This window comes from Salvelinus alpinus, chromosome 10, assembly GCF_045679555.1.
Source record: "Salvelinus alpinus chromosome 10, SLU_Salpinus.1, whole genome shotgun sequence".
Lineage (NCBI taxonomy): Eukaryota > Metazoa > Chordata > Actinopteri > Salmoniformes > Salmonidae > Salvelinus > Salvelinus alpinus.
This window is the reverse complement of record NC_092095.1, coordinates 3,449,283-3,592,532: the sequence shown is the minus strand read 5'-3', so window position 1 is coordinate 3,592,532 and position 143,250 is coordinate 3,449,283. Positions and strand designations below refer to the sequence as shown.

Sequence of the window (143,250 nt, the reverse complement as noted above, 5' to 3'; positions counted from 1 at the left end):
TCGGCTGGAGTGTGTTGGGCTGGAACAGAACACGGGTCGGCTGGAGTGTGTTGGGCTGGAACAGAACACGGGTCGGCTGGAGTGTGTTGGGTTGGAACAGAACACGGGTCGGCTGGAGTGTGTTGGGCTGGAACAGAACACGGGTCGGCTGGAGTGTGTTGGGTTGGAACAGAACACGGGTCGGCTGGAGTGTGTTGGGTTAGAACAGAACACGGGTCGGCTGGAGTGTGTTGGGTTAGAACAGAACACGGGTCGGCTGGAGTGTGTTGGGTTAGAACAGAACACGGGTCGGCTGGAGTGTGTTGGGTTGGAACAGAACACGGGTCGGCTGGAGTGTGTTGGGTTGGAACAGAACACGGGTCGGCTGGAGTGTGTTGGGTTGGAACAGAACACGGGTCGGCTGGAGTGTGTTGGGTTAGAACAGAACACGGGTCGGCTGGAGTGTGTTGGGTTAGAACAGAACACGGGTCGGCTGGAGTGTGTTGGGTTAGAACAGAACACGGGTCGGCTGGAGTGTGTTGGGTTAGAACAGAACACGGGTCGGCTGGAGTGTGTTGGGTTAGAACAGAACACGGGTCGGCTGGAGTGTGTTGGGTTAGAACAGAACACGGGTCGGCTGGAGTGTGTTGGGTTGGAACAGAACACGGGTCGGCTGGAGTGTGTTGGGTTAGAACAGAACACGGGTCGGCTGGAGTGTGTTGGGTTAGAACAGAACACGGGTCGGCTGGAGTGTGTTGGGTTAGAACAGAACACGGGTCGGCTGGAGTGTGTTGGGTTAGAACAGAACACGGGTCGGCTGGAGTGTGTTGATCTGTATTCCTGTGTAATCAGGTGAGGGGGAAGAGGACCCTAGCAGAGAACATTGCAGACAATGGCGGGATCAGAGAAGCTTTCAAAGTAAGACACTTTTTCTCTCTGTCCTTCTCTTTATCTTCTCTTTCATTTCTCTCTTTCTCTCTGTCTAATCCTCTCTCTCTTTCTCTGTCTATTCTTCTCTCTCTTTCTCTCTATCTATTCCTCCCTCTTTCTCTCTGTCTATTCCTCTCTCTCTTTCACCTCCCCTCTCTGCGACAGTCTATTTAAAAGTGTGTGTGTGTGTGTGTGTGTGTGTGTGTGTGTGTGTGTGTGTGTGTGTGTGTGTGTGTGTGTGTGTGTGTGTGTGTGTGTGTGTGTGTGTGTGTGTGTGTGTGTGTGTGTGTGTGTGTGTGTGTGTGTGTGTGTGTGTGTGTGTGTGTGTGTGTGTGTGTGTGTGTGTGTGTGTGTGTGTGTGTGTGTGTGTGTGTGTGTGTGTGTGTGTAGGCCTATAGGAGGTGGATAGAAGAGAGCAGAGGAGGAATTGAGGAGCCATTACTTCCAGGAGTTGGACTCAACAACAACCAGCTGTTCTTTCTCAGCTACGCACACGTAAGAACACACACACACACACACACACACAGTCTTTCTCTCTCTGTTTTAGTCTCTCACTGTGTGTGTTCTCTAGGTGCGCTGTAACTCCTACAGACCTGAAGCGGCAAGGGACCAGATTCAGAGTGGAGCCCACAGCCCCCCAAAGTACAGGTAAGAACTCATACACACACAAACACACCTTTTAGTTTCAACGTTTCTGACCCCACCCTTTTCTGTTGCTACGCAGGGTTGTCGGGGCAATGAGTAACTATGAGGAGTTCCGACAGGCGTTCAGTTGTCCCGATTCATCGGTTATGAACCGAGGGGCGGAGTCCTGCCGTATTTGGTGAATTGTTCTACTGCTGAATCCCACTGACATTTTCCTTTCTCTCCCTCTTCCCCTCCTCTCCCTCTTGTGTGTGTAATGCAGTAACTTTGATTTATTCTATATTACTGTAACTTGATTTATTCTATATTACTGTAACTTGATTTATTCTATATTACAGCAATTTGATTTATTCTATATTACTGTAACTTGATTTATTCTATATTACTGTAACTTGATTTATTCCCTATTACTGTAACTTGATTTATTTTATATTACAGCAATTTGATTTATTCTATATTACTGTAACTTGATTTATTTTATATTACAGCAATTTGATTTATTCTATATTACTGTAACTTGATTTATTTTATATTACAGCAATTTGATGTATTCTATATTACTGTAACTTGATTTATTCTATATTACAGTAACTTGATTTATTCTATATTACAGCAATTAGATTTATTCTATATTACTATGTTCTCTATTACTGCGACAAAATCACACACGCACACATACGTCCTCTTCTCTCTCTGAGTTAAAGACATCCATCCCGGCTATTACAGTCAATTATGTCTGCAGTTCCCATGGCAACCTATAGCGTGTCTACATAAAACAGTTACCCCTCACTGTGTGTCTGTCATCTCTGTTTCTGGTCTGTAACTATAATCTAATCAGACTTCTCTAAAAGGTAGAAAACATATCTACTGTTTATCTGTCTCTCTTTGAACTCTGAGAGGTGGAGAAAGAGGGAGAGAGAGGGAATAAGAGAGGTAGAGAAAGAGAGAGAGGTAGAGGTAGAGAAAGAGAGAGAGGTAGAGGTAGAGAAAGAGAGAGAGAGAGGGGTAGAGAAAGAGGGAGAGAGGGAATAAGAGAGGTAGAGAAAGAGGGAGAGGTAGAGAAAAAAAGAGAGGTAGAGAAAGAGGGAGAGAGGGAATAAGAGAGGTAGAGAAAGAAAGAGAGGTAGAGAAAGAGGGAATAAGAGAGGTAGAGAAAGAGAGGGGTAGAGAGGTAGAGAAAGAGGGAGAGCGGTAGAGAAAGAGGGGGAGAGAGAGACTTGAGAAAGGGAGAGGTAGAGAAAGAGGGAGAGCGGTAGAGGAAGATGGAGAGAGGAAGAGGAAGAGAGAGAGACAACTGGTCTAAAGCAGAAGAGTCCGGAAGAGAGATATGGAAAAGAGGTAAAGGTAGGCATTGAATGTGGGAATTGAGATAAAGTGGTTGCAGAGGAAGAGTGATATTTACGGATCTGAGAGGTTGAATGGACTTAAAACCCCTAAAGAATACACACATTCACACACAGTGTGCACAGTTCTGCAGCATCAAACCTTTTCCCTCTCTGGTCTTTACCTGTCTGCTCATCTATCCATCAGCTGTGTGTGGATGGCTGCAGATGTGACATCAGACTCTGGAGGATTAATTCAGTTCAGAAATGTTTTTGTCTCCCTGTTGTCTCTCTTCCCTCCCACTCTTTCTGCTCCTCTGTTGATTAGTAGCAGTGTTGTGCTTCTGCTCATTACATGTTGTTAAACTGGCCAACTAGACATTTTTCCAGTGTGAGTTAGTGTTGCCTACATTTTCTTTCTGGTCCCCTGTGGGAATTGAACCCACAACCCTGGTATTGCACGCTCTACCAACTTAGCCACTTGTCACACTCACTCTCTCACTGTTATAGACTCAGGGGTTAAAGTTCTCCGTCACTGCACGGATTTCTGGATTTGGGAGAGGTTGTTTTTGAGGGGATACAAATCCATGCCTTGCTGCCAAAGTTTCCTTTGTGCCCTTGGGCTGAATATACTGTATAATGAACAAAAATATAACCGCAACGTGCAACAATTTCAAAGATTTTACTGAGTTACAGTTTATATAAGGAAATCAGTTAATTGAAATCAATTCATTAGGCCATAAACAATGGATTTTGGGAATACAGTTGGGTCACTGATACCTTAAACAAAAGGTAAGGGCGTGGATCAGAAAACCAGTCAGTATCTGGTGTGACCACCATTTGCCTCATGCAGCGAGACATTTCCTTCACATAGAGTTGATCAGGCTGTTGATTGGGGCCTGTGGAATGTTGTCCCCACTCCTATTCAATGGCTGTGTGAAATTACTGGATATTGGCTGGAACTGGAACACACTGCCATACATGTTGATCCAGAGCATCCCAAACATGCTCATTGTGTGACATGTCTGGTGGGTATGCAGGTCATGGAAGAACAGGGACAATTTCAACTTCCAGGGAATTGTGTACATTTTCATACTGAAACATGAGGTGATGGCGGTGGATGAGTGGCATGACAATGGGCCTCAGGATCTCATCACGGTACCTCTGTCCATTCAAATTGCCATAGATAAAATACAATCGTGTTTGTTGTCTGTAGCTTATGCCTGCCCCATACCATAACCCCACGTCTGTTCAAAATGTTGACATCCACAAACCGCTCGCCCACACTTCACAATACACATGGTCTGCGGTTGTGAGGCCGGTTGGACGTACTGCTAAATTCTCTAAAACGAAGTTTGAGGCGGCTAATGGTAAAGAAATTAACATTCAATTCTCTGGCAACAGCTCTGGGGGACATTCCTGCAGTGAGCATGCCAATTGCACGCTCCCTTAAAACTTGGCAATGTGTTGTGTGACAAAACTGTACATTTTCGAGAGTGGCCTTTTATTGTCCCCAGCATAAGGTGCACCTGTGTAATAATCATGCTGTTGAATCAGCTTCTTGATATGCCACACCTGTCAAGTGGATGGATGATCTTGTCAAATGAGAAATGCTCACTAACAGGAATGTAAGAAAATGTGTGCACAAAATTTGAGAGAAATCAGCTTTTTGTGCGTATGGAACATTCTGGGATCTTTTATTTCAGCTCCTGAAACATGGGGCCAACACTTTACATGTTGTGTTTATATATTTCGGTGTAATATCCTAATTTTAATTCCCTTTAATTGTTTGCCCTTTAATTGTTTATTTTTATCAATTCCCCATAACATATGTCACCAGTAGTAAATGTACCGTTTAACCCGGTCATTTGGTTACATTCATTTCTGTTACTGCATGTATTAATTACAGTAATTTACCATTCTCATTCTGGGAGTGTGGAAAGGTTTTCACAACCTGCTACACTTGTGAATAACACGTTTTGGTTTCCCTATCCTGTTAATGTTGAGGGACTCGCCTGAGCATGCATAGAACTGTACGTACAATATATACAAAAGTATTTGGACACCCCTTAAAAGGAGTGGATTTGTCTATTTCAGCAACACCCGTTGCTGACAGATGTGTAAAATCGAGCTGACAGCCATGTAGAATGGCCTTACTGAAGAGCTCAGTGACTTTCAACGTAGCACCGTCATAGGATGTCACCTTTCCAACAAGTCAGTTCATCAAATTTCTGCCCTGCTAGAGCTTCCCCGGTCAACTGTAAGTGCTGTTGTTGTGAAGTGGCAACGTTTAGGAGCAACAACAGCTCAGCCGCGAAGGGGTACGCCACACAAACTCATAAAATGGGACCGCCGAGGGCTGAAGCGCGTAGCACGTAAAATCGTCTTTCCTCGGTTTCAACACTCATTACTGAACTGCCTCTGGAAGGGTTAGGGTTACAGTTCGTCGGGAGCTTCATGAAATGGGTTTCCATAGCAATGCCAAGCGTCAGCTGGAGTGAAAGCTCGCCGCCATTGGACTCTGGAGCAGTGGAAGCGCATTCTCTGGAGGGATGAATCACGCTTCACCATCTGGCAGTCCGACGGCCGAATCTGGGTTTGTCGGATGCCAGGAGAATGCTACCTGCCCGAATGCACAGTGCCAACTGTAAAGTTTTGTGGTGGAGGAATAATGGTCTGGGGCTGTTTTTCATGATTTTGGCTAGGCCACTAAGTTCTAATGAAGGGAAATCTTAACGCTACAGCATACAATGACATTCTAGAAGATTCTGTGCTTCCAACTTTATGGCAACAGTTTGGGGAAGGCCCTTTCCTGTTTCAGCATGACAATGCACCCGTGCACTAAACGAGGTCCTTACAGAAATGGTTTGTCGAGATCGGTGTGGGAGAACTTGAATGGCCTGCACAGAGGCCTGACCTCAACCCCATTGAACAGCTTTTGGATGAATTGGAACGCTGACTGCGAGCCAGGCTTTAATCGCCCAACATCAGTGCCCGACCACACTAATGCTCTTGTGGCTGAATGGAAGCAAGTCCCTGCAGCAATGTTCCAACATCTAGTGGAAAACGTTCCCAGAAGAGTGGAGGCTGTAATAGCAGCAATGTTCCAACATCTAGTGGAAAGCCTTCCCAGAAGAGTGGAGGCTGTTATAGCAGCAATGTTCCAACATCTAGTGGAATACCTTCCCAGAAGAGTGGAGGCTGTTATAGCAGCAATGTTCCAACATCTAGTGGAAAGCCTTCCCAGAAGAGTGGAGGCTGTTATAGCAGCAATGTTCCAACATCTAGTGGAAAGCCTTCCCAGAAGAGTGGAGGCTGTTATAGCAGCAATGTTCCAACATCTAGTGGAAAGCCTTCCCAGAAGAGTGGAGGCTGTTATAGCAGCAATGTTCCAACATCTAGTGGAAAACCTTCCCAGAAGAGTTGAGGCTGTTATAGCAGCAATGTTCCTACATCTAGTGGAAAGCCTTCCCAGAAGAGTGGAGGCTGTTATAGTAGCAATGTTCCAACATCTAGTGGAAAGCCTTCCCAGAAGAGTGGAGGCTGTTATAGCAGCAATGTTCCAACATCTAGTGGAAAGCCTTCCCAGAAGAGTGGAGGCTGTTATAGCTGCAATGTTCCAACATCTAGTGGAAAGCCTTCCCAGAAGAGTGGAGGCTGTTATAGCTGCAATGTTCCAACATCTAGTGGAAAGCCTTCCCAGAAGAGTGGAGGCTGTTATAGCAGCAATGTTCCATCATCTAGTGGAAAGCCTTCCCAGAAGAGTGGAGGCTGTTATAGCAGCAATGTTCCAACATCTAGTGGAAAGCCTTCCCAGAAGAGTGGAGGCTGTTATAGCAGCAATGTTCCATCATCTAGTGGAAAGCCTTCCCAGACGAGTGGAGGCTGTTATAGCAGCAATGTTCCAACATCTAGTGGAAAGCCTTCCCAGAAGAGTGGAGACTGTAATAGCTGCAATGTTCCAACATCTAGTGGAAAACCTTCCCAGAAGAGTGGAGGCTGTTATGACAGCAATGATCCAACATCTAGTGGAAAGCCTTCCCAGAAGAGTGGAGGCTGTTATAGCAGCAATGTTCCAACATCTAGTGGAAAACCTTCCCAGAAGAGTGGAGGCTGTTATAGCAGCAATGTTCCAACATCTAGTGGAATACCTTCCCAGAAGAGTGGAGGCTGTTATAGCAGCAAACGGGACTAATGGGACTAACTCCATGTTAATGCCCATGATTTTGGAATGAGATGTTCGAAGAGCAGGTGTCCACATACTTTTGGTCATGTAGTGAACATGGGGGGCACTGGTTAGTCGAGGTAATTGAGGTAATATGTACATGTAGGTAGAGGTAAAGTGACTATGCATGGATAATACATCACTGGGACTAAGAGAGAACAGCAGAGAGAACAGTCTATGACGGGTGGCTGGAGTCTTTGGCAATTTATAGGGCCTTCCTCTGACACCGCCTGGTATAGAGGTCCTGGATGGCAGCCAGCTTGGCCCCAGTGATGTACTGGGCCATACGCACTACCTTCTGCAGTGCCTTGCAGTCGGAGCCTGAACAGTTGTCATACCAGGCGGTGATGCAACCAGTCAGGATGCTGCAGGATCTGCAGGATCTGAGGAGCCATGACAAATCTTTCAGTCTCCTGAGGGAGAATAGGCGTTGTAGTTCCCTCTTCACGACTGTTTTGGTGTGTTTGGACCCTGGTAGTTTGTTGGTGATGTGGACACCAAGGAACTTGAAGCTCTCAACCTGCTCCACTGCAGCCCCGTCGATGAGAATGGGGGCGTACTCGGTCCTCCTTTCCCTGTAGTCCACGATCATCTCCTTTGTCTTGATCACGTTGAGGGAGAGGTTGTTGTCCTGGCACCACACTGCCAGGTCCCTAATCTCCTCCCTATAGGCTGTCTCGTCGTTGTCGTTGATCAGGCCTACCACTGTTGTGTCGTCAGTACACTTACTGATGGTGTTGGAGTTGTGCTTGGCCGTGCAGTCATGAGTGAACAGGGAGTACAGGAGGGGACTGAGCATGCACCCCTGAGGGGCCCCCGTGTTGAGGATCAGCGTGGCAGATGTGTTGTTGCCTACCCTTACCAGTTGCAGTTGCAGAGGGAGGTGTTTAGTCCCAGGGTTCTTAGCTTAGTGATGAGCTTTGAGGGCACTGTGGTGTTGAATGCTGAGGTGGGAAAGGACAGTATGGAGTGCAATAGAGATTGTATCATCTGTGGATCTGTTGGGGCAGTATACAAATTGGAGTGGGTCTTGGGTTTCTGGGAGGTGGTGTTGGGTGATCCATGACAAGCCTTTCAAAGCACGTCATGGCTACAGACGTGAGTGCTACAGGTCGGTAGTCATTTAAGCAGGTTACTTTGGTGTTCTTGGGCACAGGGACTATGGTGGTCTGCTTGAAACATGTTGGTATTAGAGACTTGGTCAGGGACAAATTGAAAATGTCAGTGAAGACACCTGCCAGTTGGTCAGCACGTGCTTGGAGTACACATCATGGTAATCCATCTGGACCTGCAGCCTTATGAATGTTGACTGTTTAAAGGTCTTACTCGGCTACAGAGAGCGTGATCACACAGTCGTCTGGAACAGCTGATGCTCTCAAGCATGGTTCAGTGCTGCTTGCCTCAAAGCGAGCATAGAAGTGATTTAGCTCGTCTGGTAGGCTCGTGTCACTGGGCGGCTCGCGGCTGTGCTTCCCTTAGTGGTCCGTAATAGTTTGCAAGCCCTGCCACATCCGACCAGCGTCAGAGCCGGTGTAGTATGATTCAATCTTAGTCCTGTATTGACGATTTGCTTGTTTGATGGTTCATCTGAGGGAATAGCAGGATTTCATGTAAGCATCCGAGTTAGAGTCCCGCTCCTTGAAAGCAGCAGCTCTACCCTTTAGCTCAGTGCGGATGTTGCCTGTAATCCATGGCTTCTGGTTGGGGTATGTACGTTCAGTCACTGTGGGGAAAACATCATCGATGCACTTATTGATGAACCTCGTGACTGACGCGGTGTACTCCTCAATGCAATCAGAAGAATCACGGAACATATTCCTGTTTGTGACAACAAAACAGTCCTGTAGCTTAGTATCTGCATCATCTGAATACTTCCTTACTGAGCGAGTTACTGTACTTCCTGCTTTAGTTTTTGCTTGTAAGCAGGAATCAGGAGGACAGAGTTATGGTCAGATTTGCCAAATGGAGGGCGAGGGAGAGCTTTGTACGCGTTTCTGTGTGTGGAGTAAAGCTGGTCTAGAGTTTTTTTCCCCTCTGGTAGTCAAGGGGTAAACGGATTTAAATTTCCGTGCATTAAAGTCCCCGCGCCACCTCTGGATGAGCATTTTCTTGTTTGCTTATGGCTTTACACAGCTCGTTGAGTGCTGTCTTAGAGCCAACATCGGTTTGTGGTGGTATATAGACAGCTACGAAAAAATAGATGAAAACTCTCGTGGTAAATAGTGTCATGACGTGGCCCTCTTTGGGTACAGCGAGCACCATCCCCCTCTCTCTGCACCATCCCCCTCTCTCTCTCACCCCCTCTCTCTCTTCCCCCTACACCCAAGCTCTGTTAGGCAGGTCATAAATTCCTAGAGGAGTTTCTCTCCTCATGGCCAGAGTATAGAGAGAGTGAGTATCACAGGAGAACAATGGAACCTCTTCCACATCACAAAACTTGAGAACTGAACAATGTCCATGTTTTGGAGAATGTCGGGGAAGAATCCAGCTACGACCGGTCCATTTCGTTTAATATTTGTGGAACTCATGAGAGACAATACAGCCACATTACCATAACTCTGTTTATACAAGAGTCCCCATTATGAGATTTGCATCTAATTGTTGTATAAAATGAATGAGGAAAGATTAAACTATTTGTGAAATTATGTCATGTGATTTTAAACTGTTTAATGAAAGAGAATCCAATTCCCTTTAAAGTTTAACTAAATCATTGGCCCGCCCCATGAGCAAAGACATTGATCTGGCGTCATGGGACAGCCCCTTTCTACTGTTACGAATATAACCCCCACCTGGAGGAATTCCCTTCAGACCAGCTTACCTTGATTACCACGAGAGGGCTAAGGTTTGAGTTTAGACCAGTACCTCTTCACAGAGGGAGCTAAAGTTTGAGTAGATTGCTGAATCTTTTAACCATACCACATGGTTAAACTCTGAGACTATCGATCCGACAGAATATGAGCTACTCTTCGATACTAATTACTAGTCTGCAGCTAGAAATTATGTACCCGTGAAAGCGAGGACCGACAACCGCCGAAACATCTATTCTATAACAATATTTCTGAATGGGACTCTGAAATATCCATTCTAACCACAAAAGAGACAGAGAGGGCGGACAAACTCTCCAACAGAAACTAACTTTCCAACAGAGATCACTACGACACAGTGAGCGTAAATATATATATTGATTGCAATTAATCCCGAATGAGTGAGCGTTCATGTGCAAACAATTTCAACTAACAAAGCATTTCAACTGTTTGAATTATCATCTGTGTAGTGTGTTTTGTCTTTCGCGCCCTTCTCAGTGTCTTTGTCTACCATGCCGGTTTAGCCCACTAGGGTACATCCCCTATCATTTCCTTGTAACCATATCTACTTTGTTTGTTTGTGTGTGCATTTCTGTGATTATTTAGTTAGTTAATAAATAAATGATTGAGACAATCGATGTATTGTCACGATCGTCAAAGGTAGAGAGTGAGGACCAAGGCGCAGCGCGTGAAAAGAACATCTTCCTTTTATTAGAAGAGGAAAAACACGAAAACGAACACTACACAAAACAACAAACAACCGTGAAGCTATAAACGTTAGTGCACACAAAAAGCAACAAACGTTCAACATAGACACTTACCCACAACCAGCTAAAGCCTATGGCTGCCTTAAATATGGCTCCCAATCAGAGACAACAATAACCAGCTGTCTCTAATTGAGAACCAATTCAGGCAACCATAGACTTTCCTAGACACCTAGACTGAACACTAAACCATCTACTCTACTTAACCCCCTAAACCATACAACACCCTAGACAATACAAAAACACATACTACACCATGTCACACCCTGACCTAACTAAAATAATAATGAAAACAAAGATAACTAAGGCCAGGGTGTGACATGTATGGATGATTCATAGTGAAGACTGGGTTCGTGCAGATAACCAACAATTTGCAACGTTTGGAATGAGACTAATGTGAGGTAAAGAATAACTCATTAATTAGAAGACTAATTAATCAGATATTAAAATATCTGAAAGTTATATTAGGGAAATTATAACTTTGCAATCTGAATATTTTCCTTGGTGCCCCGACGTCCCAGTTAATTATATTTACCTAATTAGTTAATCACGTAATAATAATTACAGAGAATTGATTTGATAAACTAACAGTCTTCAGTTTAATGATCCCAAAGACACGACAATAGTGTGGTCTACAGCTTGTCATGAGATACATGAGCAGAACCTCAAGACTTCCTTAAAATTAGATTTTGTGCACAAGCTGTTATTTACAAATATACACAGACCGCGACCCCTTGTCTTACCGGATGCAGCTGTTCTATCTTGCCGATGGACTGAAAACACAGCCAGTGTTATCCATCTCGTCATTCAGCCACAACTCAGTTAAAAATACAATCTGATCAAATTGTAAGATGTTAGTTTTAATGTCCCGTTGGTAGGATAGTCTTGATCGGAGCTCATCCATTTTGTTATCCAATGATTGCACGTTGGCTAATAGGACTGATGGTAGAGGGGTTTACTCTCTCGCCGTAAAGATCCTTACAATGCACCCCGATCTACGTCCAAGATATCTCCGTCTCTTCTTCATGCGAATGACAGGGATTTGAGCCTTGTCGGGTGTCTGAAGTAAATCCTTCTCGTCCGTCTCGTTAAAGAAAAAATCTTTGTCCAACACGAGGTGAGTAATCTCTGCCCTGATATCCAGAAGCTCTTTTCAGTCATTAGAGATGGTGGCAGAAATATTATGTACAAAACAAGCTTCAAATAACGCAAAAAAACACACACAATAGCACAATTGGTTAGAAGCCTGTAAAACAGCAGTTATCTCCTCTAGCGCCATCAAAAACAATGTTCCCCTTTGTTTACATTCTGTGTGAACAAAGGGGAACGACAGGCTAGCTTGACTGGAGCTAACTTTAGCCAACGTTAGCTTCTATGCTAATGGCATTTTATAAATTAATGAAACTATCAAAACATCATAAAAAAATAACAATAATTATATCATTACACTCTGCTTAACTTCGTGTTTCATATCCCATGCTGTATAACTCACTCACCGTGACGATAACATTTCAAATATGTATTTATCTGGTGCTTCTCTCTTCAGTTTTCAGTTGGCTTGGCCCTCTCATTCAACTGACTCTCTGACTAGGCAGGCTAGCGTGAGAGCCAACATAGTATGAGAGCGTGTGAAGCTACCACTAGAGTGAGAGGCTCCCTCTGCAGACCGAAACAAGCACAACACACCTTGACTATAAATACTGTAAATAATAAATAATGATTACAAAATGCCAAAGATTAACTTCACTAGGGTAGGGGGCAGCATTCGTAACTTTGGATGAAATGCATGCCCAAATTAAACTGCCTGCTTCTCGGGCCCAGAAGATATGATATGCATATAACTGGTAGATTTGGATAGAAAACACTCAAGTCTCCAAAACTGTTAAAATAGTGTCTGTGAGTATACCAGACCTGCTTTGGCAGGCGAAAACCTGAGAAAAATCCATTCAGGAATTATTATTATTTTTAAAAAAGTGTTCTATTCAATGCCATTACAGTATCCATTGACTTAGGACTCAAATTGCAATTTCTATTCCTTCCACTAGATGTCAACAGTCTTTAGAAATTGTTTCAGGCTTGTATTCTGAAAAATTAGGAAGTAAGAGCAGTCTGAATGAGTGGACCCTAAAGTGTCACAGAGCTTTTTCATGCGCGCGACAGAGAGATAGCCTTTCTTGTTTACCTTTTAAATTGACGACGTTATTGTCCGGTTGAAATATTATCGATTATTTAGGCTAAAAACAACCTGAGGATTGAATATAAACATCGCTTGACATGTTTCTATGAACTTTATGGACACAATTTGGATTTTTTTGTCTTCCTGTTTTGACTGCGTTTGAGCCTATGGATTACTGAAGAAAACGCGCGAACAAAACTGAGGTTTTTGGATATAAAGAGACTTTATCGAACAAAAGGAACATTTATTGAGTAAATGAATGTCTGCTGAGTGCAACCATATGAAGATCATCAAAGGTAAGGGATTCATTTTATCTCTATTTCTGACTTGTGTAACTGTTCTACTTGGCTGGTTACTGTTTGTAATGATTTGTCTAGTGGGCTATGTTCTCAAATAATCGTAAGGTATACTTTCGCCGTAAAGCATTTTTTAAATCTGACACCGTGGTTGGATTCACAAGAAGTTAATCTTTAAACCTATGTAAAATATGTTTTGTTTTCTGAATTTTTATAATGAGTATTTCTGTATTTGAATTCGGCGCCCAGCAGTTTCACTGGCTGTTGAAGAGGTGGGACGCTAACGTTAAGCTACCATGCAGTGCATTGGGAAAGTATTCAGACCCCTTGACTTTTTCCACATTTTGTTACATTATGGCCTTATTCGAAAATGTATTAAATTGTTTCTCTTCCTAATTTTTTTACTTCACCTTTATTTAATCATATACTTTGCACACAAACCGCCGCCCATTTGGGATAAGAAATCATGAATGTATTTACGTGTGAGTGACTTTGTTTGCCGTTTATCTCTGTCGGAAAATGTCCTTCTTAGGAAGGATGTGGCCAGTAACAGGATAAATAGATAGATACTAATATATACATGTAAACAGGAGGAATAGTGACCAGTAACAGGATAAATAGATAGATAATAATATATACATGTAAACAGGAGGAATAGTGGCCAGTAGCAAGATAAATAGATAGATACTAATATATACATGTAAACAGGAGGAATAGTGGCCAGTAACAGGATAAATAGATAGATACTAATATATACATGTAAACAGGAGGAATAGTGGCCAGTAACAGGATAAATAGATAGATACTAATGGTAATATATACATGTAAACAGGAGGAATAGTGACCAGTAGCAGGATAAATAGATAGATACTAATATACAGTGGGGAGAACAAGTATTTGATACACTGCCGATTTTGCAGGTTTTCCTACTTACAAAGCATGTAGAGGTCTGTAATTTTTATCATAGGTACACTTCAACTGTGAGAGACGGAATCTAAAACAAAAATCCAGAAAATCACATTGTATGATTTTTAAATAATTAATTTGCATTTTATTGCATGACATAAGTATTTGATCACCTACCAACCAGTAAGAATTCCGGCTCTCACAGACCTGTTAGTTTATCTTTAAGAAGCCCTCCTGTTCTCCACTCATTACCTGTATTAACTGCACCTGTTTGAACTCGTTACCTGTATAAAAGACACCTGTCCACACACAATCAAACAGATTCCAACCTCTCCACAATGGCCAAGACCAGAGAGCTGTGTAAGGACATCAGGGATAAAATTGTAGACCTGCACAAGGCTGGGATGGGCTACAGGACAATAGGCAAGCAGCTTGGTGAGAAGGAAACAACTGTTGGCGCAATTATTAGAAAATGGAAGAAGTTCAAGATGACGGTCAATCACCCTCGGTCTGGGGCTCCATGCAAGATTTCACCTCGTGGGGCATCAATGATCATGAGGAAGGTGAGGGATCAGCCCAGAACTACACGGCAGGACCTGGTCAATGACCTGAAGAGAGCTGGGACCACAGTCTCAAAGAAAACCATTAGTAACACACTACGCCGTCATGGATTAAAATCCTGCAGCGCACGCAAGGTCCCCCTGCTTAAGCCAGTGCATGTCCAGGCCTGTCTGACGTTTGCCAATGACCATCTGGATGATCCAGAGGAGGAATGGGAGAAGGTCATGTGGTCTGATGAGACAAAAATAGAGCTTTTTGGTCTAACTCCACTCGCCGTGTTTGGAGGAAGAAGAAGTATGAGTACAACCCCAAGAACACCATCCCAACCGTGAAGCATGGAGGTGGAAACATCATTCTTTGGGGATGCTTTTCTGCAAAGGGGACAGGACGACTGCACCGTATTGAGGGGAGGATGGATGGGGCCATGTATCGCGAGATCTTGGCCAACAACCTCCTTCCCTCAGTAAGAGCATTGAAGATGGGTCGTGGCTGGGTCTTCCAGCATGACAACGACACGAAGCACACAGCCATGGCAACTAAGGAGTGGCTCCGTAAGAAGCATCTCAAGGTCCTGGAGTGGCCTAGCCAGTCTCCAGACCTGAACCCAATAGAAAATCTTTGGAGGGAGCTGAAAGTCCGTATTGCCCAGCGACAGCCCCCGAAACCTGAAGGATCTGGAGAAGGTCTGTAGGGAGGAGTGGGCCAAAATCCCTGCTGCAGTGTGTGCAAACCTGGTCAAGAACTACAGGAAACGTATGATCTCTGTAATTGCAAACAAAGGTTTCTGTACCAAATATTAAGTTCTGCTTTTCTGATGTATCAAATACTTATGTCATGCAATAAAATGCAAATTAATTACTTAAAAATCATACAATGTGATTTTCTGGATTTTTGTTTTAGATTCCGTCTCCCACAGTTGAAGTGTACCTATGATAAAAATTACAGACCTCTACATGCTTTGTAAGTAGGAAAACCTGCAAAATCGGCAGTGTATCAAATACTTGTTCTCCCCACTGTATACATGTAAACAGGAGGAATAGTGGCCAGTAGCAGGATAAATAGATAGATACTAATGGTAATATATACATGTAAACAGGAGGAATAGTGACCAGTAACAGGATAAATAGATAGATACTAATGGTAATATATACATGTAAACAGGAGGAATAGTGACCAGTAGCAGGATAAATAGATAGATACTAATATATACATGTAAACAGGAGGAATAGTGGCCAGTAACAGGATAAATAGATAGATACTAATGGTAATATATACATGTAAACAGGAGGAATAGTGGCCAGTAGCAGGATAAATAGATAGATACTAATGGTAATATATACAGTGGGGAGAACAAGTATTTGATACACTGCCGATTTTGCAGGTTTTCCTACTTACAAAGCATGTAGACGTCTGTCATTTTTATCATAGGTACACTTCAACTGTGAGAGACGGAATCTAAAACAAAAATCCAGAAAATCACATTGTATGATTTTTAAGTAATTAATTTGCATTTTGTTGCATGACATAAGTATTTGATCACCTACCAACCAGTAAGAATTCCATCTCTCACAGACCTGTTAGTTTTTCTTTAAGAAGCCCCCCTGTTCTCCACTCATTACCTGTATTAACTGCACCTGTTTGAACTCGTTACCTGTATAAAAGACACCTGTCCACACACTCAATCAAACAGACTCCAACCTCTCCACAATGCCCAAGACCAGAGAGCTGTGTAAGGACATCAGGGATAAGATTGTAGACCTGCACAAGGCTGGGATGGGCTACAGGACAATAGGCAAGCAGCTTGGTGAGAAGGCAACAACTGTTGGCGCAATTATTAGAAAATGGAAGAAGTTCAAGATGACGGTCAATCACCCTCGGTCTGGGGCTCCATGCAAGATCTCACCTCGTGGGGCATCAATGATCATGAGGAAGGTGAGGGATCAGCCCAGAACTACACGGCAGGACCTGGTCAATGACCTGAAGAGAGCTGGGACCACAGTCTCAAAGAAAACCATTAGTAACACACTACGCCGTCATGGATTAAAATCCTGCAGCGCACGCAAGGTCCCCCTGCTCAAGCCAGCGCATGTCCAGGCCCGTCTGAAGTTTGCCAATGACCATCTGGATGATCCAGAGGAGGAATGGGAGAAGGTCATGTGGTCTGATGAGACAAAAATATAGCTTTTTGGTCTAAACTCCACTCACCGTGTTTGGAGGAAGAAGAAGGATGAGTACAACCCCAAGAACACCATCCCAACCGTGAAGCATGGAGGTGGAAACATCATTCTTTGGGGATGCTTTTCTGCAAAGGGGACAGGACGACTGCACCGTATTGAGGGGAGGATGGATGGGGCCATGTATCGCGAGATCTTGGCCAACAACCTCCTTCCCTCAGTAAGAGCATTGAAGATGGGTCGTGGCTGGGTCTTCCAGCATGACAACGACCCGAAACACACAGCCAGGGCAACTAAGGAGTGGCTCCGTAAGAAGCATCTCAATGTCCTGGAGTGACCTAGCCAGTCTCCAGACCTGAACCCAATAGAAAATCTTTGGAGGGAACTGAAAGTCCGTATTGCCCAGCGACACCCCCGAAACCTGAAGGATCTGGAGAAGGTCTGTATGGAGGAGTGGGCCAAAATCCCTGCTGCAGTGTGTGCAAACCTGGTCAAGAACTACAGGAAACGTATGATCTCTGTAATTGCAAACAAAGGTTTCTGTACCAAATATTAAGTTCTGCTTTTCTGATGTATCAAATACTTATGTCATGCAATAAAATGCAAATTAATTACTTAAAAATCATACAATGTGATTTTCTGGATTTTTGTTTTAGATTCCGTCTCCCACAGTTGAAGTGTACCTATGATAAAAATTACAGACCTCTACATGCTTTGTAAGTAGGAAAACCTGCAAAATCAGCAGTGTATCAAATACTTGTTCTCCCCACTGTACATGTAAACAGGAGGAATAGGGGCCAGTAACAGGATAAATAGATAGATACTAATGGTAATATATACATGTAAACAGGAGGAAAAGTGACCAGTAACAGGATAAATAGATAGATACTAATGGTAATATATACATGTAAACAGGAGGAATAGTGGCCAGTAACAGGATAAATAGATAGATACTAATGGTAATATATACATGTAAACAGGAGGAATAGTGGCCAGTAGCAGGATGAATCGATAGATACTAATGGTAATATATACATGTAAACAGGAGGAATAGTGGCCAGTAACAGGATAAATAGATAGATACTAATGGTAATATAGACATGTAAACAGGAGGAATAGTGGCCAGTAACAGGATAAATAGATAGATACTAATATATACATGTAAACAGGAGGAATAGTGGCCAGTAACAGGATAAATAGATAGATACTAATGGTAATATATACATGTAAACAGGAGGAATAGTGGCCAGTAACAGGATAAATAGATACTAATGGTAATATATACATGTAAACAGAAGGAATAGTGGCCAGTAACAGGATAAATAGATAGATACTAATGGTAATATATACATGTAAACAGGAGGAATAGTGGCCAGTAACAGGATAAATAGATACTAATGGTAATATATACATGTAAACAGAAGGAATAGTGGCCAGTAGCAGGATAAATAGATAGATACTAATGGTAATATATACATGTAAACAGGAGTAATAGTGACCAGTAGCAGGATAAATAGATAGATACTAATGGTAATATATACATGTAAACAGGAGGAATAGGGGCCAGTAACAGGATAAATAGATAGATACTAATGGTAATATATACATGTAAACAGGAGGAAAAGTGACCAGTAACAGGATAAATAGATAGATACTAATGGTAATATATACATGTAAACAGGAGGAATAGTGGCCAGTAACAGGATAAATAGATAGATACTAATGGTAATATATACATGTAAACAGGAGGAATAGTGGCCAGTAGCAGGATGAATCGATAGATACTAATGGTAATATATACATGTAAACAGGAGGAATAGTGGCCAGTAACAGGATAAATAGATAGATACTAATGGTAATATAGACATGTAAACAGGAGGAATAGTGGCCAGTAACAGGATAAATAGATAGATACTAATATATACATGTAAACAGGAGGAATAGTGGCCAGTAACAGGATAAATCGATAGATACTAATGGTAATATATACATGTAAACAGGAGGAATAGTGGCCAGTAACAGGATAAATAGATACTAATGGTAATATATACATGTAAACAGAAGGAATAGTGGCCAGTAACAGGATAAATCGATAGATACTAATGGTAATATATACATGTAAACAGGAGGAATAGTGGCCAGTAACAGGATAAATAGATAGATACTAATATATACATGTAAACAGGAGGAATAGTGGCCAGTAACAGGATAAATAGATAGATACTAATGGTAATATATACATGTAAACAGGAGGAATAGTGGCCAGTAACAGGATAAATAGATAGATACTAATATATACATGTAAACAGGAGGAATAGTGGCCAGTAACAGGATAAATAGATACTAATGGTAATATATACATGTAAACAGAAGGAATAGTGGCCAGTAGCAGGATAAATAGATAGATACTAATGGTAATATATACATGTAAACAGGAGTAATAGTGACCAGTAGCAGGATAAATAGATAGATACTAATGGTAATATATACATGTAAACAGGAGGAATAGTGGCCAGTAACAGGATAAATAGATAGATACTAATGGTAATATATACATGTAAACAGGAGGAATAGGGGCCAGTAACAGGATAAGTAGATAGATACTAATGGTAATATATACATGTAAACAGGAGTAATAGTGACCAGTAGCAGGATAGATAGATAGATACTAATGGTAATATATACATGTAAACAGGAGGAATAGTGGCCAGTAACAGGATAAATAGATAGATACTAATATATACATGTAAACAGGAGGAATAGTGGCCAGTAACAGGATAAATAGATAGATACTAATGGTAATATATACATGTAAACAGGAGGAATAGTGGCCAGTAACAGGATAAATAGATAGATACTAATATATACATGTAAACAGGAGGAATAGTGGCCAGTAACAGGATAAATAGATACTAATGGTAATATATACATGTAAACAGAAGGAATAGTGGCCAGTAGCAGGATAAATAGATAGATACTAATGGTAATATATACATGTAAACAGGAGTAATAGTGACCAGTAGCAGGATAAATAGATAGATACTAATGGTAATATATACATGTAAACAGGAGGAATAGTGGCCAGTAACAGGATAAATAGATACTAATGGTAATATATACATGTAAACAGGAGGAATAGTGACCAGTAGCAGGATAAATAGATAGATACTAATGGTAATATATACATGTAAACAGGAGGAATAGGGGCCAGTAACAGGATAAGTAGATAGATACTAATGGTAATATATACATGTAAACAGGAGTAATAGTGACCAGTAGCAGGATAGATAGATAGATACTAATGGTAATATATACATGTAAACAGGAGGAATAGTGGCCAGTAACAGGATAAATAGATAGATACTAATGGTAATATATACATGTAAACAGGAGGAATAGTGGCCAGTAACAGGATAAATAGATAGATACTAATGGTAATATATACATGTAAACAGGAGGAATAGTGGCCAGTAGCAGGATAAATAGATAGATACTAATATATACATGTAAACAGGAGGAATAGGGGCCAGTAACAGGATAAATAGATAGATACTAATGGTAATATATACATGTAAACAGGAGGAATAGGGGCCAGTAACAGGATAAATAGATAGATACTAATATATACATGTAAACAGGAGGAATAGTGGCCAGTAACAGGATAAATAGATAGATACTAATATATACATGTAAACAGGAGGAATAGTGGCCAGTAGCAGGATAAATAGATAGATACTAATGGTAATATATACATGTAAACAGGAGGAATAGTGACCAGTAGCAGGATAAATAGATACTAATGGTAATATATACATGTAAACAGGAGGAATAGGGGCCAGTAGCAGGATAAATAGATAGATACTAATGGTAATATATACTTGTAAACAGGAGGAATAGTGGCCAGTAACAGGATAAATAGATAGATACTAATGGTAATATATACATGTAAACAGGAGGAATAGTGACCAGTATCAGGATAAATAGATAGATACTAATATATACATGTAAACAGGAGGAATAGTGGCCAGTAGCAGGATAAATAGATAGATACTAATGGTAATATATACATGTAAACAGCAGTAATAGTGACCAGTAGCAGGATAAATAGATAGATACTAATGGTAATATATACATGTAAACAGCAGTAATAGTGACCAGTAACAGGATAAATAGATAGATAATAATGGTAATGACAATCAATAATCATTGAACAGCAGCGTAATAGAGTACTAAATCTAATCAATACTCTTTGTAACAGCAGCGTAGGTTTTTGTCTGAGTGGGTAGAGACCTGTGGATGGGCATAGAGTCAGTGTGGATAGTCTGTGGGAGAGGGAGAGCAGTAGTATTAGCAATATAACAGTCTTATGGCCAGGGGATAGAAGCTGTTTAGGAGTCTGTTTGTGAGAGCCTTGATGCACCAGTACCACATGCCGGACTGGATCATGGAGAATAGTCCATGTCTCGGGTATCCAACAGGGTAAATGCAAATTGACAACCCCATGCTTCAGCCCATGTATTTATAGCCACTATGTTGCATCAATTATTGGGCACATATTTTAAATATAATTTTAGATGTGGTCAGCATCATTCTATTTTCAGTCATTTTGAAGTAGAATGTCAATCTAAAAAGTCCCCAGAACTGAGCATCTCAGTCCTTCTACATAAAATAATTATACTGGGGAGGACCGCGGACCCCTTCAGCAAGGGGACTGGAATTGCGCAAACTTACAGTTTAATACATGTACGACATGATCTTCTTTCCCTAAAAGCATGATGGTCATGACTTTTTTACATGAAAGAGGGGTTTAACTTGGCCCCAGACAATCGATCTGAGATTAGGTTCAGTCATGGGATTTTCTTTTGCTTTAACAAATCAAATCAAAGTGTATTGGTTGCGTACACAGTTTAGCAGGTGTTATAGCGGTGCAGTGAAATGCTAGCTCCTAACAATGCAGTAAAGTGTCAAACAATTAAAATGGCAAGAAAAATAAATACAAAAAGGCAAGACTGGCGGGACGAATCCAATTAACAACCCACATAGCACTGTAGCAGTATCAGGGAATTTATACAAGATAAACTAAGAATAATATGTACAGCAGTAGATATATTAGAGTAAGCTATGTCAAGAATCCAGTATATAAATAAATATGCGATGTGTATGCACAGTGTAACTAAAATCCCATTTACAGTAGTAGAACTATTATGATGGGATCCAGTATGTAAATACACAGTGTGAAATGGGAAGTGTCCTGTGCTTCAGTGTCTCGATAACATGGGACAGCAGCGTTGGCTGTGAGTGTGTGTTTGTGAGTATAAGGTTTTTTGCAGATGTTTACTGACACAGGCCATATTCAACGGGTGTTGTACACACGTCACATGACGTTAGCTAACGAGCCAGACACCTAATGTTAACTAGTTAAACAACAATGAACAAAGTGCCAACAATGAACAGAGTGCCAACAATGCCTAACATTAGGCTCTAAATAGAAAAGCAAACCGCTCTGGAAAACAAATAATAGCGTCCGCTAGGGAGCCAGTCAGCCAACGTTAGCTAGCTAGGGAGCCAGTCAGCCAACGTTAGCTAGCTAGGGAGCCAGTCAGCCAACGTTAGCTAGCTAGGGAGCCAGTCAGCCAATGTTAGCTAGCTAGGGAGCCAGTCAGCCAACGTTAGCTAGCTAGGGAGCCAGTCAGCCAACGTTAGCTAGCTAGGGAGCCAGTCAGCCAACGTTAGCTAGCTAGGGAGCCAGTCAGCCAACGTTAGCTAGCTAGGGAGCCAGTCAGCCAACGTTAGCTAGCTAGCTAACAGTACACTTTAGCTCACGCTTAAGACACAAGACATATAACAAGCTAGCTTGGTAAACAATGAACCTAGCTAGGTAAACAACGTTTAAGATCACACACGTAACGCAACGTTAGCTAACGAGCCAGCCAACTAACGTTAGCTAGTTAAACAACAATAAACAAAGTGCCAGCAGTGAACAAAGTGCCAACAATTAACAAAGTGCCAACAATGCCTAACATTAGGCCAACAATGCCTAACAATGCCACAGTGCTGGGAGTTAACCAACCAGGTCCAATGTTAGCTAGCTAACATTAGGCCCTATCTAGAACAGCACAAGGCTCTGGGAAACAAATAATAACGTCAGCTATGGAGCCAGTCAGCTATTCGTAGCTAGCTAGATAACAGTAACGTAAACTCACCCCATTCCGTACAAATGTGCGCAACCGCAACATTCAAACGAGGCTACAAAGAAAACTAATGGGACTGTAGCGACTGTGTTGACTTCAAAATCGGGGGTGTGAACTACGTTTCTATTCAAGCGTTGATCGACATGGTAACGGCTCTATAGTATTGGAGAAAAGTTGAAAACAACGGACCCTCCGTTACATCGTGGCGTGTCATGCCTCAACGTACAGCACGCATAAAGCAACTATTTCTGTCTTACAATCTCTCTCCACCAGGTGTAGCACTTCTCTCATCCTTTAAAAACAAGAAATGGACAGTGACGGGGTTACGGGGGCGGATACCTAGTCATTTCTTACATCATCACTGCAAGCAATCATCATTCTCAAAGCCGCTGTTTACTTCTGAAGATCACTTTAGCACCGCCCTAAAAACCAGATTCAAATTCGACACAAACCTTCAAATAGATATGTAATGACACATTATATAAACTCTTTATCGTGTTTTATTTACATTTTAGAGGCGATAAGGTGATAAGTTGGACAGATCGAGTGAAAAAAAGCATTTTCCCACACAACATCTCTCCTTCTCACTATCGCGCATTAGTTTCGCTTCTCCACCCGCCATTTTTTAAAAGACCTGACGGGGCTCCTTGCCTTCTTGAATCATGCAGAAACGGGCAGCGTTGGGGTCATGTAATTGATTCTGTTGGAAAGGGGAGAAATTGTGCTTTACAATGGTATTGACATTACAGTTGATCTGAAAGTATTATGTACGGACCAAGGTGATGTACAAAAGTGAGTGAGTTTACGTTACACTTTAGCTTGAAATGAAACCACTTTCTTTCAAAATGTAGATATGTGTAATATCTGAAAATGTAGCTATCTATCTTACCTGTATACATCATCACACATGATGGACACGTCTCCCTGTCAGGAATGCCATACCACGTTTGAAGATGTAATCCGGAGACAGGTGTTTTCTCCATCTCTTTAGCTATCATACTCTAATTCCACTGATTTCAAAACTTGATCCTCCAGAAACTGGAGGATGCAGCTCCACGACACGATACATTTAAAAAAAAAAAATTGACAGGATTACAAACACAGACTGACAAGATCAAATAGACAGAAGCCTGCAGTATGGCAGACCAATCCAAACTCCTCTCTCGGCATGTCCAGCCCACTCATTATCTCAGCCAATCATGGCTAGTGGGAAGGTTGCTGACTTTTTCTGTTTCTAATCCAACTAGGCTCGTAAAAAATGTATTTGTATTTACAGAAAGCATTTAAGGCACATGAAAATTCACATGTTCCAGAAGGCATTTCTGCCAAAAAACGTATTTTGATTATTTTTTTTAAACGTTCAAACGGCTCTCCTGTGAAGTCGTGACTTGCGACATACACCTAGTTTTCTGAATCGGGTCACATATGGTCATACATTTGGCAGGAGGTTAGGAAGTGCAGCTCAGTTTCAACCTCATTTTGTGGGCAGTGTGCACATAGCCTGTCTTCTCTTGAGAGCCAGGTCTGCCTACGGTGGCCTTGCTCAATAGCAAAGCTCACTGAGTCTGTACACAGTCAAAGCTTTCCTTAAGTTTGGGTCAGTCACAGTGGTCAGGTATACTCTGTTTAGGGCCAAATAGCATTCTAGTTTGTTCAGGTTTTTTGGTTATTTCTTTCCAATGTGTCAAGTCATGATTTGTTTGGGTCTAATTGTGTCAGTCTCTTTCTCTCTTCTCTCTCTCTGCTCTCTTTTCGCTTTCTCTTCGCTTTCCCTTCGCTCTTTCTTCGCTCTCTCTCTCTTCGCTCTCTCTCTCTTCTCTCTGTGTGTGTCACCATAGCACCAGGAGCCATCACCATGGGAACCAGGGCTTGTCAAAGAAGAAGTGATCTGTCTGGTTACTATGGAAACAGCTAAATACATTCCAACAGTAAACATACAGTACAGTGGCATTCAGAGTGACCAGTGAGATTGGAGCTAAATATCACCAGGGTCAGAACCAAACAGAGTGATGAGAGTGGTGTGAGAGAGAACACAATCTGATTACATTCAGTTACTTTTCGATCACTTTCCACTTAAGAGGCATTAGAAGAAGACAAAAGGATCCTTCAAATGCATTTTGTGTGTCATCATATAAGACTCTGACTTTTGTTCTCCCTCAGGTGGAACAAATTTAACCAATTTAATTTAAACGTGTGACTTTTTTTCGATGACTAATTGAATGTCAGATTTTTTTTGTCACAAACATTTTTTAAATGTAAAAGTAATCGAATAAGTAATCATCTACTTTTTGAAAAGTATCTGTAATCTGATTCTAATATTTTAGCTGGTAACTGATAACAGTTACAGAGAAAGAGGCTGGCGCTCCCACTGACTGCCTGAAATAAAGGATATTCGGAGTTTGAGTCTCTGCATTACCAGCGAGGCGGGAGAGAGGCGGGGCGCGGGAAGCTGTGACACCAAGAGGTGCATCAGTAACGGAATCACTGTTTACCAGCCAGCCGGTAATTAGTGATGTCAGTTTGTTAGAGCGTGAGGACAACGGAGAGGAGCGGCCAGTGGAAGAGAGAGTGGCGTGGAGCCACCGGGGTGATAATGGGGCAGTGGCGCGTGAGGAGGCGATGACAAAGCCTTTACCGCTGCAGCGCGACCTAACCGGATAACATCACCTACACACACCGGGGAATCTTTTTTCACCTAGTTTTACCGAGCCTGCACTCTCTGGGCCAGTGCTACTGGATTACCGAGTTACCGCGCTAAACTAGCGATTGTATCTATCTTGGCGACACCCAGAGAAGGGTGGATGAGGCGGGAGATATGAGGGTCCACTGCGCCCACTCTGGATTATAACGTCACCATCTAGCTGCTTTAAGGATAGGCTATCGCTTCTCTTGTCTGCTTTCACTGGATCTCTGTTGCCTTCATTTACCCATGTAGGTTAGTTCGAGTTCTGTCGTCTTTCTATGGAGCTTTCTCTATGTAAGTGCCATTATCTCCCGGTATCTGCTGCTCTCTAGGCTACTGTGTGTCTACTGTCTGCTGCACCCAACCTGTGGAGAGAGGGAGAGTTGAGGGAGAAAAGATAGAGAGTTGGGAGAGAGAGAGGAAGTGGGGGGAAAGATAGAGCAAATTGGGGGAAGAGAGAAAGGCAAAGAGAGAGAGAGACAGAGATCTGCAGGTTATTTATCTGTTGGAGCTACAGTCTGCCGCCAGGGGCTCTGATGAGTGAAGCCCTGAAAAGGAGCTGTCTGACCAGGGAGAACTAGGCTGTCCTCCTTCCTGTCTGTCTGTCTACCGGAGAACACTGGGACAGTAGTGCCTGTGGACCCGATGCTGTGTGCACCTGATGGTCGGCGTGCCCGCTGTTTCCTCTCGCTGGTGGGAGAGGCTCAAGACGTTGTGTCCAGAGCGCGCTAGGAGGATGCTGCGCCAGGTGTGTTTGTGAGAGAGAGAAGGATGTTTGTGTGTGTGTGTGAGAGAGAGATGTTTGTGTGTTTGTGAGAGAGAGAAGGATGTTTGTGAGAGAGAGAAGGATGTTTGTGAGAGAGAGAAGGATGTTTGTGTGTTTGTGAGAGAGAGAGAGAGAAAGGATGTTCATGTGTTTCTCTGTGTATATATGTGTGTGTGTGTGTGTGATTCAGGTGTTGCAGGCAGGCCTGAGGAGCTCTTTCCAGGCTCTGGGTCGGTTCGTGGCGAGCCACCCAGTCTTCTTCGCCTCCGCCCCCGTACTGGTGTCTGTCCTGCTGGGGGCCAGCTTCAGGTAACAGACACACCTACACATACAGAGCTCAATGTTATATTTTTTTATTCAGAAAAAGAAGCCACATGGCGTGAAGGGCCACAGCATGTTGATTGGTGCAGGCCTGTAGCAGACTCCTCCATGATGACATGTTGATTGGTGCAGGCCTGTAGCAGACTCCTAAATGATGACATGTTGATTGGTGCAGGCCTGTAGCAGACTCCTCCATGATGACATGTTGATTGGTGCAGGCCTGTAGCAGACTCCTCCATGATGACATGTTGATTGGTGCAGGCCTGTAGCAGACTCCTAAATGATGACATGTTGATTGGTGCAGGCCTGTAGCAGACTCCTAAATGATGACATGTTGATTGGTGCAGGCCTGTAGCAGACTCCTAAATGATGACATGTTGATTGGTGCAGGCCTGTAGCAGACTCCTAAATGATGACATGTTGATTGGTGCAGGCCTGTAGCAGACTCCTAAATGATGACATGTTGATTGGTGCAGGCATGTAGCAGACTCCTCCATGATGACATGTTGATTGGTGCAGGCCTGTAGCAGACTCCTCCATGATGACATGTTGATTGGTGCAGGCCTGTAGCAGACTCCCCCATGATGACATGTTGATTGGTGCAGGCCTGTAGCAGACTCCTCCATGATGACATGTTGATTGGTGCAGGCCTGTAGCAGACTCCTAAATGATGACATGTTGATTGGTGCAGGCCTGTAGCAGACTCCTCCATGATGACATGTTGATTGGTGCAGGCCTGTAGCAGACTCCTAAATGATGACATGTTGATTGGTGCAGGCCTGTAGCAGACTCCTCCATGATGACATGTTGATTGGTGCAGGCCTGTAGCAGACTCCTCCATGATGACATGTTGATTGGTGCAGGCCTGTAGCAGACTCCTAAATGATGACATGTTGATTGGTGCAGGCCTGTAGCAGATTCCTAAATGATGACATGTTGATCGGTGCAGGCCTGTAGCAGACTCCTCCATGATGACATGTTGATTGGTGCAGGTCTGTAGCAGACTCCTCCATGATGACATGTTGATTGGTGCAGGCCTGTAGCAGACTCCTTCATGATGACATGTTGATTGGTGCAGGCCTGTAGCAGACTCTTCCATGATGACATGTTGATTGGTGCAGGCCTGTAGCAGACTCCTCCATGATGACATGTTGATTGGTGCAGGCCTGTAGCAGACTCCTCCATGATGACATGTTGATTGGTGCAGTCCTGTAGCAGACTCCTCCATGATGGCATGTTGATTGGTGCAGGCCTGTAGCAGACTCCTCCATGATGACATGTTGATTGGTGCAGGCCTGTAGCAGACTCCTCCATGATGACATGTTGATTGGTGCAGGCCTGTAGCAGACTCCTCCATGATGACATGTTGATTGGTGCAGGCCTGTAGCAGACTCCTAAATGATGACATGTTGATTGGTGCAGGCCTGTAGCAGACTCCTAAATGATGACATGTTGATTGGTGCAGGCCTGTAGCAGACTCCTCCATGATGACATGTTGATTGGTGCAGGCCTGTAGCAGACTCCTAAATGATGACATGTTGATTGGTGCAGGCATGTAGCAGACTCCTCCATGATGACATGTTGATTGGTGCAGGCCTGTAGCAGACTCCTCCATGATGACATGTTGATTGGTGCAGGTCTGTAGCAGACTCCTCCATGATGACATGTTGATTGGTGCAGGCCTGTAGCAGACTCCTTCATGATGACATGTTGATTGGTGCAGGCCTGTAGCAGACTCTTCCATGATGACATGTTGATTGGTGCAGGCCTGTAGCAGACTCCTCCATGATGACATGTTGATTGGTGCAGGCCTGTAGCAGACTCCTCCATGATGACATGTTGATTGGTGCAGGCCTGTAGCAGACTCCTCCATGATGACATGTTGATTGGTGCAGGCCTGTAGCAGACTCCTCCATGATGACATGTTGATTGGTGCAGGCCTGTAGCAGACTCCTAAATGATGACATGTTGATTGGTGCAGGCCTGTAGCAGACTCCTAAATGATGACATGTTGATTGGTGCAGGCCTGTAGCAGACTCCTAAATGATGACATGTTGATTGGTGCAGGCCTGTAGCAGACTCCTAAATGATGACATGTTGATTGGTGCAGGCCTGTAGCAGACTCCTCCATGATGACATGTTGATTGGTGCAGGCCTGTAGCAGACTCCTAAATGATGACATGTTGATTGGTGCAGGCATGTAGCAGACTCCTCCATGATGACATGTTGATTGGTGCAGGCCTGTAGCAGACTCCTCCATGATGACATGTTGATTGGTGCAGGCCTGTAGCAGACTCCCCCATGATGACATGTTGATTGGTGCAGGCCTGTAGCAGACTCCTCCATGATGACATGTTGATTGGTGCAGGCCTGTAGCAGACTCCTAAATGATGACATGTTGATTGGTGCAGGCCTGTAGCAGACTCCTCCATGATGACATGTTGATTGGTGCAGGCCTGTAGCAGACTCCTAAATGATGACATGTTGATTGGTGCAGGCCTGTAGCAGACTCCTCCATGATGACATGTTGATTGGTGCAGGCCTGTAGCAGACTCCTCCATGATGACATGTTGATTGGTGCAGGCCTGTAGCAGACTCCTCCATGATGACATGTTGATTGGTGCAGGCCTGTAGCAGACTCCTAAATGATGACATGTTGATTGGTGCAGGCCTGTAGCAGATTCCTAAATGATGACATGTTGATCGGTGCAGGCCTGTAGCAGACTCCTCCATGATGACATGTTGATTGGTGCAGGCCTGTAGCAGACTCCTTCATGATGACATGTTGATTGGTGCAGGCCTGTAGCAGACTCTTCCATGATGACATGTTGATTGGTGCAGGCCTGTAGCAGACTCCTCCATGATGACATGTTGATTGGTGCAGGCCTGTAGCAGACTCCTCCATGATGACATGTTGATTGGTGCAGGCCTGTAGCAGACTCCTCCATGATGGCATGTTGATTGGTGCAGGCCTGTAGCAGACTCCTCCATGATGACATGTTGATTGGTGCAGGCCTGTAGCAGACTCCTCCATGATGACATGTTGATTGGTGCAGGCCTGTAGCAGACTCCTCCATGATGACATGTTGATTGGTGCAGGCCTGTAGCAGACTCCTAAATGATGACATGTTGATTGGTGCAGGCCTGTAGCAGACTCCTAAATGATGACATGTTGATTGGTGCAGGCCTGTAGCAGACTCCTCCATGATGACATGTTGATTGGTGCAGGCCTGTAGCAGACTCCTAAATGATGACATGTTGATTGGTGCAGGCATGTAGCAGACTCCTCCATGATGACATGTTGATTGGTGCAGGCCTGTAGCAGACTCCTCCATGATGACATGTTGATTGGTGCAGGTCTGTAGCAGACTCCTCCATGATGACATGTTGATTGGTGCAGGCCTGTAGCAGACTCCTTCATGATGACATGTTGATTGGTGCAGGCCTGTAGCAGACTCTTCCATGATGACATGTTGATTGGTGCAGGCCTGTAGCAGACTCCTCCATGATGACATGTTGATTGGTGCAGGCCTGTAGCAGACTCCTCCATGATGACATGTTGATTGGTGCAGGCCTGTAGCAGACTCCTCCATGATGGCATGTTGATTGGTGCAGGCCTGTAGCAGACTCCTCCATGATGACATGTTGATTGGTGCAGGCCTGTAGCAGACTCCTCCATGATGACATGTTGATTGGTGCAGGCCTGTAGCAGACTCCTCCATGATGACATGTTGATTGGTGCAGGCCTGTAGCAGACTCCTAAATGATGACATGTTGATTGGTGCAGGCCTGTAGCAGACTCCTAAATGATGACATGTTGATTGGTGCAGGCCTGTAGCAGACTCCTCCATGATGACATGTTGATTGGTGCAGGCCTGTAGCAGACTCCTAAATGATGACATGTTGATTGGTGCAGGCATGTAGCAGACTCCTCCATGATGACATGTTGATTGGTGCAGGCCTGTAGCAGACTCCTCCATGATGACATGTTGATTGGTGCAGGCCTGTAGCAGACTCCTAAATTATGACATGTTGATTGGTGCAGGCCTGTAGCAGACTCCTCCATGATGACATGTTGATTGGTGCAGGCCTGTAGCAGACTCCTCCATGATGACATGTTGATTGGTGCAGGCCTGTAGCAGACTCCTCCATGATGACATGTTGATTGGTGCAGGCCTGTAGCAGACTCCTAAATGATGACATGTTGATTGGTGCAGGCCTGTAGCAGACTCCTAAATGATGACATGTTGATAGTTGCAGGCCTGTAGCAGACTCCTAAATGATGACATGTTGATTGGTGCAGGCCTGTAGCAGACTCCTCCATGATGACATGTTGATTGGTGCAGGCCTGTAGCAGACTCCTCCATGATGACATGTTGATTGGTGCAGGCCTGTAGCAGACTCCTCCATGATGACATGTTGATTGGTGCAGGCCTGTAGCAGACTCCTCCATGATGACATGTTGATTGGTGCAGGCCTGTAGCAGACTCCTCCATGATGACATGTTGATTGGTGCAGGCCTGTAGCAGACTCCTAAATGATGACATGTTGATTGGTGCAGGCATGTAGCAGACTCCTCCATGATGACATGTTGATTGGTGCAGGCCTGTAGCAGACTCCTCCATGATGACATGTTGATTGGTGCAGGCCTGTAGCAGACTCCTAAATGATGACATGTTGATTGGTGCAGGCCTGTAGCAGACTCCTAAATGATGACATGTTGATTGGTGCAGGCCTGTAGCAGACTCCTAAATGATGACATGTTGATTGGTGCAGGCCTGTAGCAGACTCCTAAATGATGACATGTTGATTGGTGCAGGCCTGTAGCAGACTCCTCCATGATGACATGTTGATTGGTGCAGGCCTGTAGCAGACTCCTCCATGATGACATGTTGATTGGTGCAGGCCTGTAGCAGACTCCTCCATGATGACATGTTGATTGGTGCAGGCCTGTAGCAGACTCCTAAATGATGACATGTTGATTGGTGCAGGCCTGTAGCAGACTCCTAAATGATGACATGTTGATTGGTGCAGGCCTGTAGCAGACTCCTAAATGATGACATGTTGATTGGTGCAGGCCTGTATCAGACTCCTCCATGATGACATGTTGATTGGTGCAGGCCTGTAGCAGACTCCTCCATGATGACATGTTGATTGGTGCAGGCCTGTAGCAGACTCCTCCATGATGACATGTTGATTGGTGCAGGCCTGTAGCAGACTCCTAAATGATGACATGTTGATTGGTGCAGGCCTGTAGCAGACTCCTAAATGATGACATGTTGATTGGTGCAGGCCTGTAGCAGACTCCTAAATGATGACATGTTGATTGGTGCAGGCCTGTAGCAGACTCCTCCATGATGACATGTTGATAGTTGCAGGCCTGTAGCAGACTCCTAAATGATGACATGTTGATTGGTGCAGGCCTGTAGCAGACTCCTCCATGATGACATGTTGATTGGTGCAGGCATGTAGCAGACTCCTCCATGATGACATGTTGATTGGTGCAGGCCTGTAGCAGACTCCTAAATGATGACATGTTGATTGGTGCAGGCCTGTAGCAGACTCCTCCATGATGACATGTTGATAGTTGCAGGCCTGTAGCAGACTCCTAAATGATGACATGTTGATTGGTGCAGGCCTGTAGCAGACTCCTCCATGATGACATGTTGATTGGTGCAGGCATGTAGCAGACTCCTCCATGATGACATGTTGATTGGTGCAGGCCTGTAGCAGACTCCTAAATGATGACATGTTGATTGGTGCAGGCCTGTAGCAGACTCCTCCATGATGACATGTTGATTGGTGCAGGCCTGTAGCAGACTCCTAAATGATGACATGTTGATTGGTGCAGGCCTGTAGCAGACTCCTAAATGATGACATGTTGATTGGTGCAGGCCTGTAGCAGACTCCTCCATGATGACATGTTGATTGGTGCAGGCCTGTAGCAGACTCCTAAATGATGACATGTTGATTGGTGCAGGCATGTAGCAGACTCCTCCATGATGACATGTTGATTGGTGCAGGCCTGTAGCAGACTCCTCCATGATGACATGTTGATTGGTGCAGGCCTGTAGCAGACTCCTAAATGATGACATGTTGATTGGTGCAGGCCTGTAGCAGACTCCTAAATGATGACATGTTGATTGGTGCAGGCCTGTAGCAGACTCCTCCATGATGACATGTTGATTGGTGCAGGCCTGTAGCAGACTCCTCCATGATGACATGTTGATTGGTGCAGGCCTGTAGCAGACTCCTCCATGATGACATGTTGATTGGTGCAGGCCTGTAGCAGACTCCTAAATGATGACATGTTGATAGTTGCAGGCCTGTAGCAGACTCCTCCATGATGACATGTTGATTGGTGCAGGCCTGTAGCAGACTCCTCCATGATGACATGTTGATTGGTGCAGGCATGTAGCAGACTCCTCCATGATGACATGTTGATTGGTGCAGGCCTGTAGCAGACTCCTCCATGATGACATGTTGATTGGTGCAGGCCTGTAGCAGACTCCTAAATGATGACATGTTGATTGGTGCAGGCCTGTAGCAGACTCCTAAATGATGACATGTTGATTGGTGCAGGCCTGTAGCAGACTCCTCCATGATGACATGTTGATTGGTGCAGGCCTGTAGCAGACTCCTCCATGATGACATGTTGATTGGTGCAGGCCTGTAGCAGACTCCTCCATGATGACATGTTGATTGGTGCAGGCCTGTAGCAGACTCCTCCATGATGACATGTTGATTGGTGCAGGCCTGTAGCAGACTCCTCCATGATGACATGTTGATTGGTGCAGGCCTGTAGCAGACTCCTAAATGATGACATGTTGATTGGTGCAGGCATGTAGCAGACTCCTCCATGATGACATGTTGATTGGTGCAGGCCTGTAGCAGACTCCTCCATGATGACATGTTGATTGGTGCAGGCCTGTAGCAGACTCCTAAATGATGACATGTTGATTGGTGCAGGCCTGTAGCAGACTCCTAAATGATGACATGTTGATTGGTGCAGGCCTGTAGCAGACTCCTAAATGATGACATGTTGATTGGTGCAGGCCTGTAGCAGACTCCTAAATGATGACATGTTGATTGGTGCAGGCCTGTAGCAGACTCCTCCATGATGACATGTTGATTGGTGCAGGCCTGTAGCAGACTCCTCCATGATGACATGTTGATTGGTGCAGGCCTGTAGCAGACTCCTCCATGATGACATGTTGATTGGTGCAGGCCTGTAGCAGACTCCTAAATGATGACATGTTGATTGGTGCAGGCCTGTAGCAGACTCCTAAATGATGACATGTTGATTGGTGCAGGCCTGTAGCAGACTCCTAAATGATGACATGTTGATTGGTGCAGGCCTGTAGCAGACTCCTCCATGATGACATGTTGATTGGTGCAGGCCTGTAGCAGACTCCTAAATGATGACATGTTGATTGGTGCAGGCCTGTAGCAGACTCCTCCATGATGACATGTTGATTGGTGCAGGCATGTAGCAGACTCCTCCATGATGACATGTTGATTGGTGCAGGCCTGTAGCAGACTCCTCCATGATGACATGTTGATAGTTGCAGGCCTGTAGCAGACTCCTAAATGATGACATGTTGATTGGTGCAGGCCTGTAGCAGACTCCTCCATGATGACATGTTGATTGGTGCAGGCATGTAGCAGACTCCTCCATGATGACATGTTGATTGGTGCAGGCCTGTAGCAGACTCCTAAATGATGACATGTTGATTGGTGCAGGCCTGTAGCAGACTCCTCCATGATGACATGTTGATTGGTGCAGGCCTGTAGCAGACTCCTAAATGATGACATGTTGATTGGTGCAGGCCTGTAGCAGACTCCTCCATGATGACATGTTGATTGGTGCAGGCCTGTAGCAGACTCCTCCATGATGACATGTTGATTGGTGCAGGCCTGTAGCAGACTCCTCCATGATGACATGTTGATTGGTGCAGGCCTGTAGCAGACTCCTCCATGATGACATGTTGATTGGTGCAGGCCTGTAGCAGACTCCTCCATGATGACATGTTGATTGGTGCAGGCCTGTAGCAGACTCCTCCATGATGACATGTTGATTGGTGCAGGCCTGTAGCAGACTCCTCCATGATGACATGTTGATTGGTGCAGGCCTGTAGCAGACTCCTCCATGATGACATGTTGATTGGTGCAGGCCTGTAGCAGACTCCTAAATGATGACATGTTGATTGGTGCAGGCCTGTAGCAGACTCCTCCATGATGACATGTTGATTGGTGCAGGCCTGTAGCAGACTCCTAAATTATGACATGTTGATTGGTGCAGGCCTGTAGCAGACTCCTCCATGATGACATGTTGATTGGTGCAGGCCTGTAGCAGACTCCTAAATGATGACATGTTGATTGGTGCAGGCCTGTAGCAGACTCCTCCATGATGACATGTTGATTGGTGCAGGCCTGTAGCAGACTCCTCCATGATGACATGTTGATTGGTGCAGGCCTGTAGCAGACTCCTAAATGATGACATGTTGATTGGTGCAGGCCTGTAGCAGACTCCTCCATGATGACATGTTGATTGGTGCAGGCCTGTAGCAGACTCCTCCATGATGACATGTTGATTGGTGCAGGCCTGTAGCAGACTCCTAAATGATGACATGTTGATTGGTGCAGGCCTGTAGCAGACTCCTCCATGATGACATGTTGATTGGTGCAGGCCTGTAGCAGACTCCTCCATGATGACATGTTGATTGGTGCAGGCCTGTAGCAGACTCCTCCATGATGACATGTTGATTGGTGCAGGCCTGTAGCAGACTCCTAAATGAGGACATGTTGATTGGTGCAGGCCTGTAGCAGACTCCTCCATGATGACATGTTGATTGGTGCAGGCCTGTAGCAGACTCCTAAATGATGACATGTTGATTGGTGCAGGCCTGTAGCAGACTCCTAAATGATGACATGTTGATTGGTGCAGGCCTGTAGCAGACTCCTAAATGATGACATGTTGATTGGTGCAGGCCTGTAGCAGACTCCTCCATGATGACATGTTGATTGGTGCAGGCCTGTAGCAGACTCCTCCATGATGACATGTTGATTGGTGCAGGCCTGTAGCAGACTCCTAAATGATGACATGTTGATTGGTGCAGGCCTGTAGCAGACTCCTCCATGATGACATGTTGATTGGTGCAGGCCTGTAGCAGACTCCTAAATGATGACATGTTGATTGGTGCAGGCATGTAGCAGACTCCTCCATGATGACATGTTGATTGGTGCAGGCCTGTAGCAGACTCCTCCATGATGACATGTTGATTGGTGCAGGCCTGTAGCAGACTCCTAAATGATGACATGTTGATTGGTGCAGGCCTGTAGCAGACTCCTAAATGATGACATGTTGATTGGTGCAGGCCTGTAGCAGACTCCTCCATGATGACATGTTGATTGGTGCAGGCCTGTAGCAGACTCCTCCATGATGACATGTTGATTGGTGCAGACCTGTAGCAGACTCCTAAATGATGACATGTTGATTGGTGCAGGCCTGTAGCAGACTCCTAAATGATGACATGTTGATTGGTGCAGGCCTGTAGCAGACTCCTCCATGATGACATGTTGATTGGTGCAGGCCTGTAGCAGACTCCTCCATGATGACATGTTGATTGGTGCAGGCCTGTAGCAGACTCCTAAATGATGACATGTTGATTGGTGCAGGCCTGTAGCAGACTCCTAAATGATGACATGTTGATTGGTGCAGGCCTGTAGCAGACTCCTCCATGATGACATGTTGATTGGTGCAGGCCTGTAGCAGACTCCTCCATGATGACATGTTGATTGGTGCAGGCCTGTAGCAGACTCCTCCATGATGACATGTTGATTGGTGCAGGCCTGTAGCAGACTCCTCCATGATGACATGTTGATTGGTGCAGGCCTGTAGCAGACTCCTAAATGATGACATGTTGATTGGTGCAGGCCTGTAGCAGACTCCTAAATGATGACATGTTTATTGGTGCAGGCCTGTAGCAGACTCCTCCATGATGACATGTTGATTGGTGCAGGCCTGTAGCAGACTCCTAAATGATGACATGTTGATTGGTGCAGGCCTGTAGCAGACTCCTCCATGATGACATGTTGATTGGTGCAGGCCTGTAGCAGACTCCTAAATGATGACATGTTGATTGGTGCAGGCCTGTAGCAGACTCCTCCATGATGACATGTTGATTGGTGCAGGCCTGTAGCAGACTCCTCCATGATGACATGTTGATTGGTGCAGGCCTGTAGCAGACTCCTAAATGATGACATGTTGATTGGTGCAGGCCTGTAGCAGACTCCTCCATGATGACATGTTGATTGGTGCAGGCCTGTAGCAGACTCCTCCATGATGACATGTTGATTGGTGCAGGCCTGTAGCAGACTCCTCCATGATGACATGTTGATTGGTGCAGGCCTGTAGCAGACTCCTAAATGATGACATGTTGATTGGTGCAGGCCTGTAGCAGACTCCTCCATGATGACATGTTGATTGGTGCAGGCATGTAGCAGACTCCTAAATGATGACATGTTGATTGGTGCAGGCCTGTTGCATACTCCTCCATGATGACATGTTGATTGGTGCAGGCCTGTAGCAGACTCCTAAATGATGACATGTTGATTGGTGCAGGCCTGTAGCAGACTCCTCCATGATGACATGTTGATTGGTGCAGGCCTGTAGCAGACTCCTAAATGATGACATGTTGATTGGTGCAGGCCTGTAGCAGACTCCTAAATGATGACATGTTGATTGGTGCAGGCCTGTAGCAGACTCCTCCATGATGACATGTTGATTGGTGCAGGCCTGTAGCAGACTCCTCCATGATGACATGTTGATTGGTGCAGGCCTGTAGCAGACTCCTCCATGATGACATGTTGATTGGTGCAGGCCTGTAGCAGACTCCTCCATGATGACATGTTGATTGGTGCAGGCCTGTAGCAGACTCCTAAATGATGACATGTTGATTGGTGCAGGCCTGTAGCAGACTCCTCCATGATGACATGTTGATTGGTGCAGGCCTGTAGCAGACTCCTAAATGATGACATGTTGATTGGTGCAGGCCTGTAGCAGACTCCTCCATGATGACATGTTGATTGGTGCAGGCCTGTAGCAGACTCCTCCATGATGACATGTTGATTGGTGCAGGCCTGTAGCAGACTCCTAAATGATGACATGTTGATTGGTGCAGGCCTGTAGCAGACTCCTCCATGATGACATGTTGATTGGTGCAGGCCTGTAGCAGACTCCTCCATGATGACATGTTGATTGGTGCAGGCCTGTAGCAGACTCCTAAATGATGACATGTTGATTGGTGCAGGCCTGTAGCAGACTCCTCCATGATGACATGTTGATTGGTGCAGGCCTGTAGCAGACTCCTCCATGATGACATGTTGATTGGTGCAGGCCTGTAGCAGACTCCTAAATGATGACATGTTGATTGGTGCAGGCCTGTAGCAGACTCCTCCATGATGACATGTTGATTGGTGCAGGCCTGTAGCAGACTCCTCCATGATGACATGTTGATTGGTGCAGGCCTGTAGCAGACTCCTCCATGATGACATGTTGATTGGTGCAGGCCTGTAGCAGACTCCTAAATGAGGACATGTTGATTGGTGCAGGCCTGTAGCAGACTCCTCCATGATGACATGTTGATTGGTGCAGGCCTGTAGCAGACTCCTAAATGATGACATGTTGATTGGTGCAGGCCTGTAGCAGACTCCTAAATGATGACATGTTGATTGGTGCAGGCCTGTAGCAGACTCCTAAATGATGACATGTTGATTGGTGCAGGCCTGTAGCAGACTCCTCCATGATGACATGTTGATTGGTGCAGGCCTGTAGCAGACTCCTCCATGATGACATGTTGATTGGTGCAGGCCTGTAGCAGACTCCTAAATGATGACATGTTGATTGGTGCAGGCCTGTAGCAGACTCCTCCATGATGACATGTTGATTGGTGCAGGCCTGTAGCAGACTCCTAAATGATGACATGTTGATTGGTGCAGGCATGTAGCAGACTCCTCCATGATGACATGTTGATTGGTGCAGGCCTGTAGCAGACTCCTCCATGATGACATGTTGATTGGTGCAGGCCTGTAGCAGATTCCTAAATGATGACATGTTGATTGGTGCAGGCCTGTAGCAGACTCCTAAATGATGACATGTTGATTGGTGCAGGCCTGTAGCAGACTCCTCCATGATGACATGTTGATTGGTGCAGGCCTGTAGCAGACTCCTCCATGATGACATGTTGATTGGTGCAGACCTGTAGCAGACTCCTAAATGATGACATGTTGATTGGTGCAGGCCTGTAGCAGACTCCTAAATGATGACATGTTGATTGGTGCAGGCCTGTAGCAGACTCCTCCATGATGACATGTTGATTGGTGCAGGCCTGTAGCAGACTCCTCCATGATGACATGTTGATTGGTGCAGGCCTGTAGCAGACTCCTAAATGATGACATGTTGATTGGTGCAGGCCTGTAGCAGACTCCTAAATGATGACATGTTGATTGGTGCAGGCCTGTAGCAGACTCCTCCATGATGACATGTTGATTGGTGCAGGCCTGTAGCAGACTCCTCCATGATGACATGTTGATTGGTGCAGGCCTGTAGCAGACTCCTCCATGATGACATGTTGATTGGTGCAGGCCTGTAGCAGACTCCTCCATGATGACATGTTGATTGGTGCAGGCCTGTAGCAGACTCCTAAATGATGACATGTTGATTGGTGCAGGCCTGTAGCAGACTCCTAAATGATGACATGTTTATTGGTGCAGGCCTGTAGCAGACTCCTCCATGATGACATGTTGATTGGTGCAGGCCTGTAGCAGACTCCTAAATGATGACATGTTGATTGGTGCAGGCCTGTAGCAGACTCCTCCATGATGACATGTTGATTGGTGCAGGCCTGTAGCAGACTCCTAAATGATGACATGTTGATTGGTGCAGGCCTGTAGCAGACTCCTCCATGATGACATGTTGATTGGTGCAGGCCTGTAGCAGACTCCTCCATGATGACATGTTGATTGGTGCAGGCCTGTAGCAGACTCCTAAATGATGACATGTTGATTGGTGCAGGCCTGTAGCAGACTCCTCCATGATGACATGTTGATTGGTGCAGGCCTGTAGCAGACTCCTCCATGATGACATGTTGATTGGTGCAGGCCTGTAGCAGACTCCTCCATGATGACATGTTGATTGGTGCAGGCCTGTAGCAGACTCCTAAATGATGACATGTTGATTGGTGCAGGCCTGTAGCAGACTCCTCCATGATGACATGTTGATTGGTGCAGGCATGTAGCAGACTCCTAAATGATGACATGTTGATTGGTGCAGGCCTGTTGCATACTCCTCCATGATGACATGTTGATTGGTGCAGGCCTGTAGCAGACTCCTAAATGATGACATGTTGATTGGTGCAGGCCTGTAGCAGACTCCTCCATGATGACATGTTGATTGGTGCAGGCCTGTAGCAGACTCCTAAATGATGACATGTTGATTGGTGCAGGCCTGTAGCAGACTCCTAAATGATGACATGTTGATTGGTGCAGGCCTGTAGCAGACTCCTCCATGATGACATGTTGATTGGTGCAGGCCTGTAGCAGACTCCTCCATGATGACATGTTGATTGGTGCAGGCCTGTAGCAGACTCCTCCATGATGACATGTTGATTGGTGCAGGCCTGTAGCAGACTCCTCCATGATGACATGTTGATTGGTGCAGGCCTGTAGCAGACTCCTAAATGATGACATGTTGATTGGTGCAGGCCTGTAGCAGACTCCTCCATGATGACATGTTGATTGGTGCAGGCCTGTAGCAGACTCCTAAATGATGACATGTTGATTGGTGCAGGCCTGTAGCAGACTCCTCCATGATGACATGTTGATTGGTGCAGGCCTGTAGCAGACTCCTCCATGATGACATGTTGATTGGTGCAGGCCTGTAGCAGACTCCTAAATGATGACATGTTGATTGGTGCAGGCCTGTAGCAGACTCCTCCATGATGACATGTTGATTGGTGCAGGCCTGTAGCAGACTCCTCCATGATGACATGTTGATTGGTGCAGGCCTGTAGCAGACTCCTCCATGATGACATGTTGATTGGTGCAGGCCTGTAGCAGACTCCTAAATGATGACATGTTGATTGGTGCAGGCCTGTAGCAGACTCCTCCATGATGACATGTTGATTGGTGCAGGCATGTAGCAGACTCCTAAATGATGACATGTTGATTGGTGCAGGCCTGTTGCATACTCCTCCATGATGACATGTTGATTGGTGCAGGCCTGTAGCAGACTCCTCCATGATGACATGTTGATTGGTGCAGGCCTGTAGCAGACTCCTCCATGATGACATGTTGATTGGTGCAGGCCTGTAGCAGACTCCTCCATGATGACATGTTGATTGGTGCAGGCCTGTAGCAGACTCCTCCATGATGACATGTTGATTGGTGCAGGCCTGTAGCAGACTCCTAAATGATGACATGTTGATTGGTGCAGGCCTGTAGCAGACTCCTCCATGATGACATGTTGATTGGTGCAGGCCTGTAGCAGACTCCTAAATGATGACATGTTGATTGGTGCAGGCCTGTAGCAGACTCCTCCATGATGACATGTTGATTGGTGCAGGCCTGTAGCAGACTCCTAAATGATGACATGTTGATTGGTGCAGGCCTGTAGCAGACTCCTCCATGATGACATGTTGATTGGTGCAGGCCTGTAGCAGACTCCTCCATGATGACATGTTGATTGGTGCAGGCCTGTAGCAGACTCCTAAATGATGACATGTTGATTGGTGCAGGCCTGTAGCAGACTCCTCCATGATGACATGTTGATTGGTGCAGGCCTGTAGCAGACTCCTCCATGATGACATGTTGATAGTTGCAGGCCTGTAGCAGACTCCTAAATGATGACATGTTGATTGGTGCAGGCCTGTAGCAGACTCCTCCATGATGACATGTTGATTGGTGCAGGCCTGTAGCAGACTCCTAAATGATGACATGTTGATTGGTGCAGGCCTGTAGCAGACTCCTCCATGATGACATGTTGATTGGTGCAGGCCTGTAGCAGACTCCTAAATGATGACATGTTGATTGGTGCAGGCCTGTAGCAGACTCCTCCATGATGACATGTTGATTGGTGCAGGCCTGTAGCAGACTCCTAAATGATGACATGTTGATTGGTGCAGGCCTGTAGCAGACTCCTCCATGATGACATGTTGATTGGTGCAGGCCTGTAGCAGACTCCTCCATGATGACATGTTGATTGGTGCAGGCCTGTAGCAGACTCCTCCATGATGACATGTTGATTGGTGCAGGCCTGTAGCAGACTCCTAAATGATGACATGTTGATTGGTGCAGGCCTGTAGCATACTCCTAAATGATGACATGTTGATTGGTGCAGGCCTGTAGCAGACTCCTAAATGATGACATGTTGATTGGTGCAGGCCTGTAGCAGACTCCTAAATGATGACATGTTGATTGGTGCAGGCCTGTAGCAGACTCCTCCATGATGACATGTTGATTGGTGCAGGCCTGTAGCAGACTCCTAAATGATGACATGTTGATTGGTGCAGGCCTGTAGCAGACTCCTCCATGATGACATGTTGATTGGTGCAGGCCTGTAGCAGACTCCTCCATGATGACATGTTGATTGGTGCAGGCCTGTAGCAGACTCCTCCTTGATGACATGTTGATTGGTGCAGGCCTGTAGCAGACTCCTAAATGATGACATGTTGATTGGTGCAGGCCTGTAGCAGACTCCTCCATGATGACATGTTGATTGGTGCAGGCCTGTAGCAGACTCCTCCATGATGACATGTTGATAGTTGCAGGCCTGTAGCAGACTCCTAAATGATGACATGTTGATTGGTGCAGGCCTGTAGCAGACTCCTAAATGATGACATGTTGATTGGTGCAGGCCTGTAGCAGACTCCTCCATGATGACATGTTGATTGGTGCAGGCCTGTAGCAGACTCCTCCATGATGACATGTTGATTGGTGCAGGCCTGTAGCAGACTCCTAAATGATGACATGTTGATTGGTGCAGGCCTGTAGCAGACTCCTAAATGATGACATGTTGATTGGTGCAGGCCTGTAGCAGACTCCTAAATGATGACATGTTGATTGGTGCAGGCCTGTAGCAGACTCCTCCATGATGACATGTTGATTGGTGCAGGCCTGTAGCAGACTCCTCCATGATGACATGTTGATTGGTGCAGGCCTGTAGCAGACTCCTCCATGATGACATGTTGATTGGTGCAGGCCTGTAGCAGACTCCTCCATGATGACATGTTGATTGGTGCAGGCCTGTAGCAGACTCCTAAATGATGACATGTTGATTGGTGCAGGCCTGTAGCAGACTCCTAAATGATGACATGTTGATTGGTGCAGGCCTGTAGCAGACTCCTAAATGATGACATGTTTATTGGTGCAGGCCTGTAGCAGACTCCTAAATGATGACATGTTGATTGGTGCAGGCCTGTAGCAGACTCCTCCATGATGACATGTTGATTGGTGCAGGCCTGTAGCAGACTCCTAAATTATGACATGTTGATTGGTGCAGGCCTGTAGCAGACTCCTCCATGATGACATGTTGATTGGTGCAGGCCTGTAGCAGACTCCTCCATGATGACATGTTGATTGGTGCAGGCCTGTAGCAGACTCCTAAATGATGACATGTTGATTGGTGCAGGCCTGTAGCAGACTCCTCCATGATGACATGTTGATTGGTGCAGGCCTGTAGCAGACTCCTCCATGGTGACATGTTGATTGGTGCAGGCATGTAGCAGACTCCTCCATGATGACATGTTGATTGGTGCAGGCCTGTAGCAGACTCCTAAATGATGACATGTTGATTGGTGCAGGCCTGTAGCAGACTCCTCCATGATGACATGTTGATTGGTGCAGGCCTGTAGCAGACTCCTAAATGATGACATGTTGATTGGTGCAGGCCTGTAGCAGACTCCTCCATGATGACATGTTGATTGGTGCAGGCCTGTAGCAGACTCCTAAATGATGACATGTTGATTGGTGCAGGCCTGTAGCAGACTCCTCCATGATGACATGTTGATTGGTGCAGGCCTGTAGCAGACTCCTAAATGATGACATGTTGATTGGTGCAGGCCTGTAGCAGACTCCTCCATGATGACATGTTGATTGGTGCAGGCCTGTAGCAGACTCCTAAATGATGACATGTTGATTGGTGCAGGCCTGTAGCAGACTCCTCCATGATGACATGTTGATTGGTGCAGGCATGTAGCAGACTCCTAAATGATGACATGTTGATTGGTGCAGGCCTGTAGCATACTCCTCCATGATGACATGTTGATTGGTGCAGGCCTGTAGCAGACTCCTCCATGATGACATGTTGATTGGTGCAGGCCTGTAGCAGACTCCTCCATGATGACATGTTGATTGGTGCAGGCCTGTAGCAGACTCCTCCATGATGACATGTTGATTGGTGCAGGCCTGTAGCAGACTCCTCCATGATGACATGTTGATTGGTGCAGGCCTGTAGCAGACTCCTAAATGATGACATGTTGATTGGTGCAGGCCTGTAGCAGACTCCTCCATGATGACATGTTGATTGGTGCAGGCCTGTAGCAGACTCCTAAATGATGACATGTTGATTGGTGCAGGCCTGTAGCAGACTCCTCCATGATGACATGTTGATTGGTGCAGGCCTGTAGCAGACTCCTAAATGATGACATGTTGATTGGTGCAGGCCTGTAGCAGACTCCTCCATGATGACATGTTGATTGGTGCAGGCCTGTAGCAGACTCCTCCATGATGACATGTTGATTGGTGCAGGCCTGTAGCAGACTCCTAAATGATGACATGTTGATTGGTGCAGGCCTGTAGCAGACTCCTCCATGATGACATGTTGATTGGTGCAGGCCTGTAGCAGACTCCTCCATGATGACATGTTGACTGGTGCAGGCCTGTAGCAGACTCCTAAATGATGACATGTTGATTGGTGCAGGCCTGTAGCAGACTCCTCCATGATGACATGTTGATAGTTGCAGGCCTGTAGCAGACTCCTAAATGATGACATGTTGATTGGTGCAGGCCTGTAGCAGACTCCTAAATGATGACATGTTGATTGGTGCAGGCCTGTAGCAGACTCCTCCATGATGACATGTTGATTGGTGCAGGCCTGTAGCAGACTCCTAAATGATGACATGTTGATTGGTGCAGGCCTGTAGCAGACTCCTCCATGATGACATGTTGATTGGTGCAGGCCTGTAGCAGACTCCTAAATGATGACATGTTGATTGGTGCAGGCCTGTAGCAGACTCCTCCATGATGACATGTTGATTGGTGCAGGCCTGTAGCAGACTCCTAAATGATGACATGTTGATTGGTGCAGGCCTGTAGCAGACTCCTCCATGATGACATGTTGATTGGTGCAGGCCTGTAGCAGACTCCTAAATGATGACATGTTGATTGGTGCAGGCCTGTAGCAGACTCCTCCATGATGACATGTTGATTGGTGCAGGCCTGTAGCAGACTCCTCCATGATGACATGTTGATTGGTGCAGGCCTGTAGCAGACTCCTCCATGATGACATGTTGATTGGTGCAGGCCTGTAGCAGACTCCTCCATGATGACATGTTGATTGGTGCAGGCCTGTAGCAGACTCCTCCATGATGACATGTTGATTGGTGCAGGCCTGTAGCAGACTCCTAAATGATGACATGTTGATTGGTGCAGGCCTGTAGCAGACTCCTCCATGATGACATGTTGATTGGTGCAGGCCTGTAGCAGACTCCTAAATGATGACATGTTGATTGGTGCAGGCCTGTAGCAGACTGCTCCATGATGACATGTTGATTGGTGCAGGCCTGTAGCAGACTCCTAAATGATGACATGTTGATTGGTGCAGGCCTGTAGCAGACTCCTCCATGATGACATGTTGATTGGTGCAGGCCTGTAGCAGACTCCTCCATGATGACATGTTGATTGGTGCAGGCCTGTAGCAGACTCCTAAATGATGACATGTTGATTGGTGCAGGCCTGTAGCAGACTCCTCCATGATGACATGTTGATTGGTGCAGGCCTGTAGCAGACTCCTCCATGATGACATGTTGACTGGTGCAGGCCTGTAGCAGACTCCTAAATGATGACATGTTGATTGGTGCAGGCCTGTAGCAGACTCCTCCATGATGACATGTTGATAGTTGCAGGCCTGTAGCAGACTCCTAAATGATGACATGTTGATTGGTGCAGGCCTGTAGCAGACTCCTAAATGATGACATGTTGATTGGTGCAGGCCTGTAGCAGACTCCTCCATGATGACATGTTGATTGGTGCAGGCCTGTAGCAGACTCCTAAATGATGACATGTTGATTGGTGCAGGCCTGTAGCAGACTCCTCCATGATGACATGTTGATTGGTGCAGGCCTGTAGCAGACTCCTCCATGATGACATGTTGATTGGTGCAGGCCTGTAGCAGACTCCTCCTTGATGACATGTTGATTGGTGCAGGCCTGTAGCAGACTCCTAAATGATGACATGTTGATTGGTGCAGGCCTGTAGCAGACTCCTCCATGATGACATGTTGATTGGTGCAGGCCTGTAGCAGACTCCTAAATGATGACATGTTGATTGGTGCAGGCCTGTAGCAGACTCCTCCATGATGACATGTTGATTGGTGCAGGCCTGTAGCAGACTCCTAAATGATGACATGTTGATTGGTGCAGGCCTGTAGCAGACTCCTCCATGATGACATGTTGATTGGTGCAGGCCTGTAGCAGACTCCTCCATGATGACATGTTGATTGGTGCAGGCCTGTAGCAGACTCCTAAATGATGACATGTTGCAGAAAGTTATTCTGCTATTGTGTGTGTGTTTTAGTCGGTACAGAGTGGAAGGTAACGTGGAGTCCCTCCTGGTTCCTAAACACAGTCTGGCGAAGATGGAAGGAAACCTGGTGGACTCACTGTTTCCTGTCAACAGGTCTGTTATCTACTATTACTGTCTAATAGCTCTGTCTCTACTAGTATCTACTATTATCTACATATCTACTAGTATCTACTATTATCTACTATTACTGTCTAATATCTCTGTCTCTACTATTATATACATATCTACTAGTATCTACTAGTTTTTACTATTATCTACTATTACTGTCTAATATCTCTGTCTCTACTATTATCTACTATTATCTACATATCTACTAGTATCTACTATTATCTACTATTACTGTCTAATATCTCTGTCTCTACTAGTATCTACATATCTACTAGTATCTACTATTATTTACTATTATCTACTATTATCTACTATTACTGTCTAATATCTCTGTCTCTACTAGTATCTACATATCTACTAGTATCTACTATTATTTACTATTATCTACTATTATCTACTATTATCTACTATTACTGTCTAATATCTCTGTTTCTACTATTATCTACTATTATCTACATATCTACTATTACTGTCTAATATCTCTGTCTCTACTAGTGTCTACTATTATCTACTATTATCTACTATTATCTACTATTATCTACTATTACTGTCTAATATCTCTGTCTCTACTAGTATCTACTATTATCTACATATCTACTAGTATTTACTATTATCTACTATTATCTACTATTACTGTCTAATAGCTGTGTCTCTACTATTATCTACTATTATCTACATATCTACTAGTATCTACTATTATCTACTATTACTGTCTAATAGCTCTGTCTCTACTAGTATCTACTATTACTGTCTAATATCTCTGTCTCTACTATTATCTACTATTATCTACATATCTACTATTATCTACTATTATCTACTATTACTGTCTAATATCTCTGTCTCTACTAGTATCTACTATTATCTACATATCTACTATTATCTACTATTATCTACTATTACTGTCTAATAGCTCTGTCTCTACTAGTATCTACTATTATCTACTATTATCTACTATTATCTACATATCTACTAGTATCTACTATTATCTACTATTACTGTCTAATATCTCTGTCTCTACTATTATCTACATATCTACTAGTATCTACTATTACTGTCTAATATCTCTGTCTCTACTATTATCTACTATTATCTACATATCTACTATTATCTACTATTATCTACTATTACTGTCTAATATCTCTGTCTCTACTAGTATCTACTATTATCTACATATCTACTATTATCTACTATTATCTACTATTATCTACTATTACTGTCTAATATCTCTGTCTCTACTAGTATCTACTATTACTGTCTAATATCTATGTCTCTACTAGTATCTACTATTATCTACATATCTACTAGTATTTACTATTATCTACTATTATCTACTATTACTGTCTAATAGCTCTGTCTCTACTATTATCTACTATTATCTACATATCTACTAGTATCTACTATTATCTACTATTACTGTCTAATATCTCTGTCTCTACTAGTATCTACTATTATCTACATATCTACTAGTATCTACTATTATCTACTATTACTGTCTAATATCTCTGTCTCTACTAGTATCTACTATTATCTACTATTACTGTCTAATATCTATGTCTCTACTATTATCTACATATCTACTAGTATCTACTATTATCTACTATTACTGTCTAATATCTCTGTCTCTACTATTATCTACTATTATCTACATATCTACTATTATCTACTATTATCTACTATTACTGTCTAATATCTCTGTCTCTACTAGTATCTACTATTATCTACATATCTACTATTATCTACTATTATCTACTATTATCTACTATTACTGTCTAATAGCTCTGTCTCTACTAGTATCTACTATTATCTACTATTATCTACTATTAGTCTAATAGCTCTGTCAATACTTTTATCTACATTTTGTCTACTATTATCTACATATTATGTACTATTATTTAAATTTTATTTACTATCATTTACATGTTATCTACTATTACTATCTAATATCTCTGTCTCTACTATTATCTGCATATTATACACATTATCTAGTATGATATACATTTTAGCTACATATTTTCTACTATCATCTACATATTATTTACTATTACAGTGCATTCAGAGTATGCAGACCCCTTCACCTTTTCCACGTTACAGCCTTATCCTAAAATTGATTAAATATTTGTTTCACTCATCAATCTACACACAATAGCCCATAATGACATCACAATAGCCCATAATGACATCACAATAGCCCATAATGACATCACAATAGCCCATAATGACATCACAATAGCCCATAATGACAAACATTTTGCAAATGTATTAAAAAGAAAAAACGGAAATATTAAATTTACATAAGTATTCAGACCCTTTACTCCTTTGGCAGCGATTACAGCCTCGAGTTTTCTTGGGTATGACGCTACAAGCTTGGAACACCTGTATTTGGGGAGTTTCTCCCATTCTTCTCTGCAGATCCTCTCAAGCTCTGTCAGGTTGGATGGGGAGCGTCACTGCACAGCAATTTTCCGGTCTCTCCAGAGATGTTCGATCATGTTCAAGTCCTGGCTCTGGCTGGGCCACTCAAGGACATTCAGAGACTTGTCCTGAAGCCACTCCTGCGTTATCTTGGATGTGTCCTTAGGGTCGTTGTCATGTTGGAAGGTGAACCTTCACCCCAGTCTGAGGTCATGAGCGCTCTGGAGCAGGTTTTCATCAAGGATCTCTCTGTACTTTGCTCTTTTCATCTTTCCCTTGATCCCGACTATTCTCCCAGTCCCTGCCGCTGAAAAATATCCCCACAATATCCCCACACATTTTTTTATTTTATTTAGTTAACCTTTATTGAACTAGGAACTATAAATATATGGATGAGTGATGGCCGAATGGCATAGGCAAGATGCAGTAGATGGGATAGAGTACAGTATATACATATGAGATGAGTAATGTAGGGTATGTAAACATTATATAAAGTGGCGTTGTGTGACATCGGGTGGTGTAGGTGTCCTGGAGGGCAGGTAGTTTGCCCCCGGTGATGCGTTGTGCAGACCTCACTACCCTCTGGAGAGCCTTACGGTTGTGGGCGGAGCAGTTGCCGTACCAGGCGGTGATACAGCCCGACAGGATGCTCTCGATTGTGCATCTGTAAAAGTTTGTGAGTGCTTTTGGTGACAAGCCGAATTTCTTCAGCCTCCTGAGGTTGAAGAGGCGCTGCTGCGCCTTCTTCACGACGCTGTCTGTGTGGGTGGACCATTTCAGTTTGTCCGTGATGTGTACACCAAGGAACTTAAAACTTACTACCCTCTTCACTACTGTCCCGTCGATGTGGATAGGGGGGTGTTCCCTCTGCTGTTTCCTGAAGTCCACGATCATCTCCTTTGTTTTGTTGACGTTGAGTGTGAGGTTATTTTCCTGACACCACACTCCGAGGGCCCTCACCTCCTCCCTGTAGGCCGTCTCGTCGTTGTTGGTAATCAAGCCTACCACTATAGTGTCGTCTGCAATCTTGATGATTGAGTTGGAGGTGTGCATGGCCACGCAGTCGTGGGTGAACAGGGAGTACAGGAGGGGGCTTAGAACGCACCCTTTTGGGGCCCCAGTGTTGAGGATCAGCGGGGTGGAGATGTTGTTACCTACCCTCACCACCTGGGGGCGGCCCGTCAGGAAGTACAGTACCCAGTTGCACAGAGCGGGGTCGAGACCCAGGGTCTCGAGCTTGATGACGAGTTTGGAGGGTACTATGGTGTTAAATGCTGAGCTGTAGTCGATGAACAGCATTCTCACATAGGTATTCCTCTTGTCCAGATGGGTTAGGGCAGTGTGCAGTGTTGTTGCGATTGCGTCGTCTGTGGACCTATTGGGGCGGTAAGCAAATTGGAATGGGTCTAGGGTGTCAGGTAGGGTGGAGGTGATATGGTCCTTGACTAGTCTCTCAAAGCACTTCATGATGACGGAAGTGAGTGCTACGGGGCGGTAGTCGTTTAGCTCAGTTACCTTAGCTTTCTTGGGAACAGGAACAATGGTGGCCCTCTTGAAGCATGTGGGAACAGCAGACTGGGATAAGAATTGATTGAATATGTCCGTAAACACACCAGCCTTATATGCGTCGCGGAAGGAGGCATGAGGCATGGAGGCATGAGGACTGCAGATGTGGCCAGGGCAATAAATTGCAATGTCCATACTGTGAGACGCCTAAGACAGCGCTACAGGGAGACAGGACGGACAGCTGATCGTCCTCGCAGTGACAGACCACGTGTAACAACACCTGCACAGGATCGGTACATCCGAACATCACACCTGTGAGACAGGTACAGGATGGCGGTGTGTCACAGCATCATCGGACTGAGCTTGTTGTCATTCCAGGCAATCTCAACGCTGTGCATTATAGGGAAGACATCCTCCTCCCTCATGTGGTACCCTTCCTGCAGGCTCATCCTGACATGACCCTCCAGCATGACAATGCCACCAGCCATACTGCTCGTTCTATGTGTGATTTCCTGCAAGACAGGATTGTCAGTGTTCTGATCTCTCAGGTGTTGAATCTTGTTATGTTCATACAAATATTTACACATGTTAAGTTAGCTGAATATAAACGCAGTTGACAGTGAGAGGACGTTGATTTCTTGCTGAGTTTATTATATACTATTATCTACATATTATCTACTGTTATCTTCATATTATCTACATATTATCTACTATTATCTATATATTTTGTACTATTATCTACATATTATCTTCTATTATTTACATATTATCTACATATTTGGTACTAGGCTAACGCTAACGGTGCTAGCCCACCATTGTTTTTATGCACGACTGGGCACAAATGCTTCAGGTGTGAGATGTTTACCACACAATCACAAGATGAAGACAACGTGGAACTGGAAAATGGACAGGGATTTATCTGCCCTACATGCACCACCATCAAGCAGATTAGAGAAGAGATCCTCCGGCTGTTAGCTCGGCTGAGAGAAAAGGAGAGCCTGTTTTCTAAGTCCACCAACCTTGCTGTAACCTGTTGCAAACCGAATCTCTAGCAAAGCTGTTGATGAGTCAGGCGTCACTAATCTGTCCCAATCCAAAGGACAGATGTTAATCTCAACTCTGCGGCCCAGTGGAGACTGGACACTCGCAAGGCATAGGAGATCGGGGAGGCAGTCTGGCCACCCTTCATCTATCCGAGAAGATCCAATTGTCACGCCCTGATCTGTTTCACCTGTCCTTGTGATTGTCTCCACCCCTTCAGGTGTCGCTTATTTTCCCCAGTGTATTTATCCCGGTGTTTCCTGTCTCTCTCTACCAGTGTATTTATCCTGTGTTTCCTGTCTCTCTGTACCAGTGTATTTATCCTGTGTTTCCTGTCTCTCTGTACCAGTGTATTTATCCCGGTGTTTCCTGTCTCTCTGTACCAGTGTATTTATCCCTGTGTTTCCTGTCTCCCTGTACCAGTGTATGTATCCCTGTGTTTCCTGTCTCTCTGTACCAGTGTATTTATCCCTGTGTTTCCTGTCTCCCTGTACCAGTGTATGTATCCCTATGTTTCCTGTCTCTGTCCCAGTGTATTTATAACTGTGTTTCCTGTCTCTCTGTACCAGTGTATGTATCCCTGTGTTTCCTGTCTCTCTGTACCAGTTTACTTATCCCTGTGTTTCCTGTCTCTCTGTACCAGTGTATTTATCCCTGTGTTTCATGTCCTTCTGTACCAGTGTATTTATCCTGTGTTTCCTGTCTCTCTGTACCAGTTTACTTATCCCTGTGTTTCCTGTCTCTCTGTACCAGTGTATTTATCCCTGTGTTTCCTGTCTCTCTGTACCAGTGTATTTATCCCTGTGTTTCCTGTCTCTCTGTACCAGTGTATGTATCCCTGTGTTTCCTGTCTCTCTGTACCAGTTTACTTATCCCTGTGTTTCCTGTCTCTCTGTACCAGTGTATTTATCCCTGTGTTTCCTGTCTCTCTGTGCCAGTGTTAATTATCCCTGTGTTTCCTGTCTCTGTCCCAGTGTATTTATCCCTGTGTTTCCTGTCTCTCTGTCCCAGTGTATTTATCCCTGTGTTTCCTGTCTCCATGTACCAGTGTATTTATCCCTGTGTTTCCTGTCTCTCTGTGCCAGTGTATTTATCCCTGCGTTTCCTGTCTTTCTGTCCCAGTGTATTTATCCCTGTGTTTCCTGTCTCTCTATACCAGTGTATTTATCCCTGTGTTTCCTGTCTTTCTGTCCCAGTGTATTTATCCCTGTGTTTCCTGTCTCTCTGTACCAGTGTATTTATCCCTGCGTTTCCTGTCTTTCTGTCCCAGTGTATTTATCCCTATGTTTCCTGTCTCTCTATACCAGTGTATTTATCCCTGTGTTTCCTGTCTCTCTATACCAGTGTATTTATCCCTGTGTTTCCTTTCTTTCTGTCCCAGTGTATTTATCCATGTGTTTCCTGTCTCTCTGTGCCAGTGTTAATTATCCCTGTGTTTCCTGTCTCTCTGTCCCAGTGTATTTATCCCTGTGTTTCCTGTCTCCATGTACCAGTGTATTTATCCCTGTGTTTCCTTTCTTTCTGTCCCAGTGTATTTATCCATGTGTTTCCTGTCTCTCTGTGCCAGTGTTAATTATCCCTGTGTTTCCTGTCTCTCTATACCAGTGTATTTATCCCTGTGTTTCCTGTCTCTCTGTACCAGTGTATTTATCCCTGTGTTTCCTGTCTCTCTATACCAGTGTATTTATCCCTGTGTTTCCTGTCTCTCTGTACCAGTGTATTTGTCTCTGTGTTTCCTGTCTCTCTGTACCAGTGTATTTATCCCTGTGTTTCCTGTCTCTCTGTACCAGTGTATTTATCCCTGTGTTTCCTGTCTCTCTGTACCAGTTTACTTATCCCTGTGTTTCCTGTCTCTCTGTACCAGTGTATGTATCCCTGTGTTTCCTGTCTCTCTGTACCAGTGTATTTATCCCTGTGTTTCCTGTCTCTCTGTGCCAGTGTATTTATCCCTGTGTTTCCTGTCTCTCTGTACCAGTGTATTTATCCCTGTGTTTCCTGTCTTTCTGTCCCAGTGTATTTATCCCTGTGTTTCCTGTCTCCCTGTGCCAGTGTTAATTATCCCTGTGTTTCCTGTCTCTCTGTACCAGTGTATTTATCCCTGTGTTTCCTGTCTCTCTGTACCAGTGTATTTATCCCTGTGTTTCCTGTCTCTCTGTACCAGTGTATTTATCTGGTAGTCTGTTAGTGCTCCAGTCCCAACAACATCAAACTGTTTTAGAGACTGACAGACAGGGTCCGGTAGTGCTCCAGTCCCAGCAACATCAAACTGATTTAGAGACTGACTGACAGGGTCAGGTAGTGCTCCAGTCCTCCCTGTCAGAATAACCAACAGAGGACTTGAAAACTATTTACATTCCTTTAGGAATGGCACTACGGTTATTGTGAGTAACCTAATTTATGTTCCTATAACACCCCCTTCTAGTGAGTTTATACAAACTGTCATCTCCTACTATTCTGATAGATTGAAGACTGCCAGAAAAAGTGGTTGTAACATTAATAATTTTGTTGTTATTTGATTGGTTACCTCAATCCAGATGGGTTAGGGTTAGGACCTGGTTATTACCAAGGGTCTTTCTATTGTCATATCCTCTATTGTTGATGTTGCTTTATCTGATCACCTCTATGTATTTCATACTACCTTGTTGCCCATAGCACAGGGTAATACAGAACGCATTATATTTAAACATTATCTTACCTCTGAAGTTGCTACAGATTTTATTGAGTGTGTGAACAATACTCCACCACCTATTCTGCCTTCCTCTTGTGATGATTTAGTTGATCACTTTAATAGCTAATGAAGGACAACCGTTGATGAGTTGAAAAAGGCCACATCCAAACAGAGAGCTCTGTTTGGGGAACTAATCAATTAGGAAACTAATCAATTAAAGAGAAATTGCAGAAAGAAAGAGCAGAAGTGGACGAAGTCAAAGTTGCAGATCCATTATGATATTCTGAGAGAGCAATTTGGCATATATAACAAGGCAATTAGAAATGCCAGACAGTCTTATTTTTCTAGCTTGATCACAAATAATCAGAATAATTAGAGAGTGCTCTTCTCGACCGTTGATGGCCTGATAAATCCTACGCCCTCAAACCTATGTGAACTTTCCTTCACATCTAAATGTGATGAGTTTGCGGTATATTTCAGAGATAAAATAACCAACATTAGGCTGGGTCTGAAGTAAGACCTGATGAGAAGTTTGATGATATGTTACCACGCTGTAACGGCTGTCGTCGGTGGAAGAAGGTGAGGACCAAGGTGCAGTGTGATAAGTGTTCATGATATTTAATAATAATCCACAACTGAACACTGAATAACAAAAAAAACAAAGAAACAACCGAAACAGTTCTGTCTGGTGCAGACACACAAAGACTGAAAATAACCACCCACAAAACCCAACAGAAAACAGGCTACCTAAATATGGTTCCCAATCAGGGACAACGATTGACAGCTGCCTCTGATTGAGAACCATATCAGGCCAAACACAGAAATAGAAAATCATTGAAAACTAACATAGACAACCCACCCAACTCACGCCCTGACCATACTAAAACAAAAGACAAAACAAAGGAACTAAGGTCAGAACATGACAGTACCCCCCCCCCCCCCAAGGTGCGTACTCCGGCCGCAAAACCTGAACCTATAGGGGAGGGTCTGGGTGGACATCTGTCCGCGGTGGCGGCTCTGGCGCTGGACGTGGACCCCACTCCACCATAGTCTTAGTCCGCTTCTGTAGCCTCCTAGGAACGGTGACCCTCGCCGCCGACCTTGGCCTGGGACCCCTAATAAATGGGCCCACGGGACTGAGGGACGCCTCTGGACTGAAGGACGCCTCTGGACTGAAGGGCAGCTCCAGACTAAGGGGCAGCTCCGGACTGAGGGGCAGCTCCGGACTGAAGGGCAGCTCCGGACTGAAGGGCAGCTCCGGACTGAGGGGTAGCTCAGGACTGAGGGGTAGCTCAGGACTGAAGGGCGGCTCTGGCAGCTCCTGACTGGGGGGCGGCTCTCGCAGCTCCTGACTGGCGGGCGGCTCTGGCAGCTCCTGACTGGCGGGCGGCTCTGGCAGGCTCAGACGGCGCTGGACAGACGGACGGCTCTAGCGGCTCAGGACAGACGGGCGTCTCAGGCGGCGCTGGACAGACGGGCGGCACAGGCGGCGCTGGACAGACGGGCAGCTCAGGCGGCGCTGGACAGACGGGCGGCGCTGGACAGACGGACGGCTCAGTACTGCCGAGGCGCACTGTAGGCCTGGTGCGTGGTGCCGGAACTGGTGGTACCGGACTGGGGACACGCACCACAGGGCGAGTGCGGGGAGCAGGAACAAGGCATACTGGACCCGGGAGGCGCACAGGAAGCCTGGTACGTGATGTTGGCACTGGTGGTACTGGGCTGGGGACACGCACCTCAGGGCGAGTGCGGGGTGCTGGAACTGGAGGCCTGGTACGTGGCGCCGGCACCGGAGGGCTGGGGCGAGGGGCTGCCACAGGAGAGCTAGTACCTGGGGCTGCCACAGGAGGTGCAGGGCTAGGAAGGCGCACAGGAGGCCTGGTGCGTGGGACTGGCACAGTCTTCACCAGACGGCTAGCATGCACCTCAGGACGAGTATGGAGAGCTGACTCAGGTAACATCAAATCCCGGACACGCTCCGTCGGGCGGATGTCGTGCCTCATGCACCAACACAGCAACTCCCTCATTACTCTCTCCTCCAATCTCCCCATTAATTCCTTCACTGTCTCTGCTTCACTCCCCTTGCTCACCTCCAATTCCACCCCGACTGGCTCTGGTTCCATCCTCGGCTCCTCACGGTAAGCACGGGAAGTTTGCGCAGGTCTCCTACCTGAACTCCTACCACTCCCCATGTCCCTCCCCCCCAAGACATTTTTGGGGCTGCCTCTCGGGCTTCCAGCCGTGCTGCCGAGCTAGCTCCTCATAATGCCACCTCTCGGCTTTCGCTGCCTCCAGCTCTTTCTTGGGGCGACGATATTCGCCCGGCTGTTCCCATGGTCCCTTGCCGTGTCATATTTCCTCCCAAGTCCAGTTCTCCAGGTATCGCTGCCTCTCCTGCTGCTGCTGCCTGTTACCACGCTGCTTGGTCCTTTCTTGGTGGGTGGTTCTGTAACGGCTGTCGTCGGTGGAAGAAGGTGAGGACCAAGGTGCAGTGTGATAAGTGTTCATGATATTTAGTAATAATCCACAACTGAACACTGAATAACAAAACAAACAAAAAAAACAACCGAAACAGTTCTGTCTGGTGCAGACACACAAAGACTGAAAATAACCACCCACAAAACCCAACAGAAAACAGCTGCCTCTGATTGAGAACCATATCAGGCCAAACACAGAAATAGAACATCATAGAAAAACTAACATAGACAACCCACCCAACTCACGCCCTGACCATACTAAAAGAAAAGACAAAACAAAGGAACTAAGGTCAGAACGTGACACACGCAGAGGCATTATGGATTTATTTTCCCTGGTTGACACAGACTCAAGAAATTAATATCACAACTTAAGCCTTCTACCTGCCTTCTAGATCCTATCTCCACCACCTTCTTCAAAATATTAATTGCATATCTGAAGAAATGCAAGCTATTGATAATCTCTCCCTGTTCACAGGCACTTTCCCCACTGCACTAAAAACTGTTATGTGAAACCCCTTCTGGGGAAACGGCATCTAGATTCTTCAGCTCTTAGAAATTATCGATCAATCTCTAGCCTTCCATTCTTAAGCAAAATTCTGCAGCAATTGATGTTCAAACAGCTAAATCATTTAAGTGACAACTGTAAAAGAAAAAATTCAATCTGTTTTTTGTGCCCACCACAACACAGAGACAGGCTTAGTTAGTGGTAAATGATCTTAGAGCTATGACACAGATGCCAAACAGCTCTCTGTCCTTGTACTTTTAGATTTAAGTGCTGCATTCGACACTGTTCAAATCAAATCAAATGTATTTATATAGCCCTTCTTACATCAGCTGATGTCACAAAGTGCTGTACAGAAACCCAGCCTAAAACCCCAAACAGCAAGCAATGCAGGTGTAGAAGCACGGTGGCAAGGAGGAAAAACTCCCTAGAAAAGAAGAAACCTAGAGAGGAACCAGGCTATGAGTACCTTGAGCGTAGCTGAGGTGCACCCGTGACCGGCTCGGAAGCCGGATTGCACAGCGGAGAAGGTACGGTGGGATTCGAAATGGTCAGTGATCTGTTTATTAACTTGGCTTTTGAAGACTTTAGATAGGCAGGGCAGGATGGATATAGGTCTGTAACAGTTTGGGTCTAGGGGTCTATTTTGGGTCTATGACCGCAGCAGCTTTCCAATCTTTAGGGATCTCGGACGATACGAAAGAGAGGTTGAACAGGATGGTAATAGGGGTTGCAACAATGGCGGTGGATAATTTTAGAAAGAGAGGGTCCAGATTGTCTAGCCCAGCTGATTTGTACAGGTCCAGGTTTTGCAGCTCTTTCAGAACATCTGCAGTCTGGATTTGGGTGAAGAAGAAGCTGGGGAGGCTTGGGCGAGCAGCTGCGGGGGGGGGGGGGGGGGGAGCTGTTGGCCGGGGTTGGAGTAGACAGGAGGAAGGCATGGCCAGTCGTTGAGAAATGCTTATTGAAATTTTCAATTATCGTGGATTTATCAGTGGTGACCGTGTTACCTAGCCTCAGTGCAGTGGGCAGCTGGGAGGATGTGCTCTTGTTCTCCATGGACTTTACAGTATCCCAAAACTTTTGGGAGTTAGAGCTACAGGATACGAATTTTTGCTTGAAAAAGCTAGCCTTTGCTTTCCTGACTGACTGCGTATATTGGTTCCTGACTTCCCTGAACAGTTGCATATCGCGAGGACTATTCGATGCTATTGCAGTCCGCCACAGGATGTGTTTGTGCTGGTCAAGGGCAGTCAGGTCTGGTGTGAACCAAGGGCTATATCTGTTATTAGTTCTGCATTTTTGAATGGGGCATGCTTATTTAAGATGGTGAGGAAATTACTTTTAAAGAATGACCAGGCATCCTCGACTGACGGGATGAGGTCAATATCCTTCTAGGATACCCGGGCCAGGTCAATTAGAAAGGCCTGTTAGCAGAAGTGTTTTAGGGAGCGTTTGACAGTGATGAGGGGTGGTCGTTTGACCGCGGACCCATAGCAGATACAGGCAATGAGGCAGTGATCGCTGAGATCCTGATTGAAAACAGCGGAGGGGTATTTGGAGGGCAAGTTGGTCAGGATAATGTCTATGAGGGTGCCCATGTTTACGGATTTAGGGTTGTACCTGGTGGGTTCCTTGATGATTTGTGTGAGATTGAGGGCATCTAGCTTAGATTGTAGGACTGCCAGGGTGTTAAGCATATCCCAGTTTAGGTCACCTAACAGAACGAACTCTGAAGCTAGATGGGGTGCGATCAATTCACAAATGGTGTCCAGGGCACAGCTGGGAGCAGAGGGGGGTCTCGATAACAGGCGGCAACAGTGAGAGACTTATTTCTGGAGAGGTTAATTTTTTTCATTAGAAGGTCAAACTGTTTGGGTATAGACCTGGAAGTATGACAGAACTTTGCAGGCTATCTCTGCAGTAAATTGCAACTCCTCCCCTTTGGCAGTTCTATCTTGACGGAAAATATTGTAGTTGGGTTTGGAAATCTCAGAATTGTTGGTGGCCTTCCTAAGCCAGGATTCAGACACGGCAAGGACATCAGGGTTGGCGGAGTGTGCTAAAGCAGTGAGTAAAACAAACTTAGGGAGGAGGCTTCTGATGTTGACATGCATGAAACCAAGGCTTTTTCGATCACAGAAGTCAACAAATGAGGGTGCCTGGTGACACGCAGGGCCTGGGTTTATGTCCACAGGAGGAGTAGGATGAGGGTACGGCTAAAGGCATTCAAAACTGGTCGCCTAGAGCGTTGGGGACAAAGAATAAAAGGAGCAGATTTCTGGGCGTGGTAGAATAGATTCAGGGCATAATGTGCAGACGGGTATGGTGGGGTGCGGGTACAGCGGAGGTAAGCCCAGGCACTGAGTGATGATAAGAGAGGTTGTATCTCTGGATAAGCTGGTTATAATGGGTGAGGTCACCGCATGTGTGGGAGGTGGGACAAAGGAGGTATCAGAGGTATGACGAGTGGAACTAGAGGCTCCATTGTAAATCTTCATACGAAGAGGAGGGGTAGTGATTCGACCAAAATGCAGCGTGGTTATGTGACATAATGATTTATTTAACAAGACAAAAGACGAAACAAAATACTCTTAAACAAACTACAAAACAACAAACGAAGTAGACAGACCTGGTGCGACGAACTTACATGTAACACGAAGAACGCAATAACAGGAAAACTGACTACATAAAACGAATGAACAAACAAAACCGAAAACAGTCCCGTGTCGCGTAACATACAGACACTGACACAGGAGACAACCACCCACAACAAACAGAGTGAAAACACCTACCTTAATATGGCTCTCAATCAGAGGAAATGAAAACCACCTGCCTCTAATTGAGAGCCATATCAGGTCACCCTTAAACCAACACAGAAACACATAACAAAGACTACCCACCCAAACTCACGCCCTGACCGTCAAACACATACAAAACAACAGAAAACAGGCCAGGAACGCGACAGTAAACTAAAACAATGATAACTAACCTAAACAACAGTATACAAGGCATATTGACATTAGAGAGAGACATAAAGTGAGGCATAAAGTAATCACAGGTGTTGATTTGGAGAGCTATCTAAGACAACAACGGGTAAGACAACAACAGCTAATCAGCTAAAACAACAACAGGTAAAATGGCGATGAATGGGCAGAGAGGGTCGGTTAACTACACACAGGGCCTGAGTTCGCGGCTGGGGCCGACAGATAAAAAAATAAAAAAACATAATAATTAAAATAATTAAATAAACAGAATGGAGTACCGTGATTAATGGACAGTCCAGCATGCATCAGCTATGTAGCCAAGTGATCATAGGGTCCAGGGGGCAGCAATAGATGGAACAGGGAAGCCGCAGAGTAGTCGCTACTACGCTAGCACGCGGGCGACACAACGTTTAAAGTTAGTAGTAAAGTTAGTAGCTCGGGGCTAGTAGAAGCGTCTGCTCCGACGTCCGATGGAGGCCGGTTGAAGGCACAGCGGATGGAGTATTCGTCGGCAGACCAGTCGTGGTGGTGCTGCGGGGCGCCGTGTCGACTAAGGATCCAAGCCAGATGGTGAAAGAGGTATTGTAGTTGTGGTAATTTAGTTTGCTAGCCGGGAGATGCGCCTGTCTCACAGCTAGGTGCTTCGGGGCAGGGGCGTTAGCCACTATAGCCACTCGATAGCAGTGGTGATCCGGTGCCAAGGTCCAGAGCTTACGGCAAGGATCCAGTGGAGTAGTGTGTTCTAGCCGTGTTTGGGTGGAGTCCGGGTGAACAACTGAGTAGGCCGGGAGGTGGGTCTCAGGGATAGCTTCGGTACTGGGTAACTCGGTGGGTGCTAGCTAGCTGTGAAGATCAGGAGTAATGGTCCAGGGATTACGGCAGGAATCCGGCGTTGTAGTGGAGAGATAGTCCGTTACTGGTAGGCTGGCGAGTATTATCCAAGCTAAAAAAATCTAAAATATTTTTAAAAGGGCTGGTACCTGTGCAGAAGGTAAAGGCCGCTAGCAGTGGCTAACAATGACTAAATAGCTTGTAGCTGGTTAGCTTCTGATGGCTAGGTGGTTCTTGCTATAAGGTCTAAAAATAAAAAATAATAGCGGTTCCATATCACATTGGGTGAGGCAGGTTACCGGAAGGTATAATTGAACTAAAATGGAGAAGAGATTGAAATATATTCAAAAAAGACGAAAAAATACAAAAGTACACGAGAGGACGAACAAAACACGTCTGCACTGCTACGCCATCTTGGATCAACTTAGAGAAAATACATATCATGTGGTTCGATTTTGGGTCCCGTAGTGATCAGTTTATATATGTTACCCCTTGGCAGTGTTATCAGGAAGCACAGCATTGATTTTCACTGTTACGCAGACGATACACAGCATTTCTGTGTCATCAGAGGATTTAGCTCCATGGATAAATTATTAGGTTGTGTTCGTGATTTAAACACTTGGATGGCTCACAACTTCCTCCAGCTATATCAAGACAAGATCGAGGTACTTATTGTTGGAGTCAAAGCACAGAGAGAAATCTGGCCGCACATTTTAATGGGCAATAAAGATAAAACACCAGGTAAAAAGTCTAGGTGTTATTTGAGATTCTGAACTCCATTTTGAATCACATATTAGGAATGTGACCAAAATAGCTTTTTACCACCTGAGGAACATTTCTCTCTCAGGCTGATACAGAGAGACTCATCCATGCTTTTATTAGAAGCAGTCTTGACTACTGTAATGCTCTCCTGTCTGGTCTACCCAAGAAAGCCATTGGTCAACTGCAGAACATACAGCATGCTGCAGGGTACTGACCAAGACCAGACAGAGAGAACACATTACACCGGTTTAATGGTCTCTGTACTGTAAAACACAGCATGCTGCAGGGTACTGACCAAGACCAGACAGAGAGAACACATTACACCGGTTTAATGGTCTCTGTACTGTAAAACACAGCATGCTGCAGGGTACTGACCAAGACCAGACAGAGAGAACACATTACACCGGTTTAATGGTCTCTGTACTGTAAAACACAGCATGCTGCAGGGTACTGACCAAGACCAGACAGAGAACACATTACACCGGTTTTAAGGTCTCTGTACTGTAAAACATACATAATGCTGCAGGGTACTGACCAAGAACAGACGGAGAGCACACATTACACCAGTTTAATGGTCTCTGTACTGTAAAACATACAAAATGCTGCAGGGTACTGACCAAGACCAGACGGAGAGCACACATTACACCAGTTTAAAGGTCTCTGTACTGTAAAACACAGCATGCTGCAGGGTACTGACCAAGACCAGACAGAGAACACACATTACACCGGTTTTAAGGTCTGCACTGGCTGCCTGTGACTTTTAGAATTCATTTTAAGATTCTTCTATTGGTTTTTAAATCAATCCATGATTGTGCACCCCATATCAGACATGCTTTTAAATTATGTACCCAATATGTTCCTCAGGTCCTCTGGCACTGGCCTTATAACTATCCCAAAGCCTAGGACTAAGAGGCATGGAGAGACAGCCTTATAACTATCCCAAAGCCAAGGACCAGGAGGCATGGAGAGACAGCCTTTAGTTGTTATGCCCCCAGCCTCTGGAATAGTCTGCCAGAGATCCTGAGGGGGCCGAAACTGTGGACATTTTAAAAATAGATATTTTAAATATTTTTAGCTTTGCTGTTCCTTAGGTTCTTTTTAGTCACTCAGTTATAATTGTTATTATTTATTTTTTTATCCTCTTGTGTTTGTTGTGTAGTAAATATTAACGTTTTTTCCCCCCAATGTTTTTTAAATTCGTTTTTCCCAGTGAAGCACATAGCAATGAATTCCATGTCTGAAATGTGCTGTACTAATAAAACTTTATTTAACCATTCCAAACACAAAAACGGGGAAAATAAACAAAAATCCAAAACACAGCAGAATAGAAAGTGGACAGTACCATGTGGGAGGAGACCTATGGGAGGAAACAATCCTTATTCTAATATACAGTGCATTTGGAAAGTATTCAGACACCTTGCCAAGCCTGTAGCGTCCTACCCAAGAAGACTGGAGGCTGTAATCGCTGCCAAAGGTGCTTCAACAAAGTACCGAGTAAAGGCTCTGAACAATTATGTAAATGTAATATTTCCCCCCACCCCCAAAAAATGTACATTTCCAAAAATGTATAAATCCTGTTTTTGCTTTCTCATTATGGGGTATTGTGTGTAGATTGATGAGGGATAAAAAACGATTTAATCAATTTTAGAATAAGGCTGTAACATAATAAAATGTGGAAAAAGTCAAGGGGTCTGAATACTTTCCGAATGTACTGTAATATATATTTTAGTAATGGTGGACTAAAAGGTATGTTTGTTTGTGTGTTTGTTGCCAACAGATCTAAACACACCCTGTACTCTGACCTGCAGACTCCAGGTCGTTACGGTCGTGTTATAGTCACCTCTAGGAGAGGCAGCATCCTGGACCCTCTACACACAGACCTGGTACTCAAGGTAACGCTGCGTGTGCGTGTGCGTGTGTGTGTGTGTTGGTCAGAGAATGATATAGCGGCCTATTTTATGTTTGCTTAACACACTCCTCTCTCAGTGTAAAAAACGCACAGGGCCAGCCAGATGAGCAGCAGTCAGTCAGTCAGCCAGGCCAGGCAGTGTATATACAATCTGAACCAGTCACTCACTCAGTCAGCCAAGCCAAATCAAATCAAATTTTATTGGTCACATACACGTGATTAGCAGATGTTATTGCGGGTGTAGCGAAATGCTTGTGCTTCTAGCTCCGACAGTGCAGTAATATACCCCACTCATCCGCACACTACACTGGCTTCCAGTCGAAGCTCGCATCCACTACAAGACAATGGTGCTTACCTACAGAACAGCAAGTGGAACTGTCCCTCCCTACCTTCAGGCTGTGCTCAAACGCTACACCCCAACCCAAGCACTTCATTCTACCACCTCAGGTCTCTTGGCCCTCTCGCACTACGGGAGGGCAATATTTGCCCAGTCTAAGCTCTTCTCTGTCCTGGCACCACAATGGTGGAACCAGCCTCCCCCTGAAGCCAGAACAGTGGAGTCCCTGCCCATCTTCCGAAACCATCTGAAACCCTACCTTCAAACAATATCTTAAATAATCCTCCTCCCCTCAACTTAACCATCACTTGACCCCTCCCATCCAGAGGCTGCACTCCTAGTGGCCGGGGACTTTAATGCAGGAAAACTTAAATCAGTTTTACCTTATTTCTATCAGCATGTTAAATGTGCAACCAGAGGGAAAAAAACTTTAGACCACCTTTACGCCACACACAGAGACGTGTACAAAGCTCTCCCTCGCCCTCCATTTGGCAAATCTGACCACAATTCTATCCTCCTGATTCCTACTTTCAAGCTAAAATGTAAGCAGGAAGCACCAGCGACTCGGTCTATAAAAGAGTGGTCAGATGAAGCAGATGCTAAACAACAGAGCTGTTTCGATAGCACAGACTGGAATATGTTCCGGGATTCTTCCGATGGCATTGAGGAGTACATCACATCAGTCACTGGCTTTATCAATAAGTGCATCGAGCACGTCGTCCCCACAGTGACCGTACGTGCATACCCCAACCAGAAGCCATGGATAACAGGCAACATTCACACGAAGCTAAAGGGTAGAGCTGCCACTTTCAAGGAGCGGGACTCTAACCCGGAAGCTTATAAGAAATCCCACTATGCCCTCCGACGAACTGTCAAAGAGGTAAAACGTCAATACAGAACTAAGATCGAAATGTACTACACTGGCTCCAACGCTCGTCGGATGTGGCAGGGCTTGCAAACTATCAGACTACAAAGGGAAGCACAGCCGCGAGAGTTGCCCAGTGACACAAGCCTACCAGACGAGCTAAGTAACCTCTATGCTCGCTTCAAGGCAAGTAACACTGAAACATGCATGAGAGCATCAGCTGTTCCGGACGACTGTGTGATCACGCTCTCCGCGGCCGATGTGAGTAAGACCTTAAAACAGGTCAACATTCACAAGGCCGCAGGGCCAGACGGCTTACCGTGGACGTGTACTCCGAGCATGCGCTGACCAACTGGCAAGTGTCTTCACTGACATTTTCAACCTCTCCCTGTCTGAGTCTGTAATGCCAACATGTTCAAGCACAACACAATAGTCCCTGTGCCCAAGAACACGAAGGTAACGACAGCCGGTCATCACATCTGCCCAAGAACACTAAGGTAACCTGCCTAAATGACTACTGGCCCGTAGCACTCACATCTGTAGCCATGAAATGCTTTGAAAGGCTGGTCATGGCTCACATCAACACCATTATCGCAGAAACCCTAGACCCACTCCAATTTGCATACCGCCCCAACAGATCCACAGATGATGAAATCTGTATTTAACTCCACACTGCCCTTTCACACCTGGACAAAAGGAACACCTATGTGAGAATGCTATTCATTGACTACAGCTCAGTGTTCAACACCATAGTCCCCTCAAAGCTCATCACTAAGCTAAGGACCCTGGGACTAAACACCTCCCTCTGCATCTGGATCCTGGACTTCCTGACAGGCCGACCCCCAGGTGATAAGAGTAGGTAACATGCTGATCCTCAACACGGGGGCCCCTCAGGGGTGCGTGCTCAGTCCCCTCCTGTACTCCCTGTTCACTCATGACTGCACGGCCAGGCACGACTCCAACACCATCATTAATTTTGCCGATGACACAGCAGTGGTAGGTCTGATCACCGACAATGATGAGACGGCCTATAGGGAGGAGGTCAGAAACCTGACCGTGTGGTGCCAGGATAACAGCCTCTCCCTCAACGTGATCAAGAAAAAGGAGATGATTGTGGACTACAGGAAAAGGAGGACGGAGCACGCCCCCATTCTCATCTACGAGGCTGTAGTGGAGCAGGTTGAGAGCTTCAAGCTCCTTGGTGTCCACATCACCAACAAACTATCATGGTTTAAACACACCAAGACAGTCATGAAGAGGGCACGACAACGCCTATTCCCCCTCAGGAGACTGAAAAGATTTGGCATGGATCCTCAAATCCTCAAAAAGTTACTACAGAGGGTAGTGGGTACGGCCCAGTACATCACCGGGGCCAAGCTTCCTGCCATCCAGGACCTCTACACCAGGCGGTGTCAGAAGAAGGCCATAAAATTGTCAAAGACTCCAGGCACCCTTGTCATAGACTGTTCTCTCTGCTACCGCACGGCAAGCAGTACCGGAGCGCCAAGTCTTGGTCCAAGAGGCTTCTAAACAGCTTCTACCCCCAACCCATAATTGATTCCTGAACATCTAATCAAATGGCTACCCAGACTATTTGCATTGCCCTCCTCCCCTCTTCTACGCTGCTGCTACTCTGTTATTATCTATGCATAGTCACTTTAACTCTACCTACATGTACATATTACCTCGACACCGGTACCCCCTGTATATATCCCCGCTATTGTTATTTACTGCTGCTCTTTAATTATTTGTTATTCTTATCTCTTACTTTTTTTTTTGGTATTTTCTTAAATCTCTATTGTTGGTTAAGGGCTTGTAAGTAAGCATTTCAAGTCAAATCAAATCAAATAGATTTATATAGCCCTTCTTACATCAGCTGATATCTCAAAGTGCTGTACAGAAACCCAGCCTAAAACCCCAAACAGCAAGCAATGCAGGTGTAGAAGCACGGTGGCTAGGAAAAACTCCCTAGAAAGGCCAAAACCTAGGAAGAAACCTAGAGAGGAACCAGGCTATGAGGGTTGGCCAGTCCTCTTCTGGCTGTGCCGGGTGGAGATTATAACAGAACATGGCCAATATGTTCAAATGTTCATAAATGACCAGCATTTTTCAAATAATAATAATCACAGTAGTTGTCGAGGGTGCAACAAGTCAGCACCTCAGGAGTAAATGTCAGTTGGCTTTTCATAGCCAATCATTAAGAGTATCTCTACCGCTCCTGCTGTCTCTAGAGAGTTGAAAACAGCAGGTCTGGGACAGGTACCACGTCCGGTGAACAGGTCAGGGTTCCATAGCCGCAGGCAGAACAGTTGAAACTGGAGCAGCAGCACGGCCAGGTGGACTGGGGACAGCAAGGAGTCATCATGCCAGGTAGTCCTGAGGCATGGTCCTAGGGCTCAGGTCCTCAGAGAGAGAGAAAGAAAGAAATAGAGAAAGAGAGAATTAGAGAGTGCATACTTAAATTCACACAGGACACCGGATAAGACAGGAGAAGTACTCCAGATATAACAGACTGACCCTAGCCCCCCGACACATAAACTACTGCAGCATAAATACTGGAGGCTGAGACAGGAGGGGTCAGGAGACACTGTAGCCCCATCCGATCTGATACCCCCGGACAGGGCCAAACAGGCAGGATATAACCCCACCCACTTTGCCAAAGCACAGCCCCCACACCATTAGAGGGATATCTTCAACCACCAACTTACCATCCTGAGACAAGGCCGAGTATAGCCCACAAAGATCTCCGCCACGGCACAACCCAAGGGGGGGCGCCAACCCAGACAGGAAGATCACGTCAGTGACTCAACCCACTCAAGTGACGCACCCCTCCCAGGGACGGCCAGTGACTCAGCCACTGTAAGGTGTTCACCTGTTGTATTTGGCGCATGTGACAAATAAAATTGGATTTGATTTATATCCAGTCAGTAACAACACATTTATTTCCAATATTGTTCAATGTTAGGGTTTAAAGCTCTGTTGTTGAGAGTGAGGTATGGTATGTAATGGGTAGTCTAGTGACCATACACACACACAAGCGCTGGTATATGCAGCATTCCAAGGTGTGTGATAACTCCGCCCACACACTGTGAATGGCATCGCTGTTTCCTAGTAACTGTAACCACGCACATGATCCCTATTGTCTTCTTGCCATGGAAACAGAACAGAATACTTCCTAATCTGTGGATACTTCTCCCAATACAGTGTTTGTATTGCATTATTGGACATATACAAACAGTATAATTATAGGAACATAATTATATACATACGGGTACATATGGTAGTAGGTGGATTATAGTATAGGTGCATACAATGCATTCTGAAAGTATTCAGACCCCTTCCCTTTTTTCACATTTTGTTACGTTACAGCCTTGTTATAAAATGTATTAAATAATTTTTTCCCCTCATTAATCTACAAACAATACCCCATAATGACAGAGCGAAAACAGTTTTTAAGAAATTTTTGCATGTTTTTTATTTATTTTTATTAACAGAAATACCTTAAGTATTCTGATCCTTTGCTATGAGACTCAAAATTGAGCTCCGGTGCATCCTGATTCCATTGATCATCCTTGAGATGTTTCTACAACTGGTTTGGAGTCCACCAGTGATAAATTTAAATGATTGGACATGACTTAGAAAGGCACCTAGACACCTGTCTATAGAAGGTCCCACAGTTTCCAGTGCAGAGCAAACACCAAGCCATGAGGTCAAAGGAATTGTTCGTAGAGCTCCGAGACAGGATTGTGTCGAGGCACAGATCTGGGGAAGAGTACCAAAACATTTCTGCAGCATTGAAGGTCCCCAAGAACACAGTTACCTCCATAATTCTTAAATCAAAGAAGTTTGGAACACCCAAGACTCTTCCTAGAGCTGGCCGCCCAGCCAAACTGAGCAATCGTGGGAGAAGGGCCTTGGTCAGGGAGGTGACCAAGAACCCAATGGTCACTCTGACAGAGCTCCAGAGTTCCTCTATGGCGATGGGAGAACCTTCCAGAAGGACAACCATCTCTGCAGCACTAGACGGTAGCCACTCCTCAGTAAAAGACACATGACAGCCTGCTTGGAGTTTGCTAAAAGGCACCTAAAAGACTTTGACCATGAGAAACAAGATTCTCTGGTCTGATGAAACCAAGATTGAACTCTTTGGCTTGAATGCCAAGTGTCAGGTCTGGAGGAAACCTGTCACCTTCCCTACGTTGAAGCATGGTGGTGGCAGCATCATGCTGTGGGGATGTTTTTCAGCGGCAGGGACTGGGAGACTAGTCAGGAATGAGGGAAAGATGAGATCCTCGATGAAAACCTGCCCCAGAACGCTCGGGACCTCAGAAGGGGGTGAAGGTTCACCTTCCAACAGGACAACGACCCTAAGCACACAGCCAAGACAATGCAGAAGTGGCTTTGGGACAAGTCTCTGAATGTCCTTGAATGGCCCAGCCAGAGCCCGGACTTGAACCTGATCGAACATCTCTGGAGAGATCTGAAAAAAGCTGTGCTGTGATGCTCCCCATCCAACCTGACAGAGTTTGAGAGGATCTGCAGAGAAGAATGGGAGAAATCCCCAAAATACAGGTGTGCCAAGCTTGTAGCGTCATACCAAATAAGACTTGAGGCTGTAATCGCTGCCAAAGGTGCTTCAACAAAGTACTGAATAAAGGGTCTGAATACTAATGTAAATGTGATATTTCAGTTTTAATAAAGGTGCACATGTTTCTAGAAACCTGTTTTTGCTTTGTCATTATGGGGTATTGTGATGTCATTATGGGGTATTGTGTCATTATGGGGTATTGTGATGTCATTATGGGGTATTGTGTGTAGATTAATGATGGGGGGAAAAAACGATTTAATCAATTTTAGAGTAATGCTGTGACATAACAAAATATGGAAAAAGTCATGGGGTCTGAATACTCCGATTGCACTGTATATTATATGCATACAGGTACTTCCATGTTCCAAAATAACAGCCTTGTTTCCTGTGTAAAGGCAGTGATATCGCTACTGCTTGAATGGATTGGTAAAGAAACACAGAAATAAAGAATTCTCTCTCTCTTCAGCTCCATCGTGCTGTCGTTCAGCTCCAGGTTCCAGTGTTGGGGTTCAACTACTCTTTCTCCCACCTCTGTCTTCTCGACGACAAGAATACCTGCATCATCGATGACATCATCCGATCCCTGGAGGACAGCCAATCAGCTCGCTTCGCTAACCGTTCTTCCCTTCCTCTGCGCTACCCAATCACACGTCTGGCTGACGGGCGGATGGCCTACATTGGTCACCAGTTAGGAGGGGTGTGTACTGTGTATTTTCATTGGTCACCTGTTAGGATGAGTGTGTACTGTGTATTTTCATTGGTCACCTGTTAGGATGAGTGTGTACTGTGTATTTTCATTGGTCACCTGTTAGGATGAGTGTGTACTGTGTATTTTCATTGGTCACCTGTTAGGATGAGTGTGTACTGTGTATTTTCATTGGTCACCTGTTAGGATGAGTGTGTACTGTGTATTTTCATTGGTCACCTGTTAGGATGAGTGTGTACTGTGTATTTTCATTGGTCACCTGTTAGGATGAGTGTGTACTGTGTATTTTCATTGGTCACCAGTTAGGATGAGTGTGTACTGTGTATTTTCATTGGTCACCTGTTAGGATGAGTGTGTACTGTGTATTTTCATTGGTCACCTGTTAGGATGAGTGTGTACTGTGTATTTTCATTGGTCACCTGTTAGGATGAGTGTGTACTGTGTATTTTCATTGGTCACCTGTTAGGATGAGTGTGTACTGTGTATTTTCATTGGTCACCTGTTAGGAGGGGTGTGTACTGTGTATTTTCATTGGTCACCTGTTAGGAGGGGTGTGTATTGTGTATTTTCATTGGTCACCTGTTAGGAGGGGTGTGTATTGTGTATTTTCATTGGTCACCTGTTAGGAGGGGTGTGTACTGTGTATTTTCATTGGTCACCTGTTAGGAGGGGTGTGTACTGTGTATTTTCATTGGTCACCTGTTAGGAGGGGTGTGTACTGTGTATTTTCATTGGTCACCTGTTAGGATGAGTGTGTACTGTGTATTTTCATTGGTCACCTGTTAGGAGGGGTGTGTACTGTGTATTTTCATTGGTCATCTGTTAGGAGGGGTGTGTACTGTGTATTTTCATTGGTCACCTGTTAGGATGAGTGTGTACTGTGTATTTTCATTGGTCACCTGTTAGGATGAGTGTGTACTGTGTATTTTCATTGGTCACCTGTTAGGATGAGTGTGTACTGTGTATTTTCATTGGTCACCTGTTAGGATGAGTGTGTAAAGTGTATTTTCATTGGTCACCTGTTAGGATGAGTGTGTACTGTGTATTTTCATTGGTCACCTGTTAGGAGGGGTGTGTACTGTGTATTTTCATTGGTCATCTGTTAGGAGGGGTGTGTACTGTGTATTTTCATTGGTCACCTGTTAGGAGGGGTGTGTACTGTGTATTTTCATTGGTCACCTGTTAGGATGAGTGTGTACTGTGTATTTTCATTGGTCACCTGTTAGGATGAGTGTGTACTGTGTATTTTCATTGGTCACCTGTTAGGATGAGTGTGTACTGTGTATTTTCATTGGTCACCTGTTAGGATGAGTGTGTACTGTGTATTTTCATTGGTCACCTGTTAGGAGGGGTGTGTACTGTGTATTTTCATTGGTCACCTGTTAGGAGGGGTGTGTATTGTGTATTTTCATTGGTCACCTGTTAGGAGGGGTGTGTATTGTGTATTTTCATTGGTCACCTGTTAGGATGAGTGTGTACTGTGTATTTTCATTGGTCACCTGTTAGGATGATTGTGTACTGTGTATTTTCATTGGTCACCTGTTAGGAGGGGTGTGTACTGTGTATTTTCATTGGTCACCTGTTAGGAGGGGTGTGTACTGTGTATTTTCATTGGTCACCTGTTAGGAGGGGTGTGTATTGTGTATTTTCATTGGTCACCTGTTAGGATGAGTGTGTACTGTGTATTTTCATTGGTCACCTGTTAGGAGGGGTGTGTACTGTGTATTTTCATTGGTCATCTGTTAGGAGGGGTGTGTACTGTGTATTTTCATTGGTCACCTGTTAGGAGGGGTGTGTACTGTGTATTTTCATTGGTCACCTGTTAGGATGAGTGTGTACTGTGTATTTTCATTGGTCACCTGTTAGGATGAGTGTGTACTGTGTATTTTCATTGGTCACCTGTTAGGATGAGTGTGTACTGTGTATTTTCATTGGTCACCTGTTAGGATGATTGTGTACTGTGTATTTTCATTGGTCACCTGTTAGGAGGGGTGTGTACTGTGTATTTTCATTGGTCACCTGTTAGGAGGGGTGTGTACTGTGTATTTTCATTGGTCACCTGTTAGGAGGGGTGTGTATTGTGTATTTTCATTGGTCACCTGTTAGGAGGGGTGTGTATTGTGTATTTTCATTGGTCACCTGTTAGGAGGGGTGTGTACTGTGTATTTTCATTGGTCACCTGTTAGGAGGGGTGTGTACTGTGTATTTTCATTGGTCACCTGTTAGGAGGGGTGTGTATTGTGTATTTTCATTGGTCACCTGTTAGGATGAGTGTGTACTGTGTATTTTCATTGGTCACCTGTTAGGAGGGGTGTGTACTGTGTATTTTCATTGGTCACCTGTTAGGAGGGGTGTGTACTGTGTATTTTCATTGGTCACCTGTTAGGATGAGTGTGTACTGTGTATTTTCATTGGTCACCTGTTAGGATGAGTGTGTACTGTGTATTTTCATTGGTCACCTGTTAGGATGAGTGTGTACTGTGTATTTTCATTGGTCACCTGTTAGGATGAGTGTGTACTGTGTATTTTCATTGGTCACCTGTTAGGATGAGTGTGTACTGTGTATTTTCATTGGTCACCTGTTAGGAGGGGTGTGTACTGTGTATTTTCATTGGTCACCTGTTAGGAGGGGTGTGTACTGTGTATTTTCATTGGTCACCTGTTAGGAGGGGTGTGTATTGTGTATTTTCATTGGTCACCTGTTAGGAGGGGTGTGTATTGTGTATTTTCATTGGTCACCTGTTAGGAGGGGTGTGTACTGTGTATTTTCATTGGTCACCTGTTAGGAGGGGTGTGTATTGTGTCTGATTTGAGACTAGAGTTGCACAATTCTGGCAACTTTCCACAAAGTTCCCAGGTTTTCCTCAAATACAAGTTGGAAGATTTCCAGAATCAGAAGGGAATGAGCAGGAAATAAGATTTCCAGAATCAGAAGGGAATGAGCAGGAAATAAGATTTCCAGAATCAGAAGGGAATGAGCAGGAAATAAGATTTCCAGAATCAGAAGGGAATGAGCAGGAAATAAGATTTCCAGAATCAGAAGGGAATGAGCAGGAGGGGTATAGAGATACTCAGGGTTTTCTAAAGCTAACCAGCTTCAGTTAACTTCACACTCCATCCAAGTACTCGAACGGTGGATATTGCTCGTCCTCCTGCCTCTAACTCTAGCAGGCTTGTAACTTTGCGTTCATGTCACACATGGCTAGTCGACCGCTCTTCATTGAGACTATGCTGAAACATCAATCCATGGGTGAGTCCGTGCCACATTTTAATTTGTGCCGAAATTCAAAATGAAAGAAAATGATCTTGCAAATTCAGCAGGTTATGGAGTGAAATAGACTTTTAGAAGTGCTTTAATTGTATTACTTGTCGTTATCTTAGGATTGCATTGATAAGCATACCAATCACTTCTATCTGTGGAACAGCTTGTTGCGTTGTGGCCATAGACATATAATCCATAGAAGGGTTTTGGAACCTCTAAACCTGAGAATTTAACTGTTAAACTCATGGGTACACTAGCAATAGCTGCCAGTCCTGACTTGAATGGGAACTGCTATCCTATGTCTATGGTTGGTTACGGCTGTTAGTTTGCCTTTAACAAATGTGAAAATATAATTGCGAGAAAAACATACTATTTGGAAAGCAAATGTTGTCCTTACTAAATGTGTCATGTGATACATATTTTAATGACTTTTTTTACACACAAAAAAACCATTTGATTAATAAAATATTGAATAAGTAGTCTACCTCGAATGAAAGGGACGATGACACAATCTTTGCAAGAGGAAGGGAATCTAATTGCATTGGTCCTCAACTCGTGGCTCAGACACTTAATTCAGGATAAATGGAGTTAGCTCTGAGTTACCCTGCACCCGAGCAGGATAGTTCTGAAGGACTTGTTGCCATAGAAATGTACCTGGCTCTCTCCTCAGTTACCTCGCTAACTCCTCAAACCTGTTTCGTAGGATATCCCTTTTTGGGAAAGTTATGTGAATTTTGCAACCTTTCTTTAAACGCAGCCTTTCTTCTGCTAACAACCCTTTACTGGCCCTTATTACCGCCCTCAGGTGACCTTTCCCTACTTTAGGGTCAGGGTTAGGGTTAGCTAGCCCTCATGTGACCTTTCCCTTCTTTAGACGCAGCCTTTCTTCTTTTCCAGGTGCAGGCGTGGGGGGCAGGGCCTGCAGTACAGGGCCCAGGGGGTGTGTCTGGTCGAGGCCAAGGAGTCCGGAGCGCTAGGGCTCTGCAGCTGACCTACTACCTGCAGGCTCGCGGCGCCCTGACGGACAGGGTGGCTAGCCAATGGGAGCAGGCGTTCTGTGGCGAGCTGGGCCGGTTTGGGGCGGGACACCCTGAACTGAGCTTATACCCCTTCACTTCATCCTCTCTAAGGTGTGTGTGTACATATGTGAGTGTGTGTGTGTCTCTCTCTTCTCTCTACCCCTCTAACTCAGCCCTCTCTCCCCCCAGGACAGACTTCCAGGCGTCGTCAGTGCTGGCTCGGCGCCCCCTGCTGGCCAGTGTATGTGTGTGTTTGGTGTTAGCCGTGGGATGTTGTTCGATGAGGGACTGTGTGAGAGCTAAACCCTGGCTAGGGCTTTTAGCTCTGCTGTCTATCGCCCTCTCTGGTCTCACTGCTGCTGGCATCCTTAACCTGACTGGAACAACTTACAACTCAACCTACCTGGGGGTACCATTCATACTGCTGGGTGAGTTATGACTACCTATCTACCTGGGGGTACCATTCATACTGCTGGTTGAGTTATAACCTCCTATCTACCTGGGGGTACCATTCATACTGCTGGGTGAGTTATAACCTCCTATCTACCTGGGGGTACCATTCATACTGCTGGGTGAGTTATAACCTCCTATCTACGTGGGGGTACCATTCATACTGCTGGGTGAGTTATAACCTATCTATGTGGGGGTACCATTCATCGTACTCCACCACTCCAACTGCTCTTAAATGCTAGTAAAACTAAATGCTCTTCAACCGATCGCTGCCCACGCCCACCCGCCCGTCCAGCATCACTACTCTGGACGGCTCTGACTTAGAATACGTGGACAACTACAAATACCTAGGTGTCTGGTTAGACTGTAAACTCTCCCTCCAGACTCACATTAAGCAACTCCAATCCAAAATGAAATCTAGAATCGGCTTCCTATTTCGCAACAAAGCCTCCTTCACTCACGCTGCCAAACATACCCTCGTAAAACTGACCATCCTACCGATCCTTGACTTCGGCGATGTCATTTACAAAATAGCCTCCAACACTCTACTCAGGAAATTGGATGTAGTCTATTACAGTGCCATCCGTTTTGTCACCAAAGCCCCATATACTACCCACTACTGCGACCTGTTTGCAAACCCACTGGCTCCAGGTCATCTATAAGTCTTTGCTAGGTAAAGCTCTGCCTTATCTCAGCTCACTGGTCACCATAGCAACACCCACCCCTAGCGCGCGCTCCAGCAGGTATATTTCACTGGTCATCCAACTCCTCCTTTGGCAGTTTTTCCTTCCAGTTCTCTGCTGCCAATAACTGGAATGAATTGCAAAAATCACTGAAGCTGTAGACTTATATCTCCCTCACTAACTTTAAACATCAGCTGTCAGAGCAGTTTACCGATCACTGCACCTGTACACAGCCCATCTGTAAATAGCCCACCCAACTACCCCATCCCCATATTGTTATTTATTTTTGCTCTTTTGCACCCCAGTATCTCTACTTGCACATCATCATCCGCACATCTATCACTCCAGTGTTAATGCTAAATTGTAATTATTTCACCACTATGGCCTATTTATTGCCTTACCTCCCTAATCTTACTTCATTTGCACACACTGTATATAGATTTTTCTATTGTGTTATTGACTGTACGTTTGTTTATTCCTTGTGTAACTCTGTGTTGTTGTTTGTGTCGCACGTCCACCTCTCCTCTGTGTTGTTGTTTGTGTCGCACTGCTTTGCTTTATCTTGGCCAGGTCGCAGTTGTAAATGAGAACTTGTTCTCAACTGGTCTACCTGGTTAAGTAAAGGTGAAATAAATATATATATAGTGCTGGTTGAGTTATAACTACCTACCTACCTGGGAGTACTCTCTCTCTCTCTATATATATATATCTCCTCATCTCTCTCTATCAGAACTCAGGATAAGACCCAGATGCAGACAGCTAGAGTAACAGATGTATATTGACCCAAACAGTGGGCAGGCAAAAGACATGTCAAAGGCAGGGGTCCGTAATCCAGGGCAGAGTCAATAAGGTATAGAACAGCAGGCAGGCTGGGTGTCAGGACAGGCAGAGGTTTGTAGACTGGTCAGAGTCAGTGAGATACAGAATGGCAGGCAGGCTCAGAGTCAGGGCAGGCAGAATGGTCAGAACCAAGGAAACTAGGAAACAGAACTTGAGAAAGCAGGGAGATGGGAAAACGAGCTGGTAGGACCTGACAAGACAAGACGAACTGGCAACAGAGAACACAGGTATAAATACACAGTAGATAATGAGGAAGATGGGCGACACCTGGAGGGGGGTGGAGACAAGCACAAGGACAGGTGAAACAGATCAGGGTGTGACACTCTCTCTCTCTCTCCTCATCTCTCTCTCTCCTTATTTTTCTCTCTCTCCTCATTTCTCTTTCTCCTCATTTCTCTCTCTCCTCATTTCTCTCTCTCCTCATCTCTCTCTCTCTCTCTCTCTCTCTCTCTCTCTCTCTCTCTCTCTCTCTCTCTCTCTCTCTCTCTCTCTCTCTCTCTCTCTCTCCTTATCTTTCTTTCTCCTTATTTTTCTCTCTCTCCTCATTTCTCTCTCTCCTCATCTCTCTCTCTCCTTATCTCTCTCTCTCTCTCTATCTCTCTCTCTATCCTCATCTCTATTTTTTTTACAGTATTTTTTACAGTATTTTCCCAGACCCCACTTAAGCTGTTGGTGTATGTCATTACTCTCTCTCTCTTTCTCTTTCTCTTTCTCTCTTTTTCTCTCTCTCCATATGTCCTCTGTTATTTCAGGCCCAACTGCAGCTCTCCTCCCACACATGACACTAATTACAGTGAGCATGTGCTTGTATATGTGTGTTTGTGCGTGCGTGCGTGTGTCTGTCTCAAACATAGACTGTATTCTTGATAAATATAGAGAGAGACAGAGGATGTTTAGTTTTTGTCTAACCCTATGAATACATTGTGACGATGGAAGCTTCCAGTCCCTTCGACCCCTGAGCACCTCCCAAAGAACACTTACTGTACTCCTTTACAATAAACAGCTCTTAGAGACTACAGTGCATCTAAGTCCCCAGGCAGTCTACTTCCCCACTACTCTCCCTTTCGTCCACCTCTCCTCTCCCTTGCTCCCCTGTCTCTCTCTGATTTGTATCCAAAGTGACAGTAGTGTGTGCATACATTTTCATATGTGTGGCTCCAGTGGGAATCAAATCCACAATATTGTCTTTCCAAGCGGCATGGGCTACCAACTGAGCCACACAGGATAATGTCTGATAGGATGGTCAAAGGCAGGATAATGTCTGATAGATGGTCAGAGACAGGATAATGTCTGATAGGATGGTCAGAGACAGGATAATGTCTGATAGGATGGTCAGAGACAGGATAATGTCTGATTAGATGGTCAGAGACAGGATGGTGTCTGATACGTCACCTAGATTTGTAGTAGTAAAAAGCATTATCATAATCCTACACACACACACACACACACACACACACACACACACACACACACACACACACACACACACACACACACACACACACACACACACACACACACACAGAAAATAGATTATCTCAGAGCTTCACAGGAGGAGGGGGTCAGTGTCACTGATGAGTCACAGGTGCCATGGCAACCACAGAGGTGAAAGCCATCTGCACCCCCCCCCCCCCCCAGCACACACACACAGTAGCAGTGCGTGGGTAAAATCACTGGGGAAGCCAAGCCAGGATAAAAGCCATATGTGACCGACAGGCTCGTTTTGGGTCTCATGTAGGAACATTTCAAATGGTGTTTTTTACATTCTTAAGAGCCACTCATCTCTTTAAGGATTCACATGTGAGGCCATGTACTAAACAGAGTAAGGTAGTGTAGTAAACAACCAAAGATTTCAAGACTAAAAGTGGGGAAAGTAGTAGAAAAAATACCCTCTATCTAGTCCTTGGCCTATATCCTAATCTGTCTTTGGTCATTTTCTTCTTCACATACCGTCTCTGGTAAACACACACTATATCAAATGAAATGTATGTTTATTTGTCACATGCACAGGATACAGAAGGTGTAAACGGTACAGTACATTGGTTACTTGCATATTTGCATAGTAGCAATAGTAAGTGTCCAGATAAATATTGAATAAATATTTTGTAATTATTAGGTGACTCTTTCCCGACACACTTGTCTAAATTGATGGCTATAACCACGCTGCATCTAGCTATTGTCTAGACATCTACACATGTTCATGAAATACAATAGAAGGCCGTAATCAGCCCCAGACACACCTGGTCGAGTTCCCAAGTTGGAATTCCGACGAAAACGATTATTAAAACGATTATTCCTAGTTGGAGCGTTTTTTTCAGAGTTCCCAGTTGTCTTGAACGCATCAATAATCCCAACCTATATACTACCAGCAATACAAACTGATTGTAATAGCTAGTCACCATGCTTGAATCTGCAGGTAGCTAAAGCTAACCAACTAGGTAAAATGTTAGCTAGCTAGGCAACATTAGGCTATAATTCTGCAGTTTGATTGGAAATATGCGGAGGGATTCGAAAAGAAAACACACAGAAGGCTGTTGTGTAAAACACATTTTAAAACTAAGGGCAGTCATGGCATCCATGACAGAGAGGAAGAAGCATACATTCATGTATATGTGTAAGAGAGTCTAGCTCACTACATTTTCAGATATTATATGTTTCTAATATTGTCAGAAAGTCGTTTGCAAATGGATTTCTGAGATACAAACAATATTTCTACACAGATCATACACGTAATGTTAGCTAGCGAGCCAGCCAGCTAATGTTAGATAGCTAGCTAAAAGTATGCTTTAACTTTCAATTTAAAATACTTTCTGACGGAATTAGAAATGTATAATATCTGAATGTAGCTAGCTCTCTTACTCACATACATGGATGCATGCTTCTCCCTCTCTCCCATGGTTGCCTTTAGTTTGAAGATGTGATCCGGAGACAGGTGTTTTATACAACGGCCTTCTGTGTATTCTCTTTTCAACTCCCTCTGCATATTTGCATATTTGCAATCAAACTGCAGAATTGTCTCCATCTCCTTAGCTATCATACTCTAATAACACCGGGCATTCCACTGATTTCTAAACTCGGTGTCACGTGGGCTCCATCTCTGGCCTCTAGGTCACCAGGCTACTCGTTATGGCGCACACCTGTCACCCTCGTTACGCGCATCTGCGCATAATGACACTCACCTGGACTCCATCACCTCCTTGATTACCTGCCCTTTACAATCCCTTTGTTTCCTTCCCCAGGCGTTATTGTTTCAGTTTCATGTCTGTGTTGTTCGTGTTTCTTGTTTTGCATTATGTTTTTATTTATTTATTAAATGATTCACTCCCTGAACTTGCTTCCTGACTCCCAGCACATGACACTCGGTCAACTGCTTCCGTGACAAGAATGTTGATCGCCGTTTCAGAAGACTCTACCATGTCTGGTTCTATGAAAAATGTTTTTACCTAAATCAGGGATTTCCTCATCGTCTGATTCATTTTCAGAGTCAGCGAGAGTCAGCAATCACCAGAAAGTGGAGCGCATTAGCAACACTTTTGCAGTTCTTCGTGATCTCTTTCAAAAAAGACATCATGTTATATTGTCTACACAAATTGAGCAGCTCATGTTATAGACAGAAGCATGTTTCATGGCAGACCAAGCCGAACTTATCTCTCGGCATGTCCAGCAAATCCATTTTCTCAGCCAATCATGGCTAGCGGGAAGGTTCCTGACTTTTTCCGTGGCTAAACCAACTAGGCTTGTAATTGTATAATTGTATTCATATTTACACATGGCATACGAGTTTGTTATTAAGGCACATGAAAGTTCATATGTTCCTGAAGGCATTTTGATAAAAAATAAATGTTTACGTTCAAATGGCTCTCCTGTGACGCACGACATACGCCTAGTTTCCTGAAACGAGTCACATATTAAAACAATGTGTTGTGATAATTGTGTTGTTTGCTCAATAAGCTGTTAGCTCATATGCCTTGGGATACATGATACACTATATATATATATATATATACACTTGATACACTAAATTACAAAAAGTATGTGGACATCTGTCAAACATCTCACTCCAAAATCATGGGCATTAATATGGAGTTGGTCTCCCCATTGCTGCTATAACAGCCTCCACTCTTCCGGGAAGGCTTTCCACTAGATGTTGGAACATTGCTGCGGGGACTTGCCTCCATTCAGCCACAAGAGCATTAGTGAGGTCGGGCACTGATGTTGGGCGATTAGGCCTGGTTCGCAGTCGGCGCTCCTATTCATTCCAAAGGTGTTCGATGGGGTTGAGGTCAAGACTCTGTGCAGGCCAGTCAAGTTCTTCCACACCGACCTTGACAAACCATTTCTGTATCGACCTCAATTTGTGCACATTGTCATGATGAAACAGGAAAGGGCCTTCCCCAAACTGTTGCCAAAAAAGTTGGAAGCACAGAATCATCTACAATGTCATTGTATGCTGTAGCAGTAAGATTTCCTTTCACTGGAACTAGAACCATGAAAAACAGTCCCAGACCATTATTCTTCCTCCACCAAACGTTACAGTTGGCACTATGCAGCTGGGCAGGTAGTGTTCTCCTGGCATCCACAAACCAAGATTTGTCCGTCAGACTGCCAGATGGTGAAGTGTGATTAATCATTCCAGAGAACGCGTTTCCACTGATCCAGAGTCCAACGGTGGCGAGCTTTATACCACTCCAGCCGTCGCTTGGCGTTGCGCATGGTGATCTTTGACTTGTGTGTGGTTGTTCGGCCATGGAAACCCTTTTTATGAAGCTCCCAACGAACCGTTTGTGTGCTGACGTTGCTTCCAGAGGCAGTTTGGATCTCGTTAGTGAGTGTTGCAACCGAGGACAGACGATTATTACACGCTACGCATTTCAGTACTCAGAGGTCTTGTTCTGTGGGTTTGTGTGGCCTACCACTTTGTGGCTGAGCCGTTGTTGCTCCTAGATGTCTCCACTTCACAGTAACAGCACTTACAGTTGACCGGGGCAGATCTAGTAAGGCAAAAATGTGAAGAACTGACTTGTTGGAAAGGTGGCATCCTATGACAGTGCCACATTGAATGTCACTGAGCTCTTCAGTAAGGCCATTCTACTGCCAATGTTTGTCTATGGAGATGTAATGGCTGTGTGCTTGATTTTATACACCTGTCAGCAACGGGTGTGGCTGAAATAGCAAAATCCACTAATTTGAAGAGGTGTCCACATACTTATGTATATACTGTGTACATCCTATCAAACCTGTTGTCTGGTTTGTTTGGCTAGCTTGCTAACTATTAGCCAAGCAAGCAAGCAAGGAAGTTAAGACTTTAGCTTGCTAGTCTGTTATGCTAGCGATGACGCTAACAGTTTAGCTAGCTAGCCAGCAAGCTAAACATTTGGCTAGTTGGCTGTGGCAGGAGTATGGGGTAACGTTAGTTACAGCGCGGTTACACTGTTAGCACTGAGGCGGTGTGCAGCTCAACCTGCACTATCAACTCCAATATAAATAACATGAGCATTAACTATTCATTAGCATGAGCTAATATGGCTACAGGTTCAACTGCCTCATTGTCACGTTCCTGACCTTATTTCCTTTGTTTAGTCTTTGTTTAGTTGGTCAGGACGTGAGCTGGGGGGGCATTCTATGTTTTGTGTTTCTATGTTGGGTTTGTTGTTTGGCCTAATATGGTTCTCAATCAGAGGCAGGTGTTTGTCATTGTCTCTGATTGGGAACCATATTAAGGTAGCCTGTTTTCACTGTTTGTTTGTGGGTGATTGTTCCTGTTCGTGTGTTCATCTGTTCTGTGTTCCCATGTTCAGGACTGTAGCGTTTTCGGTTCCTTCTGTCATTTTGTTGTTTTTGTTCGTCGTTTAAATATCCTAATTAAAATATGGATTTTCATCACGCCGCATTTTACCCGAAGACAGCCGTTACACTCATCTAAAGCCTATTATTGTGGGAAGCTGCTACCACCAAGTGCTGGATAATATGTGTGAATGCTTGATAATGTATGTGATATCAACAGAGAAGTATATTTTCTGAGTGATTTAAATATTGACTGGCTCTCATCAAGCTGCCCACTCAAGAAAACACTTAAAACTGTTACCAGTGCCTGCAACCTGGTTCAGGTTATCAGTCAACCTACCAGGGTAGTTACAAACAGCACAGGAATGAAATCATCAACATGTATTGATCACATATTTTCTAATGCTGCAGAAATTTTCTTTAAAGCGTTATCCAAATCCATAGGATGTAGTGATCACATCTTCACTAATGCTGCAAATCCATAGGATGTAGTGATTACAATATAGTAGCCATATCTAGGAAAACCAAAGTTCCAAAGGCTGGGCCTAATATAGTGTATAAGAGGTCATACAAGAAGTTTTGTAGTGATTCATATGTTGATGATGTAAAGAATATTTGCTGGTCTGTGGTGTGTAATGAGGAGCAACCAGACGCTGCACTGACACATTTACGAAATTGCTTATTCCAATTACTAATAAGCACACACCCATCAAGAAAATGACTGTAAAAACTGTTAAATCTCCTTGGATTGATGAGGAATTGAAAAATTGTGTGGTTTAGAGGGATGAGGCAAAAGGTATGGCAAATAAGTCTGCCAGCCCAACTGATTGGCATTTAATGACTTCGGCAAGATTAGCAAACTTAGGCATGACATGCCAGCAACAAACGCTGACACTACACATTCAAGTATAACTGACCAAATTATGAAAGACAAGAATTGTACTTTTGAATTCCGTAAAGTCAGTGTGGAAGAGGTAAAAAAAACGATTGTTGTCTATCAACAATGACAAGCCACCAGGGGTCTGACAATCTGGATGGAAAATTACTGAGGATAATAGTGGACGAGATTGCCACTCCTATTTACTGGCTCAAATAGTCAACCAATCAGTCTGTTACCAACCCTTTTGGAAAAAATGGTGTTTGACCAGACACGATGCTATTTCACAGTAAACAAATTGACAACAGACTTTTAGCACGCTTATAGGGAAGGACACTCAACAAGCACAGCACTTACACAAATGACTGATGATTGGCTGAGAGAAATTGATGATAAAATGATTGGGGGGGGTGTCTTGTTATACTTCAGTGCAGCTTTTGACATTATCGATCATAGTCTGCTGCTGGAAAAACATGTCTTATGGCTTTACATCCCCTGCTATAATATGGATAAAGAGTTACTTGTTTAACAGAATACATAGGGTGTTCTTTAATGGAAGCCTCTCAAACATAATCCAAGTATAATCAGGAATTCCCCAGGGTAGCTGTTTAGGCCCCTTACTTTGTTCAATCTTTGCTAATGACATGCCACTGGCTTTGAGTAAAGTGTGTCTGTGTGCGGATGACTCAACACTATACACGTCAACTACTAGAGTGACTGAAATGACTGCAACACTTGTACACAAAGAGCTGCAGTTAGTTTCGGAATGGGTAGCAAGGAATAAGAGTGTCCTAAATATTTCCAGAACTAACTGCATTGTATTTGGGACAAATCATTCACTAAACACTAAACCTCAACTATGTCTCGTAATGAATAATGTGGAAATTGAACAAGTTGAGGTGACTAAACTGTTTGGAGTTACCCTGGATTGTAAACTATCATGGTCAAAACATGTTGATATAAAAGTAGCTAAGATGGGAGAAGTCTGTCCATAATAAAGAGCTTCTCTGCCTTGTTAACAATACTATCAACAAGGCAGGTCCTACAGGCCCTAGTTTCTGTCTTGTTAACAACACTATCAACAAGGCAGGTCCAACAGGCCCTAGTTTCTGCCTTGTTAACAACACTATCAACAAGGCAGGTCCAACAGGCCCTAGTTTCTGTCTTGTTAACAACACTATCAACAAGGCAGGTCCAACAGGCCCTAGTCTCTACCTTCTTAGCAACACTATCAATAAGGCAGGTCTAACAGGCCCTAGTTTTGTCGCACCTGAACTACTGTTCAGTCGTGTGCGCAGGTGCCACAAAGAGGATTTGGGAAAATTGCAGTTGGCTCAGAACAGGGCAGCACGGCTGGCCCTTAAAAGTACACGGAGAGCTAACATTAATGACATGCATGTCATTCTCTCATGGCTCTAAGTGGAAGAGAGATTGACTTCATCATTACTTGTTTTTGTAAGAAGTGTTGACATACTAGTACACAGCTCGGACACTCACGCATACCCCATAAGACATGCCACCAGTGGTCTCTTCACAGTCCCCAAGTCCAGAACAGACCAAGTGGAGGCACACAGTACTACATAGAGCCATGACTACATGGAACTCTATTCCACATCAGGTAACTGATGCAAGCAGTAGAATCAGATTTAAAAAGCAGGTACAAATACACCTTATGGATCAATGGGGACTGTGAAGAGACACACACGAATGTACAGATACATGCATACAAAATCAAATCTAACTGTATTTGTCACATGTGCCGAATACAACAAGGTAATCTGTACATGTAGTTGGAGGCGAAGTGACTATGCATAGGTAACAAACAAACAGCTAGTAGCAGCTGTGTACAAAAGTTAGGGGGGGTCAATGTAAATTGTCCGGCGGCAATTTTATGAATTGTTCAGTAGTCTTATGGCTTGGGGGTAGAAGCTGTTGAGGAGCCTTTTGGTCCTAGACTTGGCGCTCCGGTACCGCTTTCCGTGCAGTAGCAGAGAAAATAGTACAGTGGGGAGAACAAGTATTTGATACACTGCCGATTTTGCCGATTTTCCTACTTACAAAGCATGTAGAGGTCTGTAATTTTTATCATAGGTACACTTCAACTGTGAGAGACGGAATCTAAAAAATCCCAAAATCCCAAAAATCACATTGTATGATTTTTAAGTAATTAATTAGCATTTTATTGCATGACATAAGTATTTGATACATCAGAAAAGCAGAACTTAATATTTGGAACAGAATCCTTTGTTTGCAATTACAGAGATCATACGTTTCCTGTAGTTCTTGACCAGGTTTGCACACACTGCAGCAGGGATTTTGGCCCACTCCTCCATACAGACCTTCTCCAGATCCTTCAGGTTTCGGGGCTGTCGCTGGGCAATACGGACTTTCAGCTCCCTCCAAAGATTTTCTATTGGGTTCAGGTCTGGAGACTGGCTAGGCCACTCCAGGACCTTGAGATACTTCTTACGGAGCCACTCCTTAGTTGCCCTGGCTGTGTGTTTCGGGTCGTTGTCATGCTGGAAGACCCAGCCACGACCCATCATCAATGCTCTTACTGAGGGAAGGAGGTTGTTGGCTAAGATCTCGCAATACATGGCCCCATCCATCCTCCCCTCAATACGGTGCAGTCGTCCTGTCCCCTTTGCAGAAAAGCATCCCCAAAGAATGATGTTTCCACCTCCATGCTTCACGGTTGGGATGGTGTTCTTGGGGTTGTACTCATCCTTCTTCTTCCTCCAAACACGGCGAGTGGAGTTTAGACCAAAAAGCTCTATTTTTGAATCATCAGACCACATGACCTTCTCCCATTCCTCCTCTGGATCATCCAGATGGTCATTGGCAAACTTCAGACGGGCCTGGACATGCGCCTGCTTGAGCAGGGGGACCTTGTGTGCGCTGCAGGATTTTAATCCATGACGGCGTAGTGTGTTACTAATGGTTTTCTTTGAGACTGTGGTCCCAGCTCTCTTCAGGTCATTGACCAGGTCCTGCCGTGTAGTTCTGGGCTGATCCCTCACCTTCCTCATGATCATTGATGCCCCACGAGGTGAGATCTTGCATGGAGCCCCAGACCGAGGGTAATTGACCATCATCTTGAACTTCTTCTATTTTCTTCTATTTTCTAATAATTGCGCCAACAGTTGTTGCCTTCTCACCAAGCTGCTTGCCTATTGTCCTGTAGCCCATCCCAGCCTTGTGCAGGTCTACAATTTTATCCCTGATGTCCTTACACAGCTCTCTGGTCTTGGCCATTGTGGAGAGGTTGGAGTCTGTTTGATTGAGTGTGTGGACAGGTGTCTTTTATACAGGTAACGAGTTCAAACAGGTGCAGTTAATACAGGTAATGAGTGGAGAACAGGAGGGCTTCTTAAAGAAAAACTAACAGGTCTGTGAGAGCCGGAATTCTTACTGGTTGGTAGGTGATCAAATACTTATGTCATGCAATAAAATGCAAATGAATTACTTAAAAATCATACAATGTGATTTTCTGGATTTTTGTTTTAGATTCCGTCTCTCACAGTTGAAGTGTACCTATGATAAAAATTACAGACCTCTACATGCTTTGTAAGTAGGAAAACCTGCAAAATCGGCAGTGTATCAAATACTTGTTCTCCCCACTGTATATAACATGGGTGACTGGAGTCTCTGACAATTTTCTAGGCTTACCTCTTACATCGCCTATTATATAGGTCCTGGATGGCAGGAAGCTTTGGCCCCAGTGATGTACTGGGCCATTCACACTACCCTCTGTAGTGGCTTACGGTCAGATGCCGAGCAGTTGCCATACCAGGCGGTGATGCAACCGGTCAGGATGCTCTCGATGGTGCAGCTGTACAACCTTTTGAGAATCTGGGGACCCATGCCAAATATTTTCAGTCTCCTGAGGGGGAAAAGGTTTTGTTGTCCTGGCACCACACTGACAGTTCTCTGACCTCCTCCCTATAGGCCGTCTCATTGTTGTTGGTGATCTGGCCTACCACTGTTGTGTCGTCAGCAAACTTAATGATGGTGTTGGAGTCGTGTTTGGCCACGCGGTCGTGGGTGAACAGGGAGTACAGGAGGGGACTAAGTACACACCCCTAAGGGGCCCCAGAGTTAAGGATCAGCATGGCAGACGTGTTGTTGCCTATTCTTACCACCTGGGGGCGGCCCGTCAGGAAGTCCAGAATCCAGTTGCAGAGGGAGGTGTTCTGTCCCAGAGTCGTTATAGAGATTGCGTCATCTGTGGATCTGTTGGGGCGGTATGCACATTGGAGTGGGTCTAGGGTGTCCGGGAGGATGCTGTTGATGTGAGCCATGACCAGCCTTTCAAAGCACTTCATGGCTCCCGACGTGAGTGCCACGGGGTGGTAATCATTTAGGCAGGTTACCTTCGCTACCAAGAGCGTTATCACACAGTCATCCAGAACAGCTGGTGCTCTCGTGCATGCTCCAGTGTTGCTTGCCTCGAAGCGAGCATAAAGGGCATTTAGCTCGTCTGGTAGGCTCGCGTCACTGGGCAGCTCGCGTCTGGGTTTCCCTTTGTAATCCATAATAGTTTTCAAGCCCTGCCACATCCGACGAGCGTCAGAGCCGGTGTAGTAGGATTCAATCTTAATCCTGTTTTGAGACTTTACTTGTTTGATGGTTTGTCTGAGGGCATAGCGGGATTTCTTATAAGCATCCGGATTAGTCTCCCGCTCCTTGAAAGTGGGAGCTCTACCCTTTAACTCGATGTGGATGTTGCATGTAATCCATGGCTTCTTGTTGGGATATGTGCATACAGTCACTGGGGGGACGACGTCATCGATGCACTTATTGATGAAGCCGGTGACTGAGGTGGTGTATTCCTCAATGCCATTGGATGAATCCCGGAACATATTCCAGTCTGTGCTAGCAAAACAGTCCTGTAGTGTAGCATCCGCTTCATCTGACCACTTCCGTATTGAGCGAGTCACTGGTACTTCCTGATTTAGTTTTGCTTGTAATCAGGAATCAGGAGGACAGAATTATGGTCAGATTTGCGAAATGGAGGGCAGGGGAGAGCTTTGTATGCATCTCTGTGTGTGGAGTATAGGTGGTCTAGGATTTTTCTCTCCCCTGGTTGCATGCTGGTAAAGATTTGGTAAAACTGATTTAAGTTTGCCTGCATTAAAGTCCCCGGCCACTAGGAGCGCCGCTTCTGGGTGAGAAGTTTCTTCTTTGCTTAATGAAACATTGTGATATTGTTGCATGGTGGTATTGGCAGCAGCTAATGGGGATGCCTAATAAATACAAATACAAATACCTGGCTAAAATGCTCGCTCGCTAGGCTAACTTCCTTTCATGGGAAACGTCGAGCCAGCTAGTTAACATTAGCCTACTACATCTAGCTACATATTGAACTTCCATCCTCTCATAGCAGGTACACAATTTTTATTAATGGTTGGATCAGAGTCGCCGTTATAATCATTGGCCAGTACGGAGAATTAAGGAAAACCACGAGTCCAAATCCATAGCTCCATCCATTACCAATTTAGGAAAGGGACTGTTTTAGCTAGCTAGACACCGTAGGACAACAATACAACGAGATGCAACAATCCACGTTTTTTCTGTCAATGACGTTTTGCTTTTGATGTGATCTGATTGGTGTGAAGCCAAATCCCAACTGGCTTCCCTTAAAAAACATGTTTTGCTGCACAAGGACAATTCACAGTTAAACTCACTCAGTTTAGCTCAACACTGATTCGCTATTCTTTTAGTTTTTAAAAAATTATGTAGGCCAAATGCTCGCTGGCTTGTCTTGCTATTGAATTCAATGCTACAGGTGGCAACAATGTCATACTCTTTTTGACCAGACAGCATCAGATACATGGGCTACACTTTCTGAAAGAGAGGAGCGCTGTTTTGCTCGCTCGGATGCTTTATACAGTGACATACAATCAGCCTCTTGCGAATTGAAGGAAAATGTAGAATTGCAGAGAGACGAAAGATACACGTTAAAAAGGAAATGTTAAATACATTTTCTTTTTATTTGCTAACATTTTTGGCGAAGTCTGGCTTTCCATTTTGGCATCCAGGAATACACAAACACACAAAACATATTTATCTCTGTGTGTGTGTCTGTCTCCAGGTCACGGACTGTTTGGCACATTCGAGATGCTATCGTCATGGAGAAGGACATGTGAGGACCAACATGTTAAGGAGCGTGTAGCTAGCGTATTCTCTGATGTCATGCTGCGTTACTCAGGAGCTACACTGCTACATCAGGTCAGTCTGTGTATGTTTGTCTTTGTCTAGCCATGCTGTGACACTCTAAAGCCTTGAATTCAATCTGGGTTGGGCTGGCCTTGGTGGTCTAGCTGGCCTTGGTGGTCTAGCTGGCCTTGGGTTCTAGCTGGCCTTGGGTTCTAGATGGCCTTGGGTTCTAGATGGCCTTGGGGTTCTAGATGGCCTTGGGGTCTAGATGGCCTTGGTGGGCTGGCCTTGGGTTCTAGATGGTCTTGGCGTCTAGATGGCCTTGGTGGGCTGGCCTTGGGGTTCTAGATGGCCTTGGTGGGCTGGCCTTGGTGGGCTGGCCTTGGGTTCTAGCTGGCCTTGGGTTCTAGATGGCTTTGGGTTCTAGATGGCCTTGGGGCTCTAGATGGCCTTGGGGTCTAGATGGCCTTGGTGGGCTGGCCTTGGTGGGCTGGCATTGGGTTCTAGATGGCCTTGGGGTTCTAGATGGCCGTGGGGTTCTAGATGGCCTTGGTGGGCTGGCCTTGGGTTCTAGATGGCCTTGGGGTCTAGATGGCCTTGGGGTTCTAGATGGCCTTGGGGTTCTAGATGGCCTTAGGGTCTAGATGGCCATGTGGGTCTGGCTGGCCTTGTGGGTCTAGATGGCCTTGGGGGTCTAGATGGCCTTGGGGTCTAGATGGCCTTGGGGTTCTAGATGGCCTTGGGGTCTAGATGGCCTTGGGGTTCTAGATGGCCTTGTGGGTCTGGCTGGCCTTGTGGGTCTAGATGGCCTTGGGGTCTAGATGGCCTTGGGGTCTAGATGGCCTTGGGGTCTAGATGGCTTTGGGGTCTAGATGGTCTTGGGGTTCTAGATGGCTTTGGGGTCTAGAGGGTCTTGGTGTTCTAGATGGCCTTGGGGTTCTAGATGGCCTTGGGGTTCTAGATGGCCTTGTGGGTCTAGATGGCCTTGGGGTTCTAGATGGCCTTGTGGGTCTGGCTGGCCTTGTGGGTCTAGATGGCCTTGGGGTCTAGATGGCCTTGGGGTTCTAGATGGCCTTGGAGTTCTAGATGGCCTTGGGGTTCTAGATGGCCTTGTGGGTCTAGATGGCCTTGGGGTTCTAGATGGCCTTGGGGTTCTAGATGGCTTTGGGGTCTAGATGGTCTTGGGGTTCTAGATGGCCTTGGGGTCTAGATGGCCTTGGTGGGCTTGCCTTGGGTTCTAGATGGCCGTGGGGTCTAGATGGCCTTGGGGTTCTAGATGGCCTTGGGGTTCTAGATGGCCTTGGGGTTCTAGATGGCCTTAGGGTCTAGATGGCCTTGTGGGTCTTGCTGGCCTTGTGGGTCTAGATGGCCTTTCCAAGATGGCTTAGCAGTTCAGACGTCATTTCTGTTTCGTATTGTCGTGTCCTGTATATATATATATTTACACCTTTCTTCGCATATCTTTTATATATTTTATTATCCAAGAACTCAACTACAAAAGCTTTCCTGCAAAAGCTTTCCTGCAACCCGCTTCACCAATTACAAAAAAGTATTATTTACCTCCAATCTGAAAATCCACCGTGGAAGCTAGCCAGGGGCTAATTCAGAATCTAGCCAGAAAGCTAACCAGAAGCTATCCGATAGCTAGCCAGAAGCTAATCTGTAGCTGCCCAGAAATTAGCCGGTTTGCTGGCTAGCGTTGGTGTTTCAGCTGCCCACGTTTTGTGGTCATCAGCCATTCCTTTAGCTCGATAATCTACCGGCACTTTTGTGCAACGCAACTCGGACCGGAGCATTCCGGGACTTTTTTTCTCTCAGTTTCCCCGGATTTCAGCCGCAGGCTCTGGACATTTGCAGCTAGCTAGCTGCAAACCGTGTGACTATTGGCTTACGTCGATCCCGGAGCAAACTCAAATCATTCCGGAGCTAGCCAGCTGAGGAGTTCCATCAGCCATTCCTGGGCTACAGTCACCTATCCGGACCCGTTTTTTTTTGTTGTTGTTGTTGTTGTTGCTGCAGATACGGAGCCCCACCGGGCCTTCACGACTGACTGCCGACGTTATCTGCCCGAGGGAGTTATCCAACTGGCACCTCCGTCCCGACGTTACCTGAACGCTCATCTGGGGCCCGCTAACCGTTAGCTGTCTTATCGGCTGCTATCTGAATAAGTATATCGGACAATTATTATTATTATTTATTTATTTTATTTTTTTCTTGGGTCACTATATCTATTTTGCCAATTTGGATTGATCCCCTCTACCACACGGAACCCCACTAACCTACCGACGGAAACGCACGAGGTATCTACAAATAGACCTCCATCCTATGCTATCTTGCTACCGATAGCCATCTACCCGGCCAGCTGTCTGGATCGCCGTGACCCCAACCAACCTCTACTCACTGGACCCTTATTGATACCTCGATTAAGCATGCCTCTCCTTAATGTAAATATGCCTTGTCCATTGCTGTTCTGGTTAGTGTTTATTGGCTTATTTCACTGTAGAGCCTCTAGCCCTGCTCACTATACCATATCCAACCTCACAGTTCCACCACCCACATATGCGATGACATCACCTGGTTTCAATGATGTTTCTAGAGACAATATCTCTCTCATCATCACTCAATACCTAGGTTTACCTCCACTGTATTCACATCCTACCATACCTTTGTCTGTACATTATTCCTTTAAGCTATTTTATCGCCCCCAGAAACTTCCTTTTACTCTCTGCTCTAGAAGTTCTAGACGACCAATTCTCATAGCTTTTAGCCGTACCCTTATCCTACTCCTCCTCTGTTCCTCTGGTGATGTAGAGGTGAATCCAGGCCCTGCAGTACCTAGCTCCACTCCTATTCCCCAGGCGCTCTCTTTTGATGACTTCTGTAACCGTAATAGCCTTGGCTTCATGCATGTTAACATTAGAAGCCTCCTCCCTAAGTTTGTTTTGTTCACTGCTTTAGCACACTCTGCCAACCCGGATGTTTTAGCCGTGTCTGAATCCTGGCTTAGAAAGACCACCAAAAATTCTGACATTTTCATCCCCAACTACAAGATTTTCAGACAAGATAGAACGGCCAAAGGGGGCGGTGTTGCAATCTATTGCAAAGATTGCCTGCAGAGTTCTGTTTTACTATCCAGGTCTGTTCCCAAACAATTTGAACTTCTACTTTTAAAAATCCACCTCTCTAAAAACAAGTCTCTCACCGTTGCCGCCTGCTATAGACCACCCTCTGCCCTCAGCTGTGCTCTGGACACTATATGTGAACTGATTGCCCCCCATCTATCTTCAGAGCTCGTGCTGCTAGGCGACCTAAATTTGAACATGCTTAACACCCCAGCCACCCTACAATCTAAGCTTGATGCCCTCAATCTCACACAAATTATCAATGAACCTACCAGGTACCACCCCAATTCCGTAAACACGGGTACCCTCATAGATATCATCCTAACAAACTTGCCCTCCAAATACACCTCTGCTGTTTTCAACCAAGATCTCAGCGATCACTGCCTCATTGCCTGCATCCGTAATGGGTCAGCGGTCAAACGACCTCCACTCATCACTGTCAAACGCTCCCTGAAACACTTCAGCGAGCAGGCCTTTCTAATCGACCTGGCCGAGGTATTCTGGAAGGATATTGATCTCATCCCGTCAGTAGAGGATGCCTGGACATTTTTTAAAAATGCCTTCCTCACCATCTTGAATAAGCATGCCCCATTCAAGAAATTTAGAACCAGGAACAGATATAGCCCTTGGTTCTCTCCTGACCTGACTGCCCTTAACCAACAGAAAAACATCCTATGGCGTTCTGCATTAGCATCGAACAGCCCCCGTGATATGCAACTTTTCAGGGAAGCTAGAAACCAATATACACAGGCAGTTAGAACAGCCAAGGCTAGCTTTTTCAAGCAGAAATTTGCTTCCTGCAACACAAATTCAAAAAAGTTCTGGGACACTGTAAAGTCCATGGAGAATAAGAACACCTCCTCCCAGCTTCCAACTGCTCTGAAGATAGGAAACACTGTCACCACCGACAAATCCACTATAATTGAGAATTTCAATAAGCATTTTTCTACGGCTGGCCATGCTTTCCACCTGGCTACCCCTACCCCGGAAAACAGCACTGCCCTCCCCTCTGCTACTCGCCCAAGCCTTCCCCATTTCTCTTTCTCCCAAATACAGTCAGCTGATGTTCTAAAAGAGCTGCAAAATCTGGACCCTTACAAATCAGCCGGGCTAGATAATCTGGACCCTTTCTTTCTAAAACTATCTGCTGAAATTGTTGCCACCCCTATTACTAGCCTTTTCAACCTCTCTTTCGTGTCGTCTGAGATTCCCAAAGATTGGAAAGCAGCTGCGGTTATCCCCCTCTTCAAAGGGGGGGACACTCTTGACCCTAACAGCTACAGACCTATATCTATCCTACCCTGCCTTTCTAAGGTCTTCGAAAGCCAAGTCAACAAACAGATTACCGACCATTTCGAATCCCACCATACCTTCTCCGCTATGCAATCTGGTTTCAGAGCTGGTCATGGGTGCACCTCAGCCACGCTCAAGGTCATAAACGATATCTTAACCGCCATCGATAGGAAACAATACTGTGCAGCCGTATTCATTGACCTGGCCAAGGCTTTTGACTCTGTCAATCACCACATCCTCATCGGCAGACTCGACAGCCTTGGTTTCTCTAATGATTGCCTCGCCTGGTTCACCAACTACTTCTCTGATCGAGTTCAGTGTGTCAAATCAGAGGGTCTGTTGTCCGGGCCTCTGGCAGTCTCCATGGGGGTGCCACAGGGTTCAATTCTTGGACCGACTCTCTTCTCTGTATACATCAATGATGTCGCTCTTGCTGCTGGTGATTCTCTGATCCACCTCTACGCAGACGACACTATTCTGTATACTTCTGGCCCTTCTTTTGACACTGTGTTAACAACCCTCCAGGCGAGCTTCAATGCCATACAACTCTCCTTCCGTGGCCTCCAATTGCTCTTAAATACAAGTAAAACTAAATGCATGCTCTTCAACCGATCGCTGCCTGCACCTGCCCGCCTGTCCAACATCACTACTCTGGACGGCTCTGACTTAGAATATGTGGACAACTACAAATACCTAGGTGTCTGGTTAGACTGTAAACTCTCCTTCCAGACTCACATCAAACATCTCCAATCCAAAGTTAAATCTAGAATTGGCTTCCTATTCCGCAATAAAGCATCCTTCACTCATGCTGCCAAACATACCCTTGTAAAACTGACCATCCTACCAATCCTCGACTTCGGTGATGTCATTTACAAAATAGCCTCCAAAACCCTACTCAATAAATTGGATGCAGTCTATCACAGTGCCATCCGTTTTGTCACCAAAGCCCCATATACTACCCACCACTGCGACCTGTACACTCTCGTTGGCTGGCCCTCGCTTCATACTCGTCGCCAAACCCACTGGTTCCAGGTCATCTACAAGACCCTGCTAGGTAAAGTCCCCCCTTATCTCAGCTCGCTGGTCACCATAGCAACACCTACCTGTAGCACGCGCTCCAGCAGGTTTATCTCTCTGGTCACCCCCAAAACCAATTCTTCCTTTGGCCGCCTCTCCTTCCAGTTCTCTGCTGCCAATGACTGGAACAAACTACAAAAATCTCTGAAACTGGAAACACTTATCTCCCTCACTAGCTTTAAGCACCAGCTGTCAGAGCAGCTCATAGATTACTGCACCTGTACATAGCCCATCTATAATTTAGCCCAAACAACTACCTCTTTACCTACTGTATTTATTTATTTATTTTGCTCCTTTGCACCCCATTATTTCTGTCTCTACTTTGCGCTTTCTTCCACTGCAAACCAACCATTCCAGTGTTTTTTAGTTTTTATTTTACTTGCTGTGTTGTATTTACTTCGCCACCATGGCCTTTTTATATTTTTATTTATTTATACATATATTTGTTTGCCTTCACCTCCCTTATCTCACCTCACTTGCTCACATTGTATATAGACTTATTTTTTTTCACTGTATCATTGACTATATGTTTGTTTTACTCCATGTGTAACTATGTGTTGTTGTATGTGTCGAACTGCTTTGCTTTATCTTGGCCAGGTCGCAATTGTAAATGAGAACGTGTTCTCAATTTGCCTACCTGGTTAAATAAAGGTTAAATAAATAAAAAATATTTAAAAAAAATTAAGGTCACAGTTATGAAAACTTAGGACACTAAAGAGGCCTTTCTACTGACTCTGAAAAACACCAAAAGACAGATGCCTAGGGTCCCTGCTCATCTGTGTGAATGTGGCTTAGGCATGCTGCAAGGAGGCATGAGGACTGCAGATGTGACCAGGCCAATAAATTGCTATGTCCGTACTGTGAGACACCTAAGACAGCGCTATAGGGAGACAGGACGGACAGCTGATTGTCCTCATAGTGGCAGACCACGTGTAACAACACCTGCACAGGATCGGTACATCCGAACATCACACCTGCGGGACAGGTACAGGATGGCAACAACAACTGCCTGAGTTACACCAGGAACGCACAATCCCTCCATCAGTGCTCAGACTGTCCGCAATAGGCTGAGAGAGGCTGGACTGAGGGCTTGTAGGCCTGTTGTAAGGCAGGTCCTCACCAGACATCAGCAGCAACAACGTCGCCTATGGGCACAAACCCACCGTCGCTGGACCAGACAGGACTGGAAAAAAGTGCTCTTCACTGACGAGTCACGGTTTTGTCTCACCGGGGGTGATGGTCGGATTCGCGTTTATCGTTGAAGGAATGAGCATTACACCGAGGCCAGTACTCTGGAGCGGGATCGATTTGCAGGTGGAGGGTTCGTCGTGGTCTGGGGAGGTGTGCCACGGCATCATCGGACTGAGCTTGTTGTCATTGCAGGCAATCTCAACGCTGTGACTACAGGGAAGACATCCTCCTCCCTCATGTGGTACCCTTCCTGCAGGATCATCCTGACACCAGACGAACCAGACGAACACCAGACAAACAAATATTTTTAACATCCACAAAAAGTGTCACAGCAAAATCTTATACACTATTTTTCGCCCAGCTTTTGGAACTTTGTCTTTCCTGGATACATCTTCAGAACAAAGTTCTACAGTATTAGTAAAAATGTGATCAATACACGTGGATGATCTTGTTCCTGTAGTGTTTGAAAAACACCCTGGTAAATTGATTAATAACCTGAACCAGATTACAGGCACTGGTTACAGTGAGAAGCTTTCTCTTGAGTGGACAGCTTGATGAAAACCAGTCAATATCCAGGTCCTCAAGAAAGTAGACCTCTCTGTTTACATCACATACACTATCAAGCATTTCACACACATTATTTAGATACTGACTGTTAGCACTTGATGGCCTATAGCAACAACCCAAAAGAAAAGGTTTTAGATGTGCCAAGTGAACCTGCAACCAGAACACTTCAATAACACTTGACATTTTCAGCCCTTTCCTGGGTAGCTTATCAGAGATATACAGTTGAAGTCTGAAGTTTACATACACTTAGGTTGGAGTCAATAAAACTCGTCAACCACTCCATACATTTCTTGTTAACAAACTATAGTTTTGGCAAGTCGTTAAGGACATCTACTTTGTGCATGACACAAGTAATTTTTTCTACAATTGTTTACAGACAGATTATTTCACTTATAATTCACTGTATCACAATTCCAGGGGGTCAGAAGTTTACATACACTAAGTTGACTGTGGCTTTAAACACCTTGGAAAATTCCAGAAAATTATGTCATGGCTTTAGAAGCTTCTGATAGGCTAATTGACATCATTTGAGTCAATTGGAGGTGTATCTGTGGATATATTTCAAGGCCTACCTTTAAACTCAGTGCCTCTTTGCTTGACATCATGGGTAAATCAAAAGATATCAGCCAAGACCTCAGAAAAATAATTGTAGATCTTCACAAGTCTGGTTCATCCTTGGGAGCAATTTCTAAACGCCTTACATTTACATTTAAGTCATTTAGCAGACGCTCTTATCCAGAGCGACTTAGAAATTGGTGCGTTCACCTTATGATATCCAGTGGAACAACCACTTTACAATAGTGCATCTAACTCTTTTAAGGGGGGGGGGGGGGGGTTAGAAGGATTACTTTATCCTATCCTAGGTATTCCTTAAAGAGGTGGGGTTTCAGGTGTCTCCGGAAGGTGGTGATTGACTCCGCTGACCTGGCGTCGTGAGGGAGTTTGTTCCACCATTGGGGTGCCAGAGCAGCGAACAGTTTTGACTGGGCTGAGCGGGAACTGTACTTCCTCAGAGGTAGGGAGGCGAGCAGGCCAGAGGTGGATGAACGCAGTGCCCTTGTTTGGGTGTAGGGCCTGATCAGAGCCTGAAGGTACGGAGGTGCCGTTCCCCTCACAGCTCCGTAGGCAAGCACCATGGTCTTGTAGCGGATGCGAGCTTCAACTGGAAGCCAGTGGAGAGAGCGGAGGAGCGGGGTGAAGTGAGAGAACTTGGGAAGGTTGAACACCAGACGGGCTGCGGCGTTCTGGATGAGTTGTAGGGGTTTAATGGCACAGGCAGGGAGCCCAGCCAACAGCGAGTTGCAGTAATCCAGACGGGAGATGACAAGTGCCTGGATTAGGACCTGCACCGCTTCCTGTGTGAGGCAGGGTCGTACTCTGCGAATGTTGTAGAGCATGAACCTACAGGAACGGGTCACCGCCTTGATGTTAGTTGAGAACGACAGGGTGTTGTCCAGGATCACGCCAAGGTTCTTAGCACTCTGGGAGGAGGACACAATGGAGTTGTCAACCGTGATGGCGAGATCATGGAACGGGCAGTCCTTCCCCGGGAGGAAGAGCAGCTCCGTCTTGCCGAGGTTCAGCTTGAGGTGGTGATCCGTCATCCACGCTGATATGTCTGCCAGACATGCAGAGATGCGATTCGCCACCTGGTTATCAGAGGGGGGGAAGGAGAAGATTAATTGTGTGTCGTCTGCATAGCAATGATAGGAGAGACCATGTGAGGATATGACAGAGCCAAGTGACTTGGTGTATAGCGAGAATAGGAGAGGGCCTAGAACAGAGCCCTGGGGGACACCAGTGGTGAGAGCACGTGGTGCGGAGACAGATTCTCGCCACGCCACCTGGTAGGAGCGACCTGTCAGGTAGGACGCAATCCAAGCGTGGGCCGCGCCGGAGATGCCCAACTCGGAGAGGGTGGAGAGGAGGATCTGATGGTTCACAGTATCAAAGGCAGCCGATAGGTCTAGAAGGATGAGAGCAGAGGAGAGAGAGTTAGCTTTAGCAGTGCGGAGCGCCTCCGTGACACAGAGAAGAGCAGTCTCAGTTGAATGACTAGTCTTGAAACCTGACTGATTTGGATCAAGAAGGTCATTCTAGGAGAGATAGCAGGAGAGCTGGCCAAGGACGGCACGTTCAAGAGTTTTGGAGAGAAAAGAAAGAAGGGATACTGGTCTGTAGTTGTTGACATCGGAGGGATCGAGTGTAGGTTTTTTCAGAAGGGGTGCAACTCTCGCTCTCTTGAAGACGGAAGGGACGTAGCCAGTGGTCAAGGATGAGTTGATGAGCGAGGTGAGGTAAGGGAGAAGGTCTCCGGAAATGGTCTGGAGAAGAGAGGAGGGGATAGGGTCAAGCGGGCAGGTTGTTGGGCGGCCGGCCGTCACAAGACGCGAGATTTCATCTGGAGAGAGAGGGGAGAAAGAGGTCAAAGCACAGGGTAGGGCAGTGTGAGCAGAACCAGCGGTGTCGTTTGACTTAGCAAACGAGGATCGGATGTCGTCAACCTTCTTTTCAAAATGGTTGACGAAGTCATCCGCAGAGATGGAGGAAGGGGGAGGAGGGGGAGGAGGATTCAGGAGGGAGGAGAAGATGGCAAAGAGCTTCCTAGGGTTAGAGGCAGATGCTTGGAATTTAGAGTGGTAGAAAGTGGCTTTAGCAGCAGAGACAGAAGAGGAGAATGTAGAGAGGAGGGAGTGAAAGGATGCCAGGTCCGCAGGGAGGCAAGTTTTCCTCCATTTCCGCTCGGCTGCCCGGAGCCCTGTTCTGTGAGCTCGCAATGAGTCGTCGAGCCACGGAGCAGGAGGGGAGGACCGAGCCGGCCTGGAGGATAGGGGACATAGAGAGTCAAAGGATGCAGAAAGGGAGGAGAGGAGGGTTGAGGAGGCAGAATCAGGAGATAGGTTGGAGAAGGTTTGAGCAGAGGGAAGAGATGATAGGATGGAAGAGGAGGGAGTAGCGGGGGAGAGAGAGCGAAGGTTGGGACGGCGCGATACCATCCGAGTAGGGGCAGTGTGGGAAGTGTTGGATGAGAGCGAGAGGGAAAAGGATACAAGGTAGTGGTCGGAGACTTGGAGGGGAGTTGCAATGAGATGAGTGGAAGAACAGCATCTAGTAAAGATGAGGTCAAGCGTATTGCCTGCCTTGTGAGTAGGGGGGGAAGGTGAGAGGGTGAGGTCAAAAGAGGAGAGGAGTGGAAAAAAGGAGGCAGAGAGGAATGAGTCAAAGGTAGACGTGGGGAGGTTAAAGTCACCCAGAACTGTGAGAGGTGAGCCATCATCAGTAAAGGAACTTATCAGGGGGTCAAGCTCATTGATGAACTCTCCAAGGGAACCTGGAGGGCGATAAATGATAAGGATGTTAAGCTTGAAAGGGCTGGTAACTGTGACAGCATGGAATTCAAAGGAGGCGATAGACAGATGGGTCAGGGGAGAAAGAGAGAATGTCCACTTGGGAGAGATGAGGATCCCAGTGCCACCACCCCGCTGACCAGAAGCTCTCGGGGTGTGCGAGAACACGTGGGCAGACGAGGAGAGAGCAGTAGGAGTAGCAGTGTTATCAGTGGTAATCCATGTTTCCGTCAGTGCCAAGAAGTCGAGGGACTGGAGGGACGCATAAGCTGAGATGAACTCTGCCTTGTTGGCCGCAGATCGGCAGTTCCAGAGGCTGCCGGAGACCTGGAACTCCACGTGGGTCGTGCGCGCTGGGACCACCAGGTTAGAGTAGCAGCGGCCACGCGGTGTGAAGCGTTTGTATGGTCTGTGCAGAGAGGAGAGAAGAGGGATAGACAGACACATAGTTGACAGGCTACAGAAGATGCTACGCTAATGCAAAGGAGATTGGAATGACAAGTGGACTACACGTCTCGAATGTTCAGAAAGTTAAGCTTATGTTGCAAAAAATCTTATTGACTAAAATGATATAGTACTGCTGGCTGGTGAAGTAGGCTAGCTAGCAGTGGCTGCGTTGTTGACTTTGTTTGAAAGTGTAGCTGGCTAGGTAACCTCTAACTGGCTAGATAACCTCGATAATTACTCTAAACTACACAATTATCTTGGATACAAAGACAGCAAAGACAACTATGTAGCTAGCTAACACTACGCTAATCAAGTCGTTCCGTTGTAATGGTAGGTACCACGTTCATCTGTACAAACAATAGTACGCAAGTATAAACACCATGGGACCACGCAGCCGTCATACTGCTTAGGAAGGAGATGCATTCTGTCTCCTAGAGATGAACGTACTTTGGTGCGAAAAGTGAAAATCAATCCCAGAACAACAGCAAAGAACCTTGTGATGCTGGAGGAAACAGGTACTAAAGTATCTATATCCACAGTAAAACTAGTCCTATATCGACATAACCTGAAAGGCCGCTCAGCAAGGAAGAAGCCACTGCTCCAAAACCGCCATAAAAAAGCCAGACTACGGTTTGCAACTGCACATGGGGAGAAAGATCGTACTTTTTGGAGAAATGTCCTCTGGTCTGATGAAACAAAAAAAGGGGGATGCTTGCAAGCCGAAGAACACCATCCCAACCGTGAAGTATGGGGGTGGCAGCATCTGTTAAAATATATGTTGTCACTTTAAAAAGTGACATTATCCAAATGTGGCAGCATCATGTTGTGGGGGTGCTTTGCTGCAGGAGGCACTGGTGCACTTCACAAAATAGATGGCATCATGAGGGAGGAAAATTATGTGCATATATTGAGGCAACATCTCAAGACATCAGTCAGGAAGTTAAAGCTTGGTCGCAAATTGGTCTTCCAAATGGACAATGACCCCAAGCATACTTCCAAAGTTGTGGCAAAATGGCTTAAGGACAACAAAGTCAAGGTATTGGAGTGGCCATCACAAAGCCCTGACCTCAATCCCATAGATGTCAGGTGGAATGGGCCAAAATTCATCCAACTTATTGTGGGAGGCTTGTGGAAGGCTACCCAAAACGTTTGACCCAAGTTAAACAATTTAAAGGCAATGCTACCAAATACTAATTGACTGTATGTATACTTCTGACCCAGTGGGAATGTGATGAAATAAATAAAAGCTAAAATGAACCATTCTCTCTACTTTTATTCTGACATTTCACATTCTTATAATAAAGTGGTGATCCTAACTGTCAGGAATTGTGAAAAACTGAGTTTAAATGTATTTGGCTAAGGTTTATGTAAACTTCCGACTTCAACTGTACATAATATGGAAACGAGCAAACAAAGCACGAGAAAAAAATCTACATTTTACATCTATTAATCCGTTGGTGTGTGTTGAAGCTACGAACCCATAGTCTCATCTCTTCCAGGCTTTTGGGAGGGAGCAGGGACAATGAACTTGTCATAGCAGATGTAAGCAAAGTCCCTATGCGCTCTGGCAGCTTTCATGGCTGGGAAGAGTTCTTTCCTCTTCTGGCGCACAACTTCAGGGTAGTCCTCATTGAGGAAGATATACGTTCCTCTTAAGTTCTTGGCTTTTTCCAGAACAGCTACCTTGTCAGGTCGTCCATTCTTTTTTTAGTTGACTCGACCAGTATTTTGACAAAACACTTTAAGCTATTTTCTTGTTTTAATAACTGCGTGTAGAACTATTTTTGTTTGTTTAAAAGATCCCTCACCTGTGATAGACACCCCTGTCCTTAACGGTACTTCCGCCGGCTTTGGTCTTTGTCATGGTAGCAACGTAGGTTACACTGTTACTCCTTGCAGTTCGAGACAGTTCAGGTCAGGTCACAGGGAAGTTTGAAAACAACAACCACAAACTGCAGGGATCTATACAGCCACAGGCCCGGGACAATCCACTGTCCCGGCCACAATGGCTAACTGTGTCGCGGGCTGCGTTCAAGCCCTCAAGAAAACCCTGCTAGTCTAGCTGCTACGCCAAACAGTTCCTCAGACCCGGCCATGGTAGGCAGGATCACTGGATAGATGGTAGATTTCCCAGCAACCGATGCCAACCGCGTCGCGGGATCCAAACTCAAGAGGTAGCGAGCTAGTAACCAAACTTTAAAAACTTTCCAAAACAACAAACCGAGCTCTCCCTTGTTCGGTGTGTGGTGGAAATTCAACACCAGGAAAGTGAAGTCAATATTAAACAAATCACTCTCAATTATCAGTTAACTGGAGAGGTTATAACAAACTCTGCACACTCAGTACAGGTCAGAAGTTCCTCCAGGGCGGTCCCTTAAGTTATCTTATATTCTGTTTACACAGACAAGCTATATTTGCTTGATTTACATTATTAATTATTCATCATTTCCTGCATGACTGACCAATACCTCACAAGGCTTCTTCTCTCCAAGCTGAGACCTTGAAACTGAGATACCCCTTTTGGTTCCCAGACCAATGTTCTTGGCGTACTGCCAAATTGCTTATAGAGTGATTGTGAGGATTCCTCCCATGCGCAATCAATCAGTCAATTGCATGAACCCAGCCAAATTGGTTGTTAGAAAAGCAGCATTTATGCTAAACATATGATCTGTGTACAATCTGATACAGACAGACATTTTCCCTCACACACTTTCAGCAGGAAGTGAACAGCGATGACAGAAACGGGGAGGCTTTTGCAGAAGAAGGGAGACATACTTTTGGTAGCTAGCTTTCAATAATGTATGAATATGACCCGACTAGCTAAAATACCTGCTAGCTAATGTTAGCTCGCTAGCATTTGAGGGCTGATAACCAAACAACATGACTGACTCTGTTCTCATGAAATTAGTGTAGTGCAAAAATAAATGAAGGATCCAGCTTTGGTGGTAATTCCTGTCCTATCTGGCTACTGTGGTGCTGCTTGTCCATGTGCTAGCTAATCTCAACAAACTCAGGCAAGCTAACAGGAACAAACCCAGACGTTTCAGCATTCAGCAGTGATCAGCTGGTGGTTGCATACAGTAGTAACAGCGTCACCAGCCCAAATCTAATCAGGCTAGCCCCAGTTGTGAAACTTGTCTGCGCTGGCCCGTGTTTCCTCCGACCCAGATGGAATTTGGTCCTGACTTAAAGTGCCAATGGAAACGGTGTGTGTGTGTTCCCAGGTGTCTCTGGGTCTGGCTGCGTCTCCTCTGACCAACCTGGAGGCTGTCCGGCTGTTCTGTCGCTGCGCTGCATTGGGCGTAACCGTTGGTTACCTTTACACCTTGTCCTTCTACGCCACCTGTTTGGTTGCCACAGGTTACCTGGAGACAGGGTACAGACACGGGTGTTTCTGCCGCCGTGTCCCCAAGAAGGGAGCGCTGGACACCAAGCCACGCTGGTACCGCTGTCTCATGTACACACGCTACCAGGATGAGACACACTCACAAACTCACTCACACACACCCAACTCTACACACACACACACACCTAATGCAGCGCACGCCTACACACATACAGAAAATCCTGCACACACACACGCTCACACACACACTCCCAACACTACACACACACATGATCATACACCTAACACTACACACGCTCACACACACACTCCCAACACTACACACATACATGCTCACACACACATTCCAAATACACGCACCCCAACCACCATCTCTGAACTGCGACCCCAGGACTCACACTTGTTGCTAGGCTGCGTGCAGCGTTGCTATGGAGACTGGATCACCAACACCTATGTGAAGCCCTTCATGGTTCTGCTCTACCTCGTATACATCTCCTTTGGCCTGATGGGCTTCCTACAGGTAACACACACACACACACACACACACACACACACACACACACACACACACACACACACACACACACACACACACACACACTACTGACTCTACTGACTTTACTGACTCTACTAACTACTAACTATGCTGACTTCTAACTCTACTGACTACTAACTAATAACTCTACTGACTCTACTAACTCTACTGACTACTTACTAATAACTCTACTGACTCTACTAACTCTACTGACTACTTACTAATAACTCTACTGACTCTACTAACTCTACTGATTACTAACTCTACTGACGACTAACTAATAACTCTACTGACTACTTACTAATAACTCTACTGACTACTAACTATGCTGACTTCTAACTCTATTGACTACTAACTCTACTGACCACTGACTCTACTAACTCTACTGACTAATAACTCCACTGACTACTAACTCTACTGATTACTAACTCTAATAACTCTACTGACTACTAACTCTACTGACTACTAAGTCAAATAACTATACTGACTACTAACTCTACTAACTCTACTCACTGCTAACTTTATTAACTACTACACTACTAACTCTACTGACTACTAACTCTACTGGCTACTAACTCTAATAACACTGCTGACTACTAACTCTACTGACTACTAAGTCAAATAACTTTACTGACTACTAACTCTACTGACTGCTAACTCTACTAACTCTACTGACTACTAACTCTACTGGCTACTAATTCTACTAACTTTAATAACTCTACTGGCTACTAATTCTACTCATTTTAATAACTATACTGATTAGTAACTCTACTAATTCTACTGGCTACTAACTCTGCTAACTCTACTGGCTACTAACACTACTACACTACTAACACGACTGACTACTAACTCTACTGGCTACTAACTCTAATAACACTGCTGACTACTAACTCTACTGACTACTAAGTCAAATAACTTTACTGACTACTAACTCTACTGACTGCTAACTCTACTAACTCTACTGACTACTAACTCTACTGGCTACTAATTCTACTCATTTTAATAACTATACTGATTAGTAACTCTACTAATTCTACTGGCTACTAACTCTACTAATTCTACTGGCTACTAACTCTGTTAACTCTACTGGCTACTAACTCTACTAACTCTGTTAACTCTACTGACTACTAACTCTACTACAATACTGACTCGACTGACTACTAACTATACCGAGTACTAACTCTAATAACTCTACTGACTACTAACTCTACTGACTACTAATTCTACTAACTGTTAACTCTACTGACTACTAACTCTACTGACTACTAATTCTACTAACTGTTAACTCTACTGACTACTAACTCTACTGACTACTAACTCTACTGACTAATAACTCTACTAACTGTTAACTCTACTGACTACTAACTCTACTGACTACTAACTCTACTGGCAACTAACTCTACCGACTACTAACTCTACTGGCTACTAACTCTACTGACTACTAACTCTACTGACTAATAACTCTGCTGACTACTAACTCTACTGGCTACTAACTCTACTGGCTACTAACTCTACTGACTACTAACTCTACTGGCTACTAACTCTACTGACTACTAACTCTACTGACTACTAACTCTACTGACTAATAACTCTACTGACTACTAACTCTACTGGCTACTAACTCTACTGGCTACTAACTCTACTAATGCTACTGACTACTAACTCTGCTAACTCTACTGGCTACTAACTCTACTGGCTACTAACTCTAATAACTCTACTGATTACTAACTCCACTAATGCTACTGACTACTAACTCTACTGGCTACTAACTATACTGGCTACTAACTCTAATAACTCTACTGCTTACTACTACCTCTACTAACTCTACTAACAACTAACTCTGTTAAATCTACTGGCTACTAACTCTACTGACTACTAACTCTACTAACAACTAACTCTACTGTTAACTCTACTGGCTACTAACTCTAATAACTCTACTGATTACTAACTCTACTAATGCTACTGACTACTAACTCTGCTAACTCAACTGGCTACTAACTCTACTGGCTACTAACTCTACTGGCTACTAACTCTACTGATTACTAACTCTACTAATGCTACTGACTACTAACTCTGCTAACTCTACTGGCTACTAACTCTACTAACAACTAACTCTGTTAACTCTACTATCTCTACTGACTACTAACGTTAATCATTTGACTATCTCTGCTAACTCTGCTGACTACTAACGTTAATAATTCTACTAACTCTGCTGACTACTAACGTTAATAATTCTACTAACTCTGCTGCCTACTAACGTTAATAATTTGACTAACTCTACTGACTACTAATGTTAATAATTCTACTAACTCTGCTGACTACTAACATTAATAATTCTACTAACTCTACTGACTACTAACTCCACTAACTCTACTGACTACTAACGTTAATAATTCTACTAACTCTACTGACTACTAACATTAATAATTCTACTAGCTCTACTGACTACTAACGTTAATAATTCTACTAACTCTACTGACTACTGACGTTAATAATTCTACTAACTCTGCTGACTACTAACATTAATAATTCAACTAACTCTACTGACTACTAACGTTAATAATTCCACTAACTCTGCTGACTACTAACGTTAATAATTCTACTAACTCTGCTGACTACTAATTCTACTAACTCTGCTGACTACTAACTCTACTGACTACTAACATTAATAATTCTACTAACTCTACTGACTACTAACGTTAATAATTCTACTAACTCTACTGACTACTAACGTTAATAATTCTACTAACTCTACTGACTACTAACGTTAATAATTCTACTAACTCTGCTGACTACTAACGTTAATAATTCCACTAACTCTACTGACTACTAACGTTAATAATTCCACTAACTCTGCTGACTACTAACATTAATAATTCCACTAACTCTGCTGACTACTAACGTTAATAATTCTACTAACTCTGCTGACTACTAACGTTAATAATTCTACTAACTCTGCTGAATACTAACGTTAATAATTCTACTAACTCTGCTGACTACTAATTCTACTAATTCTACTGACTACTAACGTTAATAATTCTACTAACTCTACTGACTACTAACGTTAATAATTCTACTAACTCTGCTGACTACTAACGTTAATCATTCTACTAACTCTGCTGACTACTAACGTTAATAACTCTACTAACTCTGCTGACTACTAACGTTAATAATTTGACTAACTCTACTGACTACTAACTCTACTAACTCTACTGACTACTAACTCCACTAACTCTACTGACTACTAACGTTAATCATTTGACTAACTATACTAACTCTGCTGACTACTAACGTTAATAATTCCACTAACTCTACTGACTAATAACATTAATAATTCTACTAACTCTGCTGACTAATAACGTTAATAATTCTACTAACTCTGCTGACTACTAACTCTACTAACTCTACTGACTACTAACGTTAATAATTCTACTAACTCTGCTGACTACTAACGTTAATCATTCTACTAACTCTGCTGACTACTAACTCCACTAACTCTGCTGACTACTAACGTTAATAATTCTACTAACTCTACTGACTACTAACGTTAATAATTCTAGTGACTAATAACATTAATAATTCTACTAACTCTGCTGACTACTAACGTTAATAATTCTACTAACTCTGCTGACTACTAACTCCACTAACTCTACTGACTACTAATGTTAATCATTCTACTAACTCTACTGACTACTAACATTAATAATTTGACTAACTCTGCTGACTACTAACTCCACTAACTCTACTGACTACTAACGTTAATAATTATACTAACTCTGCTGACTACTAACGTTAATAATTTGACTAACTCTACTGACTACTAACGTTAATAATTCTGTTAACTCTACTGACTACTAACTCTACTAACTCTACTGACTACTAATTCTACTAACTCTACTGACTACTAATTCTACTACCTCCACTGACTACTAACTCTACTAACTCCACTGACTACTAATTCTACTAACTCCACTGACTACTAATTCTACTAACTCTACTGACTACTAATTCTACTAACTCCACTGACTACTAATTCTACTAACTCCACTGACTATTAATTCTACTAACTCCACTGACTACTAATTCTACTAACTCTACTGACTACTAATTCTACTAACTCCACTGACTACTAATTCTACTAACTCCACTGACTACTAATTCGACTAACTCCACTGACTACTAATTCGACTAACTCCACTGACTACTAACTCTACTAACTCCACTGACTACTAATTCTACTAACTCTACTAACTCCACTGACTACTAACTCTACTAACTCCACTGACTACTAACTCTACTAACTCCACTGACTACTAATTCTACTAACTCCACTGACTACTAACTCTACTAACTCTACTGACTACTAATTCTACTAACTCCACTGACTACTAATTCTACTAACTCCACTGACTACTAATTCTACTAACTCCACTGACTACTAACTCTACTAACTCTACTGACTACTAATTCTACTAACTCTACTGACTACTAATTCTACTAACTCCACTGACTACTAATTCTACTAACTCCACTGACTACTAATTCTACTAACTCCACTGACTACTAATTCTACTAACTCCACTGACTACTAATTCTACTAACTCCACTGACTACTAACTCTAATAACTCCACTGACTACTAACTCTACTAACTCTACTAACTCCACTGACTACTAATTCTACTAACTCCACTGACTACTAATTCTACTAACTCCACTGACTACTAACTCTACTAACTCCACTGACTACTAATTCTACTAACTCTACTGACTACTAATTCTACTAACTCCACTGACTACAAATTCTACTAACTCCACTGACTACTAATTCTACTAACTCCACTGACTACTAATTCTACTAACTCCACTGACTACTAATTCTACTAACTCCACTGACTACTAACTCTACTAACTCCACTGACTACTAATTCTACTAACTCTACTGACTACTAACTCTACTAACTCCACTGACTACTAATTCTACTAACTCCACTGACTACTAACTCTACTAACTCTACTGACTACTAATTCTACTAACTCCACTGACTACTAATTCTACTAACTCCACTGACTACCTATTCTACTAACTCTACTGACTACTAACTCTACTAACTCCACTGACTACTAATTCTACTAACTCCACTGACTACTAACTCTACTAACTCCACTGACTACTAATTCTACTAACTCCACTGACTACTAATTCTACTAACTCCACTGACTACTAATTCTACTAACTCCACTGACTACTAACTCTACTAACTCTACTGACTACTAATTCTACTACAATACTGACTACTAATTCTACTAACTCCACTGACTACTAATTCTACTAACTCTACTGACTACTAACTCTACTAACTCCACTGACTACTAACTCTACTAACTCCACTGACTACTAATTCTACTAACTCCACTGACTACTAATTCTACTAACTCCACTGACTACTAATTCTACTAACTCCACTGACTACTAACTCTACTAACTCTACTGACTACTAATTCTACTACAATACTGACTACTAATTCTACTAACTCCACTGACTACTAATTCTACTAACTCTACTGACTACTAACTCTACTAACTCCACTGACTACTAACTCTACTAACTCCACTGACTACTAATTCTACTAACTCCACTGACTACTAATTCTACTAACTCCACTGACTACTAACTCTACTAACTCTCCTGACTACTAATTCTACTAACTCTACTGACTACTAATTCTACTAACTCCACTGGCTACTAACTCTACTAACTCTACTGACTACTAATTCTACTACAATACTGACTACTAATTCTACTAACTCCACTGACTACTAATTCTACTAACTCTACTGACTACTAATTCTACTAACTCCACTGACTACTAACTCTACTAACTCCACTGACTACTAATTCTACTAACTCTACTGACTACTAATTCTACTAACTCCACTGACTACTAATTCTACTAACTCTACTAACTCTACTGACTACTAATTCTACTAATTCTACTAACTCCACTGACTACTAATTCTACTAATTCTACTAACTCCACTGACTACTAATTCTACTAACTCCACTGGCTACTAATTCTACTAACTCCACTGACTACTAATTCTACTAACTCTACTGACTACTAACTCTAGTAACTCCACAGACTACTAATTCTACTAATTCTACTAACTCTACTAACTCTACTGACTACTAATTCTACTAACTCCACTGACTACTAATTCTACTAACTCCACTGGCTACTAATTCTACTAACTCTACTGACTACTAATTCTACTAACTCCACTGACAACTAATTCTACTAATTCTACTAACTCCACTGACTACTAATTCTACTAACTCCACTGACTACTAATTCTACTAATTCTACTGACTACTAACTCTACTAACTCCACTGACTACTAACTCTACTAACTCTACTGACTACTAATTCTACTAACTCTAGTAACTCCACAGACTACTAATTCTACTAATTCTACTAACTCTACTACTCTACTGACTACTAATTCTACTAACTCTACTAACTCTACTGACTACTAATTCTACTAACTCCACTGACTACTAACTCTACTAACTCTACTGACTACTAATTCTACTAACTCTACTGACTACTAACTCTAGTAACTCCACAGACTACTAATTCTACTAATTCTACTAACTCTACTAACTCTACTGACTACTAATTCTACTAACTCTACTGACTACTAATTCTACTAACTCCACTGACTACTAATTCTACTAACTCCACTGGCTACTAATTCTACTAACTCTACTGACTACTAATTCTACTAACTCCACTGACTACTAATTCTACTAACTCCACTGACTACTAATTCTACTAATTCTACTGACTACTAACTCTACTAACTCCACTGACTACTAACTCTACTAACTCTACTGACTACTAATTCTACTAACTCTAGTAACTCCACAGACTACTAATTCTACTAATTCTACTAACTCTACTACTCTACTGACTACTAATTCTACTAACTCTACTAACTCTACTGACTACTAATTCTACTAACTCCACTGACTACTAACTCTACTAACTCTACTGACTACTAATTCTACTAACTCTACTGACTACTAACTCTAGTAACTCCACAGACTACTAATTCTACTAATTCTACTAACTCTACTAACTCTACTGACTACTAATTCTACTAACTCTACTTACTACTAATTCTACTAACTCCACTGACTACTAATTCTACTAACTCTACTAACTCTACTAACTCTACTGACTACTAATTCTACTAACTCTAGTAACTCCACAGACTACTAATTCTACTAATTCTACTAATTCTACTAACTCTACTGACTACTAATTCTACTAACTCTACTAACTCTACTGACTACTAACTCTACTGACTACTAACTCTAACTCCACAGACTACTAATTCTACTAAGTCTAAGCTCTAACAGTTATTAAGAATATATCTAATATATAATATCATGTGTGTTGCAGGTGAGCCAGGGCTCGGAGCCCAGTTCTCTGGTTGCTCTGGATACAGGGACGTCCTTGTATGCTCGCGCCCAGCAGCGCTACTTCTCCTCCTACACTCCTGTGATTGGCTTCTATGTCTATGAGAGCGCCCCCTATTGGAACACCTCGGTACAGCGAGACCTGCTGGAGTACGCTGAAGGTACTGACCTCTGACCTTTAACCCTAACTCTAACCCTGCTGGAGTAGCTAAAGGCACTGACCTCTGACCTTTAACCCTAACTCTAACTCTAACCCTGCTGGAGTAGCTAAAGGTACTGACCTCTGACCTTTAACCCTAACTCTAACTCTAACCCTGCTGGAGTAGCTAAAGGCACTGACCTCTGACCCCTAACCCTAACCCAGTCTTTTCAAAACTTGGTCCTGGGGACCCCAAGGGGTGCATGTTTTGTTTTTTGCTGTAGCGCTACACAGCTGATTCAAATGATCAACTCATCATCCAGCTTTCATTATTTGAATCAGCTGTGTAGCGCTAGAGCAAAAACCCGATTCCCTCAAAGCTAATGGTCTTCTTTAAATCTCTTTTAAACCCGATTCCCTCAAAGCTAATGGTCTTCTATAAATCTCTTTTAAACCCGATTCCCTCAAAGCTAATGGTCTTCTTTAAATCTCTTTTAAACACGATTCCCTCAAAGCTAATGGTCTTCTATAAATCTCTTTTAAACCCGATTCCCTCAAAGCTAATGGTCTTCTATAAATCTCTTTTAAACCCGATTCCCTCAAAGCTAATGGTCTTCTATAAATCTCTTTTAAACCCGATTCCCTCAAAGCTAATGGTCTTCTATAAAACTCTTTTAAACACGATTCCCTCAAAGCTAATGGTCTTCTTTAAATCTCTTTTAAACCCGATTCCCTCAAAGCTAATGGTCTTCTTTAAATCTCTTTTAAACCCGATTCCCTCAAAGCTAATGGTCTTCTATAAAACTCTTTTAAACACGATTCCCTCAAAGCTAATGGTCTTCTTTAAATCTCTTTTAAACCCGATTCCCTCAAAGCTAATGGTCTTCTTTAAACCTTTTTTAAACCCGATTCCCTCAAAGCTAATGGTCTTCTTTAAATCTCTTTTAAACCCGATTCCCTCAAAGCTAATGGTCTTCTTTAAATCTCTTTTAAACCCGATTCCCTCAAAGCTAATGGTCTTCTTTAAACCTCTTTTAAACCCGATTCCCTCAAAGCTAATGGTCTTCTTTAAATCTCTTTTAAACCCGATTCCCTCAAAGCTAATGGTCTTCTTTAAACCTCTTTTAAACCCGATTCCCTCAAAGCTAATGGTCTTCTCACAATCGTTGTTGTAAGAATCGGACCAAAATGCAGCGTGGTTTGGGTTCATCATCTTTTATTATGCGAACCGGCACAAAAACAATAAAGAGCAAAGAAACGATCGTGCAGATTTGTCGTTGCTCAAAGGCAACAATACAAAAACAAGATCCCACAGGTGGGAAAAAGCTGCCTAAATATGATCCCCAATCAGAGACAACGATAGACAGCTGCCTCTGATTGGGAACCATACCAGGCCAACCTAGAAGTAAAGAAACTAGAATTCCCACCCTTGTCACACCCCGACCTAACCCCGAAATAGAGAATAAAGGATCTCTAAGGTCAGGGCGTGACAGGTCTTCTTTAAATCTCTTTTAAAAACACGTTTTCAGGAACTTGCTTTCGATTGATTGTTTTGATTGATTGTCAAGTGATTTAAAGTAATCAAATAAATTAACAATCAAATCAAATACATTTTTATTTGTCACTTGCCGAATGCAACAGGTAGACCTTAATGTGAAATGTTACTTACGATCCCTTAACCAACAATGCAGAGTTTAAAAAAAATAAGCTAAAGGAAAAATAGTTACACAATAAAGTAACAATAACGTGGCTATATACAAGGGGTACCGGTACCGAGTCATTGTGCAGGGGTACAGGCTAGTCGAGGGAATATGTACATGTAGGTAGGGGTAAAGTGACTATGCATAGATAATAAACAGAAAGTAGCATGACACAGAAATGCTATGACACCACCTGGTATAGAGGTCCTGGATGGCAGGGAACTTGGCCTCAGTGATGGACTGGGCCGTACACACTATCCTCTGTAGCTCCTTGTGGTTGGATGCCGAGCAGTTACCGTACCAAACAGTGATGCAACCAGTCAGGATGCTCTTGATGGTGCAGCTGTAGAACTATTATTATATTGTATGAAAAGTGCTGTATAAATATTACTATTGGTACATGAATATAATTGTTATTATTGTTGAAGGGTTCCAGCGAATCAGCTGGCTGGAAAGCTACCTGGATTACCTGAGGGAACGGAACCTCACCACTACCAGCCAATCACGTGATAGCTTTACGCGGATGCTCCGCCTCTCCTTCCTTCGCCAGCCGCAATTCGCTCATTTTGCCGATGACATCATCTTCGCTGAGCGCGATGAAGGGGAGGAGCCAGAGATGGCAGCATCACGTGTCTTCCTGGTTGCCAAGACAACAGAGAACAAGAGGGAGGAGATGTCCGTCCTATTGGACACACTGAGACGTCTGTCTCTGACATCACGCGTCCGCTTTCTCATCTTCAACCCCTCCTTCGTCTACCTGGACAGGTGGGACGGGAGTGTGTGTGTGTGTGTGTGTGTGTGTGTGTGTGTGTGCGTGTGCTGGTGTGCGTGTGCGTGTGTGTGTGTGTGTGTGTGTGTGTGTGCGTGTGCATGTGCGTGTGCGTGTGTGTGTGTGTGTGTGTGAGAGAGAAGAGAGGAGAGAGTCTCAACTGATCTTTCTGTCTCTCCTCCTCTTTCCCTCTCCCCCCTCTACCTGTCTTTCTGTCTCTCTCCTCTTTCCCTCTCCCTCTCTACCTGTCTTTCTGTCTCTCTCCTCTTTCCCTCTCCCCCCTCTACCTGTCTTTCTGTCTCTCTCTCCTCTTTCCCTCTCCCTCTCTACCTGTCTTTCTGTCTCTCTCTCCTCTTTCCTTTCTGCCCCTCTCTTCCTCTCTCTCCTCTTTCCCTCTCGCTCTCTAACTGTCTTTCTGTCTCTCTCCTCTTTCCCTCTTCCCCCTCTCTACCTGTCTTTCTGTCTCTCTCCTCTTTCCCTCTCCCCCCTCTACCTGTCTTTCTGTTTCTCTCCTCCTCTTTCACTCTTCCCCCTTCTCTACCTGTCTTTCTGTCTCTCTCTCCTCTTTCCCTCTCCCTCTCTACCTGTCTTTCTGTCTCTCTCCTCTTTCCCTCTCCCCCCTCTACCTGTCTTTCTGTCTCTCTCTCCTCTTTCCCTCTCCCTCTCTACCTGTCTTTCTGTCTCTCTCTCCTCTTTCCTTTCTGCCCCTCTCTTCCTCTCTCTCCTCTTTCCCTCTCGCTCTCTAACTGTCTTTCTGTCTCTCTCCTCTTTCCCTCTTCCCCCTCTCTACCTGTCTTTCTGTCTCTCTCCTCTTTCCCTCTCCCCCTCTACCTGTCTTTCTGTTTCTCTCCTCCTCTTTCACTCTTCCCCCTTCTCTACCTGTCTTTCTGTCTCTCTCTCCTCTTTCCCTCTCCCTCTCTACCTGTCTTTCTGTCTCTCTCTCCTCTTTCCCTCTCCCCCTCTCTAACTGTCTTTCTGTTTCTCTCCTCCTCTTTCCCTCTTCCCCCTTCTCTACCTGTCTTTCTGTCTCTCTCCTCTTTCCCTCTCGCTCTCTAACTGTCTTTCTGTCTCTCTCCTCTTTCCCTCTTCCCCCTCTCTACCTGTCTTTCTGTCTCTCTCCTCTTTCCCTCTCCCCCCTCTACCTGTCTTTCTGTTTCTCTCCTCCTCTTTCACTCTTCCCCCTTCTCTACCTGTCTTTCTGTCTCTCTCTCCTCTTTCCCTCTCCCTCTCTACCTGTCTTTCTGTCTCTCTCTCCTCTTTCCCTCTCCCCCTCTCTAACTGTCTTTCTGTTTCTCTCCTCCTCTTTCCCTCTTCCCCCTTCTCTACCTGTCTTTCTGTCTCTCTCCTCTTTCCCTCTCCCCCTCTACCTCTCTCTCCTCCTCTTTACCTCTCCCCCCCTCCTATTTCCCCCTCTCTTTCCTGCTCTTTCCCTCTCTTCCCACTCTACCTCTCTCTCCTCTTTCCCTCTCCCCCTCTCTACCTCTCTCTCCTCTTCTTTCCCCCCCTCTCTGTCTCTCGCTCCTCCTCTTTCCCTCTCCCCCCTCTCTACCTCTTCCCCTTCCCCTCTACCTGTCTTTCTGTCTCTCTCCTCCTCCCACCCCTCTCTACCTCTCTCTCCTCTTCTTTCCCTCTACCCCCTCTCTACCTGTCATTCTACCTCTCTCTTTCCCTCCCCCCTCTCCTCCTCTTTCCCTCTCCCCCTCTACCTCTCTCTCCTCCTCTTCACCTAACCCCCCTCTCTACTTCTCCCCGCCTCTTTCCCTCTCCCCCTCTACCCCTCTCTCTTCTTTCTCTCTCCCCATCTCTACCTCTCTTTCTGTCTCTCCACCTCTTTCCCTCTCACCCCCTCTCTCTCCTTCTTTGTATCTTCCTTTCTCTCTCTGTTTCTCTGTTTCTCTCCCCCTCTCTCTGTTTCTCTCCTCCTCTCTCTGTTTCTCTTTTTCTCTCCTCCTCTCTCTGTTTCTCTGTTTCTCTCCTCCTCTCTCTGTTTCTCTCTTTCTCTCCTCCTCTCTCTAGGTATGCTACAGCGGTGAGCTCTCCTCTGCGCCACTCCCTGATGGCGGTGTTGTTCCTGCTGGGTCTGTCGTCTCTAGCGGTGGTGGAGCCCCTAGTGGCAGTGTGGCTCAGTCTCACCCTCCTCTCTGTCCAGTTTGGTGTTCTGGGCTTCATGACTCTGTGGGGCGTGGAGCTCGACTGCGTGTCTGTGTTATGTCTGATTTCAGCACTGGGTCACTCTGCAGACTGCTGTGGTCCTCTACTGGCCACCTTCTCCTCTGGCCGGGGGGACAGCCGGACCGTGTGGGTCAGACTGGCGTTGGAGAGACATGGCGTCCCCTCTCTACAGACGTTGATCTGCTACACCGCAGCGCTGCTCCCTCTGGCCGCCGTACACTCCAACCTTACACGCTCGCTGTTCCGTTGCCTAGTGCTGACGGCGTTCTGTTCAGCGCTACATGCCTTGGCCTTCCTGCCAACGCTGCTCACCTTCCTGCCACCCACCAAGAAGACAGGAAGTAGACAGGGAGACAGGGGGGAAGGGGAGGGGCTTAGAGAGGAAGTGGAGTGTGTGGAGATGGTTGACAGCACCAGGGTGGTCGACCAGATCACCACCGTCTGACCAACAGGATGTGATGTCAGAGGTTTTGATGGGGTCACTGAGGATATGTTACCATGGCTACTGGCCTCTGTTGGCTGACACCTCACGGGGTGTAGCCAATCAGAGCAAGGAATCAACATGTTGCGTTTTCACATAGAGAGAGAGAGAGAGAGAGAGAGAGAGAGAGAGAGAGAGAGAGAGAGAGAGAGAGAGAGAGAGGGTGAGAGAGAGAGGGTGAGAGAGAGAGGGTGAGAGAGAGAGAGAGGGTGAGAAAGTCAGATGAGAGACAGGCAGGGAGAGAGAAAGAAAGTGGAAGGGAGAAAAAGTCAGAGGGAGAGGTAGAGAGAAAGAGAGTGAGACACAGAGTGAGACAAAGAGGGTGGAGTAAGATAGAGAGAAAATGGAGAGGTGCTTTGTTTCCATGGTTACTCTCTTCTTGCCTCTTGTTGCAGTGTCATACAGTTATCAGGACATGCCCCCCCCCATTTTTTGCAGTCTGTATCTACTGCAGACTGGATCTACTGCAGTTTGGATCTACTGCAGTCTGGATCTACCACAGTCTGGATCTACTGAACACTGGATCTACTGCAGACGGGATCTACTGAACACTGGATCCACTACAGTCTGGTTCTACTGCAGACTGGATCTACTGCAGACTGGATCTACTGAACACTGGATCTACTGCAGACTGGAACTACTGCAGTCTGGATCTACTGCACACTGGATCTACTGAACACTGGATCTACTGCAGACTGGATCTACTGCGCACTGGAGCTACTGCAGTCTGGATCTACTGCAGACTGGATCTACTGCACACTGAATCTACTGCAGTCTGGATCTACTGAACACTGGATCTACTACAGTCTGGATCTACTGAACACTGGTTCTACTGCAGACTGGATCTTCTGCAGTCTGGATCTACTGAACACTGGATCTTCTGCAGTCTGGATCTACTGCACACTGGATCTACTGAAGACTGGATCTACTGAACACTGGATCTACTGCAGTCTGGATCTACTGAACACTGGATCTACTGAACACTGGATCTACTGCAGACTGGATCTACTGCAGTCTGGATCTACTGCAGTCTGGATCAACTGAACACTGGGTCTACTGCAGACTGGGTCTACTGCAGACTGGGTCTACTGCAGTCTGGATCTACTGAACACTGGATCTACTGCAGACTGGATCTACTGCAGAATGGATCTACTATGGTCTCACAGAGACTTTGACGTCAATAAGAGTTTCCTGTATCAAGGGAGGAAAGGTTTTAGTGATGTCAGAAACCCTTCATGAACTATTGTCCAATCAGAGACTTCTAACCCTGTATGAGAGGGATGTCAGTCAGTTGTCATAGTAACTAATGACCTGTGGAACACTGTGTATGTTACATTCACCGGGGAATCATCTGTTTATCCCAAACTCCAAAAAATACTGTATCACAGGTAAAAGAGGACCAGTGATACCGTATAGAGCTCCAGAGTGGAGGTGTCATAATACCCATAAAACCTGGTGGTCAAACAGGGAAATGGTTCAAATAGTTTTTCCACCATTCATTTTTCTCATAGGGAATTTAGAAACACTTATAATGAGGGCTATGTTTCATGTAGGCTTACCCTGGCGTGACGTTTTGATAACCATGTAAAGACAAGATGACTTTAAGCATGTAGGCTTACCCTGGTGTGACGTTTTGATAACCATGTAAAGACAAGGTGACTTTAAGCATGTAGGCTTACCCTGGTGTGACGTTTTGATAACCATGTAAAGACAAGGTGACTTTAAGCATGTAGGCTTACCCTGGTGTGACGTTTTGATAACCATGTAAAGACAAGGTGACTTTAAGCATGTAGGCTTACCCTGGCGTGACGTTTTGATAACCATGTAAAGACAAGGTGACTTTAAGCATGTAGGCTTACCCTGGTGTGACGTTTTGATAACCATGTAAAGACAAGGTGACTTTAAGCATGTAGGCTTACCCTGGTGTGACGTTTTGATAACCATGTAAAGACAAGGTGACTTTTAGCAATATATTAGGCTCTATTTACTCTCAGATTCAAATAAAATGCTAATCAGCATCAAAGATGCACGTCATCTCTAGCGGACACATTTGCTAACAGGTATTGTGTCAATTTAAAACTTATACAAGACCGTTCACAGAATTGTCCATTTAAAGAAATATATCCTATGTATTCATTACTACATTTAGCCAACATTAGATATTTAACCCAGAGATTTGTACCTTTGCCTCGATTTGGCAGTCTCATCCAGATCATCATGGCCTTTGTAGTTCTTTATGATAGCCACATTAGCAGCTAATAAGCATTTCATTTTGGGGGGGGGTTAATATATTGATAAAAGTCACCTTGTCCTAGAGAGATCAGTTCAGAAAAAGTCACTCCAGGGTAGGCCTACACAGCCCTTTAAGTGTTTCTAGATCCCCTATGGGAAAAATGAATGGTGGAAAAACAACTGGAACCATTCCTCTGTTTGACTTGTAGGTTTTATGGGGGTTATGACTTATACTGTGGTACTCTATCATTAAGCAGTAAGGCACGAGGGGATGTGGTATATGGCCAATATGCCACGGCTAAGGGCTGTACTTATGCACGACACATTGCGGAGGCATAGACACAGCCCTTAGCCGTGGTATATCTTCCATATACCACAAGCTGCCTTATTGCTATTATAAACTGGCTACCAACATAATTAGAGCAGTAAAAATACATGTTTTGTCATACCTGTGGTATACGGTCTGATATTCCACGGCTGTCAGCCAATCAGCATTCAGGGCTCGAACCACCCAGCTTATTACAGCTAACAGAGGAGCAGTGATACGTATTACAGATAATAGAGGACCAGTGATAGTATTACAGGTAATAGAGGACCAGTGATACCATATTACAGGTAATAGAAGAGCAGTGATACAGTTTTACAGGTAATAGAGGAGCAGTGCTGTACTGTATGTATTACAGCTAACAGAGGAGCAGTGATACCATATTACAGGTAATAGAGGAGCAGTGATAGCATATTACAGGTAATAGAGGAGCAGTGATAGCATATTACAGGTAACAGAGGAGTAGTGATACCATATTACAGGTAATAGAGGAGCAGTGATAGCATATTACAGGTAACAGAGGAGTAGTGATACCATATTACAGGTAATAGAGGAGCAGTGATAATATTACCGATAATAGAAGAGATGTGATAGTATTACACATAATGGAGGATCAGTGAAACTCTGTTACAGGTAATAGAGGAGCAGTGATGTACGGCATGTATTACAGATAATAGAGGAGTAGTGATAGTATTACAGATAATAGAGGAGCAGTGATAATGTGTTACAGGTAATAGAAGAGCAGTGATACAGTATTACAGGTAATAGAGGAGCAGTGATGCCGTATTACAGTTAATAGAAGAGCAGTGATAGTATTACAGATAATAGAGGAGTAGTGATAGTATTACAGATAATAGAGGAGCAGTGATAGTATTACAGGTAATAGAGGAGCAGTGATACAGTATTACAGGTAATTGAAGAGCAGTGATACAGTATTACAGGTATTAGAGGAGCAGTGATGTACGGCATGTATTACAGATAATAGAGGAATAGTGATAGTATTACAGATAATAGAGGAGCAGTGATACAGTATTACAGGTAATAGAGGAGCAGTGATGCCGTATTACAGTTAATAGAAGAGCAGTGATAGTATTACAGATAATATAGGAGCAGTGATGCCGTATTACAGATAATAGAGGAGTAGTGATAGTATTACAGGTAATAGAGGAGCAGTGATACAGTATTACAGGTAATTGAAGAGCAGTGATACAGTATTACAGGTATTAGAGGAGCAGTGATGTACGGCATGTATTACAGATAATAGAGGAATAGTGATAGTATTACAGATAATAGAGGAGCAGTGATAATGTGTTACAGGTAATAGAAGAGCAGTGATGTACAGCATGTATTACAGATAATAGAGGAGTAGTGATACAGTATTACAGGTAGTAGAAGAGCAGTGATACAGTATTACAGGTAATAGAGGAGCAGTGATGCCGTATTACAGTTAATAGAAGAGCAGTCATAGTATTACAGATAATAGAGGAGTAGTGATAGTATTACAGGTAATAGAGGAGCAGTGATGTATGGCATGTATTACAGATAATAGAGGAGCAGTGATGTACGGCATGTTTTACAGATAATAGAGGAGCAGTGATAGTATTACAGATAATAGAGGAGTAGTGATTCAGTATTACAGATAATAGAAGAGCAGTGATACAGTATTACAGGTAATAGAGGAGCAATGATACCATATTACAGGTAATAGAAGAGCAGTGATACAGTTTTACAGGTAATAGAGGAGCAGTGCTGTACTGTATGTATTACAGCTAACAGAGGAGTAGTGATACTGTATTACAGATAATAGAGGAGCAGTGATACCATATTACAGATAATAGAAGAGCAGTGATAGCGTATTACAGGTAATAGAGGAGCAGTGATACCATATTACAGGTAATAGAAGAGCATTGATACAGTTTTACAGGTAATAGAGGAGCAGTGCTGTACTGTATGTATTACAGCTAACAGAGGAGCTGTTACGATTGTCTATTTCGTCCTCCTCATCGGACGAGGAGAGGCGAGAAGGATCGGACCAATATGCAGAGTGGTAAGTGCTCATGATGATTTATTAAAACCGAAATGAACACTGAAATACAAAAACAATAAACGATGTGCAGAAAACCGAAACAGTACCGTGTGGTGAAAAAACACTAACACGGCAACAAACACCCACAAAACACACGTGAAACCCAGGCTGCCTAAGTATGATTCTCAATCAGGGACAACGATTGACAGCTGCCTCTGATTGAGAATCATACCAAGCCGAACACAAAATCCCAACATAGAAAATCACACATAGACAACCCACCCAACTCACGCCCTGACCATACTAAATAAATACAAAACAAGGGAAAACAGGTCAGGAACGTGACAGGAGCAGTGATACTGTATTACAGATAATAGAGGAGCAGTGATAGCATATTACAGCTAACAGAGGAGTAGTGATACCATATTACAGGTAATAGAGGAGCAGTGATAGTATTACAGATAGAAGAGCAGTGATAGTATTACAGGTAATAGAAGAGCAGTGATAGTATTAGAGACAGCAGAGGAGAAGTGCTGTACGGTATGTATTACAGGTAACAGAGGGGCAGTGCTACCATATTACAGGTAATAGAGGAGCAGTGATGTACGGTATGTATTACAGCAAACAGAGGAGCAGTGATACCATATTACAGGTAATAGAAGAGCAGTGATACCATATTACAGGTAATAGAAGAGCAGTGCTGTACTGTATGTATTACAGCTAACAGAGGAGCAGTGATACCGTATTACAGATAATAGAGGAGCAGTGATACTGTGTTACAGGTAATAGAAGAGCAGTGATACAGTATTACAGATAATAGAGGACCAGTGATGTTCGGCATGTATTACAGATAATAGAGGAGCAGTGCTGCCGTATTACAGTTAATAGAAGAGCAGTGATAGTATTACAGGTAATAGAGGAGCAGTGATGTACGGCATGTATTACAAATAATAGAGGAGCAGTGATAGTATTACAGATAATAGAGGAGTAGTGATACAGTATTACAGGTAATAGAGGAGCAGTGATGTACGGCATGTATTACAGATAATAGAGGAGCAGTGATAGTATTACAGATAATAGAGGAGCAGTGATAATATGTTACAGGTAATAGAAGAGCAGTGATACAGTATTACAGGTAATAGAGGAGCAGTGATGTACGGCATGTATTACAGATAATAGAGGAGCAGTGATGCCGTATTACAGTTAATAGAAGAGCAGTGATAGTATTACAGGTAATAGAAGAGCAGTGATAGTATTACAGGTAATAGAGGAGCAGGGCTGTACGGTATGTATTACAGCTGACAGAGGAGCAGTGCTACCATATTACAGGTAATAGAGGAGCAGTGATACCATATTACAGGTAATAGAGGAGCTGCTGCAGAGCTAATAATTATGATTATGGAGTCAAAAATATTCGAAATACTTTACAGACTTACAGCAACAACAGGAAAATCTGTACTCAGAAATCAGACTAATGAATAAAATGAAATGTTTTTGAATCCTAAATCGACCCTTAGCCCCTGTTTCATAGGCCTATGCACTCCAGTATTCCAGTGCGGTACTGTATATAACCCTATTCTTTACATAGTGCACTACTTTTGGCCTGAACTCTGGATTAGGGACTTCTACAGGGATCTGTCTTGTGTTCTGTTGATGTTTCTGTTGGCTAGAAGAATAAAGACACACATGTTTCTTGGGTCTCGGTGTCTTTTAGTGTGTGGCGGACACTCACACACACACACCCTAGTGTAGACTAGAGGATGTGATGGCCTCGGGTACCTTGTGTTGTTTGTATTCAGTTGTGATGTCACATTCATACTGCAGACTGGAGGGAAAAGAGAAACGAGCATCTACCGTTTGGATCACTTCTCTACCGGTTGGATCACTTCTCTACCGGTTGGATCACTTCTCTACCGGTTGGATCACTTCTCTACCGGTTGGATCACTTCTATCAATCTAACTCTTCATATTAATGCACCTCACTTTGTCTGTACATTACCTCTCTCTCTCTCTCTCTTTGTCTTCCTCTCTCACGTTCTCTAGCTGTCTCTCTCTCTCTCTGTCTACCTCTCTCACGTTCTCTAGCTGTCTCTCTCTCTGTCTTCCTCTCTCACGTTCTCTAGCTGTCTCTCTCTCTGTCTTCCTCTCTCACGTTCTCTCTCTCTCTCTCTCTTTGTCTTCCTCTCTCACGTTCTCTAGCTGTCTCTCTCTCTGTCTACCTCTCTCACGTTCTCTAGCTGTCTCTCTCTCTCTGTCTTCCTCTCTCACGTTCTCTAGCTGTCTCTCTCTCTGTCTACCTCTCTCACATTCTCTAGCTGTCTCTCTCTCTCTGTCTACCTCTCTCACGTTCTCTAGCTGTCTCTCTCTCTGTCTACCTCTCTCACGTTCTCTAGCTGTCTCTCTCTCTCTGTCTTCCTCTCTCACGTTCTCTAGCTGTCTCTCTCTCTGTCTACCTCTCTCACATTCTCTAGCTGTCTCTCTCTCTCTGTCTACCTCTCTCACGTTCTCTAGCTGTCTTTCTATCTCAAATCAAATTGTTTGTCACATACACGTGTTTAACAGATGTTATTTGTCACATACACGTGTTTAACAGATGTTGTTTGTCACATAGACGTGTTTAACAGATGTTGTTTGTCACATACACGTGTTTAGCAGATGTTATTGCGGGTGTAGCGAAATGTTTGTGTTTGTAGCTCCAACAGTGCGGTAATATCGAACAATTCACAACAAACACACAATATAAAGTAAAAGAATGGAATTAAGAATATATAAATATTTGGACAAGCAATGTCAGAGCGGTATAGACTAAGATACAGTAGAATAGGATAGAATACAGCTGAAGTCAGAAGTTTACATACACTTAGGTTGGAGTCATTAAAACTCGTTTTTCAACCACTCCACACATTTCTTGTTAACAAATTATAGTTTTGGCAAGTCAGTTAGGACATCTACTTTGTGCATGACACAATTAATTTTTCCAAAAATTGTTTACAGACAGATTATTTCACTTATAATTCACTGTATCACAATTCCAGTGGGTAAGAAGTTTACATACACTAAGTTGACTGTGCCTTTAAACAGCTTGGAAAATTCCAGAAAATTATGTCATGGCTTTAGAAGCTTCTGATAGGCTAATTGACATAATTTGAGTCAATTGGAGGTGTACCTGTGGATGTATTTTAAAGCCAACCTTCAAACTCAGTGCCTCTTGTCTTGACATCATGGGAAAATCAAAAGAAATCAGCCAAGACCTCAGAAAGAAAATTGTTGACCTCCACAAGTCTGGTTCCTCCTTGGGAGAAATTTCCAAACGCCTGAAGGTACCTTGTTCATCTGTACAAACAATAGTACGCAAGTATAAACACCATGGGAGTCACATGGGATGACGCTGGAGAGATAAAGCAGGTAAGGGGAGTCAAACATTTAATAAGGAACGGACATGAGACAGGAAACGGACATGGAACGAGACAGGAAACGGACATGGAACGAGACAGGAAACGGACATGGAACGAGACAGGAAACGGACATGGAACGAGACAGGAAACGGACATGGAACGAGACAGGAAACGGACATGGAACGAGACAGGAAACGGACATGGACCGAGACAGGAAACGGACATGGAACGAGACAGGAACAGTGTCAGCGTGATGCAGGGCAGCCTGGCGTCCTCAAGCGCCGGGGGGGAGCAGACGTGACAAATGTCAGGATTGTGAAAACTAAGTTTAAATATATTTGGATAAGGTGTATGTACACTTTCGACTTCAACTGTACTTATGAGATGAATAATGCAAAATATATAAGCATTATCATCTGACTCTCAATTTCAAGTCAATTTCAATTGAAGAGTTTTTTGGGCATGGGAAACATGTTTACATTGCCAAAGTAAGTGAAATAGATCATAAACAAAAGTGAAATTAACATTAATACATTTTTACAGTAAACATTACACTCACAAAAGTTCCAAAATAATAAAGACAATTCAAATGACATATTATGTCCAAATAGTTAAAGTACAAAAGGGAAAATAAATAAACATAAATATGGGTTATATTTACAATGGTGTTTGTTTCTATCTGTATTTATTATGGATCCCCATTAGTTCCTGCCAAGGCAGCAGCTACTCTTCCTGGGGTCCAGCAACATTAATGCAGTTATACAATTTTAAAACATTACAATACATTCATTACAGAATTCACAACACACTAAGTGTGTGCCCTCGGCCCATACTCCACTACCACATATCTACAATGCAAAATCCATGTGCAGGTGTGTGTATTGTGCATATGTTATTGTGTGTGTCTGTCCTATGTTTGTTTTGCAACATAGTCCCAGCTGTTCCATAACGTGTATTTGTATCTGTTTTAAATCTGATTCTACTGCTGCATCAGTTACCTGATGTGGAATAGAGTTCCATGTAGTCATGGCTCTATGTAGTACTGTGCACCTCCCATAGTCTGTTCTGGACTTGGGGACTGTGAAGAGACCTCTGGTGGCATGTCTTGTGGGGTATACATGGGTGTCTGAGCTGTGTGCTAGTAGTTTAAACAGACAGCTCAGTGCTTTCAACATGTCAATACCTCTCAGAAATACAAGTAGTGATGAAGTCAATCTCTCCTCTACTTTGAGGCATGAGAGATTGACATGCAAATGATTCATGTTTGCTCTCTGTGTACGTACAAGGACCAGCCGTGCTGCCATGTTCTGAGCCACTGGCAATTTTCCTAAGTCTCTCTATGTGGCACCTTACCACACGACTGAACAGTAGTTCAGGTGCGACAAAACTAGAGCATATTATTTTTGTCTTACTGAGATTTACTGTCTGGTCCCAGGTTTGACAGAATATGCATCCCTGTCTTAGCCCATGGCCCTGTGGAAAGAAATTTGTGTTTTTTTTTGCCAATTTGTGTACATGGATTTTATAATGTTGTATGTTTTTCCACGAACACAGCTTTCCATCAATTTGTATAGCAGACCCTCATGTATAGCAGACCCTCATGTATAGCAGACTCTCATGTATAGCAGACCCTCATGTATAGCAGACCCTCATGTATAGCAGACCCTCATGTATAGCAGACCCTCATGTATAGCAGACTCTCATGTATAGCAGACCCTCATGTATAGCAGACCCTCATGTATAGCAGACTCTCATGTATAGCAGACCCTCATGTATAGCAGACCCTCATGTATAGCAGACTCTCATGTATAGCAGACTCTCATGTATAGCAGACCCTCATGTATAGCAGACCCTCATGTATAGCAGACCCTCATGTATAGCAGACCCTCATGTATAGCAGACCCTCATGTATAGCAGACTCTCATGTATAGCAGACTCTCATGTATAGCAGACTCTCATGTATAGCAGACTCTCATGTATAGCAGACTCTCATGTATAGCAGACCCTCATGTATAGCAGACCCTCATGCCAAATTGACTCAAAATCTTTTTTGAATCAACAAAGCATGAGAAGACTTTGCATTTGTTTTGGTTTGTTTGTTTGTCAATTAGGGTGTGCAGGGTGAATATGTGGTCTGTCATACGGTAATTTAGTAAAAAGACAATTTGACATTTGCTCAGTACATTGTTTTCACTGAGAAAATGTAACAGTCTGCTGTTAATGATAATGCGGAGGATTTCCCCAAGGTTGCTGTTGAAGCAGATCCCACAGTAGTTATTGGGGTCAAATTTGTCTCCACTTTTGTGGATTGGGGGGATGAGTCCTTGGTTCCAAATACTGGGGAAGATGCCAGAGCCAAGGATGATGTTAAAGTATAGCCAATTGGAATTTGTGGTCTGTATATTTTATCATTTCATGTAGGATACCATCAACACCACAGGCCTTTTTGGGTTGGAGGGTTTTTATTTTGTCCTGTAGTTCAATCAGTGTTTTTGGACTACCAAACTCTTTGTGTTGTTGTTTGTTTAGTGTTTTCCAATTTTTCCAGAAGTGGTTCGATTCTATGGATTCTTCAATTACATGGAGCTGATTTCTGACGTGCTGTTCCTTCTTTTTCCGTATCGTATTTCTGTATTGTTTTAGTGATTCACCATAGTGAAGGCGAAGGCTCAGAGTTTCTGGATCTCTATGTTTTTGTTTGGATAGGTTTTTGGTTGGATAGGTTTCTCACTTTCTTTGTTAGGTTTTCACATTCTTCATCAAACCATTTGTCATTGTTGTTAATTTGCTGAGGTTTTCTGTTTGAATTGTTTTAGATTTGATCGGGGAGATGAGAGCTCAAATGTACTGTTTAGGTTTTCTTTTGCAAAGTTTACGCCTTCACTATTACAGTGAATCGTTTTGTCCAAGAAGTTCCCTAAAAGGGATTGAATTTGTTGTTGCCAATTGTTTTTTGGTAGGTTTCCACAATACTTTCCTTCCATCTATAGCATTTCTTAATATTATTCAGTTCCTTTGGCATTGATGCCTCATGACTGAGTATTGCTCTTTTCAGGTAGACTGATTTTACTGTGATTCCCATTAGTTCCTGCCAAGGCAGCAGCTACTCTTCCTGGCGTCCAGCAAAATTAAGGCAGTTCTACAATTTTAAAAACATTACAATACATTCATTACAGAGTTTACAACACACTAAGTGTGTGCCCTCGGCCCATACTCCACTACCACATATCTACAATACAAAATCCATGTGTACGTGTGTGTATTGTGTGTGTGTGTGTGTGTGTGTGTGTGTGTGTGTGTGTGTGTGTGTGTGTGTGTGTGTGTGTGTGTGTGTGTGTGTGTGTGTGTGTGTGTGTGTGTGTGTGTGTGTGTGTGTGTGTGTGTGTGTGTGTGGTCTTCACAGTCCCCGCTGTTCCATAAGGTGTTTTTGAAATCTGATTCGACTGCTGCATCAGTTACCTGATGTGGAATAGCACCCCAATAGGTCCACTGATGATGAAAACTGCCCTTTCCCATCTGGACAAGAGGAATAACTGTAAGAAACTGTTCATTGACTACAGCTCAGCATTTAACACCATAGTACCCTCCAAACTCGTCATTAAGCTCAATACTCTGGGTCTCGGCCCCGCCCTGTGCAACTGAGTCCTGGACTTTCTGACGGGCCGCCCCCAGGTGGTGAGGGTAGGAAACAACATCTCCACCCCACTGATCCTCAACACTGGGGTCCCACAAAAAAACTATTGAATCCATTTTAGAATAAGGCTGAAACGTAACAAAATGTGGGAAAAGTCAAAGTGTCTGAATACTTTCCGAATGCACTGTGTAATATATATATACAGTGGGGAGAACAAGTATTTGAAACACTGCCGATTTTGCAGGTTTTCCTACTTACAAAGCATGTAGAGGTCTGTAATTTTTATCATAGGTACACTTCAACTGTGAGAGACGGAATCTAAAACAAAAATCCAGAAAATCCCATTGTATGATTTTTAAGTAATTAAATTGCATTTTATTGCATGACATAAGTATTTGATCACCTACCAACCAGTAAGAATTCCGGCTCTCACAGACCTGTTCGTTTTTCTTTAAGAAGCACTCCTGTTCTCCACTCATTACCTGTATTAACTGCACCTGTTTGAACTCGTTACCTGTATAAAAGACACCTGTCCACATACTCAATCAAACAGACTCCAACCTCTCCACAATGGCCAAGACCAAATAGCTGTGTAAGGACATCAGGGGTAAAATTGTAGACCTGCACAAGGCTGGGATGGGCTACAGGACAATAGGCAAGCAGCTTGGTGAGAAGGCAACAACTGTTGGCGCAATTATTAGAAAATGGAAGAAGTTCAAGATGACGGTCAATCACCCTCGGTCTGGTGCTCCATGCAAGATCTCACCTCGTGGGGCATCAATGATCATGAGGAAGGTGAGGGATCAGCCCAGAACTACATGGCAGGACCTGGTCAATGACCCGAAGAGAGCTGGGACCACAGTCTCAAAGAAAACCATTAGTAACACACTACGCCGTCATGGATTAAAATCCTGCAGCGCACGCAAGGTCCCCCTGCTCAAGCCAGCGCATGTCCAGGCCCGTCGGAAGTTTGCCAATGACCATCTGGATGATCCAGAGGAGGAATGTGAGAAGGTCATGTGGTCTGATGAGACAAAAATAGAGCTTTTTGGTCTAACACTCGCCTTGTTTGGAGGGAGAAGAGGCTGTCCAGCCTTTTCATTAGGAGGGACATCTGACCTTTACTAGGCTGTCCAGCCTTTTCATTAGGAGTGACATCTGACCTTTACTAGGCTGTCCAGCCTTTTCATTAGGAGTGACATCTGACCTTTACTAGGCTGTCCAGCCTTTTCATTAGGAGTGACATCTGACCTTTACTAGGCTGTCCAGCCTTTTCATTAGGAGGGACATCTGACCTTTACTAGGCTGTCCAGCCTTTTCATTAGGAGGGACATCTGACCTTTACTAGGCTGTCCAGCCTTTTCATTAGGAGTGACATCTGACCTTTACTAGGCTGTCCAGCCTTTTCATTAGGAGGGACATCTGACCTTTACTAGGCTGTCCAGCCTTTTCATTAGGAGTGACATCTGACCTTTACTATGCTGTCCAGCCTTTTCATTAGGAGGGACATCTGACCTTTACTAGGCTGTCCAGCCTTTTCATTAGGAGGGACATCTGACCTTTACTATGCTTTCCAGCCTTTTCATTAGGAGTGACATCTGACCTTTACTAGGCTGTCCAGCCTTTTCATTAGGAGGGACATCTGACCTTTACTAGGCTGTCCAGCCTTTTCATTAGGAGGGACATCTGACCTTTACTAGGCTGTCCAGCCTTTTCATTAGGAGTGACATCTGACCTTTACTAGGCTGTCCAGCCTTTTCATTAGGAGTGACATCTGACCTTTACTAGGCTGTCCAGCCTTTTCATTAGGAGGGACATCTGACCTTTACTAGGCTGTCCAGCCTTTTCATTAGGAGGGACATCTGACCTTTACTAGGCTGTCCAGCCTTTTCATTAGGAGTGACATCTGACCTTTACTAGGCTGTCCAGCCTTTTCATTAGGAGGGACATCTGACCTTTACTAGGCTGTCCAGCCTTTTCATTAGGAGTGACATCTGACCTTTACTAGGCTGTCCAGCCTTTTCATTAGGAGGGACATCTGACCTTTACTAGGCTGTCCAGCCTTTTCATTAGGAGGGACATCTGACCTTTACTATGCTGTCCAGCCTTTTCATTAGGAGTGACATCTGACCTTTACTAGGCTGTCCAGCCTTTTCATTAGGAGGGACATCTGACCTTTACTAGGCTGTCCAACCTTTTCATTAGGAGGGACATCTGACCTTTACTAGGCTGTCCAGCCTTTTCATTAGGAGGGACATCTGACCTTTACTAGGCTGTCCAGCCTTTTCATTAGGAGTGACATCTGACCTTTACTAGGCTGTCCAGCCTTTTCATTAGGAGGGACATCTGACCTTTACTAGGCTGTCCAGCCTTTTCATTAGGAGGGACATCTGACCTTTACTAGGCTGTCCAGCCTTTTCATTAGGAGTGACATCTGACCTTTACTAGGCTGTCCAGCCTTTTCATTAGGAGGGACATCTGACCTTTACTAGGCTGTCCAGCCTTTTCATTAGGAGTGACATCTGACCTTTACTAGGCTGTCCAGCCTTTTCATTAGGAGGGACATCTGACCTTTACTAGGCTGTCCAGCCTTTTCATTAGGAGGGACATCTGACCTTTACTAGGCTGTCCAGCCTTTTCATTAGGAGGGACATCTGACCTTTACTAGGCTGTCCAGCCTTTTCATTAGGAGTGACATCTGACCTTTACTAGGCTGTCCAGCCTTTTCATTAGGAGTGACATCTGACCTTTACTAGGCTGTCCAGCCTTTTCATTAGGAGGGACATCTGACCTTTACTAGGCTGTCCAGCCTTTTCATTAGGAGTGACATCTGACCTTTACTAGGCTGTCCAGCCTTTTCATTAGGAGGGACATCTGACCTTTACTAGGCTGTCCAGCCTTTTCATTAGGAGTGACATCTGACCTTTACTAGGCTGTCCAGCCTTTTCATTAGGAGTGACATCTGACCTTTACTAGGCTGTCCAGCCTTTTCATTAGGAGGGACATCTGACCTTTACTAGGCTGTCCAGCCTTTTCATTAGGAGTGACATCTGACCTTTACTAGGCTGTCCAGCCTTTTCATTAGGAGGGACATCTGACCTTTACTAGGCTGTCCAGCCTTTTCATTAGGAGGGACATCTGACCTTTACTAGGCTGTCCAGCCTTTTCATTAGGAGTGACATCTGACCTTTACTAGGCTGTCTAGCCTTTTCATTAGGAGTGACATCTGACCTTTACTAGGCTGTCCAGCCTTTTCATTAGGAGGGACATCTGACCTTTACTAGGCTGTCCAGCCTTTTCATTAGGAGTGACATCTGACCTTTACTAGGCTGTCCAGCCTTTTCATTAGGAGTGACATCTGACCTTTACTAGGCTGTCCAGCCTTTTCATTAGGAGGGACATCTGACCTTTACTAGGCTGTCCAGCCTTTTCATTAGGAGGGACATCTGACCTTTACTAGGCTGTCCAGCCTTTTCATTAGGAGGGACATCTGACCTTTACTAGGCTGTCCAGCCTTTTCATTAGGAGTGACATCTGACCTTTACTAGGCTGTCCAGCCTTTTCATTAGGAGGGACATCTGACCTTTACTAGGCTGTCCAGCCTTTTCATTAGGAGTGACATCTGACCTTTACTAGGCTGTCCAGCCTTTTCATTAGGAGTGACATCTGACCTTTACTAGGCTGTCCAGCCTTTTCATTAGGAGTGACATCTGACCTTTACTAGGCTGTCCAGCCTTTTCATTAGGAGGGACATCTGACCTTTACTAGGCTGTCCAGCCTTTTCATTAGGAGGGACATCTGACCTTTACTAGGCTGTCCAGCCTTTTCATTAGGAGTGACATCTGACCTTTACTAGGCTGTCCAGCCTTTTCATTAGGAGGGACATCTGACCTTTACTAGGCTGTCCAGCCTTTTCATTAGGAGTGACATCTGACCTTTACTAGGCTGTCCAGCCTTTTCATTAGGAGGGACATCTGACCTTTACTAGGCTGTCCAGCCTTTTCATTAGGAGGGACATCTGACCTTTACTATGCTGTCCAGCCTTTTCATTAGGAGTGACATCTGACCTTTACTAGGCTGTCCAGCCTTTTCATTAGGAGGGACATCTGACCTTTACTAGGCTGTCCAGCCTTTTCATTAGGAGGGACATCTGACCTTTACTAGGCTGTCCAGCCTTTTCATTAGGAGTGACATCTGACCTTTACTAGGCTGTCCAGCCTTTTCATTAGGAGTGACATCTGACCTTTACTAGGCTGTCCAGCCTTTTCATTAGGAGGGACATCTGACCTTTACTAGGCTGTCCAGCCTTTTCATTAGGAGGGACATCTGACCTTTACTAGGCTGTCCAGCCTTTTCATTAGGAGTGACATCTGACCTTTACTAGGCTGTCCAGCCTTTTCATTAGGAGGGACATCTGACCTTTACTAGGCTGTCCAGCCTTTTCATTAGGAGTGACATCTGACCTTTACTAGGCTGTCCAGCCTTTTCATTAGGAGGGACATCTGACCTTTACTAGGCTGTCCAGCCTTTTCATTAGGAGGGACATCTGACCTTTACTAGGCTGTCCAGCCTTTTCATTAGGAGTGACATCTGACCTTTACTAGGCTGTCCAGCCTTTTCATTAGGAGGGACATCTGACCTTTACTAGGCTGTCCAGCCTTTTCATTAGGAGGGACATCTGACCTTTACTATGCTGTCCAGCCTTTTCATTAGGAGTGACATCTGACCTTTACTAGGCTGTCCAGCCTTTTCATTAGGAGGGACATCTGACCTTTACTAGGCTGTCCAGCCTTTTCATTAGGAGGGACATCTGACCTTTACTAGGCTGTCCAGCCTTTTCATTAGGAGTGACATCTGACCTTTACTAGGCTGTCCAGCCTTTTCATTAGGAGTGACATCTGACCTTTACTAGGCTGTCCAGCCTTTTCATTAGGAGGGACATCTGACCTTTACTAGGCTGTCCAGCCTTTTCATTAGGAGGGACATCTGACCTTTACTAGGCTGTCCAGCCTTTTCATTAGGAGTGACATCTGACCTTTACTAGGCTGTCCAGCCTTTTCATTAGGAGGGACATCTGACCTTTACTAGGCTGTCCAGCCTTTTCATTAGGAGTGACATCTGACCTTTACTAGGCTGTCCAGCCTTTTCATTAGGAGGGACATCTGACCTTTACTAGGCTGTCCAGCCTTTTCATTAGGAGGGACATCTGACCTTTACTATGCTGTCCAGCCTTTTCATTAGGAGTGACATCTGACCTTTACTAGGCTGTCCAGCCTTTTCATTAGGAGGGACATCTGACCTTTACTAGGCTGTCCAACCTTTTCATTAGGAGGGACATCTGACCTTTACTAGGCTGTCCAGCCTTTTCATTAGGAGGGACATCTGACCTTTACTAGGCTGTCCAGCCTTTTCATTAGGAGGGACATCTGACCTTTACTAGGCTGTCCAGCCTTTTCATTAGGAGGGACATCTGACCTTTACTAGGCTGTCCAGCCTTTTCATTAGGAGTGACATCTGACCTTTACTAGGCTGTCCAGCCTTTTCATTAGGAGGGACATCTGACCTTTACTAGGCTGTCCAGCCTTTTCATTAGGAGGGACATCTGACCTTTACTATGCTGTCCAGCCTTTTCATTAGGAGTGACATCTGACCTTTACTAGGCTGTCCAGCCTTTTCATTAGGAGGGACATCTGACCTTTACTAGGCTGTCCAGCCTTTTCATTAGGAGGGACATCTGACCTTTACTAGGCTGTCCAGCCTTTTCATTAGGAGGGACATCTGACCTTTACTAGGCTGTCCAGCCTTTTCATTAGGAGGGACATCTGACCTTTACTAGGCTGTCCAGCCTTTTCATTAGGAGTGACATCTGACCTTTACTAGGCTGTCCAGCCTTTTCATTAGGAGTGACATCTGACCTTTACTAGGCTGTCCAGCCTTTTCATTAGGAGGGACATCTGACCTTTACTAGGCTGTCCAGCCTTTTCATTAGGAGTGACATCTGACCTTTACTAGGCTGTCCAGCCTTTTCATTAGGAGGGACATCTGACCTTTACTAGGCTGTCCAGCCTTTTCATTAGGAGTGACATCTGACCTTTACTAGGCTGTCCAGCCTTTTCATTAGGAGTGACATCTGACCTTTACTAGGCTGTCCAGCCTTTTCATTAGGAGGGACATCTGACCTTTACTAGGCTGTCCAGCCTTTTCATTAGGAGTGACATCTGACCTTTACTAGGCTGTCCAGCCTTTTCATTAGGAGGGACATCTGACCTTTACTAGGCTGTCCAGCCTTTTCATTAGGAGGGACATCTGACCTTTACTAGGCTGTCCAGCCTTTTCATTAGGAGTGACATCTGACCTTTACTAGGCTGTCTAGCCTTTTCATTAGGAGTGACATCTGACCTTTACTAGGCTGTCCAGCCTTTTCATTAGGAGGGACATCTGACCTTTACTAGGCTGTCCAGCCTTTTCATTAGGAGTGACATCTGACCTTTACTAGGCTGTCCAGCCTTTTCATTAGGAGTGACATCTGACCTTTACTAGGCTGTCCAGCCTTTTCATTAGGAGGGACATCTGACCTTTACTAGGCTGTCCAGCCTTTTCATTAGGAGGGACATCTGACCTTTACTATGCTGTCCAGCCTTTTCATTAGGAGTGACATCTGACCTTTACTAGGCTGTCCAGCCTTTTCATTAGGAGGGACATCTGACCTTTACTAGGCTGTCCAGCCTTTTCATTAGGAGGGACATCTGACCTTTACTAGGCTGTCCAGCCTTTTCATTAGGAGGGACATCTGACCTTTACTAGGCTGTCCAGCCTTTTCATTAGGAGTGACATCTGACCTTTACTAGGCTGTCCAGCCTTTTCATTAGGAGGGACATCTGACCTTTACTAGGCTGTCCAGCCTTTTCATTAGGAGTGACATCTGACCTTTACTAGGCTGTCCAGCCTTTTCATTAGGAGGGACATCTGACCTTTACTAGGCTGTCCAGCCTTTTCATTAGGAGGGACATCTGACCTTTACTATGCTGTCCAGCCTTTTCATTAGGAGTGACATCTGACCTTTACTAGGCTGTCCAGCCTTTTCATTAGGAGGGACATCTGACCTTTACTAGGCTGTCCAGCCTTTTCATTAGGAGGGACATCTGACCTTTACTAGGCTGTCCAGCCTTTTCATTAGGAGGGACATCTGACCTTTACTAGGCTGTCCAGCCTTTTCATTAGGAGGGACATCTGACCTTTACTAGGCTGTCCAGCCTTTTCATTAGGAGTGACATCTGACCTTTACTAGGCTGTCCAGCCTTTTCATTAGGAGTGACATCTGACCTTTACTAGGCTGTCCAGCCTTTTCATTAGGAGGGACATCTGACCTTTACTAGGCTGTCCAGCCTTTTCATTAGGAGTGACATCTGACCTTTACTAGGCTGTCCAGCCTTTTCATTAGGAGGGACATCTGACCTTTACTAGGCTGTCCAGCCTTTTCATTAGGAGTGACATCTGACCTTTACTAGGCTGTCCAGCCTTTTCATTAGGAGTGACATCTGACCTTTACTAGGCTGTCCAGCCTTTTCATTAGGAGGGACATCTGACCTTTACTAGGCTGTCCAGCCTTTTCATTAGGAGTGACATCTGACCTTTACTAGGCTGTCCAGCCTTTTCATTAGGAGGGACATCTGACCTTTACTAGGCTGTCCAGCCTTTTCATTAGGAGGGACATCTGACCTTTACTAGGCTGTCCAGCCTTTTCATTAGGAGTGACATCTGACCTTTACTAGGCTGTCTAGCCTTTTCATTAGGAGTGACATCTGACCTTTACTAGGCTGTCCAGCCTTTTCATTAGGAGGGACATCTGACCTTTACTAGGCTGTCCAGCATTTACATTAGGAGTGACATCTGACCTTTACTAGGCTGTCCAGCCTTTTCATTAGGAGTGACATCTGACCTTTACTAGGCTGTCCAGCCTTTTCATTAGGAGGGACATCTGACCTTTACTAGGCTGTCCAGCCTTTTCATTAGGAGGGACATCTGACCTTTACTATGCTGTCCAGCCTTTTCATTAGGAGTGACATCTGACCTTTACTAGGCTGTCCAGCCTTTTCATTAGGAGGGACATCTGACCTTTACTAGGCTGTCCAGCCTTTTCATTAGGAGGGACATCTGACCTTTACTAGGCTGTCCAGCCTTTTCATTAGGAGTGACATCTGACCTTTACTAGGCTGTCCAGCCTTTTCATTAGGAGGGACATCTGACCTTTACTAGGCTGTCCAGCCTTTTCATTAGGAGGGACATCTGACCTTTACTAGGCTGTCCAGCCTTTTCATTAGGAGGGACATCTGACCTTTACTAGGCTGTCCAGCCTTTTCATTAGGAGTGACATCTGACCTTTACTAGGCTGTCCAGCCTTTTCATTAGGAGGGACATCTGACCTTTACTAGGCTGTCCAGCCTTTTCATTAGGAGTGACATCTGACCTTTACTAGGCTGTCCAGCCTTTTCATTAGGAGGGACATCTGACCTTTACTAGGCTGTCCAGCCTTTTCATTAGGAGGGACATCTGACCTTTACTATGCTGTCCAGCCTTTTCATTAGGAGTGACATCTGACCTTTACTAGGCTGTCCAGCCTTTTCATTAGGAGGGACATCTGACCTTTACTAGGCTGTCCAGCCTTTTCATTAGGAGGGACATCTGACCTTTACTAGGCTGTCCAGCCTTTTCATTAGTAGTGACATCTGACCTTTACTAGGCTGTCCAGCCTTTTCATTAGGAGGGACATCTGACCTTTACTAGGCTGTCCAGCCTTTTCATTAGGAGTGACACCTGACCTTTACTAGGCTGTCCAGCCTTTTCGTTAGGAGGGACATCTGACCTTTACTAGGCTGTCCAGCCTTTTCATTAGGAGTGACATCTGACCTTTACTAGGCTGTCCAGCCTTTTCATTAGGAGTGACATCTGACCTTTACTAGGCTGTCCAGCCTTTTCATTAGGAGGGACATCTGACCTTTACTAGGCTGTCCAGCCTTTTCATTAGGAGGGACATCTGACCTTTACTAGGCTGTCCAGCCTTTTCATTAGGAGGGACATCTGACCTTTACTAGGCTGTCCAGCCTTTTCATTAGGAGGGACATCTGACCTTTACTAGGCTGTCCAGCCTTTTCATTAGGAGTGACATCTGACCTTTACTAGGCTGTCCAGCCTTTTCATTAGGAGTGACATCTGACCTTTACTAGGCTGTCCAGCCTTTTCATTAGGAGGGACATCTGACCTTTACTAGGCTGTCCAGCCTTTTCATTAGGAGGGACATCTGACCTTTACTAGGCTGTCCAGCCTTTTCATTAGGAGTGACATCTGACCTTTACTAGGCTGTCCAGCCTTTTCATTAGGAGGGACATCTGACCTTTACTAGGCTGTCCAGCCTTTTCATTAGGAGTGACATCTGACCTTTACTAGGCTGTCCAGCCTTTTCATTAGGAGGGACATCTGACCTTTACTAGGCTGTCCAGCCTTTTCATTAGGAGGGACATCTGACCTTTACTAGGCTGTCCAGCCTTTTCATTAGGAGTGACATCTGACCTTTACTAGGCTGTCCAGCCTTTTCATTAGGAGGGACATCTGACCTTTACTAGGCTGTCCAACCTTTTCATTAGGAGGGACATCTGACCTTTACTAGGCTGTCCAGCCTTTTCATTAGGAGGGACATCTGACCTTTACTAGGCTGTCCAGCCTTTTCATTAGGAGGGACATCTGACCTTTACTAGGCTGTCCAGCCTTTTCATTAGGAGGGACATCTGACCTTTACTAGGCTGTCCAGCCTTTTCATTAGGAGTGACATCTGACCTTTACTAGGCTGTCCAGCCTTTTCATTAGGAGGGACATCTGACCTTTACTAGGCTGTCCAGCCTTTTCATTAGGAGTGACATCTGACCTTTACTAGGCTGTCCAGCCTTTTCATTAGGAGGGACATCTGACCTTTACTAGGCTGTCCAGCCTTTTCATTAGGAGGGACATCTGACCTTTACTATGCTGTCCAGCCTTTTCATTAGGAGTGACATCTGACCTTTACTAGGCTGTCCAGCCTTTTCATTAGGAGGGACATCTGACCTTTACTAGGCTGTCCAGCCTTTTCATTAGGAGGGACATCTGACCTTTACTAGGCTGTCCAGCCTTTTCATTAGGAGGGACATCTGACCTTTACTAGGCTGTCCAGCCTTTTCATTAGGAGGGACATCTGACCTTTACTAGGCTGTCCAGCCTTTTCATTAGGAGTGACATCTGACCTTTACTAGGCTGTCCAGCCTTTTCATTAGGAGTGACATCTGACCTTTACTAGGCTGTCCAGCCTTTTCATTAGGAGGGACATCTGACCTTTACTAGGCTGTCCAGCCTTTTCATTAGGAGTGACATCTGACCTTTACTAGGCTGTCCAGCCTTTTCATTAGGAGGGACATCTGACCTTTACTAGGCTGTCCAGCCTTTTCATTAGGAGTGACATCTGACCTTTACTAGGCTGTCCAGCCTTTTCATTAGGGGGGACATCTGACCTTTACTAGGCTGTCCAGCCTTTTCATTAGGAGTGACATCTGACCTTTACTAGGCTGTCCAGCCTTTTCATTAGGAGGGACATCTGACCTTTACTAGGCTGTCCAGCCTTTTCATTAGGAGGGACATCTGACCTTTACTAGGCTGTCCAGCCTTTTCATTAGGAGGGACATCTGACCTTTACTAGGCTGTCTAGCCTTTTCATTAGGAGTGACATCTGACCTTTACTAGGCTGTCCAGCCTTTTCATTAGGAGGGACATCTGACCTTTACTAGGCTGTCCAGCCTTTTCATTAGGAGTGACATCTGACCTTTACTAGGCTGTCCAGCCTTTTCATTAGGAGTGACATCTGACCTTTACTAGGCTGTCCAGCCTTTTCATTAGGAGGGACATCTGACCTTTACTAGGCTGTCCAGCCTTTTCATTAGGAGGGACATCTGACCTTTACTATGCTGTCCAGCCTTTTCATTAGGAGTGACATCTGACCTTTACTAGGCTGTCCAGCCTTTTCATTAGGAGGGACATCTGACCTTTACTAGGCTGTCCAGCCTTTTCATTAGGAGGGACATCTGACCTTTACTAGGCTGTCCAGCCTTTTCATTAGGAGTGACATCTGACCTTTACTAGGCTGTCCAGCCTTTTCATTAGGAGTGACATCTGACCTTTACTAGGCTGTCCAGCCTTTTCATTAGGAGTGACATCTGACCTTTACTAGGCTGTCCAGCCTTTTCATTAGGAGGGACATCTGACCTTTACTAGGCTGTCCAGCCTTTTCATTAGGAGTGACATCTGACCTTTACTAGGCTGTCCAGCCTTTTCATTAGGAGGGACATCTGACCTTTACTAGGCTGTCCAGCCTTTTCATTAGGAGGGACATCTGACCTTTACTAGGCTGTCCAGCCTTTTCATTAGGAGGGACATCTGACCTTTACTAGGCTGTCCAGCCTTTTCATTAGGAGGGACATCTGACCTTTACTATGCTGTCCAGCCTTTTCATTAGGAGTGACATCTGACCTTTACTAGGCTGTCCAGCCTTTTCATTAGGAGGGACATCTGACCTTTACTAGGCTGTCCAGCCTTTTCATTAGGAGGGACATCTGACCTTTACTAGGCTGTCCAGCCTTTTCATTAGTAGTGACATCTGACCTTTACTAGGCTGTCCAGCCTTTTCATTAGGAGGGACATCTGACCTTTACTAGGCTGTCCAGCCTTTTCATTAGGAGTGACACCTGACCTTTACTAGGCTGTCCAGCCTTTTCATTAGGAGTGACATCTGACCTTTACTAGGCTGTCCAGCCTTTTCGTTAGGAGGGACATCTGACTTTTACTAGGCTGTCCAGCCTTTTCATTAGGAGTGACATCTGACCTTTACTAGGCTGTCCAGCCTTTTCATTAGGAGTGACATCTGACCTTTACTAGGCTGTCCAGCCTTTTCATTAGGAGTGACATCTGACCTTTACTAGGCTGTCCAGCCTTTTCATTAGGAGGGACATCTGACCTTTACTAGGCTGTCCAGCCTTTTCATTAGGAGTGACATCTGACCTTTACTAGGCTGTCCAGCCTTTTCATTAGGAGGGACATCTGACCTTTACTAGGCTGTCCAGCCTTTTCATTAGGAGGGACATCTGACCTTTACTAGGCTGTCCAGCCTTTTCATTAGGAGGGACATCTGACCTTTACTAGGCTGTCCAGCCTTTTCATTAGGAGTGACATCTGACCTTTACTAGGCTGTCCAGCCTTTTCATTAGGAGTGACATCTGACCTTTACTAGGCTGTCCAGCCTTTTCATTAGGAGGGACATCTGACCTTTACTAGGCTGTCCAGCCTTTTCATTAGGAGTGACATCTGACCTTTACTAGGCTGTCCAGCCTTTTCATTAGGAGGGACATCTGACCTTTACTAGGCTGTCCAGCCTTTTCATTAGGAGGGACATCTGACCTTTACTAGGCTGTCCAGCCTTTTCATTAGGAGTGACATCTGACCTTTACTAGGCTGTCCAGCCTTTTCATTAGGAGGGACATCTGACCTTTACTAGGCTGTCCAGCCTTTTCATTAGGAGGGACATCTGACCTTTACTAGGCTGTCCAGCCTTTTCATTAGGAGGGACATCTGACCTTTACTAGGCTGTCCAGCCTTTTCATTAGGAGGGACATCTGACCTTTACTAGGCTGTCCAGCCTTTTCATTAGGAGGGACATCTGACCTTTACTAGGCTGTCCAGCCTTTTCATTAGGAGTGACATCTGACCTTTACTAGGCTGTCTAGCCTTTTCATTAGGAGTGACATCTGACCTTTACTAGGCTGTCCAGCCTTTTCATTAGGAGGGACATCTGACCTTTACTAGGCTGTCCAGCCTTTTCATTAGGAGTGACATCTGACCTTTACTAGGCTGTCCAGCCTTTTCATTAGGAGTGACATCTGACCTTTACTAGGCTGTCCAGCCTTTTCATTAGGAGGGACATCTGACCTTTACTAGGCTGTCCAGCCTTTTCATTAGGAGGGACATCTGACCTTTACTATGCTGTCCAGCCTTTTCATTAGGAGTGACATCTGACCTTTACTAGGCTGTCCAGCCTTTTCATTAGGAGGGACATCTGACCTTTACTAGGCTGTCCAGCCTTTTCATTAGGAGGGACATCTGACCTTTACTAGGCTGTCCAGCCTTTTCATTAGGAGTGACATCTGACCTTTACTAGGCTGTCCAACCTTTTCATTAGGAGTGACATCTGACCTTTACTAGGCTGTCCAGCCTTTTCATTAGGAGGGACATCTGACCTTTACTAGGCTGTCCAGCCTTTTCATTAGGAGGGACATCTGACCTTTACTAGGCTGTCCAGCCTTTTCATTAGGAGTGACATCTGACCTTTACTAGGCTGTCCAGCCTTTTCATTAGGAGGGACATCTGACCTTTACTAGGCTGTCCAGCCTTTTCATTAGGAGTGACATCTGACCTTTACTAGGCTGTCCAGCCTTTTCATTAGGAGGGACATCTGACCTTTACTAGGCTGTCCAGCCTTTTCATTAGGAGGGACATCTGACCTTTACTATGCTGTCCAGCCTTTTCATTAGGAGTGACATCTGACCTTTACTAGGCTGTCCAGCCTTTTCATTAGGAGGGACATCTGACCTTTACTAGGCTGTCCAGCCTTTTCATTAGGAGGGACATCTGACCTTTACTAGGCTGTCCAGCCTTTTCATTAGTAGTGACATCTGACCTTTACTAGGCTGTCCAGCCTTTTCATTAGGAGGGACATCTGACCTTTACTAGGCTGTCCAGCCTTTTCATTAGGAGTGACACCTGACCTTTACTAGGCTGTCCAGCCTTTTCATTAGGAGTGACATCTGACCTTTACTAGGCTGTCCAGCCTTTTCGTTAGGAGGGACATCTGACCTTTACTAGGCTGTCCAGCCTTTTCATTAGGAGTGACATCTGACCTTTACTAGGCTGTCCAGCCTTTTCATTAGGAGTGACATCTGACCTTTACTAGGCTGTCCAGCCTTTTCATTAGGAGTGACATCTGACCTTTACTAGGCTGTCCAGCCTTTTCATTAGGAGGGACATCTGACCTTTACTAGGCTGTCCAGCCTTTTCATTAGGAGTGACATCTGACCTTTACTAGGCTGTCCAGCCTTTTCATTAGGAGGGACATCTGACCTTTACTAGGCTGTCCAGCCTTTTCATTAGGAGGGACATCTGACCTTTACTAGGCTGTCCAGCCTTTTCATTAGGAGGGACATCTGACCTTTACTAGGCTGTCCAGCCTTTTCATTAGGAGTGACATCTGACCTTTACTAGGCTGTCCAGCCTTTTCATTAGGAGGGACATCTGACCTTTACTAGGCTGTCCAGCCTTTTCATTAGGAGTGACATCTGACCTTTACTAGGCTGTCCAGCCTTTTCATTAGGAGTGACATCTGACCTTTACTAGGCTGTCCAGCAGCTCACACCAGCTGGATGGGGGCCTTTTCATTAGGAGGGACGTCCAATTAACAATTTCAATTTTAGGCCTACGGGGACACCTATACATTTGGCAGCCAGCACATGTGATCATTGTAGCCT

The 143,250-nt window shown here is 44.6% G+C and overlaps 2 protein-coding genes and 1 long non-coding RNA gene across 3 annotated transcripts in view; all 3 read left to right on the top strand.

Annotated features, from left to right (window-relative positions):
* phex (phosphate regulating endopeptidase homolog, X-linked) overlaps positions 1 to 2,343 on the top strand; it is a 20,360-nt gene extending 18,017 nt beyond the window's left edge. The window contains exons 19-22 of the mRNA XM_071327860.1: positions 832 to 897; positions 1,300 to 1,404; positions 1,481 to 1,557; positions 1,634 to 2,343. Of these exons, the coding sequence (XP_071183961.1) occupies positions 832 to 897; positions 1,300 to 1,404; positions 1,481 to 1,557; positions 1,634 to 1,736 (351 nt within the window). The 3' untranslated portion in view covers positions 1,737 to 2,343. The remainder of the gene's footprint in view (positions 1 to 831; positions 898 to 1,299; positions 1,405 to 1,480; positions 1,558 to 1,633) is intronic.
* Positions 2,344 to 25,373: 23,030 nt separating this feature from the next.
* LOC139531447 (patched domain-containing protein 1-like) lies at positions 25,374 to 118,766 on the top strand. Its single transcript, XM_071327897.1, has 12 exons — positions 25,374 to 26,404; positions 26,613 to 26,731; positions 46,595 to 46,696; positions 63,675 to 63,789; positions 70,063 to 70,293; positions 74,462 to 74,694; positions 74,773 to 75,011; positions 89,312 to 89,448; positions 103,645 to 104,286; positions 111,770 to 111,947; positions 114,054 to 114,390; positions 116,411 to 118,766. Exons 1-12 carry the CDS (start codon positions 26,318 to 26,320, stop codon positions 117,009 to 117,011), a joined length of 3,021 nt encoding a protein of 1,006 aa, XP_071183998.1. The 5' UTR covers positions 25,374 to 26,317; the 3' UTR covers positions 117,012 to 118,766.
* A 73-nt stretch (positions 118,767 to 118,839) lies between these two features.
* On the top strand, positions 118,840 to 123,328 carry LOC139531446 (uncharacterized). The gene is made up of 2 exons (XR_011666362.1): positions 118,840 to 120,921; positions 120,990 to 123,328. It is a non-coding gene; the product is annotated as an uncharacterized lncRNA (long non-coding RNA).
* The last annotated feature ends 19,922 nt before the right edge of the window (positions 123,329 to 143,250 follow it).

Bases quoted from the DNA above. Each gene is read 5' to 3' on its own strand.
- LOC139531447 (XM_071327897.1), top strand. From the start codon at position 26,318: ATGGTCGGCGTGCCCGCTGTTTCCTCTCGCTGGTGGGAGAGGCTCAAG. The intron at 26,405-26,612 runs GTGTGTTTGTGA...TGTGTGATTCAG, and splicing joins CTAGGAGGATGCTGCGCCAG to GTGTTGCAGGCAGGCCTGAG. The intron at 104,287-111,769 runs GTAACACACACA...TGTGTGTTGCAG, and splicing joins GCCTGATGGGCTTCCTACAG to GTGAGCCAGGGCTCGGAGCC.